Source organism: Dipodomys spectabilis, unplaced genomic scaffold (assembly GCF_019054845.1).
Source record: "Dipodomys spectabilis isolate Male_0828 unplaced genomic scaffold, ASM1905484v1 ptg000017l, whole genome shotgun sequence".
Lineage (NCBI taxonomy): Eukaryota > Metazoa > Chordata > Mammalia > Rodentia > Heteromyidae > Dipodomys > Dipodomys spectabilis.
This window is the reverse complement of record NW_024870694.1, coordinates 6,317,397-6,461,575: the sequence shown is the minus strand read 5'-3', so window position 1 is coordinate 6,461,575 and position 144,179 is coordinate 6,317,397. Positions and strand designations below refer to the sequence as shown.

At 40.3% G+C, this 144,179-nt stretch overlaps 4 protein-coding genes across 6 annotated transcripts in view; 1 reads left to right on the top strand and 3 right to left on the bottom strand.

Annotated features, from left to right (window-relative positions):
- Fam162a (family with sequence similarity 162 member A) overlaps window positions 1-6,377 on the bottom strand; it is a 23,504-nt gene extending 17,127 nt beyond the window's left edge. Inside the window, exon 1 of the mRNA XM_042668988.1 lies at window positions 6,270-6,377. Within this exon, the coding sequence (XP_042524922.1) occupies window positions 6,270-6,303 (34 nt within the window). The 5' untranslated portion in view covers window positions 6,304-6,377. The remainder of the gene's footprint in view (window positions 1-6,269) is intronic.
- A 793-nt stretch (window positions 6,378-7,170) lies between these two features.
- On the top strand, window positions 7,171-29,538 carry Mix23 (mitochondrial matrix import factor 23). Of its 3 annotated transcripts, none has more exons than XM_042668398.1 (5): window positions 7,171-7,292; window positions 19,269-19,394; window positions 22,056-22,202; window positions 27,284-27,343; window positions 29,242-29,538. In XM_042668398.1, exons 1-5 carry the CDS (start codon window positions 7,242-7,244, stop codon window positions 29,290-29,292), a joined length of 435 nt encoding a protein of 144 aa, XP_042524332.1. In that variant the 5' UTR covers window positions 7,171-7,241; the 3' UTR covers window positions 29,293-29,538. The 3 variants fall into 3 exon arrangements, with proteins under 3 accessions (XP_042524332.1, XP_042524336.1, XP_042524334.1); XM_042668400.1 differs by lacking the exon at window positions 7,171-7,292 and adding an exon at window positions 7,350-7,371; XM_042668402.1 differs by lacking the exon at window positions 19,269-19,394 and having other exon boundaries at window positions 7,227-7,292.
- An 8,039-nt stretch (window positions 29,539-37,577) lies between these two features.
- On the bottom strand, window positions 37,578-49,713 carry Csta (cystatin A). Its single transcript, XM_042669189.1, has 3 exons — window positions 49,568-49,713; window positions 41,121-41,222; window positions 37,578-37,768 (listed from the first exon to the last, which is right to left on the bottom strand). Exons 1-3 carry the CDS (start codon window positions 49,631-49,633, stop codon window positions 37,637-37,639), a joined length of 300 nt encoding a protein of 99 aa, XP_042525123.1. The 5' UTR covers window positions 49,634-49,713; the 3' UTR covers window positions 37,578-37,636.
- Window positions 49,714-73,752: 24,039 nt separating this feature from the next.
- Casr (calcium sensing receptor) lies at window positions 73,753-141,193 on the bottom strand. The gene is made up of 7 exons (XM_042670166.1): window positions 141,144-141,193; window positions 91,534-91,958; window positions 88,972-89,278; window positions 84,067-84,951; window positions 81,558-81,788; window positions 78,631-78,754; window positions 73,753-76,617 (listed from the first exon to the last, which is right to left on the bottom strand). Exons 2-7 carry the CDS (start codon window positions 91,800-91,802, stop codon window positions 75,089-75,091), a joined length of 3,345 nt encoding a protein of 1,114 aa, XP_042526100.1. The 5' UTR covers window positions 91,803-91,958; window positions 141,144-141,193; the 3' UTR covers window positions 73,753-75,088.
- Window positions 141,194-144,179: the final 2,986 nt, after the last annotated feature.

The window sequence follows — 144,179 nt, the reverse complement described above, 5'->3', positions numbered from 1 at the left end:
TTCTTTCTTTCCAGACTTTTTCCTATGTCTATATATAACCTACAATTTTTACAATCACATAATACTTTGCTTATGACATGCATATTATTCTTGGTAATTTAAAATACTTTTGATAACTTTATAACATCCAACACATGGATGTGACCTGAATTTAATCACATCTGGATTTTTGTTTCCTGTTTTTTACTATCATATGTAGTGATCTGATAACCACTTTGTGTGTGTGTGTGTGTGTGTGTGTGTGTGTGTGTGTGTGTGTGTGTGTGTGTGTGTGTATTGGGGCTTAAACTAAGGGTATAGGCACTGTTCCACAGCTTTTTCATTCAAGGCTAGTTTTTTTTTGGTGATTAATTGAAGATAAGAGTCTCACAGACTTTCCGGTCCCGGCTGCCTTCGAACTGTACTCCTCAGATCTCCTGAGCAATTAGGATTACAGGCATGAACTACTAAAGCCCAGCTTTTGTTTGTTTTTGAAATGGGATCTTGCTCTTTTGTCCAAGTTGATCTTCAATTCAAATAACCTCCTGCCTCTGCCTCCTAAGTAGCTGAGGCTATGATTTTTGATGGAATTTCTAATTATTTTCTTTGAACAAAATCCTGTAAGTGGAGCATTAAAAAATAGACGCTCTTAAAGCTTATTCATAAATGTGTATACAAATATGCATAAATACAAATTTATGCATACAAATATTACATATATATCTTAAATTGTTTTCTAGAATGGTTGAACCAATGTATACAACCATTAGTATGAAGCAAAACATTCACTTATCTTCAACAGGTCCTAAAAATAAAAAAAATTTTAAAAAGGAATCTTCCTTTTCATAGGTCATTGGCTAAGTGGCATAGTCGTACCACCTTCATTCTACCGCTTTACTACCTTTCTTCCCCAAGCACTTCACTAAAATTGTCGTAATGCTAATGATCCTTATGGAGTCCTGTGAGTACGTTTTTGACTCTCATCATTAGCCCATTTTCTTCCACTCTTCTCACTGTTGTGACCATTTGATATGGCTGATGTCACCGATCTACAAGGACCTAATCCCCCGTAAATCACCACGTTCTCTTACTTCCCCTCCAACATTTTTTTTCCTATTTTCTTTGTCACCTTCTGTTACTTTCAATATGTCAGGCCTCTAGGATTCAAGTTCTGTGCTGCTCTGAAAGGACTGTGCCATTCTTTTTTAATAATCTGCTCTATTCTGATGGCTCCTAAATTTTTACCTCTAACCTCTTCAAGTCTTTGACTGAGAGGTCTTATCATCACCTATCACTCAATAACACCCCCAACATAGTAATGTGAATTGTCTGCCCAATCAACATAAATCTGTATGGGTATTCCTCATTACTTTCCTAACTTTCATATTTCTGACAGTAGGTAAGTTTTGCTGTCTTTCCCACCCAAAATACTAAACTTTATGTCTTATCTTTATCCAATGTCAAATTCATACTACTAATTTCTTCAAGACACTTCTTAAATATACTCCTTTGTCATTCCCACCATTACCTTAGACATGGACCACTGTAATATTTTCACAAGGTTTCAACAATTTATCTTGTACATACTTAGCCTTGTTAATTTTCCAAAGATGTTTCTTGGATGACTTATCTTTTGAAAGCTTTTTTTCCCCCCCAAATCCATCTGGTTCAAATTTCTCATTTAGGAAAAAAAAAAACACAAAACAAAACATATTAAAAAAAAACACTATCAGATTAAAAGCCAAGGTAATCCAAGCTTCTCCTGTTGACCTTCCTCCCTCACACAATCCCAGACTCTCCCTCTTCTGCTAATGTCACTTGTGCCCTTTCTGTTTCAATGGAGTTTTGGGTTGATAATTCTACCCTTCAGGACTTTTTAGAAGTCAGTAGTGTACTGGTTCTTGGGAAGGAGCCAGTGTGGAGAAACCCTGATTTACAGCGTTTGCCAATAACTGCCACCATAGCAGATTTCAAGCTACCAATGCTGTATCACCAATTGTTAAATTAGGAAGATGTGCACAATGTCAGCAAGAACAGGCCAAGGCTACTGAAGCAGCACTTACAATCTGGTCTGTAATCTAGAATTTAATATAGAGCAGTTCATTCATTTCTGAGCTTTCTTTGTGTTTAGAGTACACAGTATGTGCTCAATGAAAACTTCTCCAGGCCAGACCTGGAGAAGTGTGATAAGCAAAGTCAAATATGGGAGTGACTAAATGGGCATGATCTCAGGATTAGTTCGTGAGAACAAAAAAAAAAAAACAATGAAGGGTTTAGAATGTGGTAGAAATAAAATGAGAATGATAGCTAGGATATATGTTATATGCCAGCTTTGTAACTATATGATCCTTCTTTATAAGTCAATTCCCTTCTTAAGTCTTAAATTTCCTAGGCAAAAATTAAAGGACTGGACTATGGCATTTTTTTGATGCCATTCCTGGGGCTTGAATTCAGGGCCAGGCCACTGTTCTTAATGTTCTTTTTACTCAAGGCTAGTGCTCTACCACTTGAGCCACAGTGCCACTTCTGGTTTTTGAGTGGCTAATTGGAGATAAGAATATCATGGGGGACTTTTCTGCCCCTGCTGGCTTCAAACCTCAATCCTCAGATCTCAGCCTCCTGAGTAGCTTGGATTATATGTGTGAGCCACTGTCACCCAGCTGGCTTTATTGTATATAAAGAGTCTCATGGACTTTTATGCCTGGACTGGTTTTGAACTGAGATGCTCAGACTCAGCTTCCTGAGTAACTAGGATTACAGGAGTGAGCCTGGCTGGAGTATGACTTTAAAAAAAAAATCAGTTTACTCTCGCCTGTTATCATAGTTACTTAGGGGGCTGAGATCTGAGGATTGTAGTCCTAAGCCAGCCCTGGCATCTCTTATTTCCAATAAACCACCAGAAAACCGGAAGTAGCACTGTGGCTCAAGTGCTTAAGAGCTGAGGGACAGCGCCCAAGCCCAGAGTTCAAGTCCCATGACCAGAAAAAAAAATCAGTTTACACTAGTTTTATGGTGGGAAGATTTCATTGCTTTATTTTATTCTTTTATTTTTTTAATTTTTTTTCTACTTTTAGAAGAAAGGAAGTGTTGAATGCTCAACTTTTAACTGCTTAGTCTTCTACCATTAAGAAAATTTTTTTTTTGTCTACCTACTATAAACTAGAGTGCTGAGGGTTTAGTAAAAACAAATCCAGTCTTTACCCTCATACAATCCACATGTATCAGTCGGTATTAAGTTTCTAAACATCTGTATGCCTTTCTCTGAGTAACAGATGTAAACTATGGATTCTCTCTCTTCATAAAACCAGTATATAATCATTAGAATCTGAATATACTTTCAGAGTTTCACAAGACCACTCATCTGTGAAGTCCAAGCACTGCAAGTTAATAACCTTAGATCTATATCTACATCAACAAAACAATAAAAAAAATTCAAACTCATAAAACCCTACATTTTATTTGCTAAGGGAGTACAGCAATATTTCCAGTGGAAGTAATTAAAAGTATAGGCACCCTGCTCAAATGATTAAATTTTGGTATCTGAAATCTTAATCACCTAGAATACCTAATTGCAAATAATACTTTAAGTAAGTAAAGTATGCCTAGATGATGTTTCTATTTGATGTATCATTCCTTTGGTTGAGTTTACTTATCAAATCAGTCTTCTTCCTTGAAAACTATTTACATATAAGTACATACACTCCCATTTCCAAAATAAATCTTCATTTTTTGGCCCTTCAAATTCACAATTAGGAGATTCAATTGGGCAAATATCCCAATGAGCAGCTTCAACAATAGCAAAGAACACAAATTTCAGACATAGAAGACAGGCACCACCTCCATTCCCGGCTCTTACATTTTCTGGCAAAGTGGTCTTGAACAAATCACTTAACCCTTTGACATACATTTCTTCATTCATAAAAAGGAGAGGGGATGATAAGACTTACTTGAGAAAGCTGCTGTAAGAAATCAATCAAATAAATATGTGAAAGTATTTAGCTGTGAAATAGGAAAAGGTAAGACAAATCATTTGAAGTTGCTCACGAAACATAAGATATTCACAAATCATTTGGAAAGAGTTGCTAAAATAGTCACAGAAGCTCATACCTGTAATCTTAACTACTTGAGAGGTTAAGATCAGAAAGATTACATTCCATTTGAGCCAATACACACACACACACACACACACACACACACACACACACACGCTCTTGAGTCCACACACACACACACACACACACACACACACACACACACACACACACACACACACACGCTCTTGAGTCCCACATCTTTAACAAAATAAGCTGGACGTGGTGGATTGTGCCTGTCATTCTCCCTACAGCAGGAAGTATAAATAGGAGAATCTGTACAAATAGAGACCCTCTCTCTAAAACAGTAGCAAAAAGGGTGGGAGTCATGGCTCAAGTAGTAGAGTATTTGCTTAATATTAAGCCTTAAGTTCCAAAAAACAAACAAAAATACAAACCATAGTTGTTTATATAACATCCTTAATGTGCTATTTAATATTTTCTACCTGAAATAAATTGTTCTTAAATTATACAGCTTTTTGTTTTTTTGTTTTTGTTTCTTGGGTCTGGCTGTGGGATCTGAACTCTGGGCCTTGGTGCTGTCCCTCAGCTCTTCAGTTCAAGGCTAGCGCTCTACCATTTGAGCCACAGCACCACTTCTGGCTTTTTTCTTTTTCCTTATGTGGTGCTGAGGAATCTAATCCATGGTCTCATGCATGCAGGGCAAGTGCTCTACCACTGAGCCACCTTCCCAGCCCATGGGTTTTTTTTTTTTCACTTGTTTATGTGCTTGATAGTAAAGTTGTAAAACACCCCGGAAAGCTTAAGAAGAGAGGCTTTGGAATTTGTGATGCCTGAGGTAAGAAGAGTAAGTAGGAAAGACTATCAGCTCCTTCAGTCTTAATTCCAAGTAGACAAAGTTGCTCTTAGAAGTTCTTTATTTTTTACAAAGCAATGGTTCCTTCACTTACTCTACTGAAAAGCTTACACCTAATAACAATGTACAGAAAAGATAAAATCAAATGAATCAACAATTTTAACAGGGCTTTACTATTCTTTTTTTTGGGGGGGGGGTCCGGTTGTGGGGCCTGAACTATGGGCCCGGGTGCTGTCCCTCAGCTCTTTAGCTCAGCGCTCTACCACTTGAGCCACAGCACCACTTGCGGCTTTTTTCTTTTTGCTTATGTGGTGCTGAGGAATCGAACCCAGGGCCTCAGGCATGCAAGGCAAGCGCTCTACCACTGAGCCACCTTCCCAGCTCTTTACTATTCTTTTTAATGCAGGGGTTTACCTATAAACTGGTTAACCCTCTGCAGTTCAGACATGTCTCCCAGTGTATTTTCCACTGTGACACAAAGTATAACTTTTTTAGGGGGGCTATATATCAAAATTCTACATTCACTTTTTTTTTTTGCATTGCTTCATTTACATTTGCAACATACATTTGCATTATTTCAGTAGCCAAGTTTAGAGCTATTCTTCCTTCAAAAATGACTTTTTAATAATTTGATACCAAGGAACAAAAGATCATCACAGCTCAACAAAACTCAGAATGGTAGCCGAAAGAGCAAATTGTCCTGACATCCACAAAAAGTCCGGATGCAAATACTCTTTTTAGTTTTTAATCCCTGCGGTGCCAAGATTCTGCTAGTTTCTCAGAGAAGAAGCCAATCCTAAAATACCTACCCCACAAACAACCCCTACTTCGAAAACAAGGTATGGATCCTGCATTTCCATCAGGCTTTCTTCCAAGAAATTCAAAGCACTGACTTGCAGATTGCTTATAAGTAATAGTCCCATATCTTAGGGCAACGATCCCTAGTATTTCGTGAGACGTTAAACCCCAGATTCTCTACACAAGAGTGAATTATTGAGAAGTGGGGGGAAAGAGTAGAGTAACGGGTGAGAAAGGTGAGGAGGAAGTTCTAGAATAACAGGTGTTCTAAGGACTGAGCTGGGGAAGGGGGCGGGTGTGGGGGAGGTGTCTGTAGACCAGGAGGAACAGAAGTGAGACTTCAAGGGTCCCTTAAGTGGGTGAGAGGAGGTGGATGGAGAGGCAGGTGCGAGGATCATGCCAGCAGCTGCTCGATCGGCCTTGGCTTTGCCCTCACTTCCATGAAGTGGGTGAGATTCCGAGTCCTCTGGAGGGGATGCACGGGGAGGCAGAGCAACTCCCGAGTCTGGAGGACCGCGGGTTTCTCCCTCTCCCCAGCGGCCGCGCTGGTGGCCTTCCCTCCCGCAGCCCGCCCTGCATCTCACCCGCCGCCAGTCGCAGGCCACGCCAGCTCCCCATGGCCGCCTGCTCCTCCGCCGTCCGCACCGAACCTCGCGCAGTGCGGTGGCGCCAGCGCACTCAATGTCACCCGGCCGGGGCTGGGGAGGCTGCGGGCGGCGCCGGAGGGCGGGGCAAAGGGCGGAGCCAATAGGGTGTGAGTGACGCGCGGGGGACGCGCGGGACGTGTGGGACGTGCGGGACGCTCTGAAGACGCGGGCCACCGGCCCAGCCCCGGCCCTGTGTGGGCGCTGAGCCCGGGTGTGCAGCGCTTTGGGCGTGCCCCCGTCGAGTTGGATATCGGGAGCTTTTGCCTTCAAACAGAAGAAAAGCATTAAAGAGGAAAATCGTGACACGTTTCTGAGCTGTCCACTCCCTACATACACTATCCAGATAGGCCAGCCTCTCCGCCAACTGCTTCCCCATGTGCCCAACGAATACAGGCACCGCCCGCTGCTCCCCGCTGGCTCCAGGTCTTGTGGCCTTTGGAACTTCTCTCGGGCCAATATGAGAAACTGACTCTTTAAAATAGGAAATGTGTCCACCGACGCTGCCAGAAATGCCCGGGTTATTTTAAGCATCTCAAATCCCAGATGCCTCTCTGGACAAAAGGTGGACACTGACTGGATAGGAAGGATTAGAAAAGGCTCCGTTTCTTAGGATTCCCTTTCTAATAACCAGGGTTGGAGTGCACCGTGTCCCCTCTGTAAGAAGATGGGCACTGGAGTAAACGATCCCATCTTGGCCACTTCAGTCTTGTTAACGGGGTTGGAGTGAATGAATAGTCAGCACGACTACTGGGCTCGAAATGGGTAGGAGGCGGCCAGGGCAGTGGTTACTCCAGGTTTACCTGTGTTCTCTTTCTTTTCTTTCTTTCTTTTTTTTTTGATCAGGCGGCGCCGCGGGCACCTCTGCTCCTCGGTGATTGGCCTGCAGCGGGGTCCTCACGTTTGTCCAATATGGCGGCGCCCAGTGGCGGTGTGAACTGTGAGGAGTTCGCGGAGTTCCAGGTGACAGGATTTTCCTCGGGTGGCAAACTTTTCCTACCGTTAGCGCTTCAGATCCTCTTCCGGGCTCTGTCTTGGGAGGGAGTATAAGCTCGTGTGGGGAAAAGCCGGCGTTCCGAGGCTGTTTGTCTTCCCGCCCCTGGAGGTCATGGGGGGCGCGGGGCTGGCCCTGGGTAGCCAGGCCACCCGCGGGGTGGGGCGGCGGGGCGCTGGTGGCCCTCCCGTGCCGCCCGGGCCTTCGCCTGGAAACTGTTCAGCCTTTCCGCGGTTAGTGGAGCCGAGCTCAGAGTCCGAGTAGCGGTGGTAATGCTCTGGGTTCTCTGAACTCAAGCTTTCAGCCTCTGCCATTAACCTCCTTTTAAGCCTGCAGGTTTGGTGAGAAAGGAGAAAGTGAAAGAACTCGTTGAATTGACACAAGAGGATAAAAATAATTGGCCCAAATTTACTGTTTTGCATATACGGAACGTTTGTACCCTTGTGAGAATTAATGCTGCACTATCTGTTTTGGTGCTATTTATTGCCTGCCTAAACTCTCCAAGGGGAGAAAAATGCGTAATGTTTAAGAAAAAGCCTCTATACGCTTTTCTGTTTAATATTCTGACATCTGAGGTCTAGTTCTTATTAATCACTTGTGAATTCAAGAACAAAGATCTAAATTTGATTGAGTCGCTATGAAAGTTATTTGTTCCAATGCGGATGTGTCCTGCTGTTTAGAGTTCAATTTTAAAATCATTAAAAAAATACATATATTTAAAGTTACTGAAAAATATGTTTACATGTCATTGACCTATCTAGTGTCAGAAAAGAAAAATGGGGGGCTGGGAAGGTGGCTCAGTGGTAGAGTGCTTGCCTTGCATGCCTGAGGCCCTGAGTTCGATTCCTCAGCACCACATAAGCAAAAAGAAAAAAGCCGGAAGTGGCTCTGTGGCTCAAGTGGTAGAGCACTAGCCTTGAGCTGAAGAGCTGAGGGACAGCGCCCAGGCCCAGAGTTCAGGCCCCACGACCGGACCCCCTCCCCCCCCCCAAAAAAAAAAAAAAAAAAGAAAAAAATGGTAAACCTAGAGTAAGAATTTTCTTTGCTGCTTCCATCCATTTGAATAGTTTGTATTGGTATTCTCTAAGATAACATAAGCAGACTGACTTCATAAATGGACATTGGACCAAAGAAATTTATGTGTGGTTGTGCCCTCTTCACTTGAGCTAATTCTTAGACAAGAGTCATCTGAACAGCCAAGTTTAATGTGATAACAATGCTAGGTAAATGCACATACTTGTGGAAATGTTTACTGGGTATAGAGTTGAGTGGTAGAGCACTTGCCTCATTGGTGAGGTTCAAGGTTTAACCCTCAACAGGACAGCAAAAATCTTGGGTCTGGAAATGTTAAGTAGGATAAAATAAATTTCTTACAATTTGAAGTGTATTAAATATTTGAGTTTTACCAGCCCATTGGTAGCCTTGCCTTATCACATGACATTACTTGAGTTAAGTAGCTCATAGAAGTGAGTAACAATAGCCAAAGAATCCAAAAATGGATGTCTTAAGTTCCATTTTAATATTCATTCAACTTATTAGGCATTGTATTTCTACTGAGGCTTCCATAACAACACGACACAGACTCAATGGCTTAAAAGCAGAAATTTAGTTTCTCTGAGGCTATTAGTCCAAGCTCAAGGTACTATCAGTGTTGGATTTTGTTAAGGCCTCTCTTGGGTTTTATTAAGGCCTCTCTTGACCTGCAGATGGTCACTTTCTCACTATATTTTCATATAACTTCCTACACTTGTGCACAGTTGGAGAGGGACCTTTGGTGTCTCTTCTTTTTCCTTCTGTTTTTGTACCAGTACTGCAGCTTGAAATCAGGGCCTAGGCACTGTTCCTTAGTTTTCTCATTCAAGGCTAGCGCTCTACCACTTGAGCCACAGCGCCACTTCTGGCTTTTTTCTTTTTTTGCTTATGTGGTGCTGAGGAATCAAACCCAGGGCCTCAGGCATGCAAGGCAAGCTCTCTACCACTGAGCCACCTTCCCAGTCCCATGCTTCTCTTCTTTTTTGTTTTTAATTTTTTATTGTGAAGATACTATACAGAGGGCTACAGTTACATGAGCAAGGTAATGAGTACACTTCCTATTGAGCATTGTTAACCCCTCCATTATTTTCCCCCTACCATCCCTTCCCACCCTACCTTCCCCGAGGTTCTTTTTTTTTAATTGTGATTAAGTGATTACATAATTTCCCAAATTTCACAGTATTGTGGAATAATGATGCTCATTTAAAGTCACAAGTTCATTCTAACTTTCCTGGAGCAAATTGTCTATCACAGTCTATAACATATAACGGTGTACACATATACACCATACATGTGATCAGCAGCATGGGGATATTTAGTAGTGGTTCGACCAGATGAGTGGGAGTTCTTTGTTTCTTAAGTCCTGTTAATTTTGTCCTATCACCTAACATTTTGGATTTAGCATACACTTATCAGGGAGACCATGTACCGTTTGTCTCTTTGCTCTTGGCTTACCTCGCTCAACATGATTCCTTCTAGCTCCATCCATTTCCCTGCAAATGCCATTATTTTGTCATTTCTAATGGCTGCATAATATTCCATTGTTTATAGATACCACAATTTTTGGATCCATTCATCTGTGGTGGGGCATCTGGGTTGTTTCCATATCCTAGCTATTGTCATGCTTCTCTTCTTATAAAGATATCACTTATGACTTTCATTTCATATGTTTTTAAGAGATGGGATCTTCTATGTTAGCTAGGCTGACCCAAAACTAGTGGGCTCAAAGCTCTCTACCTTTCTTAACCTCTCCTGTAGCTGGAACTATAGGCGTATGCCATCATGGCTTTAAAGGCCCTGTCTTCAGGGGATTAGGAGTTTCAGTGTGAACATCATGACACATAGTTCAGTCCATAACAGAAACCTACCAGCTGTACATACTTGGGATAACTTAATAACAAGATATAAAACAAGAAACTTGCCGGGGGCTGGTGGCTCATGCCTGTAATCCTAGCTACTCAGGAGGCTGAGATCTGAGGATCACAGTTCAAAGCCAGCCTGGGCAGGAAAGTCTTAGACTCTTATCTCCAATAAACCACTAGAAAACCGGAAGTGGCGCTGTGGGTCAAGCGGTAGAGCACTTGCCTTGAGCTGAAGAGCACAAGGACAGCGCCCAAGCCCAGAGTTCAAGTCCCATGACTGACAAAAAAAAAAAAAGAAACAATATAAATGGGGATATAAAACATGTTGAAAAAAAATGAAGATGCAAATAAAATTCAATACGTGTTCAGAGAGAAATAAATTGAGATAACTGAATTGAGTGTTCGGTAGAAGGGACCAGGGGTATTATAGACAGAGGTAATAATATGTATGCAAAAAAATTTATGTCCACTTACACGTTACTTACCAGAGGAGATATATCCTGATAAATGTGTTATTAGGTGATTTCATTGTGCAAATATGGACTGAACTTATAGAAACATAGTGCGTGTTTTAGATCAAGTCACTTATCATGACCTCTTGATATAATCAAGAGATGAAATAAGCAGGAAATGTGTGAATCTGCTATATAATAACTTACTATGCTAAGCTCTAATAGCCATTTATTATCATTTCTAAGTATTATGTACTAGATATAATTCTGTGTGTTATATTTTTATATGCTAGGTAGCACAAATGTTTTATTTACCCATGTCGCCACACACATACTTGAGAATGCATTATGATATTACAGTGGCTTCATTGTCACTATGTAATAGGAATTATTCAATTCCACTTCAGTAGTATGGGTCCACCATTTTATATTTGGTCCATCAAGACATTATACAGCTCATAATTGCATTTAGAGAAAACAATCAGTATTGGGACAATATAAACAATCTGCGTAATTTGTGTAGTCTTGAATGTACACAGAGACACATTGGGATTACACAGATATTTCAGCCAAGTTGTAGGAAGGCTTTATATGCCTAGTATGAGATTGAGGAGTTATTTTTGAGTAATGGACAAGCTGATCAAAGAAGTACTTTAGTAAGATTCATTATTATTGTCACTGGCTTTGTTCAGGACTACTTGGCATTTTTTGCAACTAGCTTTTCAGTAGGCCTTCCTATCTTCAGTCACTTCTTTCTTTAATATAACCTTCCTTCAACCTAATACCCATAATGTGATAGCTTCCTACAGTTACCTTCTGATTTTTAGAATCCAAACCATATGTTGACCTTTAGAGCTCAGATAGTACTAAACTTGGAATACAGGCCTCCAATCTTAAGTACTTCTTCCTGGTCATACTTCTTACCACTGCTGTTATTCTGCGCGCGCGTGTGCGCACGCGCGCTTGCATGCGCGCATGCGTGTGTGTGTGTGTGTGTGTGTGTGTGTGTGTGTGCTGTTGAGCCTTAGCTCCACCTTGGGCTTTTTTGCTCGTTAATTGGAGATAGAAGTCTAAATTTCTTGCTTGGACTGGCTTTGAACTGTGATCCTCAGATCTCAACCTCCTGAGTAGCTAGGATAACAGGTGTAAGCCACCAGCACTTGCTAACAACTGCCAGTATTGATACATGTTTTTTTTTCTCCCTGCCCCTCCACATCCAGTCTATTTGAACCCTAATGTTGACTCACCCTACTACTTCCTGAACACATTATTCTGTTTGTCATTTGTTAGCTTTTTTTTTTCCAGCTTGTTGCTGTACTGAAATCTTTTTCTGTTGACACTAATCTGGGACCTACTTCATAAATTATCTCCCCAAAACCAATGAATATTCCTTCTCAGAATGTCTTGGGGCTTCTATTCGGACGATTTATTTATTCATAATTTATTTTGAGTCATATGATACTTAAGTATAAACTAAATGGATTCTTTTCAGCCTTCACCTTGGTTCCTTTGGTAGTGTATCCAGGACTGTCCTGTTCCTATCCCTATGGCTGCTGGTAGTCAAAGGATTCAGGCAGTTGCAATCATGTGTGTAAAGCAACAGCATGGAAAGCAACAGTGTGAACATTGGTGTCAAACAGGGTTTGAGGACCAATCTCTGTTTGATAAGAGCATCCTTCAAGTGGGATGTACTTCTAAATAGCTGAAGGCAGAGGGAAAGGAGTGGAAATGTTAAGGGGGTTCCCAGATCATTCTTTGGGTTCTATTGTGTTTTAGCCATACAAATGTCCTTTTTCCACACCCTCTATTTACCTTAAAAATTGGCTCAATTACTAAGAGACTTTTCTGATGGTTAATCATAGGAATAAATTATATATGAACTATAGAAATAGAAAACTTACTATACTCCTCCCATTATTAAATATGGGAACTTCCCTGATATGTAAATTGTTTCCCAACAAGATGAGATTTTTTTTTTGCTCCACAATTTAAAATGCAATTCCTAATAACATGCCTCAATAAAGTGTTAGCCTAAAATTAGACATTTGTTAAAACATCAAATCTCTTCACATTTTTAAGGATGAATGCTAAGAGAAGCTGGAAGCACTATAAAAGTTATCTTTTGCTACAGTTTAGAAGCCAATAGGGATTCCAGGACCTACCCTGTACCATTTAACTTCACAAAACCACTGAACAGAACTACATTGTCTCTAAGGACATGTGTTGCAGTTATTGTGTGTGTGTGTGTGAGTGTGTGTGTGTGTGTGTGTATGTATTTGAGTCTTCTATATTTTTTTTGTTATTTTTTAATTGTTATTATAAAGGTGATGTAAACAGCAAGGTTACAGTTACATAAATCAAGTGAAGAATCTTTTTTTTTTCTTTTTGATCGATTGTGGGCCGTGGCTTGGGCCTTGTCCCTGAATGCTTTTTTTCTCAATGCTAGTACTCTACCACTTTGAGCCACAGCTCCACTTCCAGTTGATGAGTGGTTAATTGGAGATAAGAGTCTCATGGGAACTTTTCTTCCTGGGCTAGTTTTGAACAGCAGTCCTCAGATCTTAGCCTCCTGATTAGCTAGGTTTACAGGTATGAGCCATTGGTTCCTGGCGAGAAAGAGTACATTTCTTTTTGGGCAGTGTCACTCCTCTTGTTCTCTCCCAGTTTTTCCTTCCCCACAAGTTCATTTTCAACAGAGTGTCTACTGAGTACCACTGCTGCATTTATTTACCCTTTGCCCCTCCATAAATGTACAAACAAGACAAAAAGAAAAAGAAAACAAGAAAGAAAGAAACTTTGTTTCCATTTCCTGGAGTTCATTTTGATAATTATTTTTTTCTGTATGTCTTCTTGGTGAATTTGTATGTGTGCCAGAGAATGCTATTGGGGCTAGGCATTGATGGTATAGCAATACCTTTTGTGTATCCATACTTTTGTGTATACATTCATTTGCTCTTAATCTGAGAGCTGCCCCTCTTTTTCTTTATGAGCTCCAGCACTTTTTCCCATAAGGAAACATGAGCCTGGAGAAGTGATTTATTTTTTAGTTCTTTATGTTCTCCCTTGCCAATTTTGAAAGAAATTATTTCCTTCATATTACTGCTTACCCCCTCATTTTTTCCCATTTTCTTAGCCTTGTATTTTTCTGTGACATTTAAAGATAGCTTACAATTATGAGTGTATTTTGTATAGTGTAACGCTATCTGATAGAACTTTCTGTGGTGGTGGAAATACTCCACATTTGTGCTATCTACATGTGGTAACCCTAGTAACGTGGTTTTCTTCAGTTCTCTAAATATGCTAGTACAACTGGAGACAAATTTTTTAAATTTGATTGAATTTTAACCTCACATACTGGTGTCTACTGTATTGAAAGCCCAACTTTAGATCATAGGTTGGTAATGCACTAGTACACAGAGAAAACTTTCTATATTTCTCAGTTCACATTTGTAAGTCCTGTTGATAAGACTGCAAAGTCAATTGATTCATTGCCTGGTTAATGCAAATCCCTATTATGTAAGGCCCTTAATAGTATGTCCCAATTGTTTTATTGAAGAGTGATATGGCTATAATGATTAAAATATAGCCAATGTTCAATTTCAAAAACTGGTTAAAGTTCAGAGTCAGTAAAACCCTAGGAAAGGTTAAGCTGTGTCATCTTTCACCTAGATTGCTACCTTGGTCTTCTGATACTTTCAATTCTACTCTTTCATTCTCCAGTCCATTTTCCACACTTTAACTTAAGCAGTCATTGTTAAGACACAAATCTGATCATGTAACCACAAGATTGTTAAAACTTTTGGTGTTTTTAGGAAATACTGAAATCCTATTACATAATATAGTAGTAGGCCTTGTCTTACACATTTGTGCCTTACTCTTTTTTTTTTTAAACTGAATCCACATTAACTTTTCAGCCCATTTAACATTGTATTTAAATAGCTCTTATCAAGGTCAAACTACGTGTGATTCTTATTAACATTCAACTTTACTTCCCCTCATTTAAACCTTGCCTCTAATTTTTGTGATAATACAGTTCTTTTCCTGTATTTTGAAATGTAAAAGTTCCCATTGATCTCCTAGTGCTCTCTTCTAGTGTCATGGCTTGAGGCAAAACCAATTTGTTCATATAATTCTATCCTGATTAATGTCTGATAGTACATTTTTTTGCTTTGCTTAACAAGTTGCTTACTTAAGTTCCAAACTGAACTTTTTAGAACACGTGTGCATGCTTATATTTCTTTGACACATACTAAAAGGGCACCAATATCCTGATCCTCCAAGTACTCAGCCCCTAGCTCCAATAATTCACCATCATTCTTGTTTCAACAGTACAGTCTACTGCCACTTGACCCACCCTAACAACAGTATTTCAAAGTATATTATGGGAATCACCTTTTTTTTTCTTTGTGAATATTACAGACTCTGAAAGATTACCATTTTAAACAATTCCATTGATACAGTTAATAATAATTCGCAATATTGTCAAAGGTTCTGTGAGTCAGGAGAGAACTAGATCTTCCCATTCCTTCCAAATCTTTTCCTTCCTCTGTCTTTTATGATCCTAATCAATTACCTAAGCTTCAAACCTAATCATTGTGTTTTTTTTCCTCACCCCTCCCCATTTATGGACATTGTATATATTTGGACTATCACCTTAAGAATTCCAGCTTACAGAAAATACTATCAATAAAACCAGAAAGATTCAGGAAAGGGAGACAAAGTTTGTGTTAGATCCCCACTTGCTTGAGTTTGTTTCCACCTCTCCTCATCTCCTCCACCCCCGGCACACATAGGGCTTGAACTTAGGGTCTGGGCTCTGTCCCTGAGCTCTTTTTGCTCAAGACTAGTTAGTGCTCTACCACTTTGAGCCATGGTGCCACTTCTGGTTTTTCTGGTGGTTAATTTGAGGTAAGAGTATCACAGACTTTCCTGCCAGGCTGGCTTTGAACCATGGTCTTCAGATCTCAGCTTCCTGTGTATCTAGGATCACAAATGTGAGCCACTGGTGCTGGGCTTGCTTGAGTTTTGTTAGTCTGAATTACAAGCTTTTTTGTAAGAATTTGCAAAGGCCATTCCAGTCAGTAATTAAAGATTAATTACAGTCTTAAATTGAATGGACTAAATGGTAATAATTGTAAACACTTTGTAGTAGCTTCACAGGATAGAATATTTGCAATGTGCAAAAAAAAAACAAAGGATATCTGTTAATATATTGATAATAATTAACTTCGGATAATTTTTATCTAAAACTTTTCTAATTTTTCTGAAATGAAAGTAATACTTTAATCTTAGTAAATAAGAAATGGAAGGAATTAGTTTCAGTTATGGATTTGTTTAATCAAAGAAATAGAATGGTATGTTAACAGCTACAGTCAAGCAAATCTGCTTTTATACATATTAATAACAAATGTTAACTTGGATGTTTTCAATAGTAATTATGTTCCTAGCTTAATGCAGATCTGTTTTCTTGATTTTTTTTTCAATGAACTTGAATTGTTTTTATTTTGTTTGTTTGCTGTTTGTTGATGGTGCAGGGGTTTAAACTGAAGGCCTTACTGTTTCTAGGCTGGTGCTGTACCCTTTGAGCTATGCCCTCAGCCCTTGTTGTTTATAAATTTAAGGAACCATCAAAAAAGGAGGGGCATAATGTTAAATTTCTATCCCAGAGTTTATGTTAACTGCAGAATGTAGCTAGTGCCCAGTCTTTAGTATTCCGGTCTTAATTTGGGAAGAAGAAGCTGTGCTGTTCAAATATTTGTCTGCCTCCTTTTCTTTCCTTCGTTTCTACCTTCTTTATTCCTTCTCTCCCAGAGGTGGAACACAGAGCCCTAGCATATGTTCTACTACTTAGCTAAACCCCCAGCCACTCAGCGATCTTAAGTTTCCTGCCTTTTAGGCATTATTTTTCTTTTCTCTCCCTGTTTCCCTACCCCCTCATTAAAGAGTTATTGGCTTCTTATGGAGAGGCTTGTGAAATGTAAGCTAGAAAGGGTTACTAGATAATTCCTACTTGTTCTATGAATAAGAAAACTAATGAAGTTTTATTTCTTTCCTGGCAGTATGTTTTGTTTTAGTTTTTTTAATCACAAAAATAATACTAGCTTTTGAGGAACCTCCATATTGCTTTCTAAAGCGGTTCAATAAGTTTACATTCTCACTGACAATGCAGTAGGGTTCCCTTTTGGCCATATCTTCTCCAGCATCTGTCATTATTAGATTTTTTGATTATAGCTCTCCTAACTAGGATGAATTGGAATCTCAATGTTGTTTTGATTAGCATTTCTTCATATGTCTACTGGCCATTCTTATTTCCTCTTCAGAGAAGTTTCTCTAAGTCTTTAGCCCACTTATTAATGGGGCAGTTGTTCCTTTGAGGTTTTGTTTTGGGGGATTTATTTTGAGTTCTAAGTATATTTTAGTTCTTACTATATTTTGTCTGTTGTATGGCTAGTGAAGATCTTCTCCCAATCTGTGGGCTTTGTATTGATCCTGCTAGCTATGTCCTTTGCTGTGCAGAAGCTCTGCAGTTTCATGCAATCCCATTTGTCCAACCTTTCTTTGATTGGTTGTTTCTGGGTCTTTATTAAGAAAATTTCAGCCTGTGCCAAGGAGACCTAGAGTTTCTCCTATTCCTTCATGTAATGTTTTCAGGTTGTCTGCTTTTACTTTGAGGTCTTTGATCTATTTAGACTTGATTTTGGTACAGGGTGGTTTATAAGGATCTAACTTTAGTATTTCTACGGTATTTAACCAATTTTGCCAGCACTGTTTGCCGAAGAGGCTGTCTTTCTTCCATTTAATTTTTTTAGCTCCCTTGTCAAAGATTAGGTGGCTGTAGGTCTGTGGGTTCATTTCTGGGTCTTCAGTTCTATTCCATTGGTCCTCAGTTCGGTTCTTGTGCTAGTACCAAGCTGTTTTGGTTAATATGGCTTTGTAGAAGGGTTTGAAGTTTGATATCGGTATTCCTCCAACACTGTTCTTTCTGCTAAGGATTGTTTTTAGTATTTGGGGTCTTTTATTGTTGCATATGAATTTTTGGATTCTTCTATTTCATTGAAGAATGAAGTTGGGATATTGATGGGTATTGCATTAAATTTGTAGATGGCCTGTGGCAGTATTGCCATTTTCACAATGCTAATCTTCCCAGTCCAGGAGCATGGGAGGTTTTTCCGCTTCCCTAGTTCTGTTTTAATTTCCTTTTTCAGGTTTTTAAACTTTTCACACATAGAGTTCCTCTGTGACCCAGCCCATTTCTGGGCATTTTACCCAAATGATCACAAACAAGGTCATTCTAAAGCTACTAGCACAACTATGTTTATCACAGCATTATTCACCATAGCTAAGATACGGCACCAACCCAGATGCCCCTTAGTAGATGAATGTATCAAGAAAAAAATACACACAAACACACACACAAGTCCTATGCTTCCATCAGAAAGAATGACATCGCCCCATTTGTTAGGATGTAGAAAGACTTGGAAAAAATCATATTAACTGAAGTAAGCCAGACCCAAAGAAAAACAGGTTCCGTGGTTTCCCTTATTTGCGATAATTAGTATACTTCTAGGATAATCTTAGCAGATGAACAGAAAAGCTCAAAAGCTATGTACATATGACCATATAAGATCATGCTAAGCAAAATGAACCCCAAGATACGGACACAAGAAGTTTTTCTTTGTCGTTGTTGTTTTTGATGTACTATGTGATTTTTTTTTTGTTTCTTTTGTATGTTCTTTCCCCCCATGGTATATCCCTGTTGTCACTGTATTTGATTTTGGTACCCTGCATCTTGTATATACATATATCTAATTTGGGAGGAAAGGGGAATGACAAAATGCTGAAACAAGGACACAGAATGACCCATTGCAACAATGATAACTCACAAGACACTATGTTGGAAATGAACTTTACAACTTGGTGGGGTCATGTAACGGGGGAGGTGTGGGAGGGAAGGGATAGTAGGAGAAAAAGGAGGGGGTAACAATGTTCGACAAGAAATGTACTCATTACTTTACTCATGTAACTGTAACCTCTCTGTACAGCATCTTTACAATAAAATAAAATTTAACAATAATACTATCATAGGAAAAAAGTATCAAATGAAAACCTAGATTACATTAGAATTTTGGACAGTTTCCTACTAACTACTAGTAATAGCTTTTTGTATGTTTTTCAATGTATTTTGTAATGATAGGTAAGAGGAAATAGAGCAAACAGTTATGCCAGTGTTTATGGAGAATGTGTAATAATTAAGTTCATGAGAAGCCATTTAAGCTATAGGGTGGAATAGGAAAAACATACTGTTTGCTAAACACCATGTCAGCAAATGGAATTTAAATATGAGCAGAGCAGTCTTAAATGTAAAGATGGTCACAGCTGAACCACAAAGAGTTGGTGCCCACTGTTAGAGTTATTAATACATAATTTACCTATCTTTGTAATAAAGATTTTCTTATGAATGTACTATATTTGGCTTTGTTTCCTCACTTCTAAATAGAAAGGATTGTGAAATATCCAAGACTTTATTTTTTGCTTAAATATTTTTTTTATCATTGAACATATTGTTCAGGTAATAGTCTTTTATTTTAAATATATATAGGAATTACTCAAGGTGATGAGGACAATTGATGACAGAATAGTACATGAATTAAACACGACGGTCCCAACAGCTTCCTTTGCAGGGAAAATTGATGCCAGCCAAACCTGTAAACAACTTTATGAGTCTGTAAGTGTATCTTTTGAGTCTCACTTTTGTGCTTATTTTATGCCTTTCTTTGCAGGGAAAATAAGAAATCCTTTGACATATATCTAAATTGTGAATAAACACTTAATGGTTCCTTGCCTACCTGTTCTAAAAAGTTAGAACAGGTTCTACAAACTGAAACAAAGTTGGATCTCATGGATAAATCTGTGAAGTGATAGTTTGAGAAATAAGAGGAATCATTTTTTAGCCTCTTTGTTTTTAACTTAAGAAGGAGACTTTGTGCACAAGGTGAAATATACTCTTAAGGTTGACAGCTCACTTCATTTTTGTTATCTTTCTAATAAGGTAGAGGTCTATAGTATCATGATTTACAACATGGATTCCAGAAGTATATTAAATCTCAGCTTTGCTATGTCCTACGTAGGTGACCTTGAACATGTTATATAATCTCTGCCTCTGTTTCCTTACTTGTAAGTAGTATGGTAGTCATTTGTAGGATAATCAGGGTAATAAGTAAGAAAATATAAAATGCTTACTGTACTAAGTTTTATTTTTATATACAATAATAGTAATAGCCACCATTATTATTTATTTCAGATTGGGCTTGCAAAGTGCCCAACTAGTAAGTACCATTGAGTTCTACTAAGTATTGTCCTAGTTGAGAAATCTATGAAATATCCAGGTTGTTCAGTCTCCCTGACTTGCTTAGTCCCTGAGCTAGTGTTCATCATAGGAGTTGATATATAAAGTTACTATGAAGCATGAGTTCTAGAAATTCCAAATATCAAAACTATACTCATAGAAAATGTAAAGGAATTTCAGTGAGCTAGATTCTCCCAACATATCACATCACATCACATACCCTTAAAATCTTAGCTTTACGGTCTTTATCCCAACATAAACATAAAATGTCATTACCAAACAAATCTACAAACTCAAAACTGCCCTTTACAAATACAAATGTTTGAGGTATCTGCAAATCTGACTATAATAAAACAGAGAAAGAAATTTGTCTGTGATCATGGGAGTGTGCTTGAAAAAAAGACCATTATACCTTGGTTTAAAAAAAAAAAAAAAAGAAACCAGGTGCCGGTGACTCACACCTGTAATCCTAGCTACTCAGGAGACTGAGATCTGAGGATCTCAGTTCAAAGCCAGCCGGGCAGGAAAGTCTGTGAGACTCTTATCTCCAATAAACCACTGTGGCGCTGTGGCTCAAGTGGTAGAGTGCTCACCTTGAGCTGAAGAGCTGAGGGATAGCGCCCAAGCCCAGAGTTCAAGCCCCATGACTGAAAAAGAAAAGAAAAAGATGATAAATATTTCGTTAATTTGGTTTAACAGGTGGAGGTTATGAAAGAGATTTGTCAGATATCCTTACTTTCAGTCACCACACACAATTGTCACAAGTACTAATCTGTGTTTCCTGTATGTTCCCTTCTTTTGGAGGGGATAGTAGACTTGATCTCAGAGCCTAATGGTTACCCAGCAGGCACTGTATTGCTGACTCACTTGTCCGACCTTCCTCCTTCCCTCCTTTATTTTTTGATGGTACCAGTTTGCACTCAGGTCATTATACTTGCTTAGTTGGCACTCTACTACTTGAGCTGTGCCACCAAGTCATCTTTTTCATGGTTGTTTTAGAGATGGAGTCACCTGGACTTTTCTGCTCAGGTTGACTTTATCCAAAAGTCCTTCAGGTCTCAGCCTCTTGAGTAGCTAGGATTATAGGTGTGAGCCACTGGCACCCAGCTTGTACTGGTTATTTTTTATGGGATCGTACTTCCTATCTAGGCATGTGCCTATACCTTAACTCCCCTATTTTATGCTTCCTGCCCTACCTGAGGAGACAGGCAACCATGACCAGCTTCTTTCCATTGAGGTGGATTCTTTTATTATTATCTATAAGTAATTGTACAAAGAAGTTCCCATTCTACAAAACAATATATGAATACAAGGTTTCTAACAACATTGTCACCCATCACTCCTAAACCATGAGATGGATTCTTAACAGACTTTTCTGCCTAGGATACCCTGAAACCTCAGTCGTCCCAAACTAGGCTTCTCACATAGTTTAGGGTGTCAGGTGTAGACCATTGCAACCAGCTATTGGAATCTCAGAAATTTTTTGCCTGAACTGGCCTCAAACCATGATCCTCCCTATTTTCAGCATTCCAAGTAGCTAAGGTTATAGGCATGAACCAGTAGGGCCCAGCCATGCTTACATAAAACAGTTTTTATTGTAACTAAGATCTCCAAATCACTTAATCTCTTTTCCTGTTGACAGTATAAGACTAAAAAAAAAAAATTGAATGGATTAAAAAGAGAGGAGGAATAGTAATAAGTGCCCCAAGGAGTGGGTAGATGCAGGATACAAGAACACCTAAATATGAGCGTAGACAGCAACAGTGGCCAAAGGAGTCTGAAGTAAAAATCTAGCAAGGGCACCACAGCTAACTACTGGAAGTGTATGGAGGAAAAAACATTCAGACTTCGTAGGCACTACCACTTTTTATCTGTTTTAAGGTGGTTTAGTAGATTCAACACAGTCTTCTCAACTGTGCATTCGGTTTTTAAAAATTGTTTTAGAAAATATTAATTTCTGAAGTTTCAGTCAGGATTTTTAAATTTCAAAATGTGATGAACTGATGTGATTTCTTTTCCCCATTTTATTCCTTCTTTTAGTTGATGTCAGCTCATGCCAGTAGGGACAAAGTTATAAAAAGTTGCATAGCGCAGACCTCAGCAGTAGTAAAACACCTCCGAGAAGAGAGAGAAAAGAATTTGGATGATTTAACATTATTAAAGCAACTTAGAAAAGAACAGACAAAGGTAAGTTGAACCAAATTTATTCTCAAGCAAAGGTTTTATAACCTTCAAAAAAGGCACTTTTTATTTTAAGTAAGATAAGCTTGTATATTTTATTTAAAGTGACAAGGAGATTAATGATTCCTGTTTAGTGAGTTTTCATCTTACTACATTCAGGAATATGTTAATAAGCACATGTGCATTTCACAAGCAGATATAGTATAATAGTTTTAAGCAAAATAAGCATTCAACCATTTTTCATATTCATTCCTTTATTTGGTCTCTGCTGTATAGTACAGAGGATCAGTATAGATCAACATCATACCATATTCGTATCTACTTTTTGATGATTAACTTGAAATAATGCATTTTGAAAATCTTACTTTAGATTTAATTCTGTAGAAATCTGTAGAAATTACTCAACTTTAATCTGGAAATTACTTAACTTTAGGGTATCATTTTGAGCCATACAAATATAGTATTATTTGGGGCTGGAAAGGTGGCTCAGTGGTAGAGCGCTTGCCTTATATGCATGAGGCCCTGGGTTCCATTCCCTGGCACCACATAAGCAAAAAGAAAAAAAGCCAGAAGTGGTGCTGTGGCTCAAGTGGTAGAGCACTAGCCTTGAGCTGAAGAGCTGAGGGATAGCACCCAGGCCCAGAGTTCAGGCCCCATGACCAGACCCAAAAAACAAATATAATATTATTTGAGTGTAATTAAATACACTAGTATTACCTCATAATGGGTCTTTGGCTCTTTGAACCATCTTTGTCGCACTATCCAACATCCCTGCAGTTTTTTGCTTTTAAGAAAGTAGGTAGGTAGCTGGGCACTGGTGGCTCATGTCTATAATCCTAGCTACCCAGGAGGCTGAGATCTAAGGATCACAGTTCAAAGCCAGCCCAGACAGGAATATCCATGAGACTCTTAGCTCCAATTAACCACCAGAAAACCAGAAGTGGTGCCATGGCTCAAGTGTTAGAGCACTAGCCTTGAGCTGAAGAGCTGAGGGATAGCAAACAGGCTCAGAGTTCAAGGCCCACAACCGAAAAAAAAGAAAGTAGGAAGAAAATCCACACCCAGGATTATCTGAAAGGAAGTCTTATTTTCCCTTGATAAACATAATGTATCTAGAGTATAAGCCTTAGAATATAATTAACATAGCATATCTGTTTCCTTATAATCATTGTATGTTGAAATATACAGCATATAGTCGTCCCTCTGTGTTAGAAGTTACTTCCAGGACCCTATTCTCCAGCCACCATTAATACTAAAATCCACAGATTATTGAGTCCTTTGTACAAAGAGGCATAGTATTTGCAAATCTCATGCATATTCTCCCTTGTATTTTAAACCACCTGTAGGTTACCTATAATACCTAATATAATGGAAATGCTACATAATTGTTAGCTTATTGTTTAGAAAATAATAAGGGCAGGAGTGTATGACAAAAATGGTAGAACTACTGTTGAGCAAGTGTTCAAACCACAGTACCATAAAAAAAAAAAAATACAACAAAATTGAAATAGAAAGTAGTTACAAGGAAAACAAATACATGTGTTATTAAGTACATGTAATTTTCTTCCCAAAGATTTTTCATACACAATTGTTTGAATCAACAGAGGCAGAATCAAATATAGCAGGTTGGCTATATTTTATAATTTCAAAATCGAAAGTTACAAAGAATTATAAGGAACTGCCATGTACCTTTTGCCTATATTCTCTTATTGTTTACATTTTGTTCCACCTACTTTACAATCCCATTTCCTGCCCTCTTTTTCCTTCTCTTAATTTTTCCTGCCCTCCTCTCTCTTCCCTCTCACCACATACTACACACATAATTAGAATTAACCAATCATGTTTGAGGGTGTGTTAGACATATTGTACCCCTTCACCTTAACGTTTATTTCTTAGTAACAGAGACTTTTTCTTAGGTGTTCACTAATTATCAAAATCTTGTCTGTATTTTAAAATATGCCAGTGGAACAAAATCATGTGATTCATACTAAATAGTTGTGAAATTTGCCCTTTATTTAGTAGATGTGGCTAGATTTTTCATCCTGTCAGTTGACTAGACACACATCTTAACCACTGTCCACTGCTTGCTTTGTTTATGATCACTGTCTTAGGTTTAAACTCCATACCTGCTCATGCATCAGTAAGTAGGCTCTTTACCTGGTGAATTTTGGCTCTGTTGGCTTACCCTACCCTCAGTATGATGGCATATACATTATTTATATAAGGCTGAGCTAAGTGTAGGTAGCTTTGGATTTTGTGTTCCTTGAAGATTATTTCTAAAGGAAAATGCAGGACAGAACTCTTAAATCAGAAACGGAAAGCTCATTTTAAGTACAAGTCAGAAAATAGAGTAACTCTTGATTGTAGAGAGCAAAGTTCAGAATTAAAGCAGTGAGTATTTAGGAGTAATTATGCCACATTTAACGGTTCGTTAGCCCTCTGATCTGTCCATTTACCATTATGCCTGGAAAGAATTACTAGGACACCAGCTGCAAAGAAGGAATTAGAAAGTAATCAGTGAGTTATATGAGGTTTGTTTTCCAGCATATAATGTTGTAGGAAGAGAGGGCAAAAATTAATTGCATCCAGAAATAGGGAAAAGTGATTTTTTTCTTCAAGTTTGCCATGCAGATTATGGGACCAGAAAAAGAGAGCTCTTAAAATGGTTTTCTGTATAAGGAATCCAAGATTCAGAACTGACATCCCAAAGTAAGTGGTAGACCTGGGACTTGAACCCTCTTCTAACTTTGGGTTCTGGAAATCTCTTCACCTGAAGTTGTTACTAATAGGTAAATTTAGGTTGTTGTGAGCATATTTATATGCAGAGATGCCAGACTAAAAGTCCCTTATTTTCTACCAAATCCTTAACTCCTGGTTGGAACCCTGTATCTGTTTTCACCTATTAATGGCCTCTGATAAATGGTTTACCTATTTAAGACTCAAAAATAAGACCCAAATTTAAGCCCCCAAAAGAAACATCTCAGAGCTGAAAGTTTGTAATACTGCCGCAATTAATTAGAACTTGCTGTAATATCTACAGTTTTCTAAATAGAGCAGGAGGAAGAGACAAGTTATAAACTTAAAGATATAATTTCTTTGTAAGTTCTGATTTTCTGTCTACAAAGTGGATGTTTCCATTTATGTGAAAATTCATTTTTTTTTTTTTGGGGGGGGGGTCTGGTCGTGGGGCCTGAACTCTGGGCCTAGGTGCTGTCCCTCAGCTCTTCAGCTCAAGGCTAGCACTCTACCTCTTGAGCCACAGCACCACTTCCAGCTTTTTTCTTTTTGCTTATGTGGTGCTGGGGAATCGAATCCAGGGCCTCATGCATGCAAGGCAAGCACTCTGCCACTGAGCCACCTTCCCAGCCCCTGAAGATTAAATTTTATAGTGTATTAAGGAACTGACATAGCACACAGTAACAATTCCTTTACTTTTTTCTTGAGTCTCTGGGACTTGTTGAATGAATCTTCTTATGTCATCAGCCAGTGGTTTCTGCCCTTTATTCAGCCCATGGTTAAGGGCAAGGTGTTGGGGCAGGAGGACAGAGGACTCTGTCTTTTCTCTGTCAGTTTTCTCTTTGTTAATTACACAAACCTGTCCCCTTGTGAAATGAGAAAATTATGTAAACTGTACCCTTTTTTCCAAGACATCCCTTGAAATATTTGAAAGCAGTTATGAAAACTCTTAGTGGTATATTATCACATTCTATTCTTCAACTGAAGAGTTTTTTTTTAGTTTTTAAGTTGTTATTTCTTTAGCAATCAGTTTAGAGCTTGACAGACTTAGTAAGACTTTTGGTTGTATAGTTCAGGGGACTGCCTGGGGGGCTTGTTCAGGTTTGTTTCTACCTTGTATCACAGGATCCTTTGGCAGAAATCTTTCCCTTAAGTCCACATTTCTGCCATTCATATCTGCCTATACTTTGGTACCAACTCTAAGCCTGAAGGGAACAGTCGTTAGATTTCATCACATGCAGATTTCTCAAGTCTTCTTCAGTCTGATCTGTCTCTTGACACTGGTGCCATGCTGTGGTTGCCCAGATCTTGTCTGGCCCTCTAGCCTGTTCTTCCTGAAGATCCCTGACGCATTTAACCTAAAGTACCTGTACTTTATGCTTTTTTCTCTATCTCTCCTATTTTTCCTGAATATTTTCAAACTCTCCTAAAACTTCTCTCCTTTCAATCCCTTCTAATCATATGTGATCAGAAATATTATGTATCTTTCTATATATTCTCCTTCCTATTTCTGGTTTTCTTCCAGATTTTTGTTTTCTTAATTCTTTATCCAAATCAGTATGCTGCTTTCTTGTCCTTATTTATTCGTCTGGACTTTCTTTGCAAGTATGTTGTTAAATTTTCAATTTCTAGAACTAGAATTTTTGTATTCAAGGACATGTGAATTTGTGTGTGTGTGTGTGTGTGTGTGTGTGTGTGTGTGTGGTCACATGTGCATGCATGCTGGTTTTAGGGCTTGAACTCAGGGCTTTGTGCTATTGCTTGGCTTTCTTGCTCAAAGCTGGTCTCTACCACTTGAGCTATACCTCCAGTCCAGCATTTTACTGGTTATTTGGAGATGGAGTCTTAAGGACTTTTCTGTCTGTGCTGGCTTGAGCCCAGGATCTGAGCTCTCAGCCTCAGAAGTACTGGGTTACAGTATGAACACTGGCACTCAGCTTGAATACACATTTTGATAAATATTGTCATGGAAGTTACCTGATATGTCATGTACTATATTTCTGTGTACTAAAATTATTCACAGTCTCATGACTAAGATTGATCAGACTTTTTCCTTTTTGTCATATTATGGCTCATTTTCTATATTTCTATAATTGAATAAGATTGAACTTATTAAGAATAAGTTTATTGTTCATTTGTTTATCTTCTGTTAACTACTTGGGCAAAGTTTTGAGAACCATTGTTCCATAGAATTTTATAATTTATATGGAATGAGAAGATTGTATCAAAGAAGGCCCCCAAATCTGTACCATTAACAGTCAATAAGAGTAGTAGCTGCTTTTGTTGTGAAAATGTTAAAGCTTGGTTTAGCTCTTTCCACTCATAACTTCAATTTTTCTCCTTTCTTACAGTTGAAATGGATGCAATCAGAACTCAATGTTGAAGAAGTGGTAAATGACAGGAGCTGGAAGGTATAAATAATGTTGGTTCTTAGAGACAAGTAGGAGGGAAATAGCACAACCAAAGAATGGGACAAAATAGTGCTTGGCAGCTCTCCATAGAAAGCAGAGATCCTTCACTGATGAGCACCCCTGGGGCTTTAACTTTTCCTAGTGGTGGTTGGGCTGCTGCAGTTAAACTCAGTGTAGATACAGCTTGTTAACTGTTTTGCAAGTATGTGAGAGAATTTTTGACCTGCCAAGGTAACGGAATTGGAAACATTTCTTTTGTCTCCTAATATTAATTATAGACATTAGATATCTAAAGTTTTTACTCTAGGGAACTGAGAACCTTCAGTTAATTACTTCACACCAGTCTTAATGTCATCAGCTACTGCGTTAGGTGCTTCTCTCACATCTGATTATGAAGCTTTCCATTGCATATATTTTTGATGGCACCTAGTAATAAGACTGTTTAGAGATGCTCTGACTCCTCATTGCCACCTTTGTGGTTCTATTTAGCAACTGCATTGGGGCCCCAGATCCCAGGACTTCACATATACTTAAAATTCACAAAATTATGACTTTAGTTTTCTGAAAAAGTATATACATTTACCCTTTTCCAAAAGGTGAAAAGAACAGTGTTGTTGGCTTGACTGCTGTTTTCTTGGCTGGACATCTGAGGTTTATATCCTGCTATTGAGCACTGGCTTAGCTTTTTAGATTCCTGACTTCTTCCTTTTAATAACTATTTTATCCCCCTCGTTCTCTCCTAGTTTCAGTAATAATTATTTTTGAAAATACACATTTATTTAATCATTAAAAATAATATTATTAGTATTTTGGGATATAGCTTTCCAGTTTTTCATGTATGTACATTCTTTTAACTTTCTTATTATAAGCAAAGTCATCTTCTGCCTACTGTTTATAACCAGTTTGTTCCATATGATTATTTTCCTTTGTAATTAAATAATTACATCAATCTGGAACAAAAACAGCATCACAACATACTGAGTCATGAATGAATTCCAGAATCCAAACTGACGTTCTTTGCTTTATGACATTTCTTTTTCCTATCCAGTTTGCCAAAGACGATAGTAGCACTTGGAAGGCTGAGGCAGGAGGCTATCAAGTTGTAATCCAGTCTGTTATGTAGCAGATACATTTAAGGCCAGTCTTAACTACAAATTGAGACCCTGACTCAAGAATTAAAGTATATACAGCAGAAATTCTGCCTCATATCTATTTTCTAGCATATTCTTTTTTTTCTAACTTTTATGTGTACATCTCTCCTATCCAAACATCTTATACCACATGTTAGTACATAGTGAAGATGTTTTCAAACCAGAATATAAAAAGTTCCTTAAGCTGGGCACCAGTGGCTCTCACTTATAATCCTAGCTACTCAGGAGGCTTAAATCTCAGGATCACAGTTCAAAGCCAGCTGAGGCAGGAAAGTCCGTGAGACTCTTATTTCCAATAAAAGAAGCCTTAAGTGGTAGAGTGCTAGCTGTAAACAAAAGGACATGGAGACAGTGCCCAAGCCCTGAGTTCAAGCCCCAGGACCAGCAAAAGAAAAAAGAAAAAGCTTTCTCACTCTCTTTTGAGCACTATATTTCTTTGAAGCTATATTTAGTAAGTCTAATAATGACATATATTCATAGGTCATTCTAACATATTATGCTACTTGTTTTGATTTTTAGGAAGCAAGGTAAAGCAAAAAACTTTATATAATTTAGGAATATTTAAGAATTTAGGAATATTGAAATTATCTTATGTACAGTTAGCCTCCTGACAAAACTCCACTGTTCCCTGAATCTGTTGACCTGAAGCAGAAATGATAATATACTAATAGTCAAATTTGGATTTAGATCCAGATTTGAATTTTACAGGATGACTCACTAATTTTTGTTTCTGTTTAAATATCCTAGGTGTTTAATGAACGCTGCCGAATTCATTTCAAGCCTCCAAAGACTGAATAAAGGAGATTTTTTTTTTCCTAAAGGACTGGGTCATCTCACCAGAGCTAAGCATGACAGACATCAACAGAGTGGGCTTCCTAAATGATTTCTGAGCCAACAGTCCAAGTCCTTTTGTTGATTTCAGCCCCACTTAGCCAAGACCCCAAGTCTAAGTAATTCTAATAATTATGAGTAATCAACTGCTATTTTATACTGATTCTGTAAAAAAAAATGTTTTGTAAGTATTAAAATAATTTTCTGACTTGGTGTATATATTTATTTGATGGCTTTCCAAATTGAGACAATAAGTTCTTATAAGAAAAATTGCCACCGTGGGCTGAGAATATGACTTAGTGGTAGAATGATTACCTAGAATACATGAAGCCCTGGATTTGATTCCTCAGAACCACATAAACAGAAAAAAAAAAAAAACAGAAGTGGCTCTGTGGTTCAAGTGGTAGAGTGCTAACCTTGAGCAAAACGAAGCTCAGGGACAGTGCCCAGGCCCTGAGTTTAAGCCCCAGGACTGGCAAAAAAAAAAAAAAAAAAGAATTATTAAAAAGAAAGAAAATTTGCACATAATTTCAATATCTGTATTACAGTTTTTGACCTCTACAAATTTATTTGTATGGATATGGACCTTTTATTGGCCATTGGTCATGGATGAATTTGAGTTTTTTGAGAGTTTTTACTTTTGTTGTTTAATTGTTTTAGTGCGGTTTTGTTTGTTCCATTTCTAGACAGTGTCTTACTGGGTATTCTAGGCTGGTCTGAAACTTACTACTTATTATATGGCCTAGGCTGGCCTTGAGCCCTGTGATCTGCCTCTACTCCCCAAGTGCTAGGATTATAGGTGTTTCTCACCACACTTAGCAAGTTTATCCTTTTATTGTGGTTTATTATTAAAGGGCATTTCTGTAAGGTGGAGACACTATGCAAGGAAGTGTTCTCTTAGTACTTTCATTTATCTTGCTTTCAGATACATAAAAACAACTTTTTTTCTGGACAGTTTTTATAGACACTGAAAAAGGAATCAGTAAAACTCAGAAAAGGAAGAGAGGGAAACAGGGCATAATGATAGTGAGTAAGTTGATTTAAAAACAATTGTTGGCCAGGCACTGGTAGCTCATTCCTGTAATCCTAGCTACTCAGTAGTCTGAGATCTGAAGATCAAGGTTCAAAGCCAGCCCCAGTAGCAAAGTCTGTGAGACTCTTAACTCCAATTAACCACCAGAAAACCAGAAGTGTCACTGTAGCTCAAGTGCAGTGAGCTGAAGGGACAGCACCCAGGCCCAGAGTTTAAGCCCCACAACTAACAAAGGCTTATTTCAGGATTTGGTCATTGAAGAAAACACTTTCTAAATGCTTATATTAATGTTCTCTTCCTATTAACAGATCGCCACAAACTTAACTAGTTAATATTACACCCGTTTGGTTATTTCACAGCTTTGTAGGTCCTAAGTCCAGATAGACTTGACTGGATTATTTGTTTAGGGTTATAGGCCTGAAATCAAGCCAAAAACCAGAGTGGGGGGAAATGTGCTTTCCAGCTCAGTGAGTTTGCTCACAGAATTTAAATCATGAAATGTAGAAGTGAGGTCACTCATCTTACTGGCTGTTAGGCATCTCTCAGTGGTGCTGCTTCCATTTTCAAGTTAACAGTGGCCTCAAATCCCAAGATGAGTTGATAAGTTGGGAATTTCTGGCTTGGTTTTGGATAAATGAGATCTATCCCAATGATACTTTCAATTGACTCCATGGATTTTTTTTTTTTTTTTAATAATCTTAGCTATATCTCCAAATTACTTTTTCTTTTTACTTGTAGGGCTTGAACTCTGCCTACGTGCTATCCCTCAGCTCTTCAGCTCAAGGCTAGCACACTACCACTTGAGCCACAGCGCCACTTCTGGTTTTCTGGTGGTTAATTGGAGATATGAGTCTCATGGATGTTCCTGTCCGGGCTGGCTTTGAACAGATCCTCAGATCTCAGCCTCCTGAGTAGCAAGGATTACAGGCGTGAACCACTGGTGCCCAGTGACAAATCACTTTTTAAATTACAATGTGATGTGTCATTCACAGTTTGAGGGATCTTAATGAGCAAACTTAGGATCCTGTCTGCTGTAATGATCTAAACATGAGTCACCTAGCTCTGGCCCGCTTGATTGACCAGTTGGATTTCCGGTCTTCAGTACATTCACCTTTGCCAAAGTATGCACTTAGAATGAGCTGTACAGTCATAATGTCCCTGATTCATAAAACCGGAATATTTACTATGGGCAACTAGTAGGATAGTGATAGGCAAAACAATGTATGAGCTGGAGGTATAGCTCAGTGCCAGAGTACTTGCCTAGCATGTGTGCAAGGCTCTGATTTGAAAATATCTATCACTACAGAGGAAAAACTTATGTGGAGATTATAATCTAGGCTTCTCAATGAGCAAATTTTCTTAAGGATAAGTAGTAAAAAATTTTTTTTCTGTATAGCTAATGTGTAATGATTTTTATATGGAGTAAGTTGGAAAGATGGATGCAAGAATGAAAGTAAAGCAACATTTTCCTAGCCATTCCTCAGATCCTTGGGAAGGACTATAATGGTCTTTCCAGAATTTTGGGTATGTTGGTCATAATACTATCTAGCAAATCCAATTATATTAGAATACCTGAATCATACTGTAACAGATTATGACAGTCGTGTAGATGATGGTAGTGTGAAATGAATCAGTATAAGCTAATACATTTAGCTTGTGATGAATAGCATCTAAAGCCACAGATTTGAAGAAAGGCACATTGCTCTAGAAAGTTGATTTGCCTGCTGAGAGAATTGTATGCAATTACTGCTTTAAAACAATTTGCTTTTGTTTGAAGGATAGGATTTAGGCACATAGAAACATATACTCAACGAAACCAGGTATATGAAGAAATGCCTATAATGTAATAAAACATTTGTGAGTTCTTTTTGCAAATGTTTGTCTTACATATTCTAGGCAGTGTTTGCTTCCATTAAGACAATAAAACAAAAATGCCTGTTCTCAAAGAGCTTACATTTGATGAGAATGACAGTAGCAAAGAATTAAGTTATAAGGGTAAAATATGATGAAGATCTTTGTAAGGTAGAGAAGTGAGAATGTGCATGGAGGGTTCCAAAACATCAACTGACTAAAGGACGTTATAATGCTATTGCTTTAGAAAAAAACAATTCAGCTAGAGATTGAAATTACCAAGAAAGTACAGTAATGTAGGGTGGTTTTTTGTTTGTTTCTGTTTTATTGTTGGTCATGGGGATTGAACTCTGTGCCTGAACACTGTCCCTCAGCTCTTCAGCTCAAGGCTACCACTACCACTTGAGCCACTGCACCACTTCGTTTTCTTTTTTTTTTTTTTTTTTTGTCGGTCGTGAGGCTTGAACTCTGGGCCTGGGCGCTGTCCCTCAGCTCTTCAGCTCAAGGCGAGCACTCTACCACTTGAGCTACAGCGCCACTTCCGGTTTTCTGGTGGTTTATTGGAGATAGGAGTCTCACGGTCTTTCCTGCCCTGGCTGGCTTTGAACCGCGATCCTCAGATCTCAGCCTCCTGAGTAGCTAGGATTACAGGCGTGAGCCACCAGCGCCCGGCAAGGGTAATTTTATTTTGGTCCGGTAGTGGGGCCTGAACTCTGGGCCTGGGCGCTATCCTTCAGCTCTTCAGCTCAAGGCTAGCGCTCTACCACTTGAGCCACAGCGCCACTTCTGGTATTTTTCTTTTTGCTTATGTGGTGCTGTGGAATCGAACCCAGGGCCTCAGGCTTGCAAGGCATGCGCTCTACCACTGAGCTACCTTCCCAGCCCCCACTTCGTTTTCTAAGTGGTTTATTGCCCAGGCTGGCTTTGAACCACAATCCTCAGATCTCAGCCTCCTGAGTTGCTAGGATTACAGGCATGATCAACCAGCACCCAGCTAAAATGTAGTTTTTGTAACAAGTCATTCTTGTTTGTAAGTTTTGCTCCTAAGATATTAATGGACAAATGGAGTGATAATGTACTATTGTTCTCAGTAGTTTGGTTTTATCCCAATGATCAAGATTTACTTGTAAATGATACTTGTCAAATGTGGAGGTCTTACTTTAATAAAAAAAGGATGTCTGCCCAGAGTTAGGTGATCTAATCAAACATGTTGAGATTACATAGGTTACTTGTGGTTTTTCTGTATCCTTAGCCTTATAAAGTACCCTCTTTAATTTGACCTATTAAAACACATGCTGACTATATACATTGAAAAATAATGAAATTAAAAAATTACATCAGCATTTCCCACACAAGTGTAATTTTATCTCCCACAATTATTTGGAGGGAAGACTTAAGGTAGCAAAAGGTTTGAACAAAAACATCTATCAACTTCTAAATGTAGTGGCCAGGTGAGGGCACTAGTCTATAAGATGAAAAGACTTGACCTAGATGACTTTATGTACTTCCTAATGCACTGAGAGATAAGAGGAGATCCATTGATATGATTAGTAAGAATTGTTATGGGTCAAATTGTTTTTTCACACTAGTAAACTAAAGTGGCTTATGAAGTTCTTTCTCTGTCTTGTACTTATTTCCCTCACCTCACCACTCTCTTCATTGTTCTCTGTTTACTACCATTACCGTTTACTACCAATTCTGCTCCTAGAGAAGACCCAGTACTGCCTTTGAACTCATGCTGAGTTTACTCTCTTCACTGACATCAGCACACCCAGGTTTTTATTGATTGAGATAGACTTGTAAATGTATACCCCTCTAACCACTTACCTTCCCAATCTCCACAGCCTGAATAGCTAGAATTACAAGTGGGGGCTTCAACATTTACTTCCTCTTTCTTTTGCTTCATTTGGCTAAGAGTTTGTCAATTTTGTTTATCAAAGAAAAGATAATGATTCTTCTAGTGTTCTTTTTTCACTCTTAAAATCTGCCCTAATCATTATTTCTTTACATCTACTAATTTTAGGTTTGGCTTTTATTTTTCTAAGACCCTGAGTTCATCATTAGGTTATTACTTGAGAACTCTCAGATTTTTTTTTTTGAAATATAGAAACTCACAGCTAGAGATTTCCTTCTTTTCTTTTGTAAGGTCTTAATTTCCCCATTGATAACTTGGCCAGGAATGTAGTCATCTTGGTTGACAGTCATTTGCGTTTAGAGCTTCAAACATGGTTCAATGCTTTTCTGGCTTGAGTTTTTCTTAAAAAGTCTACCTTTGTATGTAAATTGGTATTACTCTTTTGCAGCTTTGGCATTTTAGTACAATGTGATGTGGAAAAAATTTTTTCTGGTCATGTCTATTTGGGGTTTCAGTGCCTTTGTACTTGGATGTCTGTCTTTTCCTAGGTGTGGAATTTTTTGCTATAATTTCCTTGAATTTGTTTTATATGCCTTTAGTATATCAATTTTTTTTTCTATCTTAAGAATTCTTAGGTTTGGTCTCTTGATTATGTCCCAGCTTTCTTGAAAGTTGTGGAAACTTTTTTTTGTTGGTGGTGGTGGTGTCTGGATGTAATATTTCCTTAACTTTGTCTTCATTCCCTGATATTCTTTCCTCTTCTTGATGTGATCTATGGTAATACTTTCCATTGTATTTTTATTTGATTTATAGGGTTTTTAATTTATAACATTTCTATTTGTTTTATTGTTTTGTTTCTGTATCTCATTTTTTAAAGTAATTTCTGAGTCATGTCACTTGCTTTCTCTGCCAGGTTTTAAATGTGTTCGGTTTTTTAAAAAGAGGTAGCCGAGTAAGAACAGCACCACGCACGTGGTATTCAGGTAAGGGGTAGGTTTATTCAGTAGACCTGCTGGGACCAGGCAAGCTTGGCACTCCACGTGGCTGGCAAAAGAGAGCGTCTGGCCCCGGGTTAGGCCTTATATAGGGTAGGGGCAAGGAAAGGTGTGCCCAGGTAAAGGGAAGTGGGATCTGGTGGGAGAAAGGTGTGGCCACATCAGATTAAGATGTGACCTCAGCAGATGCAGATGTGACCTCTTCCAGGTGTCCCAGTTGCCTAGGTAATGCAGGTACTGGGCGAGGTCTGTTTGCCGTCCAGGAATGGACCTTATAAAATGAACTTCATGTTTGAATCATTTTTGAAGTCATTGCTTATTTCTTTAAAGTAGACTTTTGAATTCTTTATCTTGCATTTCAGCCATTCCATTATCTTTGGATTCCTTATTGAGGACTTATGAGCTTTTTGGAGGAGTCATCTTACCTTTATAGTGTTTCTTGTGTTCATGTATTACAAGTCTGTTATCTGTTGATATGGATATTTCTTCTGGCTTCATTTAAAGGATTTGAAGATTTAATCTTCAGTACTAGTCAGAGATGAGAAAGCAAACTTCTGTAATGGAAAGTCTGTTTTGGCTGGTGTTCTATGTAGGCTGTGGGCCAAGCTGGTTGTGTCATTTCTCAGCTTCATAATTACATTTGCTTTAGCAACTTCCTTTCTTTGCATACCCAGAGCCATTGCTGTCTCCAGGACCTCCCACTTTCTGTGCCCCAGGGTGGCAAACACCCAAGCCACACGTGTATATGAGAGGGGAGGATCAATACCAGAGGAGAACAGCTATGGAATCAAAGGCTCGGCAGCCAGAGCTATCCACTGGACCTGTGTGAAAGCTCTTAGTGCCACCCAGCAGCAAACTACACTCAGCTCAGAGTTAGCTCAGATGCTAGACCATCTAGTAGTCATAGGATTGAACTTGGCTGAGAGATTTTGGTCTTTGTGGTGATCCACACTTGATGAGACTCACTTATTAACTGCTTTTCATAGATGGTGCTTCCAGGTACTTAAACTTCTCAGCAATCCATGTTTGATCCTCACTCTTTCCATGCTTACCTCTTCTTGATATTCCCCACTCAAACACTATGGTGAAGTATCTCCAGGCTACCTAGCTTGCAATTGTTCCTTGTTTTTAGGTCCCCAAAATAGATTAGCCCCAGTTTATAATCCTCTCTCAAGATTGCACCTGGCAATAGGTCTCTGATATGGAGACTATCAAAATGTGTTTTTCTTCCAATGCTGGCTTGCCTTGTAGGAAGAGTCACTATCACACCAAATTCCAAAGTGGGCTTAAGACTTGAGAGCACTGAATTTATTCTGAACCTAAGACTGTCAGTCTGTTTTCAAGATACCTGACTAACCTTGTGACTGGATTTTTAACCCCCACCCCCACACTCCTGGGGAACCAGGACTAGTGTGGAGGCTTCAGGGTTTCCTACTTTTCTCTGAATAGCCCTTCTGTTTCCCTATGTTTTTCACATCTTGCATGTTCCTTGATGTTCTTTCTCTTTCAGGAATATAGTCTGTCCGTCCCTGACTTCTCTCCTCCAGGGGACCACATATAGGAAGCTTCTAACTGGGGGAATTTGAATGCTATCTGCAAAGTAGGTAGAGGCAGAGCATCAGTGTTAATTTTCTTCTTTTGATGATTATATTTTATCTATACAAGAGAATATATTTGATTTGCCAATGAGTAATATTGTAAATATTTGTTAGTAATTAGGAATCATTGTAGGTAGTTGACTTTCAAATGTCTGGGGAAAAAGTTTTTTTTTCTATGTTTAACATTTTTTTCATTGTGTGTGTGTGTGTGTGTGTGTGTGTGTGTGTGTGTGTGTGTGTGTAAAACACCCGATATATGTAAAATACCAGATTTAACTTTAAAATATGAAGGCGGAGCTGAGAAGGTGGCTCAGTGGTAGATCACTAGCGTTGAGCTGAAATGCTGAGGGACAGCGCCCAGGCCCAGAGTTCAGGCCCCACCACCAACCAAAAAAAAAAAAAAGTGGAGATTGAATATCCATATCTGAGCACCCACAAAAAACAGGGAGATTACTTCCATTGATAGCCCATGATCTGGCTCACCTGTGCTAGTGCTGTAGCAGTCCCATCTTCTAGCCATTTGCTTTTTAAACTTTTTAAAACTTTAAAGGTGATGTACAGGGAGATTACAATGAGTAATAAGTCAGGTAATAAGTTCATTTCCTTTCCTACAATGTCTTCTGTCACTCTCTCCCAGGCCCTCCTTCCCTTCTCCACCCACAAAAGTTGTGTAATTCACTTTAACCAATGTCCAGTGAGCTCCACTGTGCACTTTCACGGGTTTCCCTCAAGTTCTGTCCCATTTGCTTTAATGACTAGTTTTTATGAAGTTTGCCAATTGACATCAATTTGCCCAGAATTTTTACCCTAAACCAACAACAGTGATTCTGATAAAGGAATGATCATTTCCATTCAACATAATGAATGAGAAATAGTTGGAGAAATCATTTAAAGAGAAGTACTTTATTGATGGTTGCTTCTATTAACAAGGATCATTAATCAGCAGCCAATGAAAGAAATCAGACCACTTGTAGAATGTTCAATTAAAGGCAGTCAGTTCATCTTCCTTACTTTTATCAGTCTGATAAGCAACAAGTTTCAAACCCTCATTTTGTCCAGGAAGACTTCTGAGTACTTTTATGTGAGTATAACGCCCATCACCTACTCGCATCTGAAATATATTAAGAAAAAGACAATTTATTTATTTGGACCTGCATCAAATGAAAGAGCTACAGGCCTGTAAAGATTCTACTGCCTTTCTGGGTAAGCATGTCCATATCTACAGAAGCATTTTTAGACTGGTCTTTTATAGACCCACTACCTTATTTTACAAAAGCCAATGGCAGGGCAGAATTGATACGTTCTAAACTATTTTTTTTTCATTTTGTTAATTATAACATGGGGACAAATGACAGTTGCATCCTATTTTTATAGAAGCATGAAGTGCAAACACTCTGATACTACTATGGCAGCGTGTGTTTGTGGTGATTCTGTTTTCTGGATGACAAATTGAGACTGTTTGCATTACAGGGGTATAGAAGAAAACCACAATTGATTTTCTTCAGAAAATCTTTTACAAGATTTGGGATGCATTGTTCATAAACCTATACTATATGAAAACCTACTTTATAAATGCCCTCTAAGCATTTGAAGACTGACCTGGGGCAGGAGCATTCTGTAAAGTAAAGGGAGTCTTAGTGTCATTAGTATTGAAAATATCTAATTTCTATGTATACATAGTAATTCAATTAGTGGTGAAGACAATGAAGGGCTATTATATATGATATTCATTGTGCTCTGATGTCCCTTTCCTACCTTAATTTAACAAATGCCATTTGTTAGTGTTTACTGTGATACTGTGACATTATGGTAAGCATGTTAAATATTCTACTATCCTGATTTCTTATTGTAGGCCTGAAGAAAAGTGAAGCTATCCGTTTTTAATATATAGAAGCAGACTAATGGAAATGAGCAAATCTCTATTCTACAAATCTCTCAACCAATAAATGGTAGAGCCAAAATTAGAACGGAGATTGTTCCAACATCTGTTATTTATTTATTTATTTATTTAACTTACTTACTTTCTTACTTACTTGTGGCTTTACCATGTAGCTCAGGCAGGCTAGCCTCAAACTGGCTAAGCTTCTTGAGTGCCAGAATTACAGATATACCTGGATCAACATCTATGGTTCTTTTTACTCTATAATATAACTTGTACAAGTACTTATTTTTTACTGAGACAGCATCAACCTTTACAAACATTATTAGAGACCCTACAGCTCATGCTGTGGATCTGAATTCTAGCTCTGTTTGTATGGTTGTGTGACCTCCCAGGGCCTGATTTTCTCATCAGTAACACAATAGCTGTCACTTTATTTGTCTCATAGCTTTTTGGGGGGTGGGTATTAAATGAGGAAGGCCATGTCTAGCTTTTAGAACAGTCCCTGGCATGATGTAAGTGCTCAGTAGAGTGTTATCCCCATTAGGCAGGTTAGGGGATTAAAACATAGTGAAGACCTTTAACCACACAGGTTTTGACAGTAGAACAAGTTGAACAGAGTCAGAAAGCAAGGCCTGTGGTTTTTCCATTCAAGACAGATAGAGAAGGTTACATTACTCAGACCTTAAATCTGGAGAGTGGCTTCAGAGCAGAGGAAGTGATAGCCCAGACTGCATGAAGTAAGGAGAGAGGCAACTGGGGTTAGTGGTTGGAACCCAGAAGAAAACTTTTGAGGGCAGAAAAGGGGAAAGGGAGCACTGGACAGGGCAACAGAGGCAACAGTTGTCAAAGCAGGAAATTTTCAAGGCTGTTTCCTGATGAGCTTTCGAAGTGATGTGTGCAGAACTTACTATGTGAAATGTATGCATTTGGATAATTTAAAAATTACTAACATGATCTCAATTTTTATGGAACATTTCCTGTCTTGAATGATCCAGGAAGACTCTCCTATCTGTGAAGACAGATTGTGAAAGAAAGAAATGATGCCATTACCTTCTGAAGGTACTTCTGGCTCTCATTCACATGTGTCTTCCCTGGACCAGGAACTCAAAATTGCTTAGACTGAACTGATGATCCACTGCCTAACTCAGTATTGCAACTTCTGCATGCAGAGCTACGTAGCTCTACTTATCTATTTTTCCTGAATACATTTAAGAATGTACATCTTACGTGGTTAATTACTTATTAAGGAGAAAGAAACTACATTGTATCCTGGTCAAATTGTAAAAAAATAAAAACAAAAAAAACAAAGAGTAGGCAAATACAGGTGAATATGTTATTATTTTTTAAACACAGAACTGTCATCTGTTCAATACATAAGAATGATAATGACCCCCCACAATTATCTATACTTGAACTCTATCGAACATCAAAGATACCTTCTTCAATTTGAACTAATATAGTGCATCAGTAATTTTTTATATAGCTATAAAATGGACTGTAAAAAATTTAAGTACTCCACTGCTTTGAACTATACTTTAAGTGCCATGAGTTGGATCTACTTGAGTTGTAAAACTAATTATTTAAATTATCTAATCATAATACTTATTTAAAGGACAAAAAGTTGTTTGAATTATTTTCTCAGGTCATGACTTGTCATTATTTTTGTTGTTGTTGTTGTTGGTCGTGGGGCTTGAACTCTGGGCCTGCATGCTGTCCCTCAGCTCTTCAGCTCACGGCAAGCACTCTACCATTTGAGCCAGAATGCTACTTCCAGTTTTCTGGTGGTTTCTTGGAGATAAGAGTCTCACAGACTTTCCTGCCTAGGCGGGCTTTGCACTCTGATCCTCAGATCTCAGCCTCCTGAGTAGCTAGGATTACAGGCATGAGTCCTTGGTGGCTGGCTTTAATTTATTCTTTAAATCTAAGACATCATCTGGCCCAGCCTCACACCTTCAGCTGAGATTATTATTCTTCCACCTTATATACAAAGCAGCCACAAACCAAGCATGTCCTGGAGTGCCATGAAAGCTTCTACACAATTTTTAGAAATTCACCTAAAAATCAACAGAAAAGTGCTTTTGGATGTTGGCTATGGTTGTGCATGCAATGCCCCTTATAAATTCAGTGTTCTAGAGGCTGAGGCCCATAGATCATGGGTTTGAAACCATGATTGGTGCTTTATAGTGAGATTCTATGCCAGAAAAAGAAACAGAGTTGGTCCTACACAGTGAGATTCTATGCCGAGAGAGAGGGAGGAGGGGGAAGGAAGTACAGGAAGAAGAGAAGGTAAAAGGAAGGAAGGAAGAGAGGGAGGGTACAGTAAGTGGTAGAATGCTTGCCTATCAAGCACAAGGTCCTAAGTTCTGTCCTCCAAAAGAAAATAAAAAAGCTTTCTAAACTCACACAAACAAATAATATAAAATAACATCTGCCAAATTTGATTCTACCACTTGAAAGGTGGTAACATTTTAATTTAAGCCATCTATAAGGAACACAGTATAGAGTAAAAGAAAGAATAACCATTACACCAAATGACAAATTACAGTATCTTTGAGCACAAAACTTGATGTGAAACTCTAACCTTAATGTAGAAAATAGTTCCAGCAACAACTTGACTTTTATACTCTACAGCTTCAAATTCCTCATAAGTCTCATTTGTTTTTTCTTCAAGTTGTTGTTTAACCTGGAAAGAAGAAAATAGAAAACAAATTATTTAAAGTGTAGTGGTGGCCATGCAAAAACACAATAAAACTACTTTTGTACATATGCTCATCATATAATAATTTTAAAGGTTATATTGAACTCTGTGACTTACATTCTGTAAATAGATATTCCTAAAAGTGGAAGTGGCGCTGTAGCTCAAGTGGTAGAGCGCGCTAGCCTTGAGCTGAAGAGCTGAGGGACAGCGCTCAGGCCCAGAGTTCAAGCCCCACCACCGACAAAAAAACCTCCAAGATAGTAATGATATCTATGAGCTGTTTTTCAGTAGAAAACAGTATTTCAATATGAAACACTATAGAGGAGGAATTAACCTCAACTCTGTGTGTTATTGCAATATAGTCACACTTTGATAAATATGAAACAAATTAGACATATATATATATATCTTTGATTAGCAAAAGTAATAATTACTATTTAATTGTTTGCATTATTGGGTCTTGAACTCAGGGCTTTGTTCTTTTGCTTGGGTTTTGTGCTCATGGATAGCACACTGCCACTTGAGCCACAGTTCCATTTCTGGTTCCCTACTGGTTATTGGGAGGTAGGAGTCTCATGAATTTCTCTGCCCAGGCTGGCTCTAAACCTCAGTACTCAGAGATCAGCCTCTTTACTTACTAAGATCAATAGGTGTGAACCATCAATGACTAGCTACTAATTTTTTTAAAAATTGTTTTGAGGTCATTTCATACTAAAAGTTGCAAGAAGAAGCCATTGGCTGGTGGCTCATGCTTCAGGAGGCTGAGATCTAGAGGACCAAAGTTTAAAGTTAGCTGGAACAAATAATCCTGCAAGACTCCTTCTTGGCAGAAAGCCAGAAATGAGGGTGGTAAAGTACCAGCTCTGAACAAGAAACCTAAGTGAGTCTGTGAATCCCTGAGTTCAAGTTCTAATACAAACACAAGAAAGAGAGAAGAAGGAGGGGGAGAAGAGAGGGGAAATGAAAGGGAAGGGGAGGGATAGGGCTGGAGGAAAGGAAAGGGAAAAGAAGGAAGGGAAGAAGGAAGGAAGGGAGGGAGGGAGGGGGGAGGAAAAAATTCCTTGGATTTCTTTATAACATTCACAATTTCCCCTAATGTTTCTGTTTTACATACTCATGGTAGAATCATCAAATCCAGGAAATTAACATGGGCTAATACAGATAAGTGGTCTATAAACCTCATTAGGGTTTTTTGTCAGTCATTCCCCAAATTTTCCTTTTCTGCATTAGGATCCCACCGAGGATCCTACTTTACATTTAACATCCTATCTTCTTAATCTCCTATATTATGTATAACCTTTGATCATTCTTTGCTCTTGATGTCCTTGACACTTTGAAAAAAATACTAGACTATTAACTTGTAGAATGTGCCTCCATTTGGGTTTGTCTGACTTCCACTGCAGTTAGGATTCTGTAATGTTGATAAGAACCACACAAACTGATATCCTCTTAGTGCACATTCCTCTAATTAAAATCTAACATCACATAATATATTTGCTTTTCCCTTTACCTCATTTGTAACTTCTTTCTCAAACATTGAGAATGAACCCTGGTTCCCAGTATTCACAATGAATTTACTTATTTGTCCAGTTCTAATATAACCACAAAACAATTTCAGAATTGCTCATCCAAACCTCTGTGAGAAACACACTTATAAACCAGAATATAGGATTTGTGTACTGTGCTTATAAAGATCTTGTAATTACATTGGGCACACCCAGGTAATCCAGGACAATCTTCCCATCTTAACCTAATCACATCTATGAAATCCCTTTGTCTTGTAATGCAACATGTACAAAGGTTCAAAGATTAAAATGTGGACATTGGCTGGCACTGATGGCTCATGTCTATAATCCTAGCTACGTAGGAGGTTGAGATCTGAGAAATTCAGTGCAAAGCCAGTCAGGGGGGAAAAAAGTCTGTGAGATTCTTATTGTCAATTAACTGTCAGAAGTGGAGGTATAGCTCAAGCAGTAGAATTCTAATTTTGAGCAAAAAGACCAAGTGTGAGTGCAAATCCCTGAGTTTGAAGGGCCAGTGTTCTGTCTATAAATGATATCTAGTACTAGCTTAGGTGCCAGCCCTGCTAAATTAGCTCTGAGAAGGGAGCTAGAGAATCTCAATTTCAATATGTAAACTGGTCCTGACCCATAAATGTTCAGTATCTACCCTGCATTTGTGCACTCAGCTGGGCTTGCTGTGCTAGATAGAGGCTGTTCTGATCTCTGGCCCAGTTTCTGCTGCTATACCCAGCCAGTTGTTTCCCTTCCTCAGCCTGCCATGTGAGGTGGGTGGTAGAGGTCCTAGAAGAAGCAGTGTGGGTATGTTATTTGGTCCTCAATCAAAGGAAAAATCTATCAGGGAGAAACAGCTAGTAAAATACAGTCAATCCAGATTTGTTTGAGCTGTTCTTATTGCTTCCTAGGCTCTGAAGATTTGATGCTTAATGTGCAGGTTTATCTCCTACTCTGTCATCACCTTTTCAGAAGTGCATAATTTAGGGGAGAATGGTTATAAGATGATAGTGGCAATAGGCTATATTTTGGGGAACTTTTTTTTTTTTTGCCAGTCTTGGGGCTTGAACTCAGGACCTGGGCACTGTCCCCGAGCTTCTTTTGCTCAAGGTTAGCACTCTACCATTTGAGCCACAGATCTACTTCTGGCTTTTTCTGTTTATGTGGCACTGAGGAATTGAACCCAGGGTTTTATGCTAGGCAAGCACTCTACCGCTAAACCAGCCCCTATTTGGGGGACTTTTACAATAAGAACTGAGAATTTGGGTTATAGGGTGAAAAGACAGTAGAGCTAATGAACTTGTCTGGGAACGTTAGTCATCTGGTATGTTTTAAAGAAAGAAGTCTAGGGAAAAGGATCCAAAATTCAAGGAATAAAATCACTGGTGAGAGAAGAAAGGCTGAGTAAAGGAGGGCAGAGTCTAGGACTGGAGAGAGCAATGCGATCCAGTAGGCTATTAGGTAAGTCGGGGGATTTTCTTACCAAACATCTGCAATTATCTAAGCAAAATAGGAAGTGAGGGGCCAAGGGGAACAGGAGAAGTTGAGAAACCCAGGAGAGCGGAGGTGCGTGCAGGTTGTTAGTGTAGGGGGAAAAAAACAATCTTTTCCATCAAACAAAAACATCTCCATCTTGTAACCAGTCACTCTTCTGTGCTGATATTTCCTGGAATTATTTGCTTCTTGACTTTAATTGTAAGTATCATCTGTGTTGTTTGTAACCAGCTTATGAGGTCAAGTTTAGGATTAACCCATTAGAATGCCCATTCTAATGGAGTTTAAAGAATAGACCCTCCTTAAGTGGAAATTTAAGTAGGAACTTTCCATGGACTTTACCAACCTCCTCCAACTGTAACCATTCCCAGTCCCATGTTCAGACCCATTTCCAGCCAGACATGGTAAGAAGGATGTGTACTTTTACCTCCAAAAGGACAGCCATCCCATTGTACTCTTAATAGGAACCTTTCACTGATGGCTAGAGTGCTTTTGAACATTCTTATGTTAATTCATCACCCTGGTAACCAATTATAAAACAACAACAATAATGTCAGCCTGACTCCTTAGCAACAGGAGAAGGGACAACATCACCCCCTGGGTTAGGATTAAAAACTGAGCACACACTTGCCTAGTGTGCCTGCCTAGCTCTGGGGAGAGTGATGGTAGTTCATCCTTCTGTAGAGAGGTAACACGCTTTGATGAAATTTTCTGTATGTCTTGTGTCCCTATTTATTTCTGACGGCAAGAGGGTCTTTGTGTTTCTAACACTACAATGGCATCACAAGCATAGTGGAAAGGATGTGGGGTCCTGCTGCGGTTGTGTGGCCTGAGTTCATAGTGCTGTCATGGTAAGCTTTTTCCATGGCTTTGCATCTGCCTGTACCAGAGTTCTCCTACCCTGGAGCAGAGGAGCTGAGGAGGAAGTGGGTTTGTGGAATCTCCAAGCTTACAGGGTCATGGGATCAGGGTGGAGGAGTGGATGAAACCTCCCATGGTGGATAAGAGACCGTGAGAACCCAGGCATGTTTGTTAAGTCAGTAGGGTACGTGCCTAGAAAATTCTGGTGTGGCTGAATGGTAGGTTTGGGGGGTGGGGCAGTGGAAGAGATGATTGTCTAGGAGGCTGAGCTCAGAGAGGGAAACAAACATTTGTAGATAGGGTGAGAACAGTGACATGGTAACCTCCAGGGTGTACCCACGATGGTATAGATGAGGTGTTTATGTGACGTCCTAGCCAGCAAAAAACAGCTTTGTGTATTTGTCAGGGTATGTGTCTGTGCATGTGCTATATATGCATACTTGCAAGAGTAATAATAGCCCTTATTTCCACAAGTAATTATTATAACATTTCTTCTTCTCACATAAACAGAATTCTCAACTAATGGTACTAACATATAGGGTAACAATGATCTGGAGGCTTTTGCTGTTGGACTATCCATTTAATAGTCCTTCTTTGTATTTATTACCACTTCTTATGGATGAAGCCATGTATGGCCTTTTATTTCATTCCACGTGTCTCTTGCCTCCCGTCTATATTGTGAATTTCTCTGAGGTCAGGGGATTTTTATGCCCTCCTTCCCCCATTGCAACTCCCACTGAGCTGTTTATATAATCATCTTCTGAATGAGGTGATCAAAGCTAGTTTCCTTGGTGATAATTTGACTCTTTTTTTTTTTAGGTCCGGTCGTGGGGCCTGAACTCTGGGCCTGGGCGCTGTCCCTCAGCTCTTCAGCTCAAGGCTAGCGCTCTACCACTTGAGCCACAGCACCACTTCCGGCTTTTTTTTTTTTGCTTATGTGGTGCTGAGGAATTGAACCCAGGGCCTCATGCATGCAAGGCAAGCTTTCTACCACTGAGCCACCTTCCCAGCCCCATAATTTGTCTCTTAAAGTAGGAAAGACCAATACAACAATGATCTCAATGGATACAGAGAGTCTTGGAAGAGGGAGAGGATTTCTTTCAAGTAGATGCCATACTCACCTGATTTTAGCATCCTTCTCATGCCACACTGACACATTTGGTCTGTTATTCCTTTTTCTGCCTTCAAAAATTCTCAAATCTTCTTGATTGTAAGCAACTATAGTTACCTTTCTGTTTGTTCTGATCTTATTCAACATCCCCTGTTCATTCTGATGTCAAGTTCCTGGAACTTACAGTTATCTCTTCTCTGATACCTTCTCCTCTTTGTGTAATGATCTTTCCTTTTGTTTTTCTGTGTGTGAATGTGCATGTCTATATGCATGTGTGTGCATGTGTACGTGCGTGCACGCATGCACCCATCCTAGGGCTTGAATTCAGGGCCTAGGCTTTTTTGCTGAAGGCTGATTAGCTCTACCACTTGAGCTACAGCTCATTTCTAGCTCTTTGGTGACTAATTGGAGATAAGAGTCTCAAACTTTTCTGCCTTGAATGACTTTGGAGTGCAGATCTCTGCTTCCTGAGCAGCTAGGATTACAAGCATGAGCCACTGGTGCCTGGCCCCTTTTTCTTTCTTTTCTTCCCTCCCCAGTGGGATTCTTTATCAAAGAATTTTTTAATAGAAGGCCAGCTGAAGAGACAGAGAAACCTGATTGTCTCCAGCTATTCTACAAGTATTTGAATTTTGTTTTTTAAAAAAACACAAATGTCTAAAAAGATTTAAGAAGCACTATGGAAGGGGTAACATTGACCAAGGCGCATTGTTCCTATAAACTGATTTGTTGAATTGAAACTCTGTGGTGCAACTACTTAAAGATAAGGAAAGAAAAAAATTCAAGGAGCACAGCTATAAAGTGACACACAGCCACTTCAGATCATACTAGGCATGTAATTGCCAAAACCTACCCTTTTACCTGACTCTGCATGGAGATCTGACCAAAGCTATCATCTTGTAGGAATTGCTTCCATGTCCTAATTAATCAAGGACTTTCAGTAATATCTGCCCCTCAGTGTTGTTTTGAGGTAAATAATTGACATAATTAGTGGGAAAGTGCTTACTGAACTAGTTAGTAAACAGACTACTCTATCTTCAAGTTCTCAACAGGGAATTGTTCCCTAAGGCTATCTCCTGTGAGAGATTGCAATTAGTCACTCTCTAAAGCCCTTTTTGGTCCCAAACTCATGACTATAACAAAATACTTAACTGGATATTGCTTTGTATTATATTCTAGACATCTTGACTTCCCAACTTTTATACTATTAACTCCTTGAGGTCAGGGACAAATCTCACAGCCCTTATATAAGCTTCTATAATAGCACAATACTAGATATGTAGCAGATCCTACCATGAAAAGATTTGTTGATATTTGTTGCACAGAGAAGCCAAGTTTGCCTTGTTGTGTCCCCTCTGTATTTCTCCTACCCCACAAAGCTTTTCTATGTATTGGCACTGTTTAGGCTAATTTCTTAGCCAAGTGACATTTTGAGCCTTGATTTTTTTTTTATCTGATAATTGGACAAATCCCTTCTCTGCCTGCTCCAGAATTATGAAGGTCAAATGAGAGGGTGAATGGAGGGTAATCTCCTTTCTGGGATAAGACTAGCGTGGTTACAGCCCATTTCTCAATCTACCTGTCTGACAAAAATGTTGGCACCACAGGTAAACAGCAAGAACACATTTTCAAATTTAATTTTAAAATTTAAGATGAAGCTGCCAGATGGTATTGTTAACTATGTGAACTCTTCTGGTACTGTCTTATTTTAAACAGTCGTAGTGGGACACATCTGTAGTCCCACTTCCTGGAGAGGCTAAGGTGGGAGGATCACCAGAGCACAAGAATTGAAGATCAACCTGAGACCTCATTTCAAAAAAAGAAAAGAAAATCAAGCTCTATAGGAAATAAGCTCTTTGAAAATTAAGATCTTCTGTACCTTCTCTATATGGAACCCCTATTTTTCTTCTCTATGCTTCTATGACTCTGGTCCTACAGAGTCTCAGGGGCATTTTTCAGGGTCAGGGATGATTTCAGGCAATGAAGTAAACCATGATGACACCTGATGTAGGCATATTTTTTTCCAGATCATTTTCATGCACCTGATTTCAATTAGATGTTGCACTTGAGACTGATGGGGCCAGAAGGGTTATTTTTCCTTAATTATTTTTTTTAGAACTAGTATTTCATGGCTTATTTTTAAAAGTCCATCAGGAGTTGGGGGCATGGCTCAAGCGAAAGAACTCTTGCCCACTAAGCACAAGGCCCTGGATTCAATTCCCAGGTTCAATGAGTAAACAAACGCTCTATTGCCAATAGGAGTTCTCGGGATACCATATATCTCTCGTCTTATAGGCAAGAGAGGTCATGGATAGTAGTGGTAGCAGCAGCAGCAGCTTAGAGCTGGTAGAAATGCAGAATTTCAGGCCCAACCAGCCCTGCTGAGTCACCAGCTTTTTATCAAGAGTAATAGGTAACTCACATGCCGGAGCAAGCTTGAGAAAAAAACTTAATACAGGGATTAAAATTAGTATCAACTTATTATTATCTAGCCCCTTCCAGACTTTTCCATGCTCTAAACATAAGGGATCACATCTCTTCTATGCGCACATACACACACACACACACACACACAAAGCAGATCTGGTTTTCTCGTGTCACAGAGTAACATTTCAGAGAGAGAGAGAGAGAGAACTAGAAAGAATGATGTGAGAACATGAATCAACCTATTACAAACCTATCGTGGTAATTTATATGTATTTTCTTTTTAGAAACTGTGTGAAACCATAACTTTTTATTGTATAGGTGATAGCTAATGAAGCACTTAGAACACTTAGAAAAATGTCTCAACTTGCAAGGAACATCAAGAGTTCTATTTAATTAATTTAGCAGCTTATAACATCCTAGAATTACCATAGGTTATGCTACTTGTTTTCCTCTACTAATTTATTATTCTCTGCTAAAAAATATGAAAATGCTCTCTATTTAGGCAAATGTGAAAGACATTTAAAACTGGTCATCTTTATAATACTGTACTTCATTTAACCCATAAAAAAAGTTCCCCTTCAGTGCATTCAAAGTCTAGCCACCTTAGGCTTTCATTACATGTCCACTTCATTTAATGAGACTGGAAAAACTTCACAAGTAATTAAATAAGTATTCCTATAGTCCCACATTTAAGTAAAAGCTTTAGAGATGATCCAGTACAACGGCAGTGTGTTGGAGCTTCAAAATCACTCTTGTAGTGTTGGGATTATTGGAGGGCCATCTTTGTTCTCCTTAGCTGTACAAAAGTTTGAACAAAACCACACATTTCCTGATACTCTGGTTTTCATATTTACCTACATTCTTAACACAGGGTCACATTGAGATTTTTGAATCTACCCTTTTTCGGAAATGCTTCAACTCACCTGATTAGCGATCTCCTGGATTTCTGGAGTGGCAGGTCTGGCCTCTGTCAAGCCCCCAGGAATCATTTTGGCTATTTGCTTCCTTGCTGGACAAGAACTGAAGTGTATCAGCTAAGCGTGGAGACTCGACTATAAAAGGTGTACCAAAGCTCCACCTATAGACTGTTCTACTGAAAATAGTAGAGAGGTACTGTGAAAATAAATGCCCCAGGGCAAATCTTCCTGCCCCTCCCTCCACTCCCAAGAAGATTTGCTGAGCAAACTGGGGAAGAAGAGGTGCTGGGGAAATGAAGAAATGGATGTGGCTCCTCCCTGCATGCTCTTTGCCAATAAGTCCATCCTCTTGTGTCATCTGAAATACCACATGAAAAACTAGTTTCCAAGGATTTTAACCTTAACCCCTAACAAAAAAAAAATTTCTTAAGGGATACTTAGTAATAATACCAAGGCTTAGAATTCACTTAAAAAAAACTGGTTTATCAGATTTACTTGTTCTTATCCATGTACATCTAACTTTTTAAAGACAGTAAAAGAAACCTAGGTGAAGGGTTTTGGCTGTATATGTTTACTTCACTTTTAATGTTCAGAAAAATTTGAAATATGACCAAATGCAAATAAAATAACAAAAATTATATTTCTATCCTTCAGAACTAAAAATCTTGTTTTATTTGCTTTTTTTTTTTTTTTTTTTTTTTGGTGGTTGTTTTGAAGCCATGAAATATTACAGGGCTGGAGGAAGCTCTTACACTACCCACATTTCCCCAGCAAAGAAGCAAGGCCCTTACTTAACATCCACAGAGGTAAGTAGCATTGTGTGTTTGGTATCTTTCTAGCCCACTTATACATTTTTAGTGTATGCTAATTACCTACTCTATAGAATGTCTTTTTTTCTAACCAACATGTTTTTGAGTGTTCCCATGTCCATGCTGGGTCTGTGTCTTCATTCTAACTGCTACATGCTATTCTGTACTTCAACACTCAGCCCGACCTTGCTAAGAATTTGGGTTGTTCCTAGGGAACAACCCAAACTAGGTTACATGAACTAGGTTATATTTTGCACTGTGTGAAGCTTCTTCAGGCAACTTACACAGCAGCTAAATTGCTATGTGGTATGGATATGTATTTATATTGCTTTATTCAATTTTGGCAATATGAAATAGACTCAGATGATGAAAATGTTGAAAAGGAACTGACAAGTTTGTAATATAGGAATTTTTCCAACAACTGCTGGTGTGGTCACAGCTCTTTGTAAAACTTTGTTTATAGTTATTCTTAATTATCTTTAAGTAGTTGTACAAGGAGGTTTCAATTCAACATGTCAGGTTATGAGTGTAATGCATCTTGATCAATGTCACCCCTTTCCTTGTTCTCTCTAATCTCTCCCAACTCCACTTCAGTTCTTCTTGTGTATCCTCCAGAGACATTCTTCATACATACAAATGTGGAACTACACACATTTTGCCTGGGTCACAGTCTCCTGTCTCTAAATGATAAGGGAACCAGTGTTTCTCCTAAACTTTGTTTTGGTACTGATTGTAATGTCAGTATAGATGCTTTATTTTTGCATGGATGTATGATAACCTTCCCTTTGTGAACTCAAATAAATATACTTTCTTGAGGGAAGTCGGGGTGAGCCTTGGGATCCCTGGTCCCCACTTAAGTTATTTTTTCTCTATACCTGTCTCTGTGTTTTCTCATTTCCTGGGCCTCATTACTGCCTCAGGTTGTGGTTAGCATCACCCTCCCTTTGTCTTTCAGCAAGATTATTTCTTCACCCTAATTCTTTCCCTCAGCATTCTCTCCCAGCATTCCTAATCCTAAAGAGACTATGGTTAAGATGTTAACAGAAAAATCCTCTTTCCTTTTCTTTCTTACTTTACGCATACCAAACCTGGAACAGCTGGGTATCACCAGATAACATCATAAATGTATAATGCTTCTCCCTTTTCTTTTAATCTTATATACGGGCTAACACAAAGCATAAAAATTACTGTGAAATTTAAACTCTAATTCTCAGATCTCAGCCTCCTGAGTAGTTAGGATTATAGGTGTGAGACACATTTGTTTTTAAATTTAGCCATCCTTATGGATATTTAATGTATTTCATTGTGATTTTAATTTATATTTCCCTAATGAACAATAATTTTTAGCATTTTTATGTGTTTTGTTGACTATTTGGACTTTTTTTTTTTGCCAGTCCTGGAGCTTGAACTCAGGGCCTAGGCTCTGTACTCTACCACTTGAGCCACAGCTCCACTTCTGGCTTTTTCTGTGTATGCTGTACTGAGGAATTGAACCCAGTGCTTCATGCATGCTAAGCAAGCACTCTACCACTAAGCCACATTCCCAGCCCGACATTTTCTTTCTTTTTTTGGGGGGGGGGGGGTCCGGTCGTGGGGCCTGAACTCTGGGCCTGGGTACTGTCCTTTAGCTCTTCAGCTCAAGGCTAGCGCTCTACCATTTGAGCCACAGCACCACTTCCGGCTTTGTTCTTATGTGGTGCTGAGGAATCAAACCCAGGGCCTCAGGCATGCAAGGCAAGCGCTCTACCACTGAGCCACCTTCCCAGCCCCGACATTTTCTTTTATAGCATTCCTCTGATTCAATTTTTTCCCTTCTTTTTTTTATTTTATTTTTTGTAAAGTCAGTTTTTCATATTCACAGGTTCTACAACTAACTGCAACAAACTGCAGTTTGAAGACATTCAAAAAAGTAATAACTGTATTAAACATATAGAAACTTTCCTCCTTACCATTATTCTATAAATGTAAAAATAATTATTCACATACAGTTCAAACCTAGTGAGTATTATAAACAACTTGGAGATTATTTAAAAATATGCATATATATATATAGACATATGTGTATATATTATATATGAGTTATCTGTAAGCACTATGCTATTTACATACAGGTCTTGAACATCTGATTTTAAAATTGTTAATACATCCACACTGAAACCAAGGGATGGGTGTATTTTCAGGATAGTTCTGTATATTATCTGAATGTGAGTTCTCTGTCAGATTGTGTATGTGTGTGCGTGATGCTTATGTGTATATCATAGTTTAGCTCTTAAATGTCCCTCCAAGGCTCCTATATTAAAGGATTGTTAAAGCTTGTTACCCATTCCCAGTGAAGTGGTGGAAACTTCATGAGGCAGGGTCTAGTGAGATTATGAGTCCCATACTCTTTAAAGGGGACTTTGGGATTGTGACTCTTCCTTTCACCTTGCTTCCTGGACACCATGAGGGGAATAGGTCTTCTCCATCATATGCTGCAGTCACATTGAAGTGATAGATGACTAAAACCTTTGAAAACATGTGCCAGAACCAACATTTCTGCCTTTCAATTTGATTAACTCAAGTATTTTATCACAATGATGGGAAGACGACTAACCCAGTGTTCATGTCTGTATCATCTTTTCTTTCAGGCTGTAGCCTGCCTTTTAAACAATTTCACAATGAATATGTTTCTAAAGAATATGAATATGTTTCTAATTTTGATGAGTTAACTTTTTTCTTGTGTGATTGATGTGTATGTCATGTTTTAAAATATATTTGCATCCTCTAAGTCTCCTCTACTTTCTTTGAGTTGATCTCTGGTTTTCGCTTTCACATTTAAACATATGATTTATGTATAGGGTATGATGTGGGGTCTAGGGGAATCAGGGTTTGTGTGTGTGTGTGTGTGTGTATGTGTGTGTATGTATGCTTCTTTACAGGGAAGGATGTTGGAAATGTTGGAGATAGTTGCTCTAACATTACTTACTGAATGAAGAAAAATGATATAAAATATTATCTTCAAATTAATGTATTTGCTGAAAACACATTGACTATATAACTGCAGTATACTTGGTATTTGAGAATGTTTTCCCTTTCCCTGCCAGGGCCTGAAAAAGGAGAAAAGGGAAGTAAATAGTAGATATGTTGTCATGGAACTCTAGAATAAGAGTGAGGCTTGTGGAGGAAATTGTTATTGTGGCATTTGTCCTTCCCTCGCTGCCTGGATTAATTTTTCTGCTAAGCATGTACTTCTTTGGTTGATAAAGGTGTGAGATGCCAACCTTGTAACCATGTTGTATGGATGTAGGGATTGCTGAAGACAAAGCTGTGAGGCTTTGTATTTTCCCCAGTCTCCTTAGGTGTTCACCTGCTCACCCACGTCCCCATCTCATCCATCCAAATCAAATTGACACATAGAGAAGAATGGGACCATCTTTTGCAACATGGTACCAAGTTGAAAAGCTCATGGGTATTTTTCTTTTCAAGATGAAGAAATTTAATGGTCGGATTTTTATGTCTGAGGTAAGCAAATAGTGTTTGGGAATAAGTTTGTCAGTAGCAACTCTGAGTCTCATCTGTGGGGCAATCACCTCATCCTTAAACATGTACAGTAGCATTTCTTTCATTTAAAAACGTGTTCTGACTTTGTTAGACCACAAGCATTAATTCCACCCCCATACCCTCCAGGGCCCACCCTATCCACTTACATAGGCTGAGCTTGGCAGGGTTGACAATTCAGAAATTGCTACAGTCATGTCAACCTTAATAACAATTGAAGTTGTTATTATCAAGGTAGTTTTCTAATATGTAGAAAACAGCATTGGGTTAAATAATTCTAAAGAAACAGTGAAAACTTAATCCAATTGTCCCCAGCAATTGGTAGTTACTTAAGGTTTTTGGTAGATCACTCTATGTAAATATACATTTTAGAGATGGATGTCCACATCAAATCTTTAATGATTCTTCTTTGGGCAGATAGTTATTCTGTAAAGTATAACACACATACTTGATAGGATGTGTGTATGAGTCGTCTCCATCATCTACTTCAACCACATCTTAGCAATCAGGTACATAGCATTCTACTCCATTCCATGGAATTTCCTGGGCATCCCTGATTTCTTTGGTCATGAAACATTTCTGAAACTGCAAGAAACACTTTTCTCTTCCGAGAAGCAACACAGAGCCAAGAAGGGCAAAGAAAAGAAAACCTGACTACAAAGAGTTCTGGATTTTCACTGGGGTTGGATTCCAGTAATGAGTGGGGATTGAAGCACCAAAAAGCTTCCCAGAATATGAGGTATAAGTCTCCAGAGGTTGGCAACTAGGCCCTTGAAGTGGGTTGGGCATGAACTGCATTGCAAGAAGGCTGGTGCTGAGACAGAAGAGCCAGTCAGCCACATCTGCTTCTGTGGTTTCAGACTGGGCTAGTTTCAGTGGGGGCATGCACAGATCTGCTAAGATTATAAAGCCACCAAGTCTTGGGGATGTACCTGCCCAGAGCTCCCCTCTGGGTTCCAGGATACTAATGGTAAAAGATGAGAGCACAGTTTGGAAATTTATAGAAGCAATAAGGTAGTAAACATCTTTTAAAAGTTGATTTTTCAAAGAACTTTACAATTTAGGCGGGAGTGGGGGGAAGTGTAGTTGTGGAGATGGGAGGGAAGGGATGGTAGAGGGATAAAAAGGCAACAAGGCTTGATAAGAAATGTACTCATTACCTTCCTCATGTCACTGTAACCCCTCCTCTGTACAGTATTCTCACAATAAAAAAACTTATTTAAAAAAAGTTGATTTTTCAGTCACCCATATATTTCTTCTAACTTCAAAGTACAAAATTGTAAAAATCTAAATGAAGCATTTTTGGTCAAACAATAGACAGTAAACCAACCAACCAACCAACCAACCAACCAATCAATCAATCAATCAAGTTGGGAAGCTACCAAGGAATCTCATACTTAGGCCAAATAACTGCAGTTACTCACAGAAGATTGCCAAATCACAATTTTGTCCCAAGGCCACTACATCCCTACACAAAGTTGTTTCTTTTAAATTGTTTCAAAACAATGTAAAGAAGCTTGTGTGAGCCCAGGGATTATTTAAGTCTTGGCACAATAGCCTGGTCTGTGAGTTGAGTTGTGTTTTTGTCATTTGAGGGGAGAAGGAAGGGGCCTAACCGCTCTGGTACTCATCAAACAACGTGGCAGCTTGAAGTTGGCTCAGATCCATTATAACTAATAATAAATTCCAGGGTGGAGTAAGATTATGCAACCAATATTGCACCTAATCACTAGAAGCAAATTCTGTCTAGGTCAGACACATCCAGGCACATCCCAACATGACTTTTTCTCAGCTGACTCCCAAGGAAAAACAGGTTCTAAGATTTTTGCATAGCTTGGTGCTGGTAGCTCACACCTGTGATCCTAGTTTCTCAGGACGCTGAGATCTGAGGACTTAGGTTTGAAGCCAGCCAGGACAGGAAAGTCTATGAGACTCTTATCTCCACTTAACTACCAAAAGAGCCAGACATGGAGCTTTGGTTCAAGTGCAAAAATACAAAAAGCTAAGGCCCAGAAGCCCAGGCCCTGAGTTCAAGTTTAGTACCATCATACAAAAAATTTGCATGAACACATAGGGAAAATACTCTCAAAGGCATCTTGATAAATGTTAATTTACGAGTTTGTTCAACATGGATCAGTTATGCTGTGGGTTTAACTTAGTAGTGAGGAGACTTTGGGAACCACCTGTGCCAGAATCCCCAGGGATTCTGGTTCTAGGTAGATTCCTGAGTCCCATCCCCTGAAGCATTAAATTACAGTCTCTGCATTTCAAAAAACTCCCTTAGGATTGTTATTTGTGTTCAATTTAGAAGTCTGGTATTTTAGGTTTAAAAAGGTAGTGGGAGAGGAAAAGATAGAAACCTGGGAAGCATACTCTTTTGTTAAATGGGAGTCATTTCTACAAAAAGGAAATTCAGGCCAGAAATGTAAGGAAAGAGCAAGGTTGTTGGCAACATGTGCTACTTTTATTGAGGTAGGTGCAGGTCAGTTCTGGGACTATGCTGTAGTATATTGTAATACTCCAGCATATGTTATAATGGGAACATCATGTACTGGTCCTTAAAATGTTTGTCCCAGACCAATGCTCATGTCCCAGTTGAAGATCACATGCCTAGGCTGGTGGAGCTTTGTACTTGATACAGGATATGGAGAGGGAAAACAGGACCACCACACTCTCAATCAGAAGACAAGCTAATGGGACTCTGGTGGCTGACACCTGTAATACTAGCTACTCAAGAGGCTGAAATCTGAACATCATGGTTCAAAGCCAGCCTGGATAGGAAAGTCTGTGAGACTCTTATCTCCAATTAGCCACCGGAAAGCCAGTAGTGGTACTGTGGCTCAAGTGGTAGAGCTCTAGCCTTGAGCTGAAGAGCTGATGGATAGGGCTCAGGCCCAGAGTTCAAGCTCCATGACTAACCAAAAAACAAAAAACCCACAAAAAAAGACAAGTTGTTACATGTCAACTTAAAACAAAAATAAAAATTAGCCAAATTGGTCAATATCTTGTCCTTTTTTCTTGACACTGACCCAGCTTCCTTGGGAAGAAGGGAAGGCAAAGTTAAATTTGAGGACTTCTCTTCTTTTATTGGCATGGACATGGAAGTGGTGCTATGGCTCAAGTGGTAGAGTGCTCGCTTTGAGCTAAAGAGCTGATGGACAGTGTCCAGGCCCTGAGTTCAAGCCCCACAACTGACCAAAAAAAAAGTAATTGCTTTATTGGCATCGACAAATAGAAATACTGCATTCTTAGAGAGGACCTTTTAAGATTAAAATAGAGTATTAGCAACCCAAACCTTACATTTCCCAGAAAAGGTGAAGTGTTGGCATAGTGCTTCTGAGATGCTTGAAACCTCCAACTTCAAAGCCATTGTGCAGTTTAAACCCAAGGGGCAATTGTCTAAACGCCAGGACTTGTTTGAACATACAGGCAGCCAAGATTTCACAAGCTCTTTCAAATTCACCTTTCCTGCTTTTTCTCAGGTTCCAGTCCATCAAAGCTCCCATCAATGTCTTTCTTGCAATTCCTCATACATCCTGGCTGCATCCTGCTCTTCGAGTTCCGCCTGGAAACCAAACTTATCCTCAAACATTTAAATAGAGTGATTGCTCCATAACTGGGAACTTTCTGTCATCTATCACGTCCAGTCTACATTTTTTTTTCCTGTACTGGGTTTTGAGCTTATGACCTCATCCTTGCTAGATAAGCACTTGAAGCCACACCTTCAGCCCTTTTTTTGCTTTAGTTGGTTTTTTAGATAGGGTCTTGTGCTTTTTTCCCACGGTCTCCTTGAACAGTGATCCTCAGATCTCTACCTCCTAAGTAGCTGGGATTATAGACATGAACCATCATGCCTGGCTCCCATTCCAAATGCTAAGAAAATCACTGAAGTTCTCTAGGATCATCTTGACCTTCTTTCTCAGAAATAGCCTCCGGCTTGCTATTCTTAGTGTCTCTCATCAACTCCTCACATTCACTCTTGCTTCTGTCCTCTTGTTTACACAATGACCCTTGACTCAGATGTCACCCCTCCTTTCTCCAATCTATGTCTCTCCTTGCTTTCAAAATTCACACCACCGGGGCTGGGAAGGTGGCTCAATGGTAGAGCGCTTGCCTTGCATGCATGAGGCCCTGGGTTCCATTCCTCAGCACCACATAAGCAAAAAAAAAAAAAAAAAAAAGCCAGAAATGGCATTGTGGCTCAAGTGGTAGAGCGCTAGCCTTGAGCTGAAGAGCTGAGGGTCAGCGCCCAGGCCCAGAGTTCAGGCCCCACGACCAGACCCAAAAAAAAAAAAAAAATTCACACCACCCAGAGTTCTCTCTGGTTCCCCTTAGCTCTTAGTTTGTTCTGCATATTTCTATTATTTATTACCTGCATATTCTCTTTTTTCTCTGCGATCTGATCTATGGTAGTCTGTTATTTCGAATATTAGCTCTCATATCTCCTAGATTACAAAGCTCAACAGTGGTCCAGTACATATGTAAGCAATATAGTAGACCTCATCACTTTCTTATGGAAGAAGGTGGTTACTAGCCCACATATTTCTGGTATCCTTGAATGCCATTGGATGATTATATCTTGGCCAAGTTTTCTTATTTTTAGTTGAAATAACCTCAGATCACTTTGAGTTCTCATTGCTTGTTAATTAGAAGGTCCAATCTAGACTTAGCTATCTGTTTATTTATCTTTTCTTGGGCACTGTCCCTAAGCTTCTTTTGCTCAAGGTTAGTGGTGTACCTTTTGAGCCACAGCGCCACTCCCAGCTTTGTTGGAGATGAGTCTCATGGATGTTCCTGCCCACACTGGCTTTGAACAGTGAACATCAGATCTCAGCCTCTTGAGTAGCCAAGATTACAGACATGAGTTTCCAGCTAACATTATGATTCTTAGAGAGAAAACACTTCCCCTTTCAAAGAGTTCTTCATTTATTTTTGTATTAACACTTAAAATACCTATTTCTGGCCCAAAGATGTAGCTCAGTGGTAGAGCGTTTGCTTAGCATATTCAAAGCTCTGGGCTTGATACCCAATACAACAAACGAAAGAAAACAAACAAAAACATTTATATTCTGAGGTGACATCTAAAATTTATTCTAATACAACAGCAGGAATATAATTTTGGAAGTGTAAGAGAGGTAAGTTATTCTTGTGTTTACAAGCACAATTCTGAAGTATTGCTTTTGTGCAGGTCTGTTGTAACATTCAGTTTGAAAACACATTCAATTGTGAGAAGATTTATAAGTTACATTTCATGTAACTTTTTTTCTTTGCTAGGGGTTACACTCAAGACCTTGGGCATTCAAGACAAGCCCTCTGATTTCCCAGCTTGAATTAATGTACTTTTTGAAAGAGTTCAATAATAGTCAACCAACCCTAAAAACTGAAGCTCTCCAATTTGGTCCATAAGGCAGGCAATAAAAAAAAAGTTTCCTTTGCAACATCTTGTGGCATTCAAAAACAAATTGGGAATACTTCAGGACTGGCTGGCTATCTTCCTTAGAATGAATTGCATCCTAAGAGCAGATATTATCAAGTACATGTTGGTGATATGTTTCTTTTGTGTTAACTTGATTCCCCTAAATGGTCTAGTTAGTGAACTAGTCACCAATAATTTTGATCATCAGGAAAATCAAAAAGCTATTATCAAAATTCTATGTTATCACCCTGAGATACCACCTTACCCCAATCAGAATGGCCCACATCCTAAATTCAGCCAATGACTAATGCTGGAAGGGTTACGGAGAAAGAGGAACCCTATTGCACTGCTGGTGGGAATGTGCCACTTTGGAAAGCAGTCTGGAGATACCGCAGAAAGCCAAATATAGACCTCCCCTATGACCCAGCCATACCATCTCTAGCCATCTACCCTGAGCAACAGGAACCAGGATACAAGGACACATGCACCTCCATGTTTGTTGCAGCACTGTTCACAATAGCCAAGATATGGAAACAACCCAGATGCCCCACTACAGATGAATGGATCAAAAAACTGTTGTACCTATATACCATGGACTATTACACAGCCATTAGAAAGGACAAAATGGCATTCATAGGGAAATGGATAGAACTAGAAAATATCATTTTGAGTGAGGTAAGCCAAGAGCAAAGAGACAAATGGCACATGGTCTCCCTGATATGTGGCTGTTAAATACAAAATGTAAGGAGATACAACATAGTAAACAGGACTCAAGAAACAAAGGACCTCCACTCATCTGGTCGTATCGTTACTAAATGACCCCATGCTGATGACCACATATATGGTATCTATGCGCACATCTGAGGGAAACTAGGAGGACACGGAATCAGAGGGAAACAGAGGAAAACATGCAACAGAGAGACCCATCAGCTGCAATGAACATTGATGAAAATGAACTAAACAACTCAAGGGCAGTGATGGGAGGGAGGGAATGAGAGGGATGGAGGAAGCAGCTGACACTAAGCAAAAGGAAAGAAATGTACATATCACCCAATTTGGAAGAAATAGTTGTATTGTCAAAGCTCATACAATTTACAAACTTTATAGACCATGATAATGACAATTTGCCTCATGAAGGTGTTTGTGTATTTTTTGTATATTGTATCTCACAATACTATGAAATTTTTGAAATTTCTGTAATCACTTAATTACAACAAAAATTTAAAACTATTCTATGCTATCATCAGAACCCATTTATTTATTTATTTATTTATTTATTATTTGTGCCAGTCCTGGGGCTTGAACTCAGGGTCTAGGTGCTGTCCTTAAGCTTCTTGCTCAAGATAATTGCTCTATCCCTTGAACCACAGCACTTTTCTGAGTGGTTTATTGGAGGTAAGAGTCACACACTTTTCTTCCCTGAGCTGGCCTCAAACAGTGATCCTCAGATCTCAGCCTCCAGAATTAGGATTACAGGCATGAGTCATTTGCTCCTGCCTCTCATCTATTTATTTTCAACATAAATATGTAACTTCAGTATGAGATATCTAAAGTAGGCGACAAGGCACATCTTCATTTATGGTTTAGATTGTACCCAGAATTTCCCATGCATACCCATAAACAGAGTCACTGTTCCCTCCATAAAGCCTTGGGATCCCACAGCCATGTGGATGTGGTGAATGGACATTTTTGTATATACCCTGTCTTTTGATTTGAATAATCCATATACCAATTGCTCTGAAACCTGACATTCAAACAGAAACAAATGGTGTTGGGGATGAAGACTCACAAACTTCATCACATGAAGAAAGGAATGGTGTTGATTGACAGCACAACTATTTTTTGAAGACTTGCTTGAAGGATGTTTCAGAAAATGATACAGCCTCATGATCCAACTGACTTCTTACCTACCAATTATTTCTTCTAAAAAAACAGCTTTGAGGGCTGGGAAGGTGGCTCAGTGGTAGAGTGCTTGCCAGGGCCTGAGGCCCTGGGTTCGATTCCTCAACACCATAATAAGCAAAAAGAAAAAAGCCGGAAGTGGCACTGTGGCTCAAGTGGTAGAGCACTAGCCTTGAGCTGAAGAGCTGAGGGACAGCGGCCAGGCCCAGAGTTCAGGCCCCACAAACGGACCCCCCCCCCCCAAAAAAAAGCAACTTTGATCATACCACTTTAAAAATCAATAATCTCCCATTATTCTTACGTTAAAAAGTATGATACTAGGGTTTGAACTCAGGGCTTGAGCTCTACCCTAGCCCATTTTGCCTTCTAAACATAGGATCTCGTGTTTATGCTTTGGCCTTCTGTTGTTGCAAAGGTGGGATGATGGGCACACATCATCACCTTCCCCTTTTTTTAGATGGGGTCTCACTAACTTTTTGTCCAGGCTGGCCTTGAACCACAATCTTCCCAATCTCCATCTTCTGAGTAGCTAGTATTATAGGTATAAGCCACTCTGCGCAGCAAGTTCTCATTCTTTAACATAGCAGACAAGGGTTTTCTGACTTGGTTTCTTGCAGTTTCTCCTTGGGACTCTCTGTCTTATTTCTTTTTTGTGCTGGAAAATCTTTCCTGAACTTCCATTCACCTGACTGATGCCAGGGTATTTTCTATCCTGAAGGATAAAGGTATCCATTAGGCCTGATATGGGCTGAACTGGTCCCTCCCTGCCCCATGTTGGCCTAATCTCCAGTAACTCATAATGTAGTTGTATTTGGAGATGGTCTCTGAAGAGTCAATTCAGTTCAAAGGAGACCAGTGGAAGTAGGGGGAGGGTTTTAATGCAACTTGACTGACATCCTCATAAGCAGAGAAAGTAGGACACTGATACCTTAGATGGAAGAGGATCATGGGAAAACAGACACTACATGGGATGACCAGTCAAGAACAGAGGCCTCAGAAGAAACCAGCCCTATAACATTCTGATCTCGGATATCTGGCTTCCAGAATTGTCAGGTCATAAATTTGACATTTAAGCTACCCAAATCTGTGTTACTTTGTTACTGCCCAAACTGAGGTGTTATTTTACCGGGTTATATCTCTTCTTCCTCCATGACTATGTGCTTCTGTTGTGTACTCCTGTAGCACTTTGTAATCATGATTTCATTGCAGCTCTTAGCACAGAGTATCGACTTGCTACATTTTGAGTGTGTGTGTGTGTGTGTGTGTGTGTGTGTGTGTGTGTGTGTGTGTGTGTGTGTGTCTGTGTTTAATTTTTTTTTTGAGGCTTTACCTCTCTTTAAACCACAGATAGGTTACAGACAGGGACTGTATTTCTTTTCTTTTTTTAAAATAGATTATTGAGATTCTATATTTTTCTGTTGTCCTTATTTTTAAAATATTTTTAATTGGTCATAGAACTTAAACTTAGGGTCTGGGAGCTACCTCTGAGCTCTTATGCTCAAGGCTAGTGCTCTACCGCTTTGAGCCACAATTTAATTTCCAATTTTCTGGTGCTTAATTGGCGATAAGAATCTCACAGACTTCCCTGCTCAGGTGGGCTTTGAACCATAATTATAAGATCTCAGCTCCCTGAGTAGCTAGGATTACAGGTATGAGACACCAGAGCCTGTCCTTGAATATTTTTTTCATTACCTTTAAGAAGTTGTACAAAGGAGTTTTAATTCAGCAAATCAATTTATGAGTACAATAGATCTTGATCAATGTCACCTCTTTATTCTCTCCCCAGTATATAGCATGATATCTCACAGGTTCCCGACATTGAATAGTTAAATGAGTGAATGAATGGATTAATACATCAATGATTTTGGGGCAGTTAAAATCTTGGAGGGTAAACTATAGTTAACCAGAAGTCATTCAAATTAGATGTAAAAACTCAAGAGTATCATTTTGAGTCTTTTCTGGAGGTTAAAAGTGTTAGAGATCAGTTTTAAAAGAACCTTGGCTTTTACATACATGCAAATGTGTCTATACTGAACATGTAGAGACATTTCTTGTTTTTCTGCCACAGTCTTCAACACTAAGCACAGAAGCATTCTATCTTGTTATAAAGCAACCCCCCAATGAAAGAGAGGATGGTATCACAGACTGAAGCAAGCCATTTCGTAATTTCACACAGAGCTCAAGAGACCTGATTCTGACATATAAAGAGAACTAAAGTGGTTGTATGTGAAATCAAATCCACATTGAGAAATGACAGGAGCATTTTTAAACTTTACACTCATAATTCTACATGGCAGTTCTGCTTGGGACCTGCACAGCTCTTCCTTCTGATCACCACGAGTCTACTTTATTGATCTGTGAGCTTGTGCAAGAAGGTGGAATTGCTGATTTTCTGTGGAAAGAGAGAGAGAGAGAGAGAGAGAGAGAGAGAGAGAGAGAGAGAGAGAGAGAGAGAGAGAGAGAGAGATCACACAGAACCTGGAGGGTGGAGTCAGTAATTATACAGCCTGGGTGAGTAGTCAAACAAGATTTTTACCCAACTGATGACTCACTTTACTGATGAACTGGGATACTTACAGCCAGTATGACATATTCAGGTTACTTCTGGTAACTGTCACTGTGGCAAAACAGTATACTTGTAGCACAATGTCCCCTTTGGGTCAGAGATGAATGTACATGTGATCAAAATACTTTCATTAAGCACATTTTTCTGAGATAGCCAAGTAATTTGCTTAGTACAAAGAGTTATTTAGTGAGCAAGAAAACTCAACCAGAATCTGAAATTGTTTCCAGATCTTCCTTCCTTCCTTCCTTCCTTCCTTCCTGCCTGCCTGCCTGCATTCCTGCCTGCCTTTCTTCCTTCCTTCCTTCCTTCCTTCCTTCCTTCCTTCCTTCCTTCCTTCCTTCCTTCCTCCCTGCCTTTCTCCTTATCTTCCTTTTCTTCCTCTTCCTCCCTCTCCACCCCTTTTCTTCCTTCTCCTCCTCTTTGTTGTCATTCTCCTTCTCCTCTTCTTTGCTTTTCTCCCACCTCTCCCTCTTCCTCCCTTCCTTTACTTTCTCCTTTCCCTCCTTCCCTCTCTTCCCTCCTTGGAGTTCTCAGTGCTGAGATACAGATGTGTGTCACCACACCTGGCTTGATAGGTCTCTTTTCTTAATTATTTCCCTTTGTGAAGACCCACACTGTTGTTCCTTAAATTTTTTTGTGTGAGTGTGATACTAGGACTTGAACTCAGAGCCCTGAGTTCTTGAATTTTTACTCATAGCCAGTGTTCTATCTTAAGAACATTTTTTGCATAAGAGTATAAACATAATACACAAGTCATAATTCCAATAAATGCTTTTAGCTTTATAAATTATTACTGAGATTATGAACATAAACATATATGTTATACAAATACTTTAAAGTATGAAAGTACAACAATTGCTATTCATAATCTCATTCATAATCTCTTCATGCAGAAATCCTACTTAACATTCTGCTGCCAAGGGTTTATGCCTGTGACTGTAGCTACTCAGGAGTCTAAGATCCAGAGGATCATGTGTCAAAGCTAATATAGCGAAGCGTCTACAAGCTCACTAGCTGAGCAAGCAAGCCAAGCAATAGTGAGGCATTGAGTTCAAACCTTAGTACTCATCCCCCTCCCAATAATTTGTAGATCACTCCTTCCTTCCTTCTTTGCTTGCTTGTTTGCTTCCTTCCTTCCTTCTTTCCTCCTTCTCTTCCTTTTTATTTTACTGCTGGCCTCTTTTTGAATCCAGGGCCTTGCTCATGATAGGCAAGCACACTTCTACTTGACCTACACCCCTAGTCCTTTCATTTTTATTTTGTTTTTTGAGATAGGGTCTTGCTATTACCTTTGCCAAGGCTGGCCTTTGACTTAAGAGTCTTCTTCCTCCACCCACTAAATAGCTTCCATTAAAGGCATGTGCCATCATGCCTGATTTTCCAGCTTTTTTCTGTGTTCGATATTCAAGTACTGTTGGATTTCCCGATCTGTGGGTTCCACATCTATGGATTTAGTAAATCTTAGATTCAAAACATTTTGGAAAAAATTGTTTGCATCGAATGTGTAGAGATTTTTCAGTTTCTTATCTGTAAGCAAAGCAAAACAAAACAACAATTATTTTACCTAGTGCTTACACTGTACTAGGTATTATAAGTAACTTAAAGTTGAGTTAAAGTATAAGGGAGCATTGAGTAGGTTATATGCAAATAATATACCATCTTATCTATGAGGATGTTATAGGAAGATGTCAGGAGTCTTGGAGCCAATCCCCCCATGGATTATAAGAGACAGCTGACTGAATACTATAATTCACAATTGTACTTATACTGCCTTTGTTATTTTTTCTTGTCAGTATCATCACATATTATCTTACAAGTTGACATTTAGCAGTTTGTCATGTAATTCTATGTTAATATGGGAACAGAGAGTCACAACAGAGAGAAGTTCTCAATTGAGGAAACTAGGATTAATAATAGGAAGTTAATTAGCTAGTATGTTTAATTAGAGTGATCATTGACCCAATATTGTACAAGCGATGTATCTAGAACCTATGGCAATAGTCAGCAATTAATGATTGTCCAGATGATGTGTCTACAGATTTATTATTTATCTGCAGATTTTTCTTTTATGTCTTTCCGTTCTTTTTCTGCTCTAAGCACATGGTCAATCTGTTCTTAAGTATCTGAAGAGGAAGATTGTGCTATACATTAGAATGCAGAACTCTGCAGGACTTTCTGACTTATCTTTGAAAGACTTCAATATGGAGATGGGGCATTTTTGCAGTCTCTTCCTTCTTTGAGCATTATTAAGGTCTTGGTCACTATTATTTTCTATCTCTCTGTTTATTACAATTGTAAAGAAAATTTGTGTCGGCAGACAGTAAGCGTACATTCTCTTATTCTTACATAGATGTCATGTTCTAGTTGCTGTACTAATGAGGTGGTGTGTGGTCATGTTGCTGATCAGATCTTGGTTGGAAAATGAGTGTCTCTTGGAAGCAGGTATATAGGGGAGAAGGTCAAGTGCCCTTCTGGTTACTTCTCACACTTTAGATTCTTCTGACCATGTAGAAGAGAAAAAAAATACTGAAGGGAAGTTAAGCCAAGGTCTTACCTGGAACTCACTGTCCTGGGAAACCCGTATAGGTTAGCCATCCTTATTTACAGAAAGCACATTCTTTCACAATAGAAAGAGGATTGATGTGGTGAGGAAGGGGTGGGGTGGGGTGGGGCTTTCCCACTGGGAATTCTCATGTGGAGTCAACTGCAAGGCAGTGATTCTCAGATGGATGAGGACAATTCTAGGAATCTGTCTATGAAGGGGAAAAGGTTATGTAAAAGTTGGAAACTCAAGATATCTGTTTAGGAGAATAAAGATAACTCCTTTCAAAGTAGTATTAACTGTGTGAAAGCCATGGATATGTAAGTAAGAAAAGATTGAGGCTCTGGGCTTCTATAAAAGGCACAGGATGGCATAAAAACAAATGAACAAACAAACAAACAAAAATATCCCACCACAATCCTTGGACTAGCCAAATAGAAGTTAATAATAGACACACAGAGCTGAAATGGAGCTTAGAGAACGTCTACCTAATGGACTGTATTTTGCCTTTTGAACTAAGAATTGTTTGTACTTGTGTGTGTGTGTGTGTGTGTGTGTGTGTGTGTGTGTGTGTGTGTGAATGTGTGTGCTGGTTCTGGGGTTTGAACTCAGGGCCTGGGTTCTGTCTCAGGGCTTTTTTGCTCACGAGTAGTGCTTTACCACTCGAGCCACATCTCCATTTCCAGCTTTCTGGTAGTTAATTGGAGAAAAGATTTTCTTGCTGGGGTTGGCTTTGAACTGCAATCCTTAGATCTCAGCTTCTTTAATAGCTAGGATTACAGGTGTGAGCCACCAACACCTGGCTGTTTTTGCATTACATTTTTAATGGTTGAAAGAAAAGCAAAAGAAGAATACTATTTTATACCATATGAAATTCAAATTTCAGTATCTAAAATAAAATGTCTAAGGATCCCAGATGTGCTGTTTGGTTATACATTGTCAATCTCTGCTTCTGGGCTACACTGCCAGAACTGAGCAGTTGTGACAGATAATATATGCTCTACAAACCTTAAAATATTCCATCTTAAAATATTCAATATCAACACTTTACAAGAAAACATTTGCTTATTTCTGATCTTGCTTAAGGTTCAGGCAAAGAAATTGAATTCCTGAAGGTGAAACTAATTCTTTAAAGTTCAGATAGCTAAATGATAATAGATTCTTCATACTATTAGGGAAATACCTTTCAATTTATGTAATTTTGGTTACCATTACTATTTCAGTAGCTCTCTTTTCCCCCAGAACCTTTTCTAACTGCAAAGGTCTTTCTTATCAATATTTCCAGACTGTATTCACATTTATTTTTAGCAAACGCGGGATATATTTTGCTTTGCCTCTAAAGCCCCTTTAAAGACTATTTAGCTGCAATGCTGCCCCCTCGTGGCCAATGGCACGCTGGTGATGCTTGTCTAACTGAGCTGACAGAACTACCAGAGCATTGCAGGATCCATGATTGAAGGGAACTTAAATTCCAGCCACTTCATCATTGGATAAAGAGGTACAAGCACTTTTAGTCACATATTAGAAATAAAAAGTTGCTTTTAAAATATGAACATATATGCTTACTTCATAATTTATAAAGGCAGATATTGAGTATCAGAATTATATATACAAATGTATATATATATATATATATATATATATATATATGTCAGTGTTGAGGATAACTGTGGGCCTCATATAAAGAAATGCAAACTCCTAATGCAATCTGGATTATCCTCAAGGTTTCAAGTGTTATTTATCAATCATTGATAAACCTAGCCCTGTTAGACATATCACAGCTTTCTAATTCCTTCTATTGTTTCCAATTCATAGCAGTCCCTCCCTCCCTCTCTCTTTCCCTCCCTTTTTCTTTTTTCCTTCTTTCCTTCTCTTCTTCTCTCCCTCCCTTCCTTTTTGTCTTTTATCAGTTATGGGGCTTGATCGCTGGGCTTGAGCACTGTCCCTGAGCTATTCAGCTCAAGGTGAGAGCTCTACCACTTGAGCCACAGCGCCACTTCTGGTTTTCTGGTGTTTAATTGGAGATAAGAGTCTCATGCACTTTCCTGCGTGGGCTGGCTTTGAACCACAATCCTTAGATCTCAGCCTCCTGAGTAGCTAGGATTACAGATGTGAGACAGTAACAACTACGTGGCCTACATGTGTGTGTGCTGGAACCATGGCTCAAACTCAGGGCCTGGGCACTGTTGCTTAGCTTTATTGCTCAAGATTGACACTCTCAGTCACAGCTCCACTTCTAGCTTTATGGTGGTTAATTGTAGATAAGACTCTAATGGACTTTCCTGGGTGGGCTGACTTCAAAACTTGATCCTCATATCTCATTTTCCTGAGTAGCTAGGATTATAGACATGGACTTTTTGTTGTTGTTGTTGTTTATTTGTGCCAGTCCTGGGGCTTGAACTCAGGGCTTGGGCATTGTTCCTGAGATTTTTTGCTCAAGGCTAGTGCTCTGTCACTTGAGCCACAGCTCTTCTTCTGGCTGTGTGTGTGTGTGTGTGTGTGTGTGTGTGTGCGCGCACGCATGAGCGCACACGCGCGTGCACTCACTCGCAGGCGTGGGTGCACGCTAAGCTGGAGGTAAGAGTTTTCTGGACTTTCTTGCCCAGGCTGACTTTGAAATTTGTTTCTCAGATCTTGGCCTCCCAAGTAGCTAGGACTGTAATAAGTGAAAGTGATTAGAAAGACAGAATCTTATTAAAATATTCTCAAGGTATGAAAATTAACCACACTTAATCAAAGGTGATAATGGGAAAAAAATAAAAGCTATTTATGTTTGTAACTCATAATGTTCAGAATTTTCTATAAAATGGTTTTACTAAATAACTATAATTGGAGAAGTTAAATTTTTATGTGTAAGAAATTAACACAGAATCTGGAAGGAAAATTTAGAAAGAATTTCTCTTTTAGATAGAGATATCAATAATCTCACCTCAGTTTTCCTGCAATTCAGTTTTTCTCTGATAGGTGGCAGCAGATATAGGATTGAATTATACTTTTTGGTGTAAGTTTCAGTTCTTTTATAGCTTTTTTTCTTCTTCCAGGGCTAAGATCTGAACTCGGGGCCTTACACTTGCCAGGCAAGTGCTCTTCCACTAAGCTAAATCCCCAGCCCCAAATTTCAGTTCTTTGTTCCTGTTTTGTTTAGCCTTTCTCTGTCCATCAAACCTACTTCTGCTCTGCCCGTAGGATCCTCTAGGCAATTTTATTGAATGAAATCTTGTCTGGTCCTAGAGTGGCAAAAATAAGGGCAATTAAGATCGTTAAATTGTTTTAACACCGTCCGTTGACAGGAGTAAATGAGAAGAGTATTTCATAGCCCATATGCACGACCATCTTCTTTAATCTGTCCTTTTCTATCCCTCCTTGGCAGTACTTACTGCCAATGGTGCTACAGTGAAATCATCCTGGGAACCTGTGCTGCACTGTGTGTGCTTTTAGGGCCTCCTCTGCCGATCCATCAGAACTTCATCTTCCACTTCCTGTTCTCTGTCCTGCCCTCTCCTCTCATCGCTTCTAAAACTCGATGGCATGTTTTGGCATCGTCTTCACCTTTGAATGGCTCTGTCTGTGAGCATTCTCTCACACACAACAGATCATCATTTCTGCAGCCCCCACCTGGGGGTTGGCACAGGTGCAGGCCTCTCCATGGCAGGGCACGGCAGGTGCTCTTTCAGTCTGAACATGTTGGTAATTGCTTTCCTTAGGTCATTTCTTGGGGACTGTATATATAATAGAGGAAGGATTGCCACCAAGGCCGGAAAGGCTCTGTAAGGGCTTTTCGCCACTTTTCCAGAGGAATATCCAAGAAACTTAAATATATCAACAATAGTTGATTCATCCAACAATATCAAAATTGGACTAAATATCATGATTGGATCCATTAAGCTCAGGTATGCCTTTTTGCTATGCTCCAGAGAATCAGTTTTTGAACTTGGTAGTAAAGGTTTTAACTTAATTAAGTTCAATTAATTTTTTGGTGCTGGTAATTGAGCCTAGGGCTGCTGTACATATCTATATTATTGAGTGATATATGCAGCTCATTTTCAAATTTTTTACTTCTCAACTAAAATTTTAGTCAGGTTCTTTTTGTTGTGACCATCTGAACGACTGGCTTTCCCAATGACTAACAGGACAGGGTCAAACCAGAGAATTTATTTTTGTGTGACTTTTGGATTGGTGAATTCCTTTACTCCTTTGGCTGCTTTAAAGAAAAATACTTTTTATTATAGAAAAATATTAAACCCACAAAAATACCCATCCCACCAGGAGCTGGTGGCTCACACCTGTAATCCTAGCTACTCAGGAGGCTGAGATCTGAGGATCACGGTTCAAAGCCAGCCCGGGCAGGAAAGTTTGTGAAACTCTTATCTCCAATAAACCACCAGAAAACCGGAAGTGGTGCTGTAACTCAAGTGGTAGAGTGCTCGCCTTGAGCTGAAGAGCTGAGGGACAGTGCTCAGGCCCAGAGTTCAAGCCCCAAGACCACTACCACCACCAACAAAATACCCATCCCCCAGCTTCAACAGCTATAATTTTCCTTACACCTATTCGTACCCACATATACACTCCCCGGATCCCATTCTATTTAAAACTTAATCCAAGGGCATCAGACACCCTCACCCATATAGACTTATAGTAAGTACACTGTGTTTTGTTAAATAAATTTTAACAAATAAATTTTAACAAATAAATTTTAACAGCACAAATGACAAAGCAATTGAGATCAAATAACAATAGCCAATCTAGGGTGCACAGAGTAGCGGCGGGGTGTGTGTGGGGGATCATTCTTTTTACAGTCCCTAACTTTTCCCAATCTTCTGTCAATGTGAAATTATTTCCAAATGAAAACTAAAAAACAAAACAATGAACAAACAAAATGATCACAAATATCATTACATCTAATAAGAGACTTCTAGTAAGAGACTTCTTGTTTTATTTACTTCTTTTTTTTTTGCAATGCTGAGGATCAAACCCAGAGTCTTACACATGACAAATAAATGCTCTACTACTGAGCTATGATCCTCAGCTTTATTTTTTAATTAAGATTTTCGTTTTCTTTGTGGAAAGAAATGAATAAAAAACAGAACCCAGGAAAATATTAAAAAGAAATTAAGACATGCATAGTTATAATGTACACAGAGTCACTACTAAATGTTATTAAATAGATACTAACATATATGATAACAACACACATACATATGTATATGATTTAAAAGTCAAATGGTACCAAAGAGCTTATAACAGAACGTGCCAGTCCCCACACTCCTCTCCTCTCCTGTCTGCAGATCTTTCCTATCTGCTGTGTCTCACCTGCCATCAGCTTCTTTCTTGTGGCAAAAAGCAGAACACCAATTGCATCTGTGTTTCCCTGGAATCTTTCTGATATACCACAGCTGTTAAGATGAAAGGAAATCATATTCTATTTGGTTTTTCTCAGGAAGGTTGTTTTTCATTTTTTGTTTGATCTTTAAAACGCTAGTTTAAGGTGGTGGATGACTGATTGACTCTTTTACCTCAGACTGTGAACTTTCTAGCAAGTCGACTATGAGAGAGGCAGGAAAGCAAAGGCTACATTTCCGTACTTGCTGGATGGCTAGAATTCTGCAAGTGGCTGATGGGATTTCCTCAGAAGTTGCTCAGTAGAAGGCAGCTGAGCAGGTAGTAAGTTAGCAGTTAGTAAGCCTGAACCACCCTGTGGAAGGATTAGGTATGGATTGTTCCTGATTCTACAGCATCCAACCTTGAATCACCCAACAGTTTAGAAGTAACCTAATTTCCCCAAATTCCTTTCTGCTTAAGCTAGTTAGAGTGGATTTTGTCTCTGCTAAAGAAAACTGATAGAAGAAAGCATTCAATTCCATAGTACTTCCCGATTATTCAAAAGCAAACTCTAAACTTTGGTCACCTATAGTTTTTGTGATTATCCATATTCTCCAAGGTGTTAGTGTTATATGCCTTACTTTATTTTGGCATTAATACAGCCATAATTGATCATCTTACTAAGGAACGTTCTATCTACTTCACATCGAAAAAGATAAAGTTTTCCATATAAGGCTGTAGAGCTTCCCAGTTATGCTGCTTGGAATCCACTCCTGGTTCTACACGTTCCACCTGTTTATGAGTAAAAAAAACAAATTTAAAGTTTTGTAAAAGTATTGGCCTAATTAGAGCCCTAGAAAAAATTTGCCTCATATTGTAATTCTTATCTAAGATGATATGATTGTCTGTTTAAACATTGGCTGTGTGTTTATTTTAGATTCCTCCCTTTATTTTATTTTTTTTCTCGGTCGTGGGCTTGAACTCTGTCCCTCAGCTCTTCAGCTCAAGGCGAGTGCTCTACCACTTCAGCCATAGTGCCACTTCTGGTTTTCTAGTGGTTTATTGGAGATTAGAGTCTTACGGACTTTCCTGCCCGGGCTGCCTTTGAACTGCGATCCTCAGATCTCAGCCTCTTGAGTAGCTAGGATTACAGGTGTGAGCCACCAGCACCTGGCTCTTTATTTTATTCTTAAAAATAAATGTTCTTGTGTACATCATGTTATAGAACACGTCAACAGTAAGTGGTTACTATGGTGAAGCAAATGAACATATCCATCACGCCATCTAGTGATCTTAGTTGATTTTGTGCTACTGTAACGGAATATCTGAGACTAGGTAATTAATAAAGAACAGAAATTTATTTCTTACAGTTCAGGAGGCTGAGAAGTCCAAAGTTGAAAGGTCCATATCGAGGGAAGACCTTGCTTCATCATCCTATAGTGACAAGTAGAAAGGAGATAAGAAAGCACATGTGTGTGTGTGTCTATGCACATCTGGCAGGGGGTGGGGAGGGAGACAAGAGAGAGGTAAGGGGCCGGCTGCACCTTTGCCAGATAAGGGTGCTATCCATTCACGAACTGGTGAAGGCTTTTGAAGACCATAGGGACATCAAGGCTGATGTTCTATGTCACCTCTAAAGACAGTAGGTTGCTGCCAATCTTGTATAGACAAAGTTTGGGAAGTCCCAGAACCTAAGTTTTACACTTCTTATTCAGATGTTGAGAAGTGAATTTTGGTCAGGACAGTCATTTGGGAGCAAACTAGTTTTAAAGAAGGGAGCTTCTAGTCTGTGGTCCAGTGGATTCACTAAGTTAGGCCTTTGGTGGGGTGACCTGACGGTGGTGGGGAGCACATGGCAGGACACACTGCTTACTTCATGGCCAGAAAGCAAAAGAGACAGAGAGGAAGTAGCCAAGGTCCCACAATCCCCTTTGACCTCCCCAATGACTTCAGGCTCTCCCACTAGGCCCAGCCTCTGAAAGATTCCTGACCTCACATTAGTGCTGCCCTGAGGTCCCAGACTTTGACGCATGGAATTTTGAGGGACACCCAGTATCCAAACTACAGCATCGTCTAAGGAAAAAAAAATACTATATTAGCCATGGTATTAACTAATATTTATTAAGTGCTTCTTAGATGTTAGGCACTGAACTAAAGTACTTTACATACATTATCTCATTTAATCCACACAAGAGCTCTGAGAGAAAAGGATCACAATTATCCCCACTTTAGAGACAAAGAAGCTGAGGTGTACAGAGGTACTAGATGTCTATAATCAGTCACCTAGCTTGCAAGTGACCAAGTCAGGACTTGAACCCTGGTCCCTCTGGTCCAGCATTGAAGTATAAGATGACCACTTAGCACATTGAGTCCCAATGCTGGAGGGAACTCTGTTATGCCATTTATGGGGTAGAGCTCACTGAAACCATGTTTTTTTTCTTCCTCCCAGCAATTGTTAATGGAACAGAGAGTGGGAGCTTATTCTCCATAGTCGGGTATAGATTTGGCTTTAGAAAGCCATTGGGACAAAGATGGCAGGAACTTCCCGAACTGATACCCCAAGAGGGTCATGCATGGCTCTGCTCATGGGAAAGGAAAATGGAGCTCAATAATACTGTCTTGTAGAAAGCAGACTGTGACTGTTTTTTAGTTTAGCTCATCCATGGACCATTACAACAGAAGCATTTCGCGTAAGGATAAAAGTACATATAGCAATATTAATTACAGATACAACTCATTCGGTTTATTATGCAGGCCCTTCTCAACAGTTGGAGGTGATGCTTGTGAACCTGACATCTACACAGGGCATAACTATCACAGAAAACCAGGCATTTTTGCAAGAGAAAGGATGCACACACTTGCTAGATGTACATGATAGCAGCAAACAAGTAGGAGACTAAATACCTTATAGTTTTCATAAATACAAAGGACACATCCCCCTGATATTTTTGAACAACTAAGTTCTTTCTCTTGTCAAAGTGTTGGGCCACCCTGGTGACATTGTCTTGTAGACTCAACTCTAGCGGTAGTAAATCTGCTGTCGCATCAGTCCATATGTTTTGGGGTGGGGGCCATGATTCCGATTATGGCTGGCCATGATTTTCAGTATACATCACTATTTATATACACGTATTGTTAAAGGAGGAGCAGATAGGAAGCTTAAAGCCTTGGCTTCATCTCTGAGCTGTAGGCGAGAGCAGAGGAAAGGACTGGAAGGTGGATGACAGCAGATTGGATGCAGCCTTCTAACAAATGACCACAGAAGCGCATGGCTTTTAATCTCCAAGGGAGCCTTGGGCATTTCTCTGTGGTGTAAAGCGATGCAGCTGAATTTGTGTGTGGGTGTGTTGCTCTCTCTACTGTCTCTGAGGAAAGGCATCCTCAGGCAATCTCTTATCTCTGCGATTCCCGAGACACCCGGCAGCCTTCTCTCCTGTTATGAATGCAGGATGTTTTCTGTGACCGTGCTGCCTCCACCGCTGATGACAAAGCTCCTGGATTTGGACATGACAAGTGCTGGGGACATCTCTTCAGGATCCTCCATCTCTGGCTGGCAGTCCCCTCCGGCGAACCCTCCCCCCTTGCCCGGTTCCTGGGTGGTCAGTTCTGAGTCTGCGTCCTCACAAGGCAGTGGGAGCAGAGCTTGGTGTCTGGTCAGGGCCTCATGACTTTTCTGAGCTTCCAGAGAGTTCTGAGGTGTGGAATTCCTGTGAGCCAGGGCGTTCTTCTGAGGCTCGTCGAAGCTCAGAGAGAAGGTGACTGTGCCGCTGCCGAAGATGACCTTCTGTGTGCATCTGGGCGGCTGCTGCTGCAGGGGCTGAGGCTGGAGGGCTAGGGGCTGCTGCTGCTGCTGCTGCTGCTGCTGCTGCTTGTGCTGGGTTAGGGCCAGCGGCGGCGGCTGCTGCTTCTGCCTCTCAGGCTGCGGGAAGGGGTCTTCGCTGTTGCTCTTGCTGCTGATGGAGGAGGAGGGGATGGAGCCCGTGGAGCCCCCGAGGCTGCTGGAGCGCTTGCGGGAGACATTGCTGCGGCGCAGCGTGGCCCTGGCGGCCACCTTGAAGGCGTGCGCGGCGGTGCTGCAGCGCACCTCCTCGATGGTGTTGCGGGAGGGCTTGAAGAGGATGATGTAGACTTTGTTGAAGAAGATGCAGGCCAGCAGGCCAAAGCTGGCTGCCAGGATGGCGATCACCTCCACGGCAGAGACAAACTTGCCATAGGTGCTGGCGTAGGCGGGGATGAAGGAGATCCAGACGATGAAGAAGATGAGCATGCTGAAGGTGATGAACTTGGCTTCGTTGAAATTCTCCGGCAGCTTCCGGGACTTGAAGGCAAAGAAGAAGCAGATGGCAGCCAGCAGGCAGGTGTAGCCGATCAGGGAGCCCAGTGCCATGAGCGAGCCCTCGTGGCAGGTGATGAAGATGATCTCGTCTTCCAGCTCGTGGTTGCGGTAGCTGGAGGGGGGCGCGGTGTACAGCCAGATCACGCAGATGACAATCTGCATGAAGGTGCACAGGAACACCAGCAGGAACTGCAGGTTCAGGCCCCACCACTTGCGGTGGAAGCTGGTGGGGATCTTGGCCTCGAACACCAGGAGCACGCGGTTGGTTTTCACCAGGATACAAGAGATGCACAGCACAAAGCTGATGCCAAAAGCTGGTTGGCGCAGGCGGCACGTCCAGTCCTGGGGTTCTCCGATGAAGAACAGGGAGCTGGAGAAGCAGCAGAGCAGGGAGAAGAGCAGGAGGTAGGAGAGCTCACGGTTGGTGGCCTTGACGATGGGAGTGTTTCGGAATTTGATGAAGACACCCAGCACAAAAGCTGTCAGGAAAATGCCTAGCACGGCGAAGAGGGTGAGCGCGATGCCAAAGGGCTCCGTCCAGGAGAGAAACTCGATCTCCTTGGCAATGCAGGAAGTGTGGTTCTCGTTGGACCAGAAGTCATCTGGGCACTTGTCACAGGCACTGGCATCTGTAAAATGTCCCAGTGGGGAGTGAGTTAGTGTGCAGAAGAGAGCAACATCTTGTGTGTGCGTGTGTACGTGGAGATGAGGGCATAGGGGATTATGGGAGGTGGTCATTGTTGTCTTTAGGGATGGAATGGCTGTGATCTTCACATTGTAAAAATATGTGCCTTCACTGAAAAGGAAAAGTGATTGACAGGAAAGTAAAGTAGGCTCTGCCTTGAGGGTTGGTACCAGGAGGAGGGAAGGCCACGGAGGATGGATAAGGTTGGTGTAGTTTATTTGCATATATGAAAGTAGAATAATGAAACTATGTTGACATCGTTTTCAGAAGGGGGAGGAGGATAAGGGAGAATACTAGAAGGGAAGAGATTGATTGGAATATATTGTATGTTTTGTATAGAAATACCATAATGAACCCCCTCCCCTAAACAACTAATATATGCCAATAAAATGTGAACTTTTGGCTAGTATGGTGGTACATGCCTGTAATCCTAGCATTCAGAAGACAGGTAGGAAGATCATGAGCTTGCCACCAGCATGGATTACATAGTGAGATCCTGTCTCAAAAAAAAAAAAACCCCAAACTAAAATAAAATAATACCTTAAAAAGTACCTTTCATGGCTCTACTGGTTTTTGTTTTCTTTGCACAATCGTGGGGCACCTCTTTCCTTTAGTGTTACTTGCTGATGGTGTGTAGCAGAGACTTCCTTGTACTCCATGGGTCTAGCATGGTCCACCAGCACCACCGAAGCTCTGCCTGACTTACATTTGTTATTTTTACAAATCCAATTTGTGGTGTATCTCTGAGGTTTGTAATTGGATATGTGCAGGTATTAAAATGGTTAGTATTGTAAGATTTTACCATCTCATACACAGCCTGATTTCAAAAATTTTTAAAAATTTTACTATAAAGGTGATGTATAAAGGGGCTATAGTCACACAAGTCAGGTAAAGAGTACATTTCCTTTTAACAATGCCACTCTTTCCCTTGTACTCATCTGATTTTATTGGATATATGAGTGGACTTTGCAGACCTGGGAGAGCTGACCTCCTTTTTAGTGCCCCCTGCATATGACCAGTATTTCCTTCACTCGCTCCACACATGTATCCATGGCTTTCCAAGGGAAGAGGCTGCAGATTCACCAAATCTCTGCCACATGGCAGGCAGTGTGCAAATTGGGACCAGGAAAGAGGCAGGGTTTTTTGTATTTGGAGATTTGGGTGGGATTCTGGCCATTAACTCACCTTCCTCATTTGTAAGATGGACATGAAAATGAACTCATTATTGTAATGATGATAAAAAAATAATTACAGTTTATAAAGTATTTCCAGTGCTAGTCAAAGTTTTATTAAAAAAATACGTATCTAGAGCTTACCATGTGCTTTATCAATACTAAGTTTTGCTTAAATCTCAAAGCTAAGACAAGATTAAATGTTATCCTCACTTTAAAAGACTTTGAGTAGCTGAGTGTGGTGACTTATGCCTGTAGTCTTAGCTACTCCATAATCAGAGACTGGAAGAATTACAGTTCAAGGCCAGCCTAGTCCAGACTAACAAAGGCAGATGAGTGAGACCCTATTAAAAAATAACAAAAACACAAAGGACTGAAAGCATGGCTCAAGTGGTAGAATACCTGCTTGGCAAGTATGAAGTCCTGAGTTCAAATCTCAGTACCAACAGAAAAAAAGAAAGAAAGAACTTGAGACACAGAAAAAAAACATGAGATCAAAAACAGTTCCAGGAAATGCAGGTAATCTGTTATGGCCTGTTAACTCAGAGCTAGAACAGAGCTAGTGTCACTGACCTCTGAGAAAAGGGAACCAGTATTGGAGAGAAAAATATGCCAAGGAAGCTCATAAGCAATGAATACTTCAAAAAGACCTCTGCTGTTCTCATCTATTCTTTACCATGGGCCTGACCACCATCTCAGCCCAGTTGTTCTATGAGCTTTGTTAACCCCAACCGTTGGACCTGGCTTGAGCCCTACACAGGGTTTAGGCGTGGCCGTTCCTTTACCTGTCTCATCGCTGTACTCCCCATCAGGACATTCCACACACTCAAAACAGCAGGTGGGCTCCCCCTCAATGATCCCTTTCCTGGTCCCTGCCAGGCAGTCTCTGCTGCAGTTGGAGAAGGGCACCTGAAGGTAGAGAGGAAGAAAGTGAGTGGCCAGGGTCAGGGGTCAGTCCCATAGCTATTTTGACCCATGCAAGGGGAAGAACTTGGAAATAAGAATCCGTGTAGGTGACATAGGATCATTCGAAGAAGAAGGAGAACTATGGAATGGTTCTCATTCTTGTGAAGCCCACATAATTAACTCTCATACCAGAACCAGCCAAAAAATACCAAGAAAGGATCTACAGCTGTTTCCAGTGAGAGCACTTTTGGTCAAGGAAGCTCATTTGAATTCCAAGTCTGAAATGCAGAGGTCTCTTAATTTTTGTTTGTTATAAGAAAACAAGGTGGTACTTACCAGCCCACAAGTTTAGAGAAAGGGGGCTGGGAAGGTGGCTCAGTGGTAGAGTGCTTGCCTAGCATGCATGAGGCCCTGGGTTCGATTCCTCAGCACCACATAAATAATAATAAAATTATATTTAAAAAAGAGTTTAGAGGAAGAAGTACTGAGGTCAGAGCTGAACCCTTGGCGTCTGGAGTTAGCTCTTATATTAACATACACTTGGCCTTGGAAGTCCCTTTTTTTATGGCTAAGCCACAGTGTCATCAAGTGCTGCATTTGTAAGTAAATGGACAATATTGATTAAGATGCCATGCTAGAGGACATCTGGAATACCATGGTTAAAGCTTGTGCACACTAAAAGGAAAAAGTGAATGACAAGGAAAGTAAAACAGTGAAATAAGGGAGGGCTCACAGAGATGGTGAATGAGGATGAATATGAAAACGTAACAATGAAAATTGTTGAAACTGTGTTAAGAATAGGGGAGGCGAGTAAGGGAGAGTGTTGGAGGGAGGGAGTTTGATTGGGAAACGTATTCATGTATGGAAATGTCACAATAAACAGCACATTTATGCTAAGACAGATGTAATGCTAAAGGGCTCATTGATTGGGCTAGCTTCACATGCATAAGACCTTGAGTTTGAATCCCACTACTGCCAAAAAAGAAAACCACATGTAATACTATATAAACCCTGCATTTATAAGCAGGATGAATGTGTGTGTGTGTGTGTGTGTGTGTGTGTGTGTGTGTGTGTGTGTATCAAAGGATGCTATTACTTATCTCAATAGCAACGTTGTGAGGTTATGTAGGGAAATCATCAATATATAATTCATGGTTAAATGTAGATGGTATTTTTGTGGTCATTTCTTAAAAAAAAATCAGAAAAGCATGAGTGGATTAGACTCTAAGATTTGTTGAGGGCAAAACTCCAAATGCTTGCTTTGAAATAAGGTTTCTATGGAAAATTTTCATTTAACTTATAACTCTGTCAAGTACTGAGGAACACAAACGACTGCATGTATGACTCTTTCTTTGTCATTCATTGACCAATGTTTAAGCCCATGAAGCACAATGCCTGATAGAGGATATTAGGGTTATAGAGAACAGTACAGGAAGTGACTTCCATGAGCAAGGAGAGATGAGACATGCACCCATTATGCATACAATGAATTATGTTCATCATGGGAGTGAAAGATAAGCTAGATGATACAACAAGGGTGAACAGATGAGTATATAGCTTAACAATTTTTGTCTCAGTCAGTGGAAATGTGTGACAATTTAGACAAGGGTATAATTAGTGGGCATAGGAATATAAACTCTGGAATCCCAATATCCCCATTTAGTAAAGGTCCTGTATTTGTAGTTGGGAATCTACCTCTGGAGTAGAAACTAACAAAGGTTTACACAGGATTTGCTGTTACAGGAGACCTTCCCATAATCTATCCTATATATTGGCAAACAATGAGGCCAGAGTCACTTGTCAACCCAAAAAGCATTTGCAAATAGGATGAAGTAGAATCCTAGGACATTTTACAAAAAGTGGTCCAAGATGCTTAGAAAAACAGTGAATGAAAGAGAAATACAAAGAGCAAAGTGGTGAGTCTCAGCTTGGCTTCCTGGAAGAGTTAGAAAGATGTTTGGTCTGGAGTCCGTACTCCTGAGGAGCTGGAGTTCAGCATCTTGCTGCATCCTAAGCCAAAGCATGGGCATCATTTCAGTGTATCTTCACTGAGCGCTGGACTAATGGTTATTAAACAGATTTCTATGAGGCCTCTGACCAGAGTCACAGGCTTTCTCCTCTGTTTTTCAGGTTTCCCATTATAGGTAAATAAATGGCCTGTTTGGTATATAGGTCAGCTCTGAACTATTTGGGCGACTTGTCAATGGTGGTAATACCATTGACATGCTGATAACACCAGAACACCCAGCTCTGTTTTGGACTCAGATGTTTCCATGGCTATTACTGGTGACTGGGGCAAGTGGAACATCTCTGTTATGTGTGATTGTCTCATGCATCCTGGACATTTTGCATCCCAGGATCCCAAGTGCAGAAGGCCACTAGTATTTCTTGGTCATTGTGGTATTCACTTGTATTGTCTAACTTATCTCCCCTGATCCAAGTAGGTAGGTAGGATGTAACTCTCTGTTCAGGGCCACTGACTGTTGATGTGTGCTTGAATATTTTTCTCGAGTTGGATTTTAGTCAGAGAAATTTCCTGACTGGTCAGGGAGTCATGTTTATAAAAAGTAAAATCATTTCAATATAATAAGACAGCTCGGGGCTTAGGTTCAGAGGCTCCTCCTCTGTATACCAAATACTCATGAGTTCACCAGAGCCCTGGACAAGAAGAGTTAGTGAGTTAAGGAAAGGGCTCATTATCCCGGAAATTCGTGAAGGGGAGGAGGGAGGCCAAGTCCCTTCCCCAGGTCAGCATTGCTCCCTGTGCATGGGAACCACATCTGGTGTTCTGAGAGACAATACCTACCTCCCTGGAGAATCCACTCCACAGGATCTTCTCCTCATTGATGAAGAGTCTCTCTCCCTTCTTGGCATAGACATTGTAATACCCAACTTCCTTAAACACAATGGAGCCATCCTCTGGGGAGAGGTGCCAATTGATGATGGAATAGTTCCCCATCAGGTCACCACACTCATCAAAAGTCACCTGCTCCCCCATGTTATTGGTAAAGTTTAGGTGACGTAGGTGCTTCAAGACCTAAAGAGGAAGAGAGATGAATGAACATGAGCCACAGGACTGTCACAGATGGCTATGTAGATTGTGCACTGTACAAGGACAGTAAGCTATCTTGTTCCTACTCATGAAGGACCATAACTTGAGGAAGAAGCTCCCATTTCTTCTTTTGTTGGCCATGGGGCTGGAACAGTGCCCAGGCACTGTCTTTGAGCTTTTTTATTCAAGGCTAACACTCTATCATTTTGAGCCACAGCTCCACTTCTGGTTTTCTGGTGGCTAATTGGAGTTAAGAGTCTCATGGACTTTCTTACCTGGGCTGGCTCTGAACCACAATCCTCAGATCTCAGCCTACTGAATAGCTAGGATTACAGGCTTTAACCACAGGGGCACACCTTAGAAGCTCCTACTTCTAATATTCATGATAGTACTTGCAAAGGTCTGCAGCAGCCTTGGTAAGGCCATAAGCTTTACTCATTACTCAAAATGAGATATGTTTCCCCTGGCTACTAGCAAATCCACAGCCTCTGCAGGTGCACCATGACCTTGGCATTCTTGCCTGGCATCTTCTCAGATGGGCGTGGATGGAGAAGAGGTAGCCTGATTAAATGTTTTTACTATCTGTTCCTTCTATCCCTATGATCTTGCATCTGTATGCCTTGCTGCTGAAAATCAGGGTGGGGCAAAATGAACAGAGAAATGAAGCTGTGGGTGGCATCCTGGTCATCATTGTTGACAGAGTCATGGCACATCCTTCAACTTATATAAAGCTTTATGGGTCACAGAACTTTTGACCAAAAAGTAATTGTAACAATATCAATTACTATTATTAATACTAATTGCCAATACATACAAGTCACTTAAAAATATTAAGTAATAGTCATTGTGCTACCTTTGAGGAATAATTCTGAGTACTTTATATTCATTATTTCATCTAATCTTTAGCCTTCATGGCTGGATGACAGGTGAAAGCCACCACACCCAGCTTTTTCCATTGAGATGGAATCTGGGGGACTTTCCTGCCTGAGCTGGCCTAGAGCTGTGACACTTCTAATCTCACCTTCCCAAGAAACCAGGATGACCAATGTGTGCCCCAACGCTCAGCTATGGGTTGCCAAAGGTATCATGAACTTTTCTGCGTAGTGTGTCCTTGAATGGAAATCCTTCTGTTCTCAGCCTTCCAAGTAGCTAGGATTAGAGGCATAAGTCACTGGAACACAGCAGAGGCTGGAATTTACATATGGCCTTTTCTGTTGTACTACACTGCCTCTAACAGAAATTGCTGGGAGTGTCCACAGCAAAGTCCACTTAGAGGTCAGTAATAACTTCTGATTAAATACATTTCTTTAAAAAAATCCACTCATCACTATTAGTTGTCCATTTCATTCTAATGACAGCATTACTGAGATTGCAAAACCAGATACATAGTATAGGAAAATAGCTCAATATTCCTAAACATAGATGCAAAATTTCTAAATCAAATGCTAGCAAATCAAGTCCAGCCATATAAAAAATAATAATGGGAGACTCAAGATTAATGCTTAGGGTCTAGGTAGGCATGATGTGCATGCCTATAATTCATGCTGCTCAGGAGGTGGACTTACGCGAATCATAGTCTGACACCAACAGATACTGGCCAAACAGATACTGGGTACTAACAAGATGACATACCTTTAATTTAGGCAAAACCACTCTACTCAGCACTAGATCTGCTCCAAGATATTTGAAAACTTTTAGAGATCATACTTTTTTACTCTGAACCACAAGACTAACAAACATCTGAGTCATGGCTTTAAACAAAGTTAATCCTGTCGATATTTTGCACAAGTAGATTGTATTTTTTTTACAATCTTTAAGTAGTTGTACAAAGGAGCTGCCATTTAACATAGTGGTCTCATTTTAGAAGCTGCCTTTTAAAACATTTTTCATTCTTAAATTGTAATGTTTCTGAGCCACATCCCTGGCCCTTTTGGCTTTTGGTTTGCTTTTCAGATAGAGTCTCACACTTTTGCCAGGGCTGGTTTTGGATGACCTTTCTAATTCAGTCTCCTGTAATTTTAGGATACATATATATATATATATATATTAATATATGTATGTATGTAATATATACTTACATATGGATGTGTATATATAAATATATGCATATATGTTATATACAGATGTAACATTATATGTACATATATGTATATAATATATATTATATATACTGCCTTTAAAAAATAATTATTATCCTTCCTGCCTGACTAGGCCGAATTCTGCGTTATTATTTGCTGAACCTCTATCTAAGTCAGGGACGTACCTGCCAAGCCTCAACCTTCTTGATGTCTGCACAGGAGCCATTGGTGAAGAGCCCTCTTCCGGGTAAGCAGGTGTATATGTCTTGCAGGGCATGCGCAATGGAGTAGACGGCCAAGTACACGTTGTAGGATATCCGTAAGTGCGTGTAATCTATGTAAGGGGTTTCCACGCTGCTGATGTTCTCGTGCCCGGTACAGAGAGGTCGGAAAGCAGTGGAGCTGTTGCTTACCCTGCCGCCACTTTCTTCATGACCTCGCAGAAGGCTGTCCACAGGCACAGGTCCTTTAACACCTTCTTGGAGGTGGCAGTTAAACGTTTCTTCCCAAAACTCCTTGGCAAAACCGTTGTGCACAGATTTCCTGGGGTGGACTTTCTGCAGGAATTCCCGGAACCCTGGGATCTGCCCAGCCTTCAGGCCAAATCCGATGGTGCCTCCAACCACGTGGAAGTACTGGGGCATGGCGATCAAGGAGGAGCTGGCCCAGGCCTCACTGGCCAGCCAGATCCTGCCGGTGATGTTGCGCCTGACGATCTCCTTGATGAGGGGTTCCAGGTCTGGGCCACTGGAGAAAACAACAATGACCTTCGCTGTGGAGTTCTGGATCACCTCCACCACGTGCCGGATCTCTTCCTCATCCGAGTACTGGGAGATGAGTTCACTGAAGTCGATACAGATGTCCCTCTCTTCTGCTTCCTCCCGGAACTTCTCAATCCCTGGCCGGCCGTAGTCATCATCAGCGGCGATTGTGCCCACCCAGTTCCAGCGGAAATACTCGACGATGTCTGCCATAGCAGTGGCCTGGTGTTCGTCATTGGGGATGGTGCGGAGGAAGGATTTGAACTGGTTCTTGTTGCTGAGGAGTCTGCTGGAGGAGGCGTAGCTGACCTGGGAAAGAACCAAGGACTCCGCGTGAGTGAGCGGGAGGCCCGCTGTAGCTCAAGGCCGTGCTGGAGGAGGGTTTTGGAGCGTACCTTAGTCTCATTTATCAAATGTGCTGGCAGGATGGACAACTAGGAACCCCCAACATGTGCTTGACTCCAACATGTGCACCCTAGTATCTGTTAGTTTTAGAAAGCTTTCTAATTCCCATCACGCTACCTTCAAAGTGGGTCCGGCCATAACATCAATCTGACATTAGTGGAATGCCCTTATCTCAAGGAGAGTCTGTGTGCACCAGGTTTCTTCTAAACATCCCTGCGTTGTGTCATTGGTTACATTAGACCCCCACACATATCTCCTGCCTCCTGGGCCAAGGTTCTGATTTGAATACTATAGCTTTCTCTTACTCTGATGAACGTTTTATATATAACTCACCTTTGGGAGAATCAGGTCCTCTAAGGGTCTCTCTCTCTCTGTCTGTCTGTCTGTCTGTCTCTCTCTCACACACACACACAGAGGAGATGCTGTGTAGAGGAGTCCGAGGGGTTCACTTTTGGCTTTTTTGGTGGTTAATTGGATGTAAGAGTCTCATGGACTTTTTTTGCCTGGGCAAAGATCCTTAGATCTCAGCCTCCTGAGTAGCTAGGATTATAGATGAGAGCCACTTGTGTCTGGCGTTTTATTTGGGTTTTTGAGACAGGATGTCCTTATATAACCCAAACTGGTTTTGAACTCCTGCCTTAGCCTCTTCAAGATCCTCCTGCCTCAGCCTCCCTAATGCTGGGATTACATATATGCACTAATATACCAGGTCAATAATTAATTTTCTATTAATAAAACTTTTCTATTTTGGAATGTTTTTAAGTAAAATTTTTACTGTGCTTCATTTTTTGAATCAATAAATAGTTTCAACATTAACCCATATTAGTCTATGAAAGAATGATATCAACTTTGTATTTTTGACAGCAGTTTGATCTTAGAAGCTGTACTATAAAATTGATCATTTAAAAAAATTACATCATGATAAACCTTGATGTGTCACAGAAATTCAGGAGGTGATCAGATTAAGGGCTGTTTAGATTTTCTAGGTTGTTGAGAACTCTGTTTTCAAACCAAAGTAATCAACTTCTGAGTTGGGATTTCACAAATGTGAAACCTACCATTTTTTTCAACTTATTACTGCTTGCTTCTTTATTTTCTTCTGAAAAATGGACCAAAAATTACCTTAAAGGGATAAAAATCCTTTATGGATATTTTTAAAGAGAAGATATTCATAATATTTGATTAGGTTTCAAAGTGAGGGTAAACAATACTTCATATTCTCTCTCCACAAAAACTTAAAAACCTAGATAACTGTATCCCTGTTTCAGCATTTTGTTATTTCCCTTCCCCTCCCCAAATTAGAAAAATGTATATACAAGATTCAGGGTACCGGAATCAAATATGGGGGGGTGGTGAGGGAAGGGATGGCTGGGGAAAACAAAGGAGGGAGTAACAATGCTCAAGAGGAAATGACTCATTACCTTATTGATGTAACTGCAACCTCTCTGTACAGTATCTTTACAATAAAAATATAATAATAACCCAGATAACTTTTCTTATAAAATGGGAGAAATTCATTGAATGATTCATAAAAGGCTTCCAACTACAATTTGTCCTCATTGGCCTGCTTGTTCTATCCAGTAGGTGGCGTGACTCGCACAAGAAATACTGTACCACGGGGCTGTGCCAAACCTTGCTGTGCCCTATAGTCAGCTGTGCAGATATGAGGGCCGCTGTTTCCAAGCTGCATCACCCAGCTTCATCTCTGCTCTCTTGGGGAGAAGGAGTGGGACCCAGGCAGCAGGATTTGTAAAGCTCCTTGAGAGCCTCCAACTTTCAGTTCTGGCAGAACAATTGCCATAGACAAACTTATGCTGGGTTGACTGATAAGCATGACAGTTTTCTTAGCATTTTCGCAATTCAAATTTAATTTCTTCTTATCGTCCATTTGCACCATGCAAAATTAAGCCTGACCCCTTTATGTTCTTTTTTTTTCTTAATGGTATTCCATCTTATGGTGGTTGGCCATAGGGTAACAACGTTAACTGTGTATTTAAAATAACACTGTATAATGCACCAACATTAAATGGGCCTAAGATGTTTACTAATGTGGGCTTTGGCACAAAAGTTATTTTGGAGAAACTCTACTTCAATAAGGGAAACGCCTTTCTTTTCCTAAGGTAAGGATTTAATAAATGATGACTCCATCTGTGTGACATGTGTGTAAATGGGTTATGGAGACCACCAAGCACACAGAGCCCTTCCAACAGAGAAATGTGAATTCCTCAAAGATATATTTAGTAGCAACATTTAAACATTAATTTTTTTGCCAGTCCTGGGGCTAGAACTCAGGGCCTGGGTGCTGTCCCTGAGTTGCTGCTGCTGCTTCTTCTTCTTCTTCTTCTTCTTCTTCTTCTTCTTCTTCTTCTTCTTCTTTCTCCTCCTCCTCCTCCTCCTCCTCCTCCTCCTCCTCCTCCTCCTCCTCCTCCTCCTCCTCCTCCTCCTCCTCCTCCTCCTCCTCCTCCTCCTCCTCCTCCTCCTCCTCCTCCTCCTCCTCCTCCTCCTCCTCCTCCTCCTCCTCCTCCTCCTCCTCCTTATTTTGCTCAAGGCTAGTACTCTACCACTTGAGCCACAGAGCCACTACTGGCTTTTTTGTTTTTTTGGTGCTGAGGAATGGAACCCAGGGCTTCATGCATGCGAGGCAAGCTATCTACCACTAGGCCATTTTCCCAGCCCCTAAACATTACATTTGACCTGATCAATAACTTAATTTAAGATTTGGTATGAAAAAAAAAAGATTTGATATGAAGGCTGTACTATGATGGAGCTGATTTTCTTCTCCGTGGACACTTAGGTTATTTCCAGTTTTTTTCCCAATTATGAAATGATGTTACAGTTCTATGAATAGTTAACTGAGGATAGGCTTCAAGAGGGGAAATTAGGTTATAAAGTGATACTCAGAAGTGGTGCTGTGGCTCAAGTGGTAGAGCACTAGCCTTGAGCTGAAGAGCTAAGGAACAGCACCCAGGCCCAGAGTTCAAGACCCATGACCACCAAAAACAAAACAAAAAACCAAAAAAATGACATTCAGAATTTGCTTTCATTTTTTGAGTTTATCCTTATCATTAGCCCTAATAAATATTTAAATAGTTACTAAGCCACTTGTTTCAGTGAATTGTTAGTATTTGAAACTGCAACTATCTTCTCACGAAGGCAAAGCTCCTGCAATGTGGAGATTGCTTACTCATATACTGTATAAATATTTGTCAAATAAAATGTATTCTCCATTTCTGAAATTGCAAGGTAATGATTAAGTACCTATTTTGAGAGAAACAAAGTGTTGTTTCCCTCTGAACTAAATTTCAATTCCTCAGTACTTAAGTAGAAACTTGGGGGAAAAGACATTTTTAGTTTGAAACATAGAATTTATATTGTGTGGTCTCATTCCTTAAAAAAAAAACCCAGAAGAAAGGCCATTTACTAAATGAATGGATGGAGAAATACCCGAATAATGAAAAAAATCTGAGTTGTATATATGTAAGGTACATTTAAAAGAATTTTGGAGATTTATGAAGATCTAGTTGACATACTTAGGGCCTCATAAACCCCAAAAATCATCTAATAATCATTATTTAATGCCCCAACTAAATGACAATTTTGTTCTTATTATTACTATTAAATTTTTACTAGTTCTGGGGCTTGAACTCAAGCCCTTGAGTTGTTTCCACCTACCCATTGTGTTAGCCTTTTTTGTGTTAGTTTTATAGAACTAGAGTCTTTCAGACATTTCTGATCAGATCTTAGCTGCCTAAGTAGCTAAGATTATAGGTATGAGCCATTGGCACTTGGGTACATTTTTTTGTGTGCCAATGTAAAATCAGAGATAGGAAACAATAAACTGCATGAATACTGCAGGTATGGCCCTCCTCCAAGCCTGCTTCCCTGCTTCCTGCCCTCAGTGCCCATCTAAGAAAGCACCAGTACCTGGGGAATGTAGAAGAGCCCCAGCAGGTTGGCCACTGCTGTGGAGACGCCAGAACCTGTGGCTCCCACCACAGCAATCGTTGAAGGGATGTGTTCCGAGCAGTTGCAGAACTCATCCAGATTCAAAGAATCGATTTTGTTCTGAGCAACAAAACTCAAAGTGGCCTCCAAGGCCTTAGAAACGGTGTTGCAAGTATCAAATATCCTGTATCCCAGTGTCATATTGGGAAGAAGAGCTGGGCTGCTGTTTATCTCCTCTATGGCAAATATCATAGCTTGTAACCAGCGAAATCCACGGAAATTATACCTGGAAGAAAGAAGTACAAAAAAATGGGTTTGCAGCCACAAATGTGGCTATGACATTCCTAGAGGTCAATGGGGGAAAAGAATGGGAATGATCTCATTTTTATAAACAAGCAAGCGTTTGAGGATGTACATAGTGATTATTTCTCAGTGTTAAGATTTATTTGATTTATTTATGTCTTTTTATTTTTAAAAATGAACATGCATGCCAGGGACCTGTGTTTCATGCCTGCAATCCTGGCAACTCAGGATCAAAATTTGAAATCAGCTCAGGCAGGAAAGTCTGTGAGACTCTTATCTTCAATTCATCATCAAAAAGCCAGGAGTGGAGCTATGGCTCAAGTGATAGAGCATTAGCCTTGAGGAAAAAAAACAACTCAGGATAGCTAGTGTCCAGGCTCTGAGTTCAAGCCCAAGGTTCAACACACACACACACACACACACACACACACACACACACACACACACAGCATAACTCTTCTAAGAAGAACATCATTTTGAATAAAAATCGGGCAAATTACCAAGAAAGAGAGTCCCTGCCAGGTTTTACTCTCCCAGCACTTGGCTCAGCATGAGGGCTGAAGAAATACGCTGACACAATGAATCAAAGTCCAAAGGGGGAAAATCATGTGGTAGCAGGTTCTCCCTTTACATGGTGGGTGGGGAATGACTTGAACTCAATGACAGGAGGTGAGAAATTTGATCTGTTATACTGCATTGTATCCTTCAGGTTTAATTTTTGTGGTACTAGGGATTGAACTGAGGGCCTCACGCTTGCTGGTAGGTGCTCTACCACCTGAGAATCACACTATCACCCCCTTCTGTATTAGTTATTTTTGGAAGTAGGGTCTTTATGCCCAGGCTGGCTTCAAACCTTGATCCTCAGATCTCAGCCACCTGAGTAGGAAGATTACAGGTGTGAACCACCTGTGCTTGGCTTTGGTTTAACTTTTTAATGTGCCACTTTGTTTCCTTCATTTATAATGTTTATAACTATTTTGCTTAAAACCTACAAAAACATTTCTGTATTTATACCTCTGGTAAACTTCCGTCTTCTTGGTTGGTCTTAGGTCTGTGTATGTGTGCCTCTTAGTGGACAGCATGGTGAGCATTTTTTTACTTGGGTCACATGACAGATATGATCAGTATCTGTGAGATTTGGCATTTATTTTACATTCATAACAATGTGTAAATGGTCAGTGTACTAGCTCTCATTACAGCATGAATAAAAGAAATCCAATTTTGTGGTAGTAATCTTGGTTTTCATTCCCATTTTCTAGCTATCACAGAGTCGTAAGAAGAGTGCCTTCTAGAAGTAACAAGACTGAGAGTGCTACTCCAAGATGCTGGGCCAAGACGAGGAGTGCAGTCACAAACTCTGCTGTCTTGATCAGGGGAGATAATAACCTCATTTATTCTGTAGGGGTCAGATCCTACTACAAGCAATTGCCTATTGCTGGGTGTCACATTTGAGTACTGCTTTTTTTTTTAATGGAAATACTGGAGTTTGAGTCTTGTGCTTGTAAGATGCTCTACCACTAAGCCCACTTTCACTTAGCATACCGTATTTTAAAGGGCTCAGAATAAATTAAGGAACATTGCGTGGAAAACAGCTAATGTGATGCAGGAGCTGGACATCACATTACAGAGCAATTGATGAGAAAACTGAGAATGTTGAGTTTCTGGAGAAGGAAAGATTTAGTAGGACATCTGGGCTCCCTTCAAATGGTGACGGAGAAAGTACACAAGAGATTAGCAGTAGTCTGTGCTGCCCCAAAGAGTTTTAAACGGGAACAGTTACAAAGAGCTATTGCCTACGTAGCATGCAGAAGTGTCTGAGTCTTGTTGACTACAGAGAGGTTTCCTGCACCTCTAAATTCCTTTACTAAAGAAAAGCAAGAGGGCGGCAGCTGGTACCCAGGGATTCCTGACCACTGAAGCATTTTAAGGTTGGGGGAGTTTACTACTAGAGTCTGCAGGAATTACAGGTACTTAATCTTCCATTAAGCAACCTGCCACGGAGTGCTGGGAGCAGGTAATGATCTAGATACCAAAGGCCTGGCTTTGGAGAGGTCATGGCATCTCTACTCAATATCCTTGACATTTTATATTTTGGGGGAAAAAGAAATGTTCTCTAGAGGAGGGACCAATAAGCTTCAGCATGATACCTAACCACAATTTTTGTAAAGACAGAAAGTTGCGTTTTTAATTATTTGGGTTTGCTGCAGTTTTCCTCAAAGATATGTCCCCTTCTCTTACCTGATACACTCTACGGATTCTGGTCTTGATTTTAGGTCTTGATCTTTAGCTGCTACTCCAAAGTGTATAGGAAAGAGGCCTCCAAGGATAATGTCCCCTTTCTTCTGGGCTCGCTGATCAGGCCCATAGGCAGAGGAGAGCCAGGCCAGTGCCCAGAGGATCAAACAGTTGCTGTATAACACCATGGCTCTGCCGTCTCTCCAAGGAGAGAGACAAGGGTGTGGGTGATTTAGAGGCCCCAAGAATTTTACCCCTTCAATGCAGTTCATACACTGTGATGGAGAAACATGTCTACAAAGTGATTAATGACAGAATGGAAGCTGTGGTATTTGTGTCTCCATTCCTGCCTTCACTGTGCACGTGTAAGGTGGGCGGTCCTTGAGGCCCCAGAAGCCACATCATGTAGAGACTGTTGGTGATGTTTTCTACAAGAGGGAGAAAACAATGGATTCAGTTAAATGCTCATCTCATTTTTGGAGGAGGTGGCCCATTTAGACAGGATTAAGCGTAGCACATTGAGGAGGTGTGGTTTATATTTTCCCTCCCTTCTTCCCTCTTTCTCTTCCTCCCTTCCTTCCTTCCTTCCTTCCATTCTTCCTTCCTTCTTTTCTTATCTCCTTCATTTCATTTTGTTGGTCAAGGGGCTTGAACTCAGGCCTGAGTGTTGTCCCTGAGCTTTTTCACTCTAGCATTCTACCACTTGGAGCCACTGTACCACTTCCAGTTTTCTGGTGGTTAACTGGAGATAACAGTCTCATGGACTTTCCTGCCCAGATCAGCTTTGAACTGCAATCCTCAGATCTCAGCCTCCTGAGTTGCTAGTATTACAGCTGTGAGCCACCAGAGCCTTGCCCTGTTATTTTCATAACAGTGTATTGTGAGATACCGAAACCTCCATTGTAGAAGGATTGTGTTCAGTTATGTGAGGTCACAATGTAAAGGGACTGTTAATCAGTACTGCCTGCACTGATGTTACTGCTGTATTGCTGTCTACTCATGCTTCTGCATGAAATTCTGCATAAAACTGACCTAGCAGTACAGCAGCCACTCTTTTTTTTTATTGTAAAAATACTGTACAGAGGGGTTACAATTACATGGGCAAGATAATGAGTACATTTCTTATCAGGCATTGTAGCCTCCTCTTTTGTTTCCCCTTTCCATCCTCCCCCAGCCCCTCCCACCCAATCCTCCCCCCCCCTCCCCCTCCCCCTCCCCCCCCCCCACACCAAAGTTGTAAAGTTCATTTTCGACGTAACTACTTGTACATCTCATTGTTGCAATGGGAGCAGCCACTCTTGTATTCTAATATTAATATGATTTTTTATCCTACAATTTCTTATAGAAAGTACATGAGTCACATTTAAGTTTAAATCCTGATTTTAAAGCAAAAAAAATTAAGAGACCACTTATTTTTCATTGTGATAGTACCCTTTGTTGTTCAGGTTTTTGGTTCTAGCTTGTACTTAAATGGAAAGTTCCTGAGAGCCAGGGGCCAGTGGCTTAGGCCTATCCCAACTGTGTAGAAAACTGAGGTCAGATAGATTAAAGTCTGAAAGACCCCATCCTAACAGAAACTGAGTATGGCGGTATGTGGTTGCCATTCCAGTTACTGAACGAAGCCTAAAACCTGCAAATTACATTCCAGGTGCATGCCTAGGCAGGAAGCAAGACCTTGCTCTGTACAAGCCAGGTACCAGTGGTTCACATCTGTAATCTTAGCTACTCAGGAGGCGGAGATTTAAGGGTAGAGGTTTGAAGCTAGCTCTGGAAGGAAAGTCCATTAGACTTGTATTTCCAATTAACCATCAAAAAAAAAAATCTGGAAGCAGAGCTGTGACTCTAGTGGTAGAGTGCTACCTTTGAGCAAAAAAGCTCAGGAATAGCACCCAGGTCCTGAATTCAAGCCCCAGTACTGGCACACAAATATCTATCTATCTATCTATCTATATCTATCTATATACACACACATATATATATGTATATATAAGTATACACACATACACATATATATGTATATATAAGTATACACACACACACACACACACACACACACACACACACACACACACACACACACACACACACACACACACACACACACACACCAGGACAAATAAAGGGCGGGGGGAGAGTGAAGCTAGAAGCATGGCTGAAGGATAGAGCACCTGTCTACCAAGCAAAAAGTGCTGAATTCAAACTGAGTATGGCCAAAAGAAAAAAGAAAGAAAAAATAGTTTTTATAAAGGATTCAGATAAATCATGAGTCAGATTATATTTTATAAGGTTTAGCCAGTGGATCTAAGGAAAACATTTTCTGCTATAGCAAGATTATCCTTATCAGAACACTTTACTGTCGTCACACTATACTCCCAAAACCTCTAATGTCAATCAATTACCAACTATGTTGTCCATGTCAGCTAAATGCACAGGTTCCAAGCATGGAACTGTCAGTTGGACATCTTCATCTTGATATTCTAAGATACTTCAACACGAAGAGTCCTAAACCTACCTCCTTCCCAAACTTGTTCCTCCATTTTTTTCTATCACAGGATGTCACATTGCATCCATAAAGCCACATTAAGAATTGTTCTTGCTTCCTTTCTCCTCTCATCATTGTTCCTCACGTTCAAGCAGCAAGGCCTGTCCATTCTTCTTCCTGTCTCTCTGAAATCTGTCTACTCCTCTCTATTTCCAAGGCCATCTGCCATCATGTCTTACATAGATTTCTACAATTATTTTCTACTTGGTCTTCCCACCTTCACTTTTGTCTCTTTTCACTCTGTCTCTGAAAGTATTTGGATTTAGTTTGAAGAATAATCCCAACAAGTGGTTTGGAACAGATTCTTGAGTTATACCTGGCTTTGCTTCGCTGTTCTACTACTTCTAACACAGAACATTTGGCAAGTGTCTCCATCTCTGTGATCTCAATAAACAATGCACTGAGAGCGATTATCACAGTCCAAGTAGTGAACACAAACACATGACAGTTATGACTTTTGCTGGTCTTTGCTTCCAACATTACATTCTAGGCCTACTGAACTTCCTTCATCTCCTCAAGATGAGCCTTTCAAATACCAAGACTTCTCAGATGATGTTGCTCTACCTGTTGCTTCCAGCTCAAACTTGACCTAAAAATCATTTACGTATTTTTTACCTTTAGGTGTCCACAACTGTGACTCGATGTAGTGACCTTGGTAGGACATGAAAGAAAGAGCTCCTTCAGCAGGTAAGGTCTTCCCACACACCGGAGCACAGCTGGGTTTGTGAAGTACAGACTGACGCCAGCCCACATTACATAAATCTTATTTGTGCAACGCACAACTTCCAGGAGTCTCTAGGAAGGCTTTTATTAAGCAACCATGCTAAGAAGGCCTACCCATAAGAACATGCCTCTTACATCTTGGGTCTTGAAGCACCTTTCTTGGAAGATTAAACTTTATTATAGTTAACATGTGTTAAGTGTCTGCTTCCAGGACCCAAGACCATTACCACTATCTTATGCTGACCCTGGCTTTTTAGCAATGGCCAACAGCCATTCCTAGCCCAGGATACTGGATCTTACATGGAAGGCACATCCACTGACAGACATGCAACTCTATGGGAATGTGCAAACATCCATGACCACCCAAGATCTGGACTCTAATCTTGCTTTTAGGTTTTTGCTTCATTTCATGGATCTTGAGCATGTGTTTACTCATGTATGTAATAAGAACATGTGCTGAGACCTGAGGATAGGAAGAGAACCAATATATAGATATGTTTCTTCCCTTAGGAGCTCTCATGCCCATGGACAGGAATGCTTTTGTAAAAGATTAGAATTTAGCTGGGTGCCAGTGGCACATGCCTGTAATTCTAGCTACTCAGGAGGCTGAGATCTGAGGATTCGTAGTTCAAAACCAGCTTGGGTAGGAAAGTCTGTGAGACCCTTATCTCCAGTAAACCACTCAGAAAACTGGAAGTGGCACTGTGGCTCAAGAGGTAGAGCGCTCGCCTTGAGCTGAAGAGCTGAGGGACAGCGCCCAGGCCCAGAGTTCAAAAGAATCTACCTTAATTCTCAGAAGGGAAAGAAAAGAAAAAAGCAACTAACTTTGTTTCCTCTGACTTAAAGACACTACACTTAGTACAGTGTTTGAAATAGCAAATGCTGGGAATAATGTTTGTTGAACAGATGCATTAAAAAGAAAGTCCTCTGGAAAGAGAAAAGTAGGACTTATTGATCAGGCAATATACCTTTAAACCCACTACATTTCCAACTTCATAACAAATTGGCAAAAAAAACCAAGTCTACTTTTCTAGAGAGAGGAATACATTCTCTGCATATTCAGCTTGCTCAAGTGAGAAATGCTGGTACTTGAATTCCAAATGCACTAAGAACTTAGAATTTTAAGCAGTTCTGTGTAATGAATTAGGTAGGAAAAGGAACATTGGTGAGGATAAGTCACTGAGAACTTTTAAACTTTTTCCTGTGAAAGATTAACTCCTTGGGGAAGTTTATTAACCTCATTAGTCCATTCAAAAGAAAATTCATGGCAAGAAGTAACAGATGGAGGAGAGATTTCAGGTCAATTTACAGCACTTAACTCCACCCGTCTAATGTAGTCTCCACACCACCCTATTTAGTTCAATTATTAAAGTCTAATTTGCTTTCAAAGCTGACAGTCATTCAGATCCTTGTCTCCAACGTTTGGCCTGTAGGCTGTGATTCTGACATTACTCTCGGCTCAAATTTCCCTGTTCCTGTTGTTAGTGTCATATATAGGCTCCTATCACCTCCCATTTTCCCTATTGGAACAAATAACTTTTCCCTCTGACTCATTTTCTACATCCTCTACGCACATCAATGAGGCCTGGATCAAGAAGGATCCTACTACACTGGCTTAACAATCAGAGTTTTTAGCTTATAGTAGTTAGAGTATAACACCTTAGTCTAAATATTTGCTGTCAACTCTTCTAATTATATCGCTCATCTCTTTACTTCTTTTATGCTATAGTAAAAAGCAAAACAAACAAAAACAACAACAAAATGAACTGGGCAAGTAGTGTCCAAAATAAAGATGACAAACTGATTTCCTTTAAGATTTTGTGTGGTCATGTGACTAACTCCTGGCCAATGGGATTTAAGCTAAAGTGTCTGGTGACAGTTTCTGAGAGCCTTGCTTCCAGGCTTGGAGTTTGCTCTCCATCCCTTTACCCCCACTTCCTTTACTCTGCTTCCTGGAGATGTGACAGTTAGGGTCCATCTGGAACCATGAGCTACAGTCTAGAGAATGATGATGCATTGGGCTAAGGGTTTTGTGGAGCAAATATCTGTAAGTTCAGGAATGCGAATGCATAGGAGGAAGGAATTATGTGTTGAGGGAGCTCAGAAGCATTTGTAATGCTCTCCAGTGACTGCCAAGAAAGAAAAGGAAGCTTTATGAGGGCAGAGTGAGGCAGCTTGTCTCTTTCTCACCCTGGTGGCCTAACACCAAGTTGTATGGACCCAGTAGATGCTCCACAAATGAATGAAGAATTACCAGTACAGCAGGGCTGGATGAACAAGGACAGAAGAAGGAAGAGGCTGCCCTTCTAGATTTAAGGTCTTTCTAGGCTGAGTCATAGTTGTATCCTCAACATTGAACAAAGAACCCTGGATGAATGCTGTAAAAAATAATCTGTTGAACTTGTTTTTGTATGAACACAGTAGCTCATCTAAGTTTCATAGTCAAGCTAGTTGCCAGTGGCTCATGCCTGTAATTTGAGCTATTCAGGAGGCTGAGATCTGATGATTTAGATTCAAAGCCAGCCCTGGAAGATAAATCCAAGGGACTCTTATTTCCAATTAACCAGCCAAAAGATGGAAATGGGGATATGGCTAAAGTGGTAAAGCACCAGCCTTTGGCAAAAAAGCTCAGCAAGAGCAGGAGGCTCTGAGTTCAAATCTCTGAACATACACAGTAAGGGTAAGTTTCAGAGTCATGGGAAGGCTAGGAAAGGACAGTATGAAAGTTGTATTGTCAGTTTATTGTGATCTTTCAACTTCAGCATCTCCCCAACTCATTATCCCTTGACCTCAACATTTCTGGAACTCATATAACTCTTAAGAAAAATGATTTTGTCTCTATTTCAAACAGAGAATGCTGAACATAAAACCTCTCAGTAAACTAAAGGCTTAGTAATAACTGTAGCTTAAAAGCTACTGTTTTTATGATTCCTGGATTGCAGAAGTAAAAATTCTAAATTGCCTAGGGGAAAAATAGTTATGAAACCAAATCTGATTCCCAATGGAAATCATTTATCTTCAGAGGCTGAACATGAGGATTTGTCTCTCTGCTTTAGGGAGCCATAATCGCTGCCCTCTTTTGTCACATTGATTGTGAAGAATACAAGCTTTGAGGCCACTATTGCAGAAAGGTGAAATGTTTTAATGAGGGTGAAACAAGGAAAAATACCTGCAGAAGTTCAACTAATAGTCACAAAACCCATGTACCTGACTCCAATTACAGCTTTCTTTACCTCTTGCTGAGACCATATCCCTGAGATGGGTTTTAGTACAACCTGGGGCACATTAGAACATGACCACGTATCTGTCATTGTCAATGTGATTGTCCTGAGTTCTAGGTCAGACTTCATTTCTTCCATATTAAAGCAAGGCACACCTCATTTGACAATGAGAGCTCTCTTTGAGCACTGGAGAGAAACAGAGCCAGGTCACACTTGGCTGCCTGCACCCAGTCCAGCATGTCTGCTGGCCGGCTGTACAGGTTCTGACTCTCCATCTCCCTGACAACAGGTGTGACTTGGAGAGTCCATGCCTCATTTAGTCCTGGAAATAGCTTAATTGAGTTGGAAAAATGCAAGGACAGGAACGTGATTAAAAAAAAAAAAAAACAAGCCAGTTGAGCTGGGTTCCTGTTAGTCATTAGAAAAAGCTATCTGGAAAGGGAGGAGAGAGGATGAACGGGGGGCCCTGAGCAGCTCAAGGCACTGAGCAATGTGTGGAGAAAGAAGCCCAGGCTAAGCAAATAAAAGGAACAAGAGAGGAAACTGACACTTATCAGTACTGCCTTATGAGCTCCTGGACTACGAAGTCCTGTTGGTGGTCCTGGATGCAGAGGAGCTGGGCACGTGACCACTGAGTGCATGGATCCATTAGGCAGGTGCACGACATGACAAGCTCTAGGGATGGAGCTCATGATGCTCTTTCGAGAAGACAGAAAAAGGAAAAGAAGACAGACAGGAATTGGAGTGTGAGTCCAGGTTAGGACATGACCAGAAATACTTCTTTTAACTGCTCCCGAATCTGAAGATCAGAAAATATACCGACTTGGGGTTTGGATATTGTCCATGCTGACTGCTCCATAATAGGGCTGAGTGATTTACTGGGACACAGACCAGGAATTCAGAAAAGTCTTATCCTGATGTTTCCCTTCATGCCTTCAGGGAGCTGATTTAGCTGATCCATCGTGCTGATGGATGTGTGGACACGCACAGCATGAACGAAATGGTTCATTTGGAAAGGAAAGACATGCAAGTCAGGATTTTCTAAAGCAAAATACTACAGCCTCACATCCTGCATGAAAGAAATGTATCTGATGGCTAGTATCCTCATATTTATTACCTTCCAAAATCACAGGGACCCAGGATGGCATTGTTTAAGCCTGGTATCTCAACAAAGGCCACCACAAAGTGTCCTGGGGTAAAATAAGTTTGGCACTCAGTGTCACAGGGCACACTTACCTCCTGAAGGCTTTAAGAAGTCCTGAAGTGAAGATAACTTCTTTGCAGTATGGAATGTCCAACCCCTTAATTCGTGTGGGACACATTACAGTGCTTAAAACATGGGTGTGGAAGTGCCAACATCATGGAAAGCATAAGAGCCTTAGTTTAGCTTCTCCAAGCCTCTGTGGATGCTTTCCCCTTCCCTTTCTTTTTATCTTTCTTTTCTTTTTAAAAATAGTACTACTGTTTGAATGCAAAATTCACACTTGCTAGGAAAATGCCCTGTCACTTGAGACACACCTGCAGCTCTACTCTTGTTTGGTTATTATTGTTATTATTTCTACTATTATTATTATTTATTTTGTCAGTCATGGGGCTTGAACTGGGCCTGGGCCTGGGTGCTGTCCCTGAGCTCTTCTGCTTAAGGCAAGCGCTCTACCACTTGAACCACAGTACCACTTCCAGTTTTCTAGTATTTTATTGGAGATAAGAGTCTCACGGACTTTCCTACCCAGGCTGGCTTTGAACTGCAATCCTCAGATCTCAGCCTCCAGAGTAGCTAGGATTACAGGTGTGAACCACTGATGCCCGGCTGCTTTGGTTATTTTTTAGATAGGGGTCTCAGTTTTTGCTAGGGTCACCCTGGACCACGATCCTCCTACTTATGTTCCTATGTAGCTAGGATGATAGCTGCGTATCACCATATCCAGGTGGTTTTGTTTGTTTATTTGTTTTATTTTTAACTTTGTGAGATGGGATCTCTCAAACGTTTTGCTTGGTCTGGCCTTGAAGCTTGACTCCGTCTCCCACCATGCCAGGCCTCTGCTTGCATTGTTAAATGGAGAGAAGTCTGTTCCCTCATTGAGCATCACATTGTTTGGTAATCCCAGTTATGAGATTCCAAAAAGTAGTAGCAGAAGGAAGGACAGAGATGTGGGTACCTGAATGCTGATGCAGTCTTCTAAGTCATTCTCTGGCTGCAGTGACATGTTCCTGCTTTCTTCTGCTCCTCCAGATGTTTCTGCTCTGGATTATAGGCTTGCACTCAAGACTTTCTCCTATCCCAGCATAGTGTCCCTGTCTGAGGACCACTGGAGACTATATTGGAATGCTGGTAAACTGATTCTCTAAAGGATAAAGTGGGGGGGGGGGGAGGGCTGCTCGCAGTGTTTGCGAAATATTCTCCAAAGTGATCAATTTTCAGATAGGATTGGGCATGCAGGGCACAGTGGTCAAACTTCTGGGTATTTAACCATTGGCTATAAGGGGACAGCAGAAGCATGTCATTGGCGAACATCTCTAAACACAGAGAAAGAATAGTTTTATTTTGGAAAAAATAATTGGCCTAAGTTATTTTATGGGCATTAGAAGCAGCACCTTTCATTTGCTTTGCTTTGCTTTGACTATTAAGAAGCTGCAAATCAAATTTGTGACCCAGATCTAGCTAAAATGGAAACTAAAAGCTTTAGTGTTCTAGTATTAGTCATTGCATTATTTTTTCTTCCTGTTCTTATTTTAAACCAATTTCCTCACCCCATTAAATCTTCCCTATCTATGAACAGTGGTAGAGATATAAACACAAAGAGAAGTAATAGCATAAATCTGCAGTTTTGCTGTGGGCAATGAGAAGTGCTTCTAGGTGAAATTCCCTGTGTCCTTAGCAGGAAGCTGTTTAGAGAAATCATTTTTGCCTTCTTTAACAGGTTGTTTTGGTACATAAGGTCATTAATTTAAAATACAGTATTTCAAAAAGGATCTGGACTATTTATCTGGTTTACACGGAAACCTTCTCACACTTGAGTGTTTGAATTATGGTAGCCAATTTTTAACAAGGATAGGAGGTGGAATTCTTTACAATTTATTGAAAAAGCTTCATGAGGTCTAGGGATTGAAGAGAAGGCATTCTATTTTTAGGAAAAGGGAAGCCAGTTCCCTTGCCCAGCCTATCTTTTAAAACAACAGCAGCAACAACAAACTCAACACGTTAGATCTCTAAGGGACTAGATCTCCTGTCATTAACACCATAAAATCCACTCACTTTGGAAATTGTATTTTGTTTTAATTGGGCCACAGGTGCACAAAATTGGATTAATGATAATCTTCGGTTGATGATACATCCGCCTTCCTAATCGAAGTTTAGCTCACTTTATTTTTTCTCTTGTTTTAAAATAATAAATCTGCTACTCAAAACAGCAAAGAAACCTTCTTCCTCAACCACACCTTCATCAACCCTTGCCCCATTCCATGTGCTAAAATGTTTTTATAACTCATAATAAAGGTTAACAAGATACATGCCCAGTCATATCTCCATGATGAATTCTGTCTTCCTTGTGTTGTTATTTCTGTTTGAAACAGTAAACATGTATTGCTATTTTTTCTCTTGGCATTGGAGATTGAACCCTGGGTCTTGTGTATGGAAAACAACATATCCTCCACCATCGAGCTACACCCTTGTCTGTGTTAACTTGTTAAATCAGAAATGGTGTTATCATTAAATAGTAGGAGAATGGTTGCATGAATGAAAATGTGCAAAAAAATTGCAGAATAGATTTTGCTACATAGAGATAGCCTATGAAATATATTTTGAGAGCTCACTTGAAAGGTTCTAGCAATGGAGCATACCTATTCATACACCTTTAACCAAGGAAGACTATGGCATAAAAAGTGAGAATATTATGGGAATCTGTTGCACATGTGGTCCATCACTGAGATTATTATTATTATTATTATATTATCACGATTATATCATTAAATCACACATTGTCCATTCTTCTGTTAGTAGCTTGAAAATTTGAACAACAAATATCTATGCTATGAACATTCTTGCACATATCTTTTAGTGAATGTGTGTAGTTTGGGCAGCTTCAGTAGACACTTCACAAAGGGTTTGTACTAATTTATCTTCCTACCACATCTATGAGAATTTTATTACTCCATATCCTTTCCTACCTCTGGTATCCCAGTCTTTTCAAAGTAGCCATCATTTGTTTTCCTTAATATGGCTATATTGTATTTACTTGTATTATGGAAAGTATCTGAACACTATTAGTTGCTTTATATTTTTAAAGCATATTATTACTGTATGTACTCTCCTGAAACATTTTCCATTTATATTTCATTTATATCATTAATTATATTATAATATATTATGTATAATTATGCACTCTCCTGACACATTTTCCACTTATAGTTCATTTATATCAAAAATTATATTATAATTTGTATTATATTATTTATAGTTATATTAAGTTATATTATATTAAGAAGATTGCAGTATATTGTCATGTTACCATAATGAATGATTTTCCACCTGGTGAGTATATTGCAACTTATTCATGTTCTTATTAATGAGTGTTTAGGAATTTTTAATAATGTGAAAATTTCATGGAAAAGCTGTATGAATATGTTAAACCATGTCACCTAGATAACGGCTAGTAATTTCTTGCAAATTTCCAAGTTTCCAAATGGCCTATCACTACTGATTTTAAAGATTTTCCTTCACAGTTAACCAAACAAAAATCACATCTATTTTATTTTATTTTCATTTTTATTTTTACTTTTTGGTCGGTTGTGGGGCTTGAACTCTGGGCCTGGGCGCTGTCCCTCAGCTCTTCAGCTCAAGGATAGTACTCTACCACTTGAGCTACAGCGCCACTAATCACTTCTATTTTAAAATTTTGTTTCAATTATCTCTACAAGACAAAACTCTTATTTCATGTAAAGTAGAATGAGTCATCTCACTTTTTCCAAGATTAACAATCTAAGTTCCCTTACACTTGTCTACCCAAGGTTACTTCCTATTTTTGCAAAGATATCTGCTAATCTTCCACAGACTTTTTCTGGCTTCCTCAGTAGTTTTTAGCATGTAGTATGCTAACAAATATAAATAAATTGCTTTGAGACTGACTTGAAATTGAGAGGAATTGTATCTCAAATTTTATAGAACAAATCTGGGTATTTTCTAATCTCTCGAAGATCTCACATTACAACGGTTCAAAATAAATTTATTTATTTGTTTAGGCAAGGTATTCCTATAGTCTAGGATGGCCTCAAATGCTTGATACTGTTACTTCAGCTTCTTAAGGACTAGGATTACAGGTGTGGACCACCATACCTTGCGAATTTTAGTTTTAAAAAACTATGTCTCTCTGTTAAATTTATTTTGAATGTTTCCATTTTTTTTAAAGGAACATATTGCCTTGTCAGAAAATGTCAGAAAATCTTTACTGACTTATTAGGTAGCTTTTCCAGCTTTGTCCAGGAACAAAAGCAAAACTAAACAACGTGTTCAATAACAAACCTCGGAGTATTTGTTTTTTCTTCTTCTTCTTCTTCTCCTCCTCCTCCTCCTCCTCCTCCCTCCTCCTCCTCCTCCTCCTCTACCTCCTTTTCCTCCTTCTTCCTCTTCTTATTCTCCTCTTTCTCCTTCTTCTGTCTTGGGGCTTGAACTTGAGTTCAAGAGCTTTTTCACTCAAGGCTAGCACTCTACCACTTTGAGTCATAGCTTTACTTCCAGTTTTCTGGTGGTTAAATGGAGATAAGAGTCTCACAGACTTTCCTGCCCTGGCTGACTTTGCACCTCAATCCTCAGATATCAGCCTCCTGAGTAGCTAAGATTACAAGCGTGAGCCATGGGCACCTGGTATTTGTTGCATCTAATGAGAAGACTCCCATTGCTAATGATATCTGCAGCAGCTGTCTGGGAGGAAGATCGTCTCAAATAAGCCTTCTCCAAATAAAGTCCATGTGTGCTCCCATAGCTCAACTGGAAATTAAGGTATACAGTACATCCTTACATGCTATGGAAACCCATTCAGTGGGTTCCCTGCAATGTGGCAATCCTCAGGCAGAAACTTAATTATTGCACTTCAATGATACCCTACTTCAAAAAATGGTAGGGCTGATGTCGGTGGTTTATATCTGTAATCCCAGTTACTCAGGAGGCTGAGATCTGAGAATCATGGGCAGGAAAGTCTGTGAGACTCTTATATCTAATATAAGACTAAAAAGCAGAAATTAGAGCTTTGGCTCAAGTGGTAGGGCTCTAGCCTTGGGCTAAAGAGCTCAGGGACAGTGGTCAGGCTCTGAGTTCAAGCCCCAGGACCTGCACAAAAAAGTAGGTAGTGGTGTGATTTGCATGGTAAAGTGCCTGCACCTACCTACCAAGCCCAAACCTTGAGCTTTGAGTTCTAGTAGCATCACCAAGAAGAATAAAGGGGAGGAGGAGAAGAAACACAAATCAGAAACTAGGAGAATGGCCTGGCAATCTGTGTTTTAACAAGTACTTGGTGAAGTGTGGTATATTCACATTTGATAATTATTGCTGAATGATCTTTTATCTTCATTAGCTCAGGGTCCTGCTATTTTGTTCTAGGTCCTGGAAAATCCAATTATAATTTTCAAAATGAATCTTTTCTCGCAACACTATAACTTTATTGTAAGCCTAAGCAAGCAAAGCAAAAACGTGTAAGTTTCTTGTCAATGCCAACACATTCTTCAGTTCTCTTGAAATCTTTCCCATGCAATAAATAATTGTGAGCCTCTTGTAAAACTAGTGTTCTAGGAGACAGTTTAGATGTTGCTGCTCTACAATTAGGATATTGTTCTGAATCTCATTGATCATAGTTTGTAAACTAGAGTCTGGGCACTGCCCACTCATCACCCTTCTACCTAGAGGACCATTATTCTTCTCTACCATCCCCCATTGTGAGACCTACTTAGAAGTTCAAATCTTTCATTGTTAAATTCTATTGCCATATTTGCAAAAAAATGGTAAATTTCCCTGCCCCCCCTAACAAATCCATTGATCCTAGATGGGAAAGTTTGAGATTCCATTCTTCATCTGAAATAAAATTCCCACTTTTGTCTTCTTCTCTCTTCTCTCCATTTTTCTTTCATCTTCAGGAGGTTTGCAAACTGATTTTTTAGTTTTCTCCAATCTCATTGATGACAAATAGTCATTTAAAAAGTCAAAGATTAGCATCCCCTTTCTTATTTCAATTGTGCCCAAATGTTGGTTTCATTGGACCAGCTAACTCCATCCCTTTGACAGCTCATTTTGTAAATAAATTCTTGTTGAGACACAAGCATGGCCACTCACTTGGACAACGTCTGTGGTTGCTTTGTGTGCTGCAAGGGTAGTTCTGAGTACTATGATAAAGACTGGCCCACAAAACCTAAAATAGTTACTATTTGGCTATTTTACAGAAAATGAATCTGTTTATCCCTAACATTAGATTGAGCACAAAGAAAACCCTACTTTCCTGTGTGCATAGTCCACTGACAGCTTTGGAAACAGTGATAGGTATGGTGGGGACAATGGTTTCTGCGAGTTTCAAGGAGCTGATGTCATTACCTTTTTCACTGGAAGATTGAGTCCAATAATTTGTTGGTGGCTAGAGGCAGAGGACACCTTGTTCCCCTGGTTGTCATCTGACAAACCCAAGCACCAGGAGCCTGGGTTTGTTTATCATTTGTTCCCATGGACAAAATAGAGTGGTTATGTGGTAGGGACTTTCCCACACACTGAAAAGCTTTCAGCTATAGTGAGAAGTCCAAGCCATGCATCTGACCACTAACAACAATTTTTGCTTCCTTAGATGTTGCTGAATGGGTTCGTTCCACAGAGCACTGTTTTCCAGTGAAATGCCTTTAAGGGATTGTCTGGTAAGCATAAGTGCCACTACCTTCCAAGAGGTGTATGATCTCAGTAGGACACAAGCACGAAAAGGAAAAGGCCAGCTTCAAGAAAAGGAAGACATGGGGCTGGGAAGGTGGCTCAGTGGTAGAGCGCTTGCCTTGCATGCCTGAGGCCCTGGGTTCGATTCCTCAGCACCATAAATAAAAAGAAAAAAGCCAGAAGTGGCGCTGTGGCTCAAGTGGTAGAGCGCTAGCCTTGAGCTGAAGAGCTGAGGGACAGCGCCCAGGCCCAGAGTTCAGGCCCCACGACCGGAAACCCCACCCCCCCCCCAAAAAAAAAGAAAAGGAGGACATGTTTACTGCTCCCTCATTGAATGGGAGAAAGTTCCCCAGTGAGGTTGCCATGAGGTTGCCTAACCTCACTTTCTTTTCCTCCTCCACTTCATGGCTCCACTGCCCAACACTCTGAACCCAGGCAGGGTCAGGTCCTCAGGGAAAGATCAAAAGACAGTCGTCAGAGAGAGGAGGGGGCTGATGTGGATACCTTCTAGTGAAAGCCAACCAGAGCATAATTAGAAGCAGACTGAGGCAGAAAGAGAGAGGAAGGTGTGAAATATGGGCAGGTGCTGCTTGTTACTTCCAGCCCTGCATTGGCTGTAACATAGTCTCAGCCCTGCACCAGGGCACTCCTGTATTTGGGCAAGTTGAACTTACTATCCATGGCAGAAAAAGGAGGTTAAAGTTTTAGTTAATGTTAGGTTTAGCAGTAGGGTTTGAGGATTAGGGTAGGTTTAAGGTTTAGCAGCAGGGTTTGTGTTAGAGTTAAGAGGTTAGGGTTATGGCCATGTATAGGTCCACCAAATGTTAGGCATTTAATTAGGGTGAGAATTAGAGTCAGGAGTTGGTCTAGGTTTAGGTTCAGGGTTAGGATATGGTTTAGGATTATAAATAGGGATGGTTTAGGATTACAGGGTTAATATTAGAGTGAGGAATGGGTTTATAGATTTAGGAGTAGAGTTAGTTTTAGGAGTTAGGTAGGGTTAGCAGTAAGTGGATGACTAGAGTAAAAGTGAGGTTAGGGTAATGTGTAGAGCAAGGATTAGGAGTAGAGATAGGGTTAGGGTTAGGAGTAGGGCTAAGGATAGGGTTAAGAGTAGTTCTAGGGTTAAGATTAGGGTTCAGAGTATAGTTATGGTTCAGATTGCAGTTATGGTTAGGGGCACATCTATAGTCATATTTAGAATTAGGAACAGATAAGGTTAGGGTTGACAGTAGTGTTTGCAATAAGTTTCAGACTAGGGTAGGGCTATGTTTAGTAGCAGAGTAAGGGCTAGTTTTTAATTTAGAATTGGGAGTAGTTCTGGAATTAGGGTTTGGTTTGAATTAAATAAGGGTTAAAGTTAGGATTAGAATTAACAGCAGGATTAGTGTAGCAGGGTTAGTAGTAGAGTATGGAGTAGGGCTAGGGTTAGGATTAGTTTAGGGCTAACATAGAGTTAAAGTAAGATTTTGGAGTAAATTTAGCATTAATATTAAAGAATTGATATTTCAAGTATGGTAGGTTTAGGATTAGCAGTGGGGTTAGGGTTTAGCTGTAAGGTGAAGTCCTGTGTTAGAGTTAGGGTTGATTGTAGGGTTAGGATTAGGATTAGGTTTAAGGGTTAGGGTTAGAATTAATGTTAAAGTAAGGGTTAGGGATAACATTAGCCCTTGGGTTATGGTTAAGACTAGAGTAGGGTTTGGGTTAGCAATAGGATTAGGGTTAGGAATTTTGTAGAATTAGGAGTAGAGTTAGGTTAGAGTTACAGTTACAGTTGAGATTAGTATTAGATAAGTTTAGGGTTAAGAGTAGGTGTACAGTTTATATGTAGTAGTGTTAGTTGTAGGGCATGGAATAGTGTTAGGGTTAGGGTTGACTGTAGAGTTAGGGTTAGGGTTAGGGTAAGGGTTGACTGTAGGGTTAAGGTTAGAGTTAGGGTTAGGGTTGAGTGTAGGGTTAGGTTGGATGTATGGTAGGTTTACCTTTGCAGATGTTTAATAACAAATGACCACTTTACCATAAGCTTGGTGGATTCCTTTCCTAGTACAACTGAAAAAGAATATGCTAGGTCCTGGTGGCTTGACTTGTCTGCCATCCTAGCTACTTAAGAGGTAGAGATTGGGAATAGCCAGGCAAAAAGTTTATGAGACCCACATCTCAACCAATAAAAAGTTGGACACAGTGCTGTACACTGTCTTATGAAGTCAATAAAAAGTTAGACACAGTGCTGTACATTGTCTTCCCAGCTATGCACCAAACATAAATAGAATCACTAGGTCAGTCCCATGAAGGGAAAAGTTAGACCCTACTAATAAAAATAATGGTTTTCATTATTTCATTATAAAGGACTAGAGGTGTGGCTCAGGTGGTAAACACCACCTAGGCCTTGCATTCAAACTGTAGTACCACCAAAAGAACAAACAAAAAATTCTGAAATCTTTTCTTGGGGCCTCATTTTAAACTCAAGAATCTCATAAGTATGGAGCACAACAATAGAGATTGAAGTAGAACTGCTGAGGTGTTATAAGCAGGCTGAGGATGAATGTGATGATCCCGTCCCAATGTCGTCCTTCCTGTGATTGCTATCTGGACATCATGCGGGTGCTCTGGGAAGGCCAGTGGACAGCTAGAGCTCTGCTCAGCTCTTCTGAGCTGTATACTCAGAGGTATTTGGTTTAAGACTGCAGTAGCTGGAAGCTGCTATGCTAACTCTGCTCCATACCCTACTACTAACCCTGCTAGTCTAATCCTGTTCTTAATCCTAATTCTTACTTTAACCCAAACTAAACCCTAATTTCAGACCTACTCCTAATTCTAAATTAAAAACTAACCTTTACTCTACTGCTACTACTTTACTCTACTCTACTAGTCTGAAACTTAATGAGACTACGGTCAACCTTTATCCTAACTTTAACTCTGTTCCAAATTCTAAATACAACCAGAGGTGTGCCCCTAACCGTAAGTGTAATCTGAACACAAACCCTAATCTTAACCCTAGAACTACTCCTAACCTTATTCTTAGCCCATCAGTATTCACCATGTTAGAAGAGAATGTACCTACTTACAGACAAAAGATTCCAGAGATTTCATATGTAAGTGTACTTGTGAATGGGAAGTAATGGGTCTCTGATGCTAATGAAAACCAAGGCTTGCTTCTCCCAGAAAATGTACATATAATTTTATGTTTCTGATGTTTCATATACCTGAAAAGTCAAGTTCAGTGACTTCAAGTTCTGGGATCACAAATACAGTAAGCCAAGTTTCTTTTTAGTTTAGTTTTGTTTTATGCTGGGTCTTGAACTCAGGGCCTGAAACAAAAACCAAGACAGGTTGGGTGATTGGCTACCTCCACGTAGTTCACTTCTGGCATCACTCTATTCCATCAGCAAGTGTGATGGGCAGAACAGTCCTGCAAGTCACCTAACTGGACCAGAGCAAGCAGCGGTTGCACTGGCACCCTGCCACTAGAGGCTTTAGCTGGGTGACTGGCCTCTACCATGGGTTTGTGACCTGCTGATGTCTGCAGTTATCATCTGCAGGTCCCATGATGCCACAGGAAGCATCCAATAATCTGAATTGACCAAGTAGAACCAAGAGGAAGGTCTGCAGCAGAACCAGGCAGAGGAGGTGAATTTCCAGTTTTGAATAGACAAATCTCCCTTCTTTGAACTATCCATCCAGCAAGTATGGCAATGCAACAACTCGGAAGCCTATTATGAAGAAACCAAAAAAAGAGGGAGCTATTTGGCTGATGCAGCCTGGAGGAGGGGGTGGAATACTGGGAGGGATCTCTTCCTGTCTGCTTCTGTGCTTCTGTACCTCTGTGCTCTTGCTCCCTTGGGACCCGCAGCTGTCCTTCTGTGGGCTTTGGTGTGACCTGGCAGATTAGGCTCGGAGCTCCTTCGATGCCGGTGAGCTGTCAGCAGAGAGCTGTGTTCACAAGTGTCGACTGTCACCACTTGCCAGTAATCCTACGATCTGACAACTGCCCTTTGAAGCCAGCCTGGGCAGGAAAGTCCATGCTGCTCTTATCTCCAATTAACCAGCAAAAAGAAAAAAACAGCAGGAAGTAGAGGTGTAGCTCAAATGGTGGAGCACCAGCTTTAAGCCACCCAGGTGAAGGGCCAGCGTGCCCAGTACACACACACACACACACACACACACACACACAGTGGCACGGTCCCTGTCCCCTCCCCTGGTTCCGATGAGAAAGTATCCTTCCTGCCTCGCAATCGCCCATCCCCAGGGAGGTTACGATCTGCCTGGCTGGAGCTGCTCCTTTTCTGGGCGTCAGCAGCCCGCATACATGGGCCCAGGGCCGCGGGTGCTGGAGCAGAAAGATGGTGGCTCGATTTGCAGTCCCAGGCTGGCGGTGGTGGCGTCAGCGGGAGGCCAGGGTGTTTGGATTTGTGCAGCATCCAGTTAAAGAAGAGGCACAGTGGTCCTGGTCTCACCTCTGAGCCCAGAGGCCCTGGCCTTGCCTTGGTGCTTTGCAGGCCTGCCAGGGGTGGGAGGCTGCTGGAACCTGGAGCGTCCATCCCAGCTCCCTCCCAGGTCCTAGATCCCACCCCAAGACCCAAGAGGCAATTCCTCACGAAAGAATACATAACTAGAATCCAGTCATAACCAAGACCAGAAAGACCTCTCTGACTGGACAAGGTCACAGGCCCAGAGGCTGATGGACTCAGGAGAAGGAAATGAATGTGAGCATTTGTAATTTTTAGCGCATAAACGTTTTATAAAAGCAAGGAATAAATGTTTTATAAAAGCAAGGAAGCCGTGATGGAAATACCCAACTCTCCAATCTCTGGGACATTCAGATGTGTCCAAGTGATAGGGAATCTTAGGTTTGGGAAAGAATATTAGAAGTCTTCTAACTGGTTGGTTTGTCTATACTCTGCGGCAGGCAAGAGTATAGACAGACCCCTGTAGGCTCTGCCTGCTGTTTATCAAGTAAACAGAGAGACTCAATAATAGAAATGCAAATTTCCTACACCACACACTTGGGTAAGAAGGCAGGAAAGTTTGCTATTGTGTAGATAGGCTTTGGTGTGGGTGGAGGTGGCCAGGAAGGAAACAGAGGCTGGCTAAATGTGTTCAGCAGACTGTAAACATGTGGTTTCAAAGGAAGGCTGTTTACAACAAAACAGTACACTAAGTGAAGAGCCTTCATGTTGTAAGGTATTGCTTTTAGTTCAAACAGGCAGTGTTTCGATCTGGAAGGGACTTCATGCAGCAAGGTTGAATAAATCAATTGCTAGATTCCTAAGTATTTGGGCCCCTAGAATCCACTCCTCCCTCAGACTATGTCCCGTTTAAGCAGAAATAGCTTTAGAAGTAAGATTGTTTTGAAGTAGGTATGTTGTCATGACTTTTGATGCCCTTACAGTTTTGGTTTGTTTCTCTTTAAGAAATGATGCAGAGACTTCCTCCCTACTTCCTGAATTTTCCATGGAAAAGTCGAATGGGCAAGATGCTAGCTACTTCCTGCACTTACCTTGTGTACCCAGTCTATTAGCACAGGCGGGTACAATTATTTAAACCCTAGGTCAGAGACAATTGTCTTTACTCCCAGCTGGACCTTCCCATCTCCATCTTCTCACTTACTAGAATCTATTCCAAAATAATGTTTTGTCTTTTAACGTCTTTTAAAGAAAACAAACATGTCCCAACCCTGGAAAGAAGGCAGCCAGCCAGTTCCTTCTTTCCCAGTAGAACTGTTAGTGAATTTGTTGGAGCAGGAAGGAAGAAGGGGTTGGAATAAATGTGGACTCAGGTGTGTGTGTGTGTGTGTGTGTGTGTGTGTGTGTGTGTGTGTATACTTGCTAGCTTAATGGATATAAACGGAAGTGGAAGATGAGAGCTAAATGGATAAATAAAAGGTGAGTGAATAAGTAGGTAAAAGGTATTATGTATTTGCCATAGGTGTTTGTTCAATTCTGCCCCTAAAGTCACAAAAAGAGGGTCCCTGCTTACAGGAGGAACTCAGTGAGACTCAGAAAGGCTAAGAAAGAGACTTTGGCAAGCCTCACTAATAAATGATGGAGAAAGAATTTAAATCTAGATAATGTGGGTCCCAGGAGACTTCGCTTATGTAGTAGAGATTTGTGATGTTAATTTCTATAGTTACTGTCTGGTAAAAGATCAATAAAGATTCTACTTCTTTAATTATCAAGGATGGGTTGTGTTTGGATTTCAACTCTCAAAAATTGAGAATTTCCTCTGAACTTTTGTAGAATGTTCTTCCACTGGCTCGTCTGTCTGTCTGTCTGTCTGTCTGTCTGTCTGTCTGTCTGCCTGCCTGCCTGCCTGCCTGCCTACCTATCTCCTTCTTCTTCAGGTTTTACCTTAAGTGTTACCTCCCTCTGTTTGTTTTGTTTCATTTTGTTTTGTTGAGAAAAGTTCTCGATACATAGTCCCAGGCTGGCATTAAACTTGTAATTCTTTTGCCTCAGCCTCCCAAGTGCTGGAATTGCAAGTGTACACCACCATACCAATGCTTTTATTTTTTTTTTCCCTCCATAGCAGTTATCTATAATCACACATTCAATAATATGTAATTTTATCATTGGAGACAATTATTTCTTTGTTTATTATCAACCCTTCAGTTCCAAATCCATGTGTGGCTCTTTGGACTGTCAATCTTGTTCAACCTTGTTGAAACCTTAATATTTAGCAGAACATCTGGAAATTAGTGGGGGTTCAATAAATATTTGTCACATTTCTGTCTCTTACCCCCTACATTCACCTCACCACTTGGCCCTATAGGCATAACTAACTAATTCGGTTTGCTTCTTTCCAACCCTACCGCTACCATTCAAGGTTAAACTACTATCAACTTTCACATTTCCTGCTTTCCCACCTGACACTGCCTGCCCCCACCACCCCAGTCCATTCTTCTACTTGTATTCAAAACTATTTTCATGCTCTAAGGATTGAACCAGAATTCCCATAATGATCTTTGAGGCCCTTACTGGTTTAGCTCTCTCTAGTTCTCAATCTTGTTTTTAGTTATTTTTTTCCATATATATTTTTATTGTAAAAATACTGTACAGGGGGTTACAGTTACATGAGTAGGGTAATTAATACATTTCCTATCAAGCATTGTTATCTCCTTCTTGTTTTTCCCCTACCATCCCTTCCCTCCCAACCTCCCCTACTTCTCTCTCTCCCCTGCCCCCTGAAATTGTAAAGTTCATTTTCAATATAGTGTCTTGTACAACTCATTATTACAATGGGCCAACCTGTATCTTTATTTAAGCATTTTGTTATATCCCTTCCCCTCCCCAATTATACAAATGTATAAACAAGATGCAGGACACTGGAATCAGATAGAGTGAAAACAGGGGTTATGCCGTGGGGGAAGAACTTCCAAAAGAAACAAGTGAATCACATAGTGCATTATACATAAAAAACAATAGCAAGCAAGAAAAAACAACTTGTGTCCCTGTCTTGGGGTTCATTTTGCTTAACAACATCTTATATGGTCATATGTCATAGCTTTTGACCTTTTCTTCTTGTCCTAGACATATACTAGTTATTGCAGATAAGGGAAACCATGAGACCTATGTTTCTTTGGGCCTGGCTTACTTCACACAGTATAATTTTTTTCCAAATCTTTCTATTTCCTAACCAATGGGGTGATGTCATTCTTTCTGATGAAGGCATAGAATTCCATCATATATATATCACATTTTCTTGATCAATTCATCTACTGCGGTCTAGGTTGGTTCCATATCTTAGCTATGGTGAATAATGCTATGATAAACATGGTTGTGCTGGTAGCTTTGGTATGACCCTGTTTGTGATCGTTTGGTTAAATGCCCAAAAGAGGGATTGCTGGGTTATAGGGGAGCTCTATGTGGAGTTTTTTGAGGAACCTCCGTACTGCTTTCCACAGTGGTTGAACAATTTACACTCCCACCAACAATGCAGTAGGGTTCCCTTCTGGCCACATCCCCTCCAGCATCTGTTGTTACTGGATTTCTTGATTGTTGCCATTCTAATTGGGGTGAGGTGGAATCTCAATGTTGTCTTGATTTGTATTTCTTTTATGGCTAGAGAAGATGGCCATTCTTATTTCCTCTTCAGAGAAGTCTCTCTTTAACTCTTTAGCCCACTTATTAATCAGGCAGTTGTTTCTTTGAGGATTTGTTGTTGGGGGATTTAATTTTTTGAGTTCTAAGTATATTTTAGATATAGTGCTGGAGGACTATCAAATTTCAAACTCTACTATAAAGCCATAGTAATCAAAACAGCTTAGTACTGGCAAAAGAACAGTCCTAAGGACCAGCAGAATAAGACTGAAGACCCAGAAATGAACCCACAGACCTATAGCCACCTAATCTTTGGCAAGGGAGCTAAAAAAATAGAATGTAAGAAAGATAGCCTTTTCAGTAAATGGTGCTGGAAAAATTGGTAAAATACCTGTAGAAAAGTAAAGCTAGATCTGTATTTATTACCCAGCACCAGAATCAACTCCAAATGGATCAAAGACCTCAAAATAAAAGCAGACACCCTGAAAACATTACAGTAGGGAATAGGAGAAGCTCTAGGGCTCCTTAGCACAGACCGAAATTTTCTTAATAGAGATCCAGAAACACAGCAAATCAAAGGTTGGACAAATAGGATTGCATGAATTTGCAGAGCTTCTGCATGGCAAAGGACATAGCTAGTAAGATCAATAGAAAGCCCACAGACTGGGAGAAGATCTTCACTAGCTATAAAATGGACAAGAGTCATATTGCTTTTAGTTCTTCAAGCAGACTGAGCTCTGCTTCAGATGTGACTGTCCTATTGCTTCTAGTTTTGAGACCTTTGGACATGTTTTTTTCCTTTCTACTGGGAATTTGCTATTCCTTACTCTTGGCCCATCCTTTGGATCTCATCTCACATGTCAATTACCTCAGATAAACTTCCCTACCTCCTCCCTATCCATCCACATAAAACTGAATCTCCTCAGTTACATGTCATAGGATCATACTTTCTCATCATTGCACTCATAAGAAATTCTAGTTGGTTATTCATTTCTGTATTGACTTATTCATGACCTATCTCCTTTATTAGACAAGAAGCCCCTAAAGATGAGGGCTAGATCTGTTTGGTTCATTGTCATATCTGTCATCCATGGCCCAATGCCTGGCATAATATAAAAACGTAATAAATAAATGATGAATTGTTACAAATTTCAACAAGTAGACATTCCAAATGGCAAAATTATATCTGTAACTTAGATAGGATTTACAGTAGTTCTTTGTGGATGGTACCCACTTTCACATGTCCTAAGTCCTCATTGGCCTAATTTAAGGAGTATGTAAGTTCTAAGCCTTGTAGTAATAATAATAACAGCACCAAAAAACCCCTAAAATGTGAGCACTTTTTACAGGTTATACTAAGTGCCTGAAACTTATTCCTCCCAACCACTTATAGAACGGTACTGTTAATTACCTTTATATCTCTATTTTTATACATGGATCTCTCTCTATCTCTCTTTATACACACACACACACACACACACACACACACACACACACACACATATTCAATTATTGGGATTTTTTTTTTTTTTTTTGGGTCCAGTCATGGGGCCTGAACTCTGGGCTTGAGCGCTGTCCCTCAGCTCTTCAGCTCAAGGCTAGCGCTCTACCACTTGAGCCACAGCGCCACTTCTGGCTTTTTTCTTTTTGCTTATGTGGTGCTGAGGAATCAAACCCAGGGCCTCAGGCATGCAAGGCAAGCGCTCTACCACTGAGCCAACTTCCCAGCCCAACTATTGGGATTTTAAAAGTCAGTACTTCATGCTTAGGAGACTGCCACGATACTGTTGAGCCATGCCTCCAGTCCTGTTTTTTTGTTGGATCTATTTGAGACAGGATCTTGGTTCCTACCTAAGCACATGCCTAAGCTATGATCCACATACATTTATTTATTTATTTATGCATGCCAGTCCTGGTGCTTGAACTCAGGGCCTGTCCTTGAACTTTTCTGCTCAAGGCTAGCACTCTACCACTTGAGCCACAGTGCCACTTCTGGTTTTCTGGTGGTTCACTGGAGATAAGAGTCTTGTAGACTTTCTTGCCTAGGTAGGCTTTGAACTGTGATTCTCAGATCTCAGCCTCCTGAATAACATGAGCCACCAGTACTTGGTAACCCATCTATTTTTAATCTTCCCATCATGTCTAGGATTATAGGCTCACGTCACCATATCCAGTTTCCCTTTGTGGAGACAGAATTTGGTAGATTTTTCTGCCCTGGCTGGCATGGTCAATGGTTCTCCCCATCTTGGCCTCCTCTGTAGTTTAAGATGACAAGCATGTGTCACAACTCGTAGCTATGAGTTGAAAAGAGGGTCTAGTGGATTGAAAAGAGTGTCTGTTACATCTAGTCTTGAATCTTGATCCTCCCTTCCATGTATCTAGGATTACAGATGTGAGCCATTCATGCCTGAAATGCTAACTGTAATTATAATATGTTCTTCCATTCACTATGCCTCATGGGAATTCTTTAGAAATCTCCCAGATCTCAGATTGCCTTATTTTGTGATACCTGGTAAGTTGGTTTAGTTAAAGGAGGGTCTCTTTATGTGAGTCTCAAACTCCTAATCCTCTGCCTCACCTGTCCAGTGCTGGGATTACAGGCATGCCTGACACGTGCTTGTGAAAGATGATTTAGCAAGTTTCTAATGTTAAAGAACTTTCAGATCCTTTCAAATTATGAAATAGCCTCAGCTAAAATCATTAATCACACAGGCTCAGAATGTTAAAAAGGATGGCCAATAGTGGGTGATTCCAACTGTGTTCTCTCTCTCTCTCTCTCTCTCTCACTCTTTCTTTCTCTCTCTTTTTAAGGAAAACAACTCAAATTTTATTGAGAATTTAAATAATATTTTGTAAAAGCTTCCACACTTGATGACAATACAATCATCTTTTCAACTGGGAAATATCACATCACCATAATATATTCTTAAGAAGTAATCCTTATTAAAATAACACACTGTTCAATGAGAGTTTTTTGGGCTTGTTATTATGTGCCATTCTTGAGGCTTGAAGTCAGGGTCTGGGGGCTATCTCTGAGCTAGTGATAGTAGTAGTAGTAAGCAAGCAATCTACCTTCTAGCTACAGCTCCACTTTCTGTTTTTTGATGATTAATTCGAGGTAATAGTCCCATGGACTTTCCTCAGATCTCAGAGTCCTGAGTACTAGGATGACAGTGTGAGTCCAGAGTGCCCTACTTGCTCCATGAGTGTTTACAAAAATGTTTGCTTATGAAACCATATGGTATTCAAAATACAGATGGAATTCATATTGTTTATTCTTTTGGGCTTGCATTCTTTCACACATCATAATACTTCGGAATTCATCTGTAATATCTGTATCAGTGGCTTCTTTTTCTTTTAATTCCTTGGTAAAATACTCCACTGCACATGGATACTACAACTTGTTTATTCTTTCTCTATTGTTGGCTATTTGGATTGGTTGTCCCCAAATTTTTAAAAAATACTTTTATTGTACATGTGATAAACAGGGAGGTTACAGTTACATAAATAAGGTAGTGAGTACATTTTTTTTTTTTTTTGGGTCCCATCGTGGGGCCTGAACTCTGGGCCTGGGCGCTGTCCCTCAGCTCTTCAGCTCAAGGCTAGCACTCTACCACTTGAGCCACAGCGCCATCTCCGGCTTTTTTCTTTTTGCTTATGTGGTGCTGAGGAATCGAACCCAGGGCCTCAGGCATGCAAGGCAAGTGCTCTACCCCTAAGCCACCTTCCCAGACCCGAGTACATTTATTTTTAAACACTGTTACCCCTTCCCTCATTTTCTCCCACTTACCTCTCCCTACGCCTCCCTGCGAAGTTGTATAGTTCATTTCCAACATAATGTCTAGTGAGTATCATTGTTGCACTAGCCCATCCTTTGTCCTGCTGTTTTAGTGATTCCCTTTACCTTCCACAGATCAGATAAACTGATATACAAGACAAAGGATACAGAAAGCTAAAACAGAAAAAAAAAGATACAACTACATATAAGACATAGTAAGAACCTCTTGTTTCCAATTCATGGAGTTCATTTTGATATGCGCCATTATATATGGGCCTTCTCTAATTCTACTTGCCCACACTTGGGCACTGGAAAAAAATCAGATGAAAACAACATCTGGTCAGGGACAAAGGCAGGCTGGAGTGGGGACAAACCTGAAGCAAAAAGGTAGAGAACAGCCCTGCCCACCTGGGAAGGTTTTGATGACACGACTGTCATGAACTGATGGTGTCTGTAGAAGGAAGGTGTGCCCATCAAGAAACAAGATTAATTTGACAAATATACTTAAATAATAGATGCTAACATTTGTATAAGGCTTGGTGGTTTGCAAAAGAGCTTTCATGTCCCTGGCTTAATTTGATTCTCATAAAAGCTTATGAAAAGTGGACATTATGAACATCCCATTAAAGATGAGCAAACAGAGGCTCCATCAAGGAAAGGACCTGACAGGTCCACAGCCCTGGCTCAGTTCTACAGCTGATGTTCCCGATGTTTCTGAAATACCATGCATGGTGTCCTTCATCCTTCACAGTGATCACCATGTTCACTGGTCACTTCTGTCAGGAGCCAGTCCCCTCATGACAATTTCTGAGCTGTCTAAGAAAATCAATTATACCTGACTTGGCACCACAATTCTTGTTATTTAGATTAATCATTACCTATTTGCCAGACTTAAATGGCTCCTGCAAACTCTAACCTATTTTGAAAAAAATAAAATTCTCTCTCAAAGGTAGAGCCTTTGCCAAAAGGTAGGAAGAGATTTCCTGAAGAAAAATTTTAGAACCAAATGTACCAAAATATTAAGAGCAACTAATTGTGCATTGTGGCTATCCATGTTGTCATTGTGTATGTAGGTGTACATGCCTGTATGTGTGTGTGTCTGTGTTTTCCTTCACTCTACTCTTGAACCATCTTTTAAAAACTGAGTTAAAAAAAATCTTTAAGTAGTTGTAAAAAGGGATTTCAGCGCAACATGTCAGTTTACGAGTACAGTGTATCTTGATCAATGTCACCTCTTTCATTATTCTACCTCATCCCTTCCAACCCCACCCATTCCCCTCAATTTTCCTAGCTCCATTTTTACTTCTATCTGTTGAATATTAAAACTGCATTCACTCACCCTTCATCCCTTCGTTCATCTCCTCCTTTCCCTTGACCTCATCCCCTTCCACACACATACAAACTACGAGTTCTAGCTTCCTGGTATTCATTTTGTTAAATTCTAAGTTAATTGCTCAAAAGAGTTACCGCATTAGATTCATCTCCTGCATATATCAAACTTCAGTTACTATGTGTGTGTGTATTTGTGCATATAGCCCTGTGCATTTGAACTATCTTTCAAGCAACATGAACACATCATGAAACAAATGAAAAGCTTTTCAAGGGGCTTCACTTAATAGGAGACCACACTCTGTTGGCCATGTATTCACTAGGCTGTCAGTTTAAAATACAGTGGCAGGATTTTTCATATCTCATATATATCCCAGTGGTCCAGGTGTACCCTCAGTTTATTCCTGGAAGCAGAAGACTATACTCTGAGTAGGGAATCAGCCTTCTCAAATGTGTAGACAGTCTTTTATCTCTCCACTATAGTTTGGATTGTGAGTGTTCACCAACGGCCCACGTGTCCCCAGCACTATTGAGAGACAGTGAGACCTTAGAGGTGAGGCAGAGGGGATATGTGTGTGTTCTCGGACAGGCATGCTGTTGGAAGGCTGGTGGTCAAGGTGTGAGGCTGTGGTTCAAGTGGCAGAGTACTTACCTAGCAAACACAAGGCACAGCGTCCAAACCCTAGTACCCACTACAAAGGGAAAAGAGGGGGATTATGGTACTCTGGTCCTTTCTTCTCTTTTGTTTCCCAGCCTTGAGGAGAGGACTTTGTTTTTCCACATGTTCCTGCTGTCTCCTGATTGGCATAGAGCCAAACTATCATAAACTAGAACCTCCAAAAACTGTGACACCAAATAAACCTTACCTCTTTGTAAGTGGACTATCACAGGTGCTTTGTTATAATGACACAAAACTAACATAATATCTGCGATTCAAAGTACTGGAAGCATCTACGTTTGGGATAGCAGCAAGAGTAAAGATGAACTTCCTTCTTTTCTTCAACCCTCCCCTTTGCCAGTCCAGAAAACTCTGGTTTCTGTCCTCTGAGTGTGTGGCACGGATTGGTCGCTCAGTGGTGCATTCCATACTCCTAAGGTTAATAAATGACTCTGAAGAAAGCAAGTCATTTATCATGGGCTTTTGTGTGACCCTTGGTCCTGTCAATAAAAAAAAAATACTGAGCAATGATTGCTTTCAAACAAGGAATTTGTATTACCAGCTCATTGTCACATGTCCATGTCACATGGCACGTCACAAGTCCAGGTCACGTGTCCATGTCATATGGTCGTTTCTTGGACACTTTCATTCTAAGGACTCCTTAGCATCCATGGGAGATTTTATTTGGCATTCTTACTCAGTGCAAGTACAAAGTGAATGGCAACTGAGTTCATATGAATGACAGGAAATATCCCCCTGTCGGCCAGAGTTGGAACTCAGTTGATCTGCTCACCCCCATCTTCTCTACAAGCTCCCTGAGGTTTATGAACATCTTGAACTAAGAGACAACTATAGTATTATGTCTTTATTCCCTTGTCTGAACCATATGTAGGAAACATAGTCTAGGGGCTAGAAGAACTGGAGCTTGTTTTTCCACTCTGCAGTTGCTAGTGTATATATCCCATCCTTAAGACACCATAAGACACATTTTTTAAACAAGTCCTGAAGATAACTTCGCTGTGGTTGTTAGAAGTCAGCATAATCAAAAGGCTTTGGATATTACATGACAGGATTTTCAAATGGACCCTGTTGGTAGCAAAAGAAAACGAGGCTACAGGTGGAATCAACAAACCTCAAAGAGTAAGTGATGGCATCTGGCACTGAGATCACTGGGGGGATAGGGAACTAGTAATCAACAATCACAAAGCACCCAGGCACTTCCTCCAAGTCCCCTCAGAGTTTTCAAGATGAAAGCATGATTTAAGGCCAAGTGTTGAGCAGTTCAATGTAGGCAAACAATACATAGATGTGGATCCAGAAGAGAGAGCAGGTCCTGGTGAGGAAAAACAACCACAGAGAGGAAGTAAGAAGGGTCGTTTAAAGTGGAGGGCTTGTTACTCTCAGAAGCCACAGCTGGAATAGTCTGGAGCCAGCTTGAGCAAGTCATCCCTCATTATGCCTGACTTCTCCTGTGATCACAGGAGTGGCTGATACAAATGAATGCTGATGTCAGCAATACAGGTAGGGGGTTTTTGACACTGGCTAAACAACTGTATCTAAATGGTAAAAAGAAAGGTAGCAGTGTATTGATTGGCTGTTAGCAATATATGAAATACAAAATCGGGGGACTGACTATTGAAGCTGAGCTCTGGTCCAGACTTCATATGGGGTATGGTAACAAGTGTGTATAACAGTCTCACAGAAGGGACCTGGATAAGCTGGCTATGTCTGGAAAAGACAAACAGGATAATGGAAGTTTGGAAATGAAGTCACGAGGAGAAGATCAGTATGGGAAGACTTAAGAATTTGCCTGGAGAAAAGAATTCTAGTTTGAGCCAGGGGGAGGCTGAAAAAGGACCGAACAGGCAGGCAGAAATTCCAGAGACATACATTTTGGTTTGATGTAAGGAAGAACTGCAAATTGTATAGCTTATATCAAAACTGTACCATAAAGTACTTATGTCTTAACACAGCATGAGACAAAAATTTCCTATTACAGCTGGGCGTTGATGGCTCACATCTGTGATCCCAACTACTCAGAAAGCTGAGATCTGAGGATTGTGGTTCAAAGCCAGCCCTGGCAGTAAACTCCATGAGACTTTTATCTCCAATATACCAGAAAACCAGAAGTGGCACTATGGCTCAAGTGGTAGAGCGCTCACCTTGAGCTAAGGAGCTGAGAGATAGTGCCCAGGCCCAGAGTTCAAGCCCCACAACCGACAAAAAAAATTCCTATTACAACAGTTAGGAATCCAATAGTAAAACACATGTGAGAGTATAATGAGGGATGCAGGAAGGCTTCTGGTCCTGGGTAACTCTGGACACAAGCTCTGCTCATCACTAAATGAAGTGGCAATTCTAAGAACTGTCTTAAATCCATATCAGACCTTTACTCCTTGGATTTTAAAATGCTTTCACCTCTAGGTTCACAAGAATCAATGCATCCTAGAACCATGAAGCTTAAAATTGTAGCAAATATGGAATCAAATCTCCTGTCAGGAACAACACTTTCCTTTCCTAAGGACATACATATGAAGCTTCTTGAGTTTACTGAGAAGCAAGAATCTGCCATAACCCAAGGCAAGCTTTTCTGAGTTTATAGAGTAAATATAGAGATGTAGCTTTCTATGTTTTAATGTCAATGAATAAGTTGAGTCAGGTGGACCTAATGACTCATATGTAAAATAAAGCCAATGAATGTCATTATTCTAGTTGACCGTTGACAAATCACCCCTGCCTGTAGAGGCTCAACTGGGCCTGTGTGGATCACCTCTTATATGTTGCACACTAACCAGCAGAGGTAGCTTCCAGACATGAAGTCCCAGAGTGCAAGCTAGGTCTTATCTAGCTTGTAGCAGATATGGAAGGAGAATGGAGAATTTATTGTGTTTTCTTTCTTTTTTTTTTTTTTGGGTCCAGTCGTGGGGCCTGAACTCTGGGCCTGGGCGCTGTCCCTCAGCTCTTCAGCTCAAGGCCAGTGCTCTACCACTTGAGCCACAGCGCCACTTCTGGCTTTTTTTTCTTTTTGCTTATGTGGTGCTGGGGAATCAAACCCAGGGCCTCCGGCATACAAGGCAAGCGCTCTACCACTGAGCCACCTTCCCAGCCCTGTTTTCATTTTTTTTAATCTGTGGCTTAGTCACAGGTAAAATGGCACGAGTCTCATTGCAGAGTTAGGTCTTTGGTCCTCCCTGGCACTTCTAGTATTGTTTTCCATCCACAAGGCCCCTTTCCTTCTTGTGTGAGTTCCTCTTAATTGCACACCTGCTGCTCACATCAAAGCATCTCTGGCAGGCACAGTAGCCCTGAAAGTGAATGACATGACTTTAAATCCTGTCTACTTACAGCGCTTCCCTTTTCTTTTTTTTTTTAATCAAACAAGTAAGTTTTATTGGCATCTAAAAACAAAATTCACCCAACATTGAAACGTACTTTAATATTTATGTTATTTTCCTTTTTTAAAATGTACTGCAGTATGAGGAACAAATCATACACACTTACTTTGGAGTAACAGAGACCATAGTGTAGATTTTACAAAATCACTTTAAAAAAAATCTCTGTACTATGCTCCTCAAACATCTACAGCCAGTCTTCGCATAAAATATCACAGCTTTGTCTATTACCTTAAAATTTTGCAGCAGCCTAGAGATATTGGTGAGATATACTACCACTTGCTAGTTTGAAATAGATCGATTACCATATCCAACCTAATGATAGTATCTAAAAAACTCTTTCTTCCATAGGAAGTCTGTGACAAGCTGTTATTCATTTCCTCAACATTAAAAGAACCTGGGGCAACATTTATATTTTTATCCGAAAAATAAAAAAAAAATGTTTACCTACCATGTTCATACTAAGAACAATGTCTATACAAGTCAGTTGTACAATTATTGTAAGAGCAAGGTGACATGAACATCAGATTAACTTAATTGTGGCAGACAAAAGTGAACAACTACGGTCCGGTCAGCCATCAATCTATTACAGGGATGACAGCTTTACTAAAGGTATCTTTTACCTACTGAGTGATGATTATGTCCCCTCAGTTTCTGTGCTTTCTACCACCACTGGTTCACTTTCTACATCAGCAACTGTGTCACTCTTCTCCATGTTTATCTGATTTGAAGATGTCAGTTTTTCATAAAGTTCAGGATCGTTCTGTACTGGAACTGGCAAAGGCGGTGGCTGAGCATGTCTCTCTGTATTTTCACCATTAACCTGAGGCACGTTATCAACTTTACATTGGGAAGTGGCCCCTTCAAAATAATCAAAAACCCGAGCATGAGGAGGGGGGGATCCAAGTGTTTTGAATTCTATCACATCCAAGACGATTTCCGTTCATTTCTCTGCAGAAATCAAAATCTCTGTCATCCCTATCCCTTTGCCTTTCCCTGGATCTTCTGCGGTTATCAAAATCTCTGTGAACTTCCTGTCCAAATCCTCGGTTCCAAGGACCACTTCTAGGATCAAAACGAAAGGCTCCAGCCTGAAACCTCCCTCTTTCTTCATGTAAGCCTTTTCCCTTTTCTTTTCTTTTTGACCTCAAGAATAAAACCAGTTTATCTTCTTCACAGGAAAGTTGGATTAAGTCTCTTACTTCCGGGAGCTCAGGTTTCTGAGTTCTTACTGTTGTTCTTGGCAGAAGCCCAGAATAGGACAGTAGTCATCACTCCGCTCCACAAAGCTGTTCAGGTCTCCTTGTCCTCCTTCCCCTCTGTGTTCTTGATGCTTTGGCTTATTCTGGGATCTCCTTTATGTTTTATCATGTGTTCCTTCCATTGTCTACCTCAAATCTCTCAGGTTTTTTTTTCCTGTGTCTTCCTCCTCTCCCTCTCCCCGGTTACAGGTGGCTGTCTGTTGCCATGCAGTTCTCATGGTTACTTTTTGCAGTATTCTTTCATCCCTCCTTGACTCTGAGCTTTCTAGCACAGGAATGTTTTAAGAAGACAACATCAAGCCATGTACCAGTGGCTCATGTCTTTAATCCTGGTTACCCAGGAGACTGAGATCTGAGACTCAAGGTTCAAAGACAGCCCTGAAAAAAAAATCCATAAATCTCCTATTTCCAATTAACCACCAAAAAGCTAGAAGTGGAGGTGTGGCTCAAGTGGTAGAGCACTAGCCTTGAATGAACAAGCTAAGGGACAGCACCCAAGGCCTGAGTTAAAGCTCTAGTATTGGCACAAATAAGAAGAAGGAAAAGGAGAAGGTGAAGAAAGAAGAAGGAGGAGGAGGAGAAGGAAGAAGAGGAAGAGAAGAAGGGAGAAGAGGAGGAGGGGGAGATGGAGAAGGAAGGGAAAGAGGAAGAAGGAAGAAGAGGAAGAAGAAAGAAGAAGAGGAAGAAGAGGGAAAAGGGGGAGGAAGATGGGGAGGGGGAGGGGGGATGGGGAGAGGGACGGGAGGAGGAGGGAGAGGGGGAAGAAGAAGTAATAGCATCAGGGCAGCATTCTTTAAAGTGTGATTCTCAGACCATCAGCACAACTAGCATATGGGAACTTCTTAGAAATGCAAACTTTCAGGCCTTCTGACTCACAAACTATGAGGCAGGTCTTGTTAACAATGTGATTCTGATACCTGCTTGAGTTTGAGAAGTTTTATGTGAGGAGATGATTTTCCACTAGATCAAGCTAAGATCAACCTAAGCCATGTCTTTAGTGCTTCTGAGGAAAATGCATGTACAGAGAATTTTAACTGACCTTCAAATCAAGAAGTCAAACCCGAGTGAGTGAGAGGGGGCAATATGGAAGGTCCCTTTTCTGAACTAGGTTAGTCTAAGGAATGTAGACCTTACACATGCCATCTTTCCTTTCTCCAAGACCAAAGATTCCCTCTTTTCAATCAAATACAAGAAAAGTGTTCCTTAAAATCCATGCCAGTCAGTGCTGGAAGGAAAGAAGCAAGAATGTTCCAGTCATCTCAACAATTCTGCAGTGAGAAAACAGTTCTGAAGGGAGAAAAGCATTTGACAAAAATTTCCATATAGTCATGATAGGACCTAAGCAAGCCAAGAGTTTAAGAGAAAGACACTAGTATAATAAAGGATGCTGCTAGGTGTCAGTGGTTCACATCTGTGATCCTAGCTACTCAGGAGGCTGAGATATGATCATTGCGGTTCGAAGCCAGCCATGGCAGGAAAGTCCGTGAGATTCTTATCTCCAATTAATTACAAAAAAAAAAAAAGCCAGAAATAGTGCTGTGGCTCAAGTGGTAGAGAGTGCTAGCTTTGGGCAAAAGGAGCCCAGTCCTAGAGTTCAAGCCCTAGAAAGGCAAAAAAAAAAAAAAAGGATGTTTAAATTATTAAAATCTTATGCCAAATAAATACCGCACTTAATGTTGCAATACTAAAAGCATGCACCACCATTGCATTTCTTTAATATTTTTCCAGAAGTCTTTAGTAATATAGAAAAAATAAATATGTAAAAATTTAAAATGATAAAAATAAAATGGCCATTAGTATAAATAACATAGTAGTCTTAGAATCTACATAAAAATAATTGAAATTAATAGAAGTATTTAAAAGTGGTCAAATATATAGTGCATTAAAGTTACTGACATTCTATTAATAATCAATGACAAAAATGTATTCTTTGTAAGTAGATACTATTTAAAATAATAATAAAAAAGTAAGTTTCTCAGGAGTGAAATGAGCTACAGATGTGCAAGAATGTATGGAGAAATGGAGAAAGACATATTGTTAAAAGACATAAAAAATAAATGGGAACATTTCTGCACAGAGGTTCTCAATATGGTTAAAATGTCAGTTCTTCTCACATCCATCCACTCACTGTAGTTCTAATAGAAAGCAGTAACAGGTGTGTGTGTGTGTGCGTGTGTGTGTGTGTGTGTGTGTGTGTGTGTGTGCGCGCGCGCATGCGCACGCATGCGCACGTGTGTGTGCGTGTGTGCACTAGAGAGCTTCTCATGACTTAACTATTTGAGCCTTAAAGGTTATATGGACAAAGGGCTAAAAACACTCTATATTCCTGGATAAAGACTCGCCCTCTCTGTTGTCAATTTTTTTAAAAAAATTATTGCAAAGATACTGTACAGAGGGGTTACAGTTACATGAGTAAGGTAATGAGTACATTTCCTACCAAGTATTGTTACCCCCTCTTTTGTTTTTCCCCTACTATTCCTTCCCTCTCCACCTCCCCAACTCCTCCCTCCCCGCCCCCAAGTTGTAAAGTTCGTTTTCAACATTCTGTTGCCAATACTTAATCCTTTGCTGGGATAATGGAGAAAGCTGATAAAAGTCAAGGAAGGCAAACAGCACAGAGACAGACTCCTGGTACCTGAAACCTTGGCTATTGGCAGATGGTACTGTGTGGGCTGTTGGCCAATAGCAGCACTGAGACAATTGATTGCCCATGTGGAAAAATGAATTCAGACCTTACTTAGATCAGACACCAAAATTGATCGCAAATGCCTTGAAGATTTAAATGTGATACGTAATATTTTAGAATATGTAGGAGAAAATAGAGAATGCCTTTATAAATTCATATATAGAAAGGCTTCTTCAGTAAAAAGACTGTAACTATAAAAAATAGATAAATTCAATTGCACTCAATTAATACCTACAGCTCATAAACAATCCTATAACGTGAAAAGACAAGCCACACAATGGAAGGAGATAATTGCAGCAATGTAATAAAAAAATTCATTTCCAGACTAGAATTTCTATCCAAAGACAAATAGAAACCTCCCACTGGAAAAACCACACACTGACACTAACAGGTATTTTATAATGAAAAAATTATGATTAGAAAAAGAAAGTAACCAAATTGAAATGTTACAGTCTGACAGCAATTCACCAGTTGACAGGATATACTTTAGCAAGCACTCTCAAATTAATGGAGGAAATTCATATTGATAAAATCATTCGGGAAATTCATTTTTGTCATTCATAAGCAGGAAGATGAACATATCCTATGTGTCACATAAGGTCTTGAATTTGCAAAGCACTTTACCACTGAGTTACATCCACAGTCCAAAAGATAACTTCTTAGGAAGACTTAAGGAAGAGTTGAGGAATCTACCCTAGAACACAATATCTGGAGATCAGAAAGAACTGTGTTAAAAGCACTTCCATAACAGTTGGAGGCTAAAGGGAATCTAGCATAAGAGCCTGCAGTGGGTTGCTTGCTGGTGGCTCATACCTGTAATCCTTGCTACTCAGGAGGCTGAGAGCTGAGGATCTAGGTTCAAAGCCAGACCAGGCAGACAAATCTGAGAGATCCTTATCTCTAACTAACAGGCTAAAAGCTGGAAGTGAAGGTGTGGCTCAAGTGGTAGAGCCCCAGTCTTGAGCAAAAAAGCCAAACAATGCAATAGTGTGAAACCCTGAATTCAAGCCCCAGTAGCAGTAGGGGAAGGTGGGAGGAAAGGGGAGAACCTTACACAGATGTGCTTCATGTACTGGATCTGGCAGCTTCCAACAGTTAGTTGTTTTAGTATAGTCTGCTAATATGTGGTGGCTCATGACATGGGCTGGGAAATAGTTTTTATAAACAATATGACTGCCGGGTAAATTGACTTAAGTCCCTTGTTTATCAACTGCATATGAGGTCACGTACCTTAGAGCAATGCAAGTCACAGTATCAAGAACTGAAGTTATTTACGTCATAAAACTATAAAGAAAGGGAATATGATATTCTTTGTATTGTTGAAAGACACAAAAAGGCAACAATGCTTGATAAGAAATGTACTCATAGCCCTGCACTGGTGGCTCACACTTGTAATCCTAGCTACTCAGGAGGCTGAGATCTGAGGATCACGGTTCAAAGCCAGCTCGGACAGAAAAGTCCATGAGACTCCTATCTCCAATAAACCACTTGAAAACTGGAAGTGGTGCTGTGGGCTCACGTGGTAGAGCGCCTGCCTTGAGCTGAAGAGTGCAGGGACAGCGCCCAAGTCCATAGTTCAGGCCCCACGACCGACAAAAAAAAAAAAAGAAGAAAGAAAGAAAGAAAGAAATGTATTCATTACCTTGCCCATGTAATTGTAACCCCTCTGTATGATATTTTCACAAAAAAAAGACATAAAAAGTTTAAATAAATGGGAACATTTCTGTATTCATGCACAGGGGTTCTCAATATGGTTAGAATGTCAGTTCTTCCCACATCCATCTATGATTCACTCCATCCTCAGAGTTTGAAGGAAGGGAGATAACGTGATGATACAGGAGATTGACATGGGTCAATAACCCAAGACAGATAGGAGGTGTCCTGGTCAGGAAACCAAAGCACACTGGGATAGAGAAGAAAAAATGAACTCAAGATCGTCCTGCATCTGTTGTCCAGGTGTGTACAACTATGCCTGGCTACTTCTTAAGACAGTAAGTATCTTGACATGTAGCTACATATCAAGCTGCCCTAGAACTATGGAGACCAGGTTGGTCCTCCCTCAATCTCCTGAGAAAGATTACATGTGTGTATGACCATGTCTGGCTTAAGATCTGTCATCAAAAGACTAGAATTTTCTTTAGTGTGAAATAAAGAAAGATTTATTTATTTATTTATTTTATTTATTTATTTATTTATTTATTTATTTATTTATTTATTTATTTATTTATTTATTACTCTGGAGGAAAAAAATAATGGCTCCTGGGATTCATCAAATCAGTTAATGAATGGAGGGAAGTGGAGAGGACATTTAGTTAGTTTAGATGAGGAAAAAGTTGTTTTGATCAAACAAGCTTTGAATTTCCTAACTAGCCACACTCTTCCAGACAAGAGCTTTGTGTTGTGCAAACATTTTCAGAACAAATGATTTGTTTCCAAGATAAGCCAGCATGTAGGTAGGCAAAAAGAAGGAACTATTGGCAGAAAACATTAACAGAGGAAATGATCCAGATGGAGTTGCAAAGACTACATGACTACATGTAGATGAGGCAATATAAAAGATTACAGGCTTTCTGTTATAAGATGGCTAAGTTTTGGGGATCCAGTCATGGCCTATAATTAACACCTCTGTGTTGTATACTTAAATTTTTCCTTGTGAGTAGAATGTGCAAGATCTGTTCACTCTCTAGATTGTGGTCAGCTGATTACAATATACATGCTTATCAAATCATCATATTGTAAAACTTCCACTTAAGAGTTTTCTCAAACACCTCAATAAAGCTAGAGGCATGCATAACACAGAGATGTTTTCCTATTAAAAATAACTAAAGAAAAAGTTTAAAAAGAGAACTGTATTATTCTGTTGGTGGGAATGTAAACTTATTCAACCATGTAGGAAAGCGGTATGGAGGTTCCTCAAAAATCTACACAAAGAACTACCCTATGAACCAGCAATTCTACTCCTTGGCATTTATCCAAAAGACCACAAACTAGATTACAGTAAAGCCACCAGCACAACCATGTCCTCTGCAGCACTATTCACCATAGCCAAGGTATGATATCAGTCCAGATGCTTCTCAATGGATGAATGGATCAAGAAAATGTGATATATGTATGTATATATGTATATAGGCAATGGAATTTTACTCTTCCATTAGAAAGAAGGATAATGTACTATGTATAAAGAAATGGAAAAACTTGGAAAAATTAGGTTAAAATTACATTTCACCTTGGAGAAACAAAAGTTGCATGTTCTCCCTCATATGTGGAAGCTAGAATTAGCCTATACACCTATAAATAAACATGTTGTATAGTGCAAGTGTTTACAAAGGTATGAATTGAAATATGGTAGATTCAAGGAGGAACTCGAATAGTATAATTCCTTAGAAAGGCAAAATCAAAATCCAACAAAATAAGCGCTGTGGGTGGTGGTGGAAGGAGTGGGGTAGGGCCAAGGGGAAAAAAGTAGATGAATGTAGAGGAGAAGGGTGGGAGAAATAGTCAAGAATGCAATGTAGGGAGGATGGGAAGGGATGGGAAGGGGAAACAATGAGGAGGCAACAATGCTTGATAAGAAATGTACTCATTATCTTGCCCATGTAATTGTAACTCCTCTGTACGGTATTCTCACAATAAAAAAAAAGAATGCAATGTATATACTACAAAATTAAGAAAAGTAAAGGAAGGGGTGTTTTGGGAGGGATGGGTGAGAATGTTAAAAGGGATGAGCTTGATCAAGATGCATTGTATTCATAAATTGTGTTGTTAAATGACAATCCCTTTGTACAACTACTCAAAGATAATCTAAAAGTATAAAAAAAAATCTCAAGGTCAATTAAACAGAAATTAATATGTAAAAAATAAAGAAAAAGACTGGTCTTATCTTAACCCCTTAATCTCACAACACTTCACATTTTAATATATATTTATAATATGTGTCTCTAGCTCTATATCACTTCTCTTTGAATCTATTTTATACTATGTTTTTATAGACCGTGGATTTAATCTGGAATTCAATGTTATTAGATGTTAAACACATTCTCTATGCTACTGAATGCCCTTGTTCCACAAGACAAAATGAGTCAAGTGTCTCATTGGGTCCATCTATCATATCGAGCCAATTGCCAAACTTGAACTTGTTTCTTATTTTAAATATCACTGTCCTAACTGCCTTATGAAAATTTTTTGTGTCTATTAATGACAATTTTCTTAGAGTAACTTCAAGCATGGCAGCTGTTAAAGGAAGGACTTAAATATTTTTTTTGCAAGTATTGCATTTTTTTCTTTCCAGAAAGGGTATATTCAATTATGGTCTCACAGTCGAGTATGGGGGGACTTTGGGAAAACTAATTACATTGTTTGTTTGTATTTAATTCTGTACACCAAACCTAAGACCTTGATCTCAAACACTGTGCCCTATCCCCAGCCTTTGAGTTTTTGAGACAGGATCTCATTATGTACCTCAGACTGGCCTCAAACTGACTGTGTAGCCTAGACTGATCTCTATCTAGATACTCCCCTGCTTTAGTATCATAACTGCTGTTATTACAGGCATGTAACACCATACTTAGCTTATTACATTTTTTGAGGGAGAACAAGAAATCTCAGAAACTAAATTTTACCTGTCAGCTTGAGAATTACATGAACTGAATTTGAATCTAGGCTATTCCACTTAATGGCCACAAAACCACATCATCATTTCATCTCAGTAAATCTCAGTTTTCTCAAGTATATTGGGATAATATCTACTTAAAATCTGTGGTAAGATTAAATAACAATAAAAAGAATAAAGGTCCTTAGGACAATGCCTGATGCATTGAAAATACTAAGCAAACCACAAATGATCAGAATAATGTTTCTTTCCTCTAGTTTACTATCAAAGCCATCAAGAAAAGTCACATGGAATTAGGCACTAAAGAGAAGGAGTTCATACCATAGGGTACACCGGAAAGTACCAAGACCCACCACACAGATGGCTCATAAATACAGATCAAAAGTAGCCTTCTGGACAGGAAGATGAATCTGAAATGATGTCATGGTGGTGGAGTCCTTGTGTCAGTGGGCTCCATGAAGCTGTCATACAGACAGTCCTGACATTAAATGGATGGGGAAGATATACAAGCATACAAGAAATCTACAGTTGTTACTTGGGAGACTGTAACAAGGCAATAACAATAAGTCTGGGAAAAATTACGAAAGGAATATTATGTTATGAAATATGCCAGTTGGGTGCTGTTATTGTTGACATATGATCCGAGAAACAATTGTACTAATGACTTAAGAAGAAAGAGGAAAGAGAGAGAGAGACAGAGAGAGGAGGAAGAAGAAAAAGAGGAAGAGGAGGAGGTGGTGGAAGAGGAGGGGGGAGACAAGAGGTGGTGGAGGAGGAAAAAGCAAAGAAGGAAGAAGTCAAGGAGGGAGAGAGGACAGAAATATACCAAGTGCAGACTAGGTGAGTGAGCCCAGGGCTCTGACCCTGACAGACCACAGGAAGGGGAAATAGCTCCACAAATATAAAGCTAGAAATGGGCACGCCAGGATGCTTGGCTCCATGTGTGGTTAACGATGGTGAGTGAAAGTGAATTTGTATTCATACAGGAGGGAAGAGCATTCTGGAGACAATGGAGAGGAACTGAGGTCAAAGACACTTCTGGTATTTCTATGACAAATGTAGACAAAAGTTTCTCCTCGTGACGCTGTGGAACAACCCTGGGAAACCACATGTGACTAGATGCAGGAGAAGAGATTGAGAAGGGAGAGGCAAGGCCTATTTTTTTTTTTTTTTTGCCTTCAGGCTTTTAGAGCTTTGAGGATTTTGAAATGACAGATATATGTTGATTCCTTTAACTCACATAAAAACCCTATGTGATAGACACTCTTAAGAACATGCGAAATATGAGGAAATCAGACAATAGAGAGATTTTGATAGTGTGAGACTAAAGCATGCCAAAGGCAGAGTTTGAACTCAAGTAATTAGGCTCCAAAATGCACAATCACAGTGGCTAGTCGATGTTGCTTCACACCAACCCTAATATATTTAGCCATCCCTTAATTATGGGGCATCTAAGTTGTTTCTAGTGTTTTCCTTTCAAAGAACATCACTGAGTGTAAATCTTCAATCAAATTTCTTTATGGTTGGAGCCACAGAAGCAGAATTCTTTGGCCTAAATAAATAAATAAAACCCCATGGGAGGCTGCAAATAGCTGTAAGGCAATTATTTTCTAGATAATTTTTTAGGAGGATAACCACTTTGTCCCACTTCAAAAACAATATATAAACTTTACAACTTTGGTGGTGGGGGGGAGGAGGGTTGGGTGTGGGGGGAGGATTGGATGGGAAGGGGAAACAAAGGAGGAGGCTACAATGCTTGATAAGAAATGTACTCATTATCTTGCCCATGTAATTGTAACTCCTCTGAAAAATAGTAAAATAAAATAAAATAGGAATTGGCAAAAAAACAATATATATAAATCTTAGTGAGAAAAAGTGCTCAATTCTTTTCTTGTAAAGACTGAAAAGGAAATGCTTAGTTCTTTCATTCAAATAAAGTCAACATGTATTTTTCCTCATTGGTTTATTTTTTTCTCATTTGAAAGCTATTATGTCCTTTGCTTGCTGTTTCAAAATCATGGACTTACTGTTCTTCCTATTAAATTCTGATACTCAATTCATTAGATAACTAAAAATTTTAACCTTTCGATATGTCTGTGTATCTTCCTTTTCATGATGACTATATTTTGATGTTTACATAAGTTGTCATCGTTTTCCTTTATAATTCTCTGCTATTTTCATACTTCCTCATTCTCATAAAATATGTACCTCTAACCCCTCCAAAAGATAGAAACTTTCCAAACTTGAAGTTTTTACGTTATGACTCGACTGAGTATATTTCCAGTAAGAAGTTTGTTTTTTCTTTTCTTTTTTTCTTTGGAGGGGTGGGGGACAGGCAACCTTGGAGTTTGAATTTAAAACCTTGACCTTACTAGGCCAACACTGCATCACTTAAGCTATATGCTCAGCCTTTTCTGTGTTAGTTATTTTTCAAATAGAGTTTTATGAGGGGCTAGGCTGGGCTATGATACTTGTGCTTCCTGCATAGCCGTAATGATAGATACATGCCAACATGCACAGTTCAATGGTTGAGATGGAATCTTGTTGACATTTTTTTTGCCCTAGTTGGCCTTGTACCTTTCCCAATTCTGACCTATAAAATAGCCGAATGACAGAGCCACCATGCCTGGCCAGAAGTTCGTTTCTTTAGAGAGTTAAATAAGTTTCATTCTTAAAGATGAATATCTTTAGGCTGGACACCAGTGGTACATACCTGTAATTCTAGGCTGAGATCTGAGGATAGAGGTTCAAGGTCAGCCTAGGCAAGAGGGGCTGTGATTCATGTGGTAGAGTGCTAATCTTGAGCAAAAAAGTCCAGGGAAAGCACCCAGGCCCTGAGTTCAAGCTCTAGGACTAGCACAGAAAAGTAAAAATAAAAAAGAAGATGGATATTTTTGACTTCCATGAAACCTCTGCAGATATATGTAAGATGGAGAGGCAGCCTGGTGTGAGGGCAGAAGGTTGAATGAAGTCAACCACATCATTCAGACCTGTCATTACAGCCACAGTTGTCTCTGGCAAGGTGTTCTAACTCTTAGGTACCTCATATGTAAAATGAAGATGACACTACCTTTCTAACTATCTCCCTTTCTCCCTTATTTATCTCTTGTGATGTTCTGAACACCAAAGAGCTAATGATAGTAGAATGTTCTGTCAACTACAGATGGTTCCAACAGTCTGTACATTAAGATTTATTCATTAATAAAGACATTACTTCACTGATTTGTTCATTTTGATTGATTTGTTTAGCTTCTCTGTGGTACCAGACACCACAGAGAATTCAGGGCTTTCAGCATTGACATGCAGCCTGTGTTGAACAACATGCATTAGCTCATTTAAGTCTCTTTAACAATGATATAAGTAACAGTAACCCTGCTTGTAGATAAGGAAAATGAAGACAGGGGTTGAACAACTTGCTCAAAGTCACACAGATTCTGAGCAGTTGAGCTGGGATCCAAGTGCAGGCAATCGAATCCCAGAGCCCCGGCTTTTTAACCACTGTATTGTTTTTCCAAAGAGACAATTGAAAGTTGACCGGTAATTGCAAGAGTCATTACCTCTTTTGAAATATTTTCCTTTTGAAGAGTGCCCAAACAGGTTGCTTAGTCTCCTCAAACTCCCCTCCCACACTTTTTTTTCCTCCTTCCATCTCTCATCACTACACAAAACGGTCTCCCTGCTTCAGAGGATTTGGGCATGAGCATGGCAGACCCAGGTCCTCATGTGGAAGTGCTTTGATGCTGTGGTTCAGAACATCAGTTCAAGGAGCTCAACTTCCCTGTCCTTGCTGTACTAACCTCTTCCTCCACACACACAGCGTCAAGTCTATATTTGATATGTAGCTGAAACTCGAGGGTTGAACTACTCTAAAGGCTTAAGTCAAGTTACAGTATACTGAGGAAGGCTTAGACATTTCTTTACACCATCAACTTTTTTGAAGAAACAATGCATTTTGTCCTAAGGACTGAGCAACTCATGTGCATTGCAGGAAAGGAATTACAATTTTTAAGGGCCTGACTCTTTCTTTCCACATGAGAAATAAAAAAAAATAAACAGGAGATATGCTTGGTAGGAAATATGGGAGAAAGGAGTCAAATGCCTTTATTTTCCTCTTTGGTAGTGATTCTGCTTGTGTATGTGAAAGACCTGTTGACAGAAGAGTGGCTAAAAATAGTTTCTTCTCTGCAAGCATCAGATCACCTTTGCTCCCATCATCTCTGATAAGCAGTCACTGAGAGGGGAGGAAGACAGGTTTCCACCTGGTTCCCAGGGGGAAAATCAATTATAGATGAGATACAAATAAAAGCAAATTAATTCAGGTTACTTAACCTAAGAGATCTTCCCTCTTCCTGCTTTGTCAATGCAAGGGAAGATTTAGCTCAGTCAAAGGGTACAGGCTAGTTAAACACAACCATAGAACAGACCTTGTATGTCTCATTGGAGATATACTACTCTATTTTTACAGATCCAAGGTTTCAGAGACATAAAGTCCAGTGTGTGTGTGTGTGTGTGTGTGTGTGTGTGTGTGTGTGTGTGTACCGAGGCTTGGATTCAGGATCTGGAGGCTGTTCCCTAGCTTTTTTACTAAAGAATGCCCACAGATCTACTTTTGGCTTTTCTGCTGGCATAATTGGAGATAAGAGTCTCATTGATTTTCCTGCCTGGTCTGGCTTCAAATCACAACCCTCGATCTCAAATAGCTAGGATTAGAGACATGAGCCATGAGACCTGGTTGTGAAGTCCACTTTTAAGGAAATTAGATTGTAAATGGTAGAACTGACCTTAGATGACCTGATTTTGCATTTGGCCACCATGCATTTGTCCCTGTCCGACTACAGTGTCTGCTCATTTCTGTGGCTTCAAGTAATAACAACACAGTGGTTGCCACAACTGCATGCATTTGGTCAGCACTTTGCAGGACCCACATTTGATGAAAACAGGCAGAAAGCTTCCACCAGCTTTTCAACAAACACTGTCATACATCCCACATCTTGATTGGTTGTTGCCTTATGAATGGATGAATGGTTTCCAAGATGGTACTGTACTCTGCACCTGACTCCTCTAATTCCCACTGACTTCAACAAGTTCATTTGAACATGTCAGTCATGCTTGTTGGATTATGGGAGGACATATGAAAGAGAAAAATAAGAAAAAGTTAATGAGATTGATATCAGGTGAGTAGTAACAGGTATGAATGAGAGGTATATGAGCTACCTCATGGCAAAGATATACGAGAGCAATGTAATGTTGATTCATTCTGAGCTAAAAGCTCAGTGAGAGAGAGAGTCACAGAGACAGACAGACAGAGAGAGAGAGACAGAGACAGAGACAGAGAGACAGAGACAGAGATAGAGACAGAGATTATTGTCAAAGGGTCTTCTGAATCAGAAGGGTAGCTTCTTTGTTGTATGTGTATGGGATTTGAACACAGGTTCTCATGCGCTCATTGGCTTCCTTGCTCATCACTGATGTTCTACCACTTAAGCCATACCCCTAAGCCAGTATTTTGCTGTTTAATTGGAAATGGAATCTCATAGACTTTTTTTTTTTTCACAGCTGGCCTTGAACCATTATCTTTCAGGTCTCAATCTCAGCTTTCTGAGAAGCTGAGATCAAAGACCCAAGCTTCTTTGTACATACACACTTTTGAGTCTCCTGATTTCCAGTCCTAATGGATACCTATCTTCTTTTTTTATTTATCCTGAGAGCACTTGACTGACAGAGTGAAAAGTTGACAGAGCAGAATCCCAGTCCTCCCCTGCCACTTCCTCTCCCTCTCCACCATATCTAATGAGTAGCTGAGATTTGTAGCATATGTCAGAGAAGCCTTTAACTCTTTTTCTTCATGGCCACTACCACAGCCGCCGTGAGTCAGGCCGTCATCACCATATCTATCTGGTGACTTAACACTTTTAAGTGGTCACTCTGTTCCAAATGTTCCCCTTCAACTCAGGATCCACATGCTGCCAGAATGATTACACTCTAAACAAAAGTATTCACCAAGTCAGACATCAATAGAAAACCTCTCAGCAGCTCCTATTTTGTGAGGAGTCTGTATTTAACCCTCATATCTCATCTCCATCTTTGCAGCAATCCTAGGAGGATGGGTCTGCAGTCCCAACATTACTTACTGAGGCTACCTTACTCAACTGACCTGACTTATTTAACTAGAAAGTGGCAGAACCATTATGTAAACCTGGGTGTGCATGACCCGGAAGTGCATCCTTCCACCATCTTGTAAACATGCCCAACTTTTCATGTCTCATCTTTTAGTGAGCCTCTCTTTGTTCCTCTTAATTCAGCTTTTCGAACTAGTAGAAAGTCCTAGAACTTCATAGATTTTATACCTCTGGGAGTACAACAATGTTTGTTTGCTTGCACCCAAGTGTTTCTCCTCTAATACCTCCTCCTCTTTGGCTATCTGGTAGAATATCTCATCCACCAAGATGTAACTCATGCATTACCTCCTTCATGAGCCTCTCCTGACCTCCTTCTTAGCTAGATGGAATCGCTATCCTCTTGCCTTAACACCCTAATGATTTACATTAAAGCCAACATAATACTTACTATCCATGCACGGATCAGTATTGAACACACACACACACACACACACACACACACACACACACACACACACACACACACATTATTTAGTCTATTATGAGCTCCTTAAATGTGGAGTCTGTGTCTTCCTAACCCATTGCACTCATATTATCTAGTATAGCTCCAGATTCAGAGAAGGCTTACCGCAAATATTGTTGAAGGGATGAAAATGTGTGTTCTTTTTACATTGCTTTAGAACACATAAGTGCCTTGTGTGCTTCTATAATTTGGATAGTAACAAGCAATTAGCAGTTTGAGGTCTTAAAATATCATTTACCTGCGACTTCCAAGTAGACAGTAGGAATTTAATGTCAACAGTCTAGCACTGCCATCTCCAGTGTGTAAGATGGAATTAACTACTGGCTCCTTCCTTTCTCCCATCTGTTAGAGGAGCTCTAACATTAAGGTAATTTCAAAGATTATATTAAATAATCGACAGTTATGTTTTGTTTGCTGCAAAACACAAAACCAGTGCTAGTCCTGAGCCAAAATCTCTTTTCCTATCATTCAGTCTTTTCTGAAAAGCAATCCTGGGCGAATGTACAATCCATGACTTTGTCATGAGGCACACTATTTGGTTAGAGCATTCCATTCTGAGAGATTTATAATTATTTTCATAAGTCTTAATGCAATTTAGTAATCCGTATCTTTATTAAAAGGAGTTATGCAAAGTTTTAAAGATTCTCATGCAGATTTAGAATATCTAAGTCTTTTGTTTGTTTTGTTTTACTTCTTCTTAAAAAAAGCCTACAGATATAGGTCAGAGTTAGAATGTGAATCTTGCATGTGTACATGTGAAGTTGTGCCTTGATTCTCAACACAGCAAACAAAAGCAAAGCCCACTTTTTCCCATCCTTCCAATTCAAGCAATAGATAAGGGTAGAAGAAAAATATACAGTGCACCTGCCACATGTTTCCACCTGGGAAACTACTCAGTGATACGATTAAACTGTCACTGAATAAGTCAATCCTTAGGATTCACCCATTCACCTTATCAATGAGAATAGGGATGACTCACATTTGAATTTCAACGCCTACATTTTATTGTACATAATACCATAAACCAATAATAATCAAATTAATGTAAACATTTCATTTAAAACACAAAAGTAAAGCAATGGAAAACCATGACCAACTCAAGACAACACAGTCTATTAAACAAAACAAAACAGGCTTACCTATACAGGACTCTAGACATTCACACACAGTCAGATTAAAAGAAGGATATCCTTAGAGAAGGAACCAAAGGTGCAACTCCTCTGAACATTTCAAATACTATTGATCAAAGTGAATTACAGGAAATGGAAACATGGGTTTTTGTTTTTGATTGTTGGTGGTGGTGATGGTGGTGTTTGTTTTTGCGTGGGGGCTTTTTTTCTTTTTAGGGAGGGGCAAAGAAGGGGGCACAGAAAGGGAGGGAAAGGGGTGAACAAGTGAAATTATGCTACTCAGTACATACTGTGTGGAAAATGAACTATGTAACTTGTGGGAAGGGGCTGAAGGGGGAAAGTGAAGGAAGGAGTGACATTGTTCAGAAAAGAAATGTACTCATTACCTGACTTATGAAATGCTTATGAAATCATAACAATATAACTCTATTTAACTTTTTTTTAAACCCAGGCTTCTCACTTCTAGGTATTCCCTTCCTATGTCTACCACCATGTCATGTTCCTGGATCCCTGGAGTCCTTTTAAAGGGTACCTGGAGACTAGTTTAAAATACCCTCTCCTCTGGTACTCCAGTGGAAAAATCCTGGGTATGCCATTCTGATGGGCCTGCAGTACAGAAGGAAGGGCAATGTAAAGATGAATTGTGGCAGAGTGCCAACACAAGGAATAGAACCAGAGCAGTGTTAAATTCTAGAGACATACAGCACTTAAGGAAAGTTCTTCATTAACTTCCCTGTGTGCCAGTTTCGTGGATGAAACTACACTTGGGAAGTCCAGGTTAAGGGGAAGGTGGCTACAGAATTTGTCAGACTCTTTCCCAGCCTGCTTGTCTTCACGTTGGCAAGCAAATGAGCCAACTTTCCCTGAGTGGATTTCTACCCCCACCACCCCTCACCCCCAGATCTCTCTGGGTGAAAGGCTTTAGAAGACAGCAGGTGTTCTGAGGAAGCACATCGGAAATGAAGAGATGTGAGTAGTGAAAGTGACATCATCATTTTCTTCTGGTATTTTCATCAGGTAGGAAGTGGATAAGCAGGAGAACAATTAGGATAGGAGAGCATATGGATTAGGGAAAAAAATACACATACATGCTACCCACAGGCATTGTCTCCAAGCAGTAAGCACTTGTGTTATTTGATCATTTTAAAGCTGGGACACCTATTATCCGTTGAAAACTACAATGCTAAAATATTAAGTCTCTGGTATATTTGAAGCTCTCTTCCCCTCCCCCACCCCCACCCCTCCTCCAACCAGTATGAAAGCTGGGGACCAGGTTGGGGAACTTGACATCCTAATTAAGTGCCAACTGAAGTAAGGTCCTCAGAGCAGCTGGTGGCTTGGGCCAGGCCTCCTGGGAGAGGACCTCGTGGCCTGGGCCACAATGGCTGTGGACGGTGTCCCTGCCTGATGTGCTTGCGTACACACACACACACACGCATGCACACGCACGCACGTCCATAGACAGCTACCTGCCCTCAGGTTTAACATGCGGAGAGATTCTCTCCGATCGTGTCAGAAAAACAAGGCACAAGATGCCACCCACAGCCCGCGTCGTGGGCGGGCAACCGCACAGTCTGCGGTCTGGGGCTGCAAACCCCTTCATCCTGCCACCTGGCTAGGGTTTCCCCGGGTCGCGGGCGGCCTGGGCCGTGGGTCCCTCGGGGTGTGCCCGCCCTGCGCCCCCCCCCCCCCAGTCTCTCCATCCTACCTGGCGCCGCTCCTGCGCACAGGGGGCGGCCGGGGTCTCCTCGACGGTGGGTTCGGTGATGCTGAGGACAGGCAGGCGCACGGACTCTGCTCCCGACGCCAAGGTCACGGTCCTGGAGAGGCGCCCCGCTCCCTGGAGCTCGCGGCGTCCGCCTCCTCCGCTCCCCCCACCTCCCCTTCCCCCCCCCCCCCCCCCCAAGTCCGGCTGCAGCCCGGGCAGACCCTCGGGCCCCAGAGCTCCGCCCGCTCCCCGCCCGCTGGGCCCCCTGGCGTCCCCAGTTCTGCCCCCGGATCCCACTTGCAGGCTGGGCTGCCCGGGTTCCCTGGCTGTCCCCGCAGACGGATGGAGCCGAGCAGACACCTCCGGAGCGGCCGTCGGGTTTGGTCCCTCCCTCCATCCCCACCCCACCCCCCTCCACGAGGGATCGCGGCCATGCTCAGGTTCTTCCGTGCAGTTCCAGGGGTATCCACCCCCGCCCCCACCCCCTGTCCAGGCCCCCAGACCCTTTTCTACAGTCCAGAAGACCCCCCCCCCCCCGCTTCCTCTGCCTTGGAGATTAAAGTAGGCGTAGGATGTAGGATGTTTAGATCACCACCAATGTCCCTTTGTGCCCAGGGTGGGAGATACTTTTGCCCTCTAATAAAGGCCAGACAGTTACAGTGTCACGCATGTAAATCTCGTGCCCAAACTCTTACCCATTCTGCAGGATTGAGGTCAAGCGATGCTTGAGCTGGATGCTCACGGACAGCTCCTTCCTTCCCCTCCCCGAGTGCCAAAGGCCCAGCGCGCTTCACTGGCTGGCGCTGGTCTCAGGGACTCTGTTCCACAGTGCGCTCTGCTCGCTCTGCACGCAGACCAGCGCCCAGCCTCGCGATCCCTACCGGTCCCTGGCACAACGCCCACCGCGCATCTCGACGCTCGAATGTTTTCTGAATAAGTGGAAAAGTAATGCCTTTGGTAGAAAAAACAGGGTTTGCCTGTTTCTTCTCAAAGCCTGTTTAGAGCTTTGTCGCCAATCTATTAGTCTCTATAAAGATTACCTCCTCCCTCCCCTTCCCCCCACAATCCCTTTCATATAGGAATTCCACACTTGGAGAAATTTCAAGGGCAACCTAAAACTCAGATGCCCATTGAGGGATCATTTATGGCAGAAAACAATAATATTAAAAGCTACAAAGAGCCAACAACGCTAAACTTTCACCAGCAGGAACTAATTTAATAAATAAGGATTGAGGGCTGGGAAGGTGGCTCAGTGGTAGAGTGCTTGCCTTGCATGCATGAGGCCCTGGGTTCGATTCCTCAGCACTACATAAGCAGGAAAAGCTGGAAGTGGCTGGCACTATGGCCCAAGTGGTAGAGGGCTAGCCTTGAGCTGAAGAGCTGAGGGACAGCACTCAGGCCCAGAGTTCAGGCCCCATGACCTAGAGAGAGCGAGAGAGAGAAAAGGATTGAGTGACTTAGTGGAATTTGACATCTCCATTGTAGGAAACATAGGTGCCTAAAGTTATTTCAGGGCAAGGAGATAACATTTATTTATCCAGAAAACAGAGGAAAGCATGAGGTAACATGATAAAATATTTACAAAATATCAGCCCAAGAAAATGCAGAAAGTTGCCTTGCTAACCTGCTTAATAATTTCAAATTGAAATGCAGCTTCCCCCCCCTGTTAATGTGCAATAAACACATATCTTAAGGGGTGCTTTGCTTGGCTTAGTAAATGAGCTATTTAAGAAAAGTTCCTGATTCATAGTGACTCTGTACAGCAAAAAGCTTCCAATCCTTCTTCCCCTGAGATGGGTAGCCATCAGTTCTCATCCAGAGTGGTGAATGCATCCTCATCCAGTTCTGGTTCTAATCCATTAGGCTTTCTTCTCCTCAAATGCAGGGTAAGAATTTGCTGAATGAGTGCTCAAGCCACAGGGTCAAGTGAAATGGTGAATCTAGCCATTAAGAAAAGTGCAAGTCCTTTCTAGCATCCAAACAGCCAGAAGAACAAGTTTATAATGAGAGATTTGGTCCAGTAACAGCAATTATTAAAATATCATAGAAATTTTATTTGGCTACAAGCACAACCTTGTTGGTGCCCAAAGGCTTCATTAATTCAATCCCAAGCTGAATATCTCTTAAGTTTGAAGCAGAGTGAAGACTTAACCTTCTGGGCACACCCAGGTGTAATGTGTAGTGTCGGGTATTGTCATCAAGAAAGCATCCCTTTGAGCCAGGTGCCAGTGGCTCATGCTGGTAATCTTAGCTACTTGGGAGGCTGAAATCTGAGGATTAAGGTTTGAAACTAGCTCAGGCAGGAAAGTCCATGGGACTCCTATCTACAATTAAGCAACAAAAAGACAGGTACGGAGCTGTGGATCAAGTGGTTAGAGCACAGCCTTGAGCATGAAAGTTCAGGGATAGCACCCATAGTGATACTATCCTTAAGTACTTGTCCAGACAGTTCAACTTGTCAATTTATGAGTACAAAGCATCTTCAGTGCCACCTCTTTCACAATTCTCTCTCATCTCTTCACATCCCATTCATCCCCTCAATATTCTTAGTTCCATTTTCACATATGTACATTAAATATTATGATTGCATGTGAAGATGAAGAAACCGAAGCACACAGAGTTCACAGTATCTAGGATGGGGCAGCCAGGAAACTGCAAAACCACACCACAACTTGAACCTGGTCATCTTGAACACAGAGTAGGGGCATGGCCACTGAGCCGTTGTGCTGAATGTGCACATTTTCTACAAGGCGTGGTTTGAGTAGTACTCAGACAATAATAGCACAAAATAACACTGGATTACGAAGTGAACCAAGTTATGCCTTTTTGATTCACTTCTTCTTGTGGATCATGTCAAGGAAGAAGTATCTTTTTGTGGGGGATTTGTCTTAACACCTTTCTAGCCTGTGCTAATCTGTTTTAACAACAGAGAGCTTGCTGGTTCCTCAGAGGCTTTGCCTGGCAACAGCTCCCTAAGTAGACTTTAATATCATCTCTTTCTCTTCTGTCTCTGATTATTCCTTATGCTGTTAGATT

Coding starts and splice junctions, on each gene's coding strand:
- Mix23 (XM_042668398.1), top strand. CDS start 7,242: ATGGCGGCGCCCAGTGGCGGTGTGAACTGTGAGGAGTTCGCGGAGTTC. Junction 19,395..22,055: donor GTAAACAACTTTATGAGTCT/GTAAGTGTATCT, acceptor TCCTTCTTTTAG/TTGATGTCAGCTCATGCCAG. Junction 22,203..27,283: donor TTAGAAAAGAACAGACAAAG/GTAAGTTGAACC, acceptor CCTTTCTTACAG/TTGAAATGGATGCAATCAGA.
- Csta (XM_042669189.1), bottom strand. CDS start 49,633: ATGATTCCTGGGGGCTTGACAGAGGCCAGACCTGCCACTCCAGAAATC. Junction 41,223..49,567: donor TCCAGGAGATCGCTAATCAG/GTGAGTTGAAGC, acceptor TCTTCTTTCCAG/GTTAAACAACAACTTGAAGA. Junction 37,769..41,120: donor GAACTATTTTCTACATTAAG/GTTAGAGTTTCA, acceptor AATATATTTCAG/ATGCGAGTAGGTGATGGGCG.
- Casr (XM_042670166.1), bottom strand. CDS start 91,802: ATGAACTGCATTGAAGGGGTAAAATTCTTGGGGCCTCTAAATCACCCA. Junction 81,789..84,066: donor AGAAGGTTGAGGCTTGGCAG/GTACGTCCCTGA, acceptor CTTCCTCTTTAG/GTCTTGAAGCACCTACGTCA. Junction 76,618..78,630: donor GGAGTACAGCGATGAGACAG/GTAAAGGAACGG, acceptor GACATTTTACAG/ATGCCAGTGCCTGTGACAAG.